We start from the raw sequence: 109,939 nt of genomic DNA on the forward strand, positions 1-109,939 counted from the left end.
CTTCTGTACAGTGTGACACATTTGTCTGTTAAAAATAAATCAATTCTTGGAAAAGTGAATGGGTTTTACATTTTAAAAAAACCCAAACTTTCAGATCGTGTTGAAGCTCACAGGCGACATCTTGAAACTAAGCAAATCAGGACAAGATTTACTCCAAACTCAAAATCTCACAGTGAGTTTTGACTCTCATTCAATGAAGCACTTGAGCACCTAGACCATTGATTGGATTAGCCTCCTCTCATCTTCTCCATTCTCAAATTAGGGTGGTTCTACTCTCCACAAGCAACAAGAGAATTCAGGTACAAGAATCCTTAGGGAATACTAGCCACAGAATTTAACAACACCCCAGGCAAATTTCACCTGCAGCTACCTAAGTTCTGATAGGAAGTTCTTCCAAAACTATTAAAACTTCTACTATTAAAGCCCTGCTTTTCTGGGGCTTCCCTGGTGGCACAAGGGGTTGAGATGAAACCTATGGGGCTATCCGCAGCCACTGCAGCAAGAGTTCCATCCTCAGCCAGGGAGCAACCCATATGGCACGGCAGACCTCTCCTGGTTCACCAGCTGCTCCCCTCAGCAGTGTACTTCGGTCAGTCCACCTGTTCTGCTCCCCACTCTGTCTCTGGTGAATCCTCTCACCTCCCCACCCCGCTCCTCTGGCCTGTACCCCAGTTCTTGTATGCATAAACAAATAAATCTTTAAAAAATAATAATAATAAAGGCCTGCTTTTCTGATGAGTGAGATCTATAAAGAAAGATCAACAGAAAGTATCAAGATTGGGCCTCCCTGGTTGTGCAAGGGGTTAAGCACCTCACTATGAAGCAATTTGCAGCCTTTGCAGCATGAGTTCCATCCCTGGCCGGCCAGGGAGAAATCCACATGGCGCCGCAGACTTCTTCTGTCTCACCCACTTCTCCCCTCAGCAGTGTATTTCAGTCAGTCTGCCTCTTCTGTTCCCCACTCTGTCTCTGGTGGATCCTCTCACACACACCCATCTCTGGCCTGTACCCCAGCTCTTGTATGCATAAATAAATAAATCTTTGAAAAAAAAAAAGTATCAAGATTTTTTTCTCTTCAGACCCAGGAAAGCAATTGTTTTCATCTCTGGCAGCAGCTGCTGTTGCCTTTACTTTGCTAAAGCAATGTAAGAGAACAATAGGAGACACTAATAGTTACTGTTTGCCAATTATATTACAAATCATGTGGTGAACTTTTTTAATTCTGAAGAAAAGCTTTATTTAGAATTGCTTTTTCAGAAAGAAAAATATCCCTTAAATTTTCTAAATATAGTCTTGATGTCACTATGAATTTTAGTGGTGGTCACAGATTTATTAGACACTGACATCTGAAATATTTTTAGTGCTAAGTGGTGCTAATTTGGTTATTTGCACTAACCTAATGTCCACGTCACTTGACAAACAAAGCCAACTATGAAAAAGGAGCTAAAGGAGATATCAGCTCTATGCAGACAGGGACCCATCTATCTTGTTGATAATTACAAGCTAAATGCCTAGCACATTGCCCAGCTTAAAAATACATGCACGATCAATATATGGTCTCTGAATTAATAAAAGATAAACAAAAACACTCACCATAAAGTTACAATCCTGTATAGGCATGTGTCTTGTAAACAACAGACTGAAAAAAATGCTTTAAGAAGGATACTAGTAGAAAAAAAGAGGAAGGGGTAATTAGCATTAGCCTACTTTGTTCAGAAATCTATGTTCAGAAATGTACAGAAACTGCTTGAAGTACAAAGCAGTTACAGAAGGAATTTGGTATACTTGGTGCCTAGGCTAGGGATCTCAGATAGACTTTCCCATGTCCCCATTATTCAGTCCCCTCAACACAGAGCCAAGACAAGATTTGAGCATAAACATCCTGGCTCTAATTTGGATAGTATGAATACTGTTCCTTTCATCCTCTCTTACACATCTCCTCCACCCCCCGAAGCCATTTCCTCTGTACTGTCTTCTGTCAGTCTAATGAAAGTCTCCTAATCTTTAGAAGCAGTAGCTTTGCTTCTCTTTGTGTGAAGTACAATACACTCTGATTACATGGTTATATTCCATACAGATGCCTGGCAACACATCTTATAGCTAAGGGTCTGTTTAATATTTTAACTGTGAGGGACTTATAATTCAACTATGTTCTATACCAAAATAGCACTTGACATCACAGAGACTGGCTTTACTTCCTTTTGCTATTTTAAATCCTCCACTTCAGTATGGTGAGTAGTTTAGGTTTTCTGGTTCATGGGTTTTGCTTTGGAGAGTTTTTCCTTATTTCTTTGAGGGACAAGAAGGTTAAGATTCTCAAGGTAGTCTTTCAGGTTTGCAGGTCTGATACTCGTGAAGCAGTTACTTCCTCCTAAGGTTTTCTGCCTATAATATTGTGTAGTCATTAAAGGGACCATGAGGACTTATTTATGTCTCCTGATCCAAATTATCAGGTTTTCTAAAGCAGGCAACTAGGAAAAATGGTTGGTCCAGATGATCTTTAAGTTTCCTAGGTCATGCTTTTCTATACATCCTTTCCTTTTTCTTGTTTTTCTTTTTTTTTTTTTAAGATTTATTTATTTTATTTATACAAGCACTGGGTACAGTCAGAAGCACGGGAGGGTGAGAGGATTCACCAGAGCCAGAGCGGGGAGCAGAACAGGCAGACTGACGAAGCACACTGCTGAGGGGAGCAGCGGGCGGAGAAGGAGAGGTCTGCATGCCATGTGGGACCCTCGCAGGCATCTGGGGATCCGGCGCTGCAGAGACTGTGGGAGAGCTTCGCAGCCCAGTGCTCAACCACTGCGCCACCGGGGAGGCCCTCTTGTTTTTCATTTTTAATAAAAATAGTAAGTTTTGTTTAAAATGCTGAATTTAATGCTGAAGAAAATTTGTCCTAAAATATTTCAAAGAAAAAATTATTAATCACTACACCAAAATCTCAACAAGTAATATCTAATCCAATCCTGCACCCTATATTCACCCTTGAAATTTTTCCACAGGCATGAAAGACTGAGCCAGTTTTGACATAAAATACCTCTGGTCTATAATCTCGAGGAACAAAGTGCACATCAGAAATAGCTATCAGGAATGCAAAGGGATGATTTTGTCCCTCTTTTACAAGTCTCCCAAAAGGTAAATAGGATTTACATTTATACAGATGCAACTAAATCAATAATATGAATCCTTATGACTAGTTTTTGCAATCAGTAAAGCAAAATAGTTGTATTTGATCACAGTTCCTAGTTCTTTGGATTCATCTAAGATCACAATCCCTAATTTTTCTGAATTAGAATCTCCAAGGTTAAGACACACTAAATTTATTCTGAAGTCTTTTTTAGTTCTACACAGAACAATTTTCCTTTAGAGGAAAGCCCCACTCTCACCACACATTTATACAGACTTCTCAAAAGTAATCAAGCAAGTAACTATAAGAATTCAAGTACAATGTAGTACTTTCCTTCACAATAAGCAACTTATTTGGGCGCAATTACCCTTACAATCTACCTCTTACAAAACAAATAAAATTTCTTAAACTGAATTTTTTTTTCAATTATTAGTACTAAATAACGTTTAAACACAGTTAACAAGATTTTAATCAGATCATTGAAGAATTAACCATGTTTTGTTATACAAACATAATTCTGATAGACCATTGAAACTATTGATTACTTTTTGTACCAAGAAAATAATCCACAATAACAACAGATTAAATGTATATTCAATTAAAAACTATTTAACTTTGAAAAATTGTAGGAGGTAGGAAGCACAGAACCAAAAATTACTGACATCATGACCTAAAAAAAATTTTTAATACATGGGCCTCCTTGGTGGCAAAGGGGTTACAGTCTCAGTGCTATCAAGCTATCACAGTCACTACAGTATGAGTTCAATGCCTAGCCAGGAAGCTAACCCACATGGTGCAGCAGACCTCTCCTGTCTCACCCACTGCTCCCCTCAGCAGTGTATCTCAGTAGATCTGCCTGTTCTGCTCCCCACTCTGTCTCTGTTGAATCCTCTCACCCCCCAGCACCTCTGGCTTACACCCCAGTTTTTGTATGCTTAAATAAATGAATATTTTTTAAACATTTAATATGTATGTGTGTATATTCCCAGTTAAAAACTTCAAAAACAGTATAAAATATTTATATATATGCAGAAAAGGAAGTATACTCTGGCTCTCTAGTTCCCCTTCCTGAGGTCAATCACTATAGTTTCTTATATACTTTTCCAGAAATATTTGAAGGGAATGCAAAATTATTTGTGTGTACAATGTACTTTTGAGAGGAGATCCTTAGCCTATAACAGATTCTCAAAAGGATTCATGATCTCAAAAAACAAAAAGGAAGAATCACCATTCTAGAGCAAAACTAAAGGTCTGTGCTCTACCCTGATCTATTGGTACAAATAGTAGAACTGGAACTTTCAGTTAGCTTATGGGCATTACTATGCACAATTCCAAGCTAAAAAATAGCTTCAGCAAGAAATGTTGGTTAACATTCAGATGTGGTTATAAAATACCACATCTGTTTGTAAATAACTTCCTGATTTTTATGTTTTTCTCAAACAATCCCTCCAGTGACTAGTTCCTTCTGTTGTATTTACTGACCAACAGTGAAAACCTATAGGAAATTTCTGGCATACATATGTATACACACATACACAAAGACAGTAAGCATTTTTCTCTCACAACCAGAATATTTTCTATTGAAGAAGAGAAAGATTTTATTTCCATATACACAGAATTTATGGAAGATATTAACTTAGTACTTGTAGATATAATTAATATAATTAATAAGACTATTAATAAAGGTCTTAAGAAACATATCCTTTAAGATATACTTTAACTTTATCAAGATGGTAAATTTCAATTGGATTTCAGTGATTATTTTCTTAAATGTTATAATTGGGATTTTAACATAAAATTACAAATAAGTTATTTGTTTTTTTTCTTTTCCTTTCTTTTTTAAAAATTTATTTATTTATGCATACAAGAATTGGGGTTCAGCCCTATGTTTATAGCAGCACTATTTACAATAGCTAAGCTTTGGAAACAGCCCAAATGCCCAAAAATAGATGACTGGATCAAGAAGATGTGGTACATATATACCATGGAATATTACTCAGCATTCAAAAAAGATAAACACATGCAATTTGCAGCAACATGGATGGCGCTGGAAGGGATCATGCTCAGCAAAATAAGCCAGACAGAAAAAGAAAAATACCGGATGGTCTCACTCATAGCAGGAATCTAGAAAACTTAAATAAGGGACCAGGAAAATGAATAACTATAAGAAAGTGAAAATCAAAATCAACAAAAATCTATGAACCAGAGACACTTTTGGGGGGGGGGGTGGAGGGAGGGGAGGGATTGGGGTCAAAATGGGAGGGTTGAAATTGTATGGGGAATATAAAAATAAAATTTATTATAAAAAAAAAAGAATTTCACATTACTGGCAAGTTGAAAAGAGCAGCTCAGCTTATAGTGAAAAAAAAAAAAGAATTGGGGTTCGGGCCAGAGGTGTGGGGGTGGGAATGTGAGAGGATTCACCAGAAACAGAGTGGGGAGCAGAACAGGCAGATCTACTGAAATACACTGCTGAGGGGAGCAGAGGGCAAGACAGGAGAGGTCTGCTGTGCCCTGTCGGTAGCTTCCCTGGCCTACCAGGGATCAAACGTGCTGCAGAGACTGGAGGCTTGGGATAGCTTCACAGTGCTGTGCTTAACCCCTTGCTACCAGGGAGGCCCTCCCTAAGTTATTAGTTTTTTTAAAGGATGTAAGAGATAATAACCAAATTGTTTCACTTACTCCCTCTTTCATAACAAAGTCTATTTTCTTGCCTGAAGGAAATGTAGTTCCTTTCCAATGTATATGAAAGATATAATACATAAAATCAATGTTCTTTTCTATAATCAGCTTACAAAAAAGTTCAGTCTGACCTAGTTTCATGGTGGGGGGGGAAGGGATGTTGTAATGTTGTTCAGGGTTTTATTTCAAATGCCAGGCTATTTATTATTTATTTAAAGAAAGCATTAGGAGAGCTTGACTGATAATGCTGGGTAGGCTGGATCTGGAAGAGAACAAGATGCCAGATGCTCTTTAAATGGGTAGGAAATAGAACACTGTCAGCAAGGCTCAGTGGATCTGGAAGCTCCTTGTTTGTAGGTTTTTGCTGAATAGTCCTTTTAACTTCTCTCAGGGACCTGATGATAATTTTTGATGGAGAAAAGCTATGGCCTAAAAGTTCATTGATTTGAAATATTAGTTACCAGTCTTTGTTTCAGTGACATCAATCTGAGATCAATTAAACAGTTCTAGACTAAAGAAAGATTAATGCAGGGGAGGAGGAGGGAGAAGGGTGAGAGGAAGGAAGGGAGGAGCACAGGGGACTGTGGTGATGGTGCCTTGGGGAAGGAAATTCTAGGGGGACTCAATCTGAGGGGGTGGGGGGAAGTAAATATTGTCTAAAAAATGTAAAAAAATAATAAATGTTAAAATAAAAAAAAGAATTACAACAGGGGTCTAAGTAAAAAAAAAAAAAAAAAGATTTATTCTTGTCACTAAGTTCATTGAATTTTTCCCAACAAGCATCACTGAAATAAGAATTATAAAATACAACATCTTATAGTCATTTTTCATATTATTTGCAAAAAATTAGCATAATTCAAATAAGGAATATATGGTTATATTCTTTAGCCATGTACACATTTCTTTATCCACCTGATAAGCATTTATTAAACATCTACAAAAAATTGCAAAAAAAACAAAATAACTATTTGCTAAATGTCTGTAAAAAAAAGGGAAATAAGTTATAGAAGAAAATTCCAAATTCCAAATCTACTGGGGAAGGTATATGCAAACAATTAGAATTAAGTAAGTGGTATTTAAATACTAGGGGAGGGAATTAGGAATTGGCAAAAGGAGTAAAGATTCTTATTGAGAGTTGAGAGAAAGAGGGTTGGAACCAACCTTTGACAACTGTTATAATTTCCATTTCAGTAAATAAAAAGAAGAGGAGATAATTCAAAACCAAATAAATTGCCTAAGTTGTGAAAGTAAAATACTAGCTTCAAAATCAATCATTGGTCCTCATGGTTGTCTAGAGTAACAGAAGCTAAAAAGGTAAATTAGGTGAAAAACAGTTTGGCTTTTCATCAAAAAGTTGAAGATAGAATTACCATTTGACCCAGCAATTCCACTCTTAGGTATATACCTGAAAGATGGAAAACAGGTGTTCACACAAACACTAGTTCATGAATGTTCACAGCAGCACTAGTCACAATAACCAAAAGCATAAGCTAAGCCTACATTGACTGATACAGGGTCCAATCTAGGAAGGCCATGAAAGCAACAAGAAATTCGAGCTTAATTCTGAAGGGTGTTGAGAGACAATATTTTTGAAAAGAAGAGTATGTAACATGATACGCATTTGGGGAAAATAACTTTAGATGTAATATGCAGAATAATTTAGAAACAAAGGTAGTCTTCAACCTTCAGTGCACACCAGAAATCATCTGAGAACTGTAGTCACTTTCAGTTACTTTATGTTTCTGTAAAGAATAAAATATTTGTCTAATGGGGAAAAAAATGATCCAAGGTGCTTTTCAAAATGCAATGCTTGGTCCAAGATAGAGTAGAGGTACATATAGATGAAAATATATATATATATGTATATGGGAAATTTCAGACTACAGGCTAGAGTCAAGAAGATGATGTCTAGTTCAGAAATGCCCAAGTTTACATTCTTAGTATAATAACATAACTATTTCCTAGATAAATGGAATTATACATGTTTAGGAAGTTTCTGCTAAAATTGTAAATTATGAAAAGGTTGCTCACACTAACATTTGTATCATCACATTTAGGACTTGGAAATTTAAACATCGGTAAGATATGAGTGCAGTTTGTCATTCCATTGCTAAGTGGTGGCTGATCTTGACATTTCTCTTATGCCAGGAAACACAGCTGACACAGAGGTAATTGAGGGCAGCCTCCTCAGTCTCCTAGACTATCAAGCTCTTCCCAGAACTTACATCTATCTTATTTTCACCTTTCTTTCCTATTTCTTTCTCTTTTATTTTTGAATGTCTAGCATTCCATTATGTCCTTAGGTCCTTCCTCCTGTGTATCTAACTCATCAGTCAACTTTCAATTCATCAAGACTTAAGTGTTGGTTACAAATGAATTGGAAGTTGTCACTAGAAATTCTCTGTGTGCAGAAACATTAATTCCAAAGGACACCTGTACCCCTATGTTTATAGCAGCACTATTTACAATAGCTAAGCTATAGAAACAACCCAAATGCCCAAAAATAGATGACTGGATCAAGAAGATGTGGTACATATACACCATGGAATATTACTCAGCAATCAAAAAAGATAAACACATGCAGTTTGCAGCAACATGGATGGAGCTGGAAGGGATCATGATCAGTGAAATAAGCCAGAAAGAAAAAGAAAAATACCAGATGGTCTCACTCATAACAGAAATCTAGAAAACCTAAATAAGGGACCAGGAAAAAGATTAATTAATACAAAGTAAAAATCAAAATTAACAAGCAACTATAAACCAGAGACACACTGGGGGAGGAGGGTGGGCAGGGAGAGGAAGGATTATGGTCAAAATAAGAGGGGGGGGGGGAGGTGCTATTGTATGGGGTCTATAACCAAAATGAAAATGCATACATTGTGCAAAAAATGAAAAATGATGTAAGAATTATATAAAATATTAAAAAAATTCTCTGTGTGCATCTGTGTGTGTGTACATGTGTGTTTCTCACTAGAAATTTGATCTGTAATTGCTAATACCCTCAGCTTTCCAACACAGAAACTCTAATACTGTGAAGGAATAGATCCTTTACTGACCACAACTCAGTTTGTTTTGCAAAAAAAAACAAGCCTTCAGAACATCTTCAGAAAAAGTGATTTCTGATAAACAGTGCTGAAGTCAACTGACAGAAAAAGTAACTTCATCACTTTTGAAACCCAGCCGTAAAGTTTAATAGACATAGACAAGTTTCACTACAAACCTCCTTCCAGTACTACACACTGTTCCACAGTCCCTTTCTTTATTCTTAATGATTTAGACCTCCTTCTTGACCCCATACACCCACAGCAACTTTTCCAAGTTTATTTTCAAAACTTCTAATTACTGTCAGCAGGTAACCTTGCCTTCACCACTAACAAAACAGAGATGTAATTCTCTCAATGTTCCTCTGCTATGTCAAAAAGCATCTTCTTTCCTCCCTATCTCCTGTCCTAGAAAGTATGTCTTCTCCTTTTGAAGAATAACCTCTACTATGTTAGATCTCCTGTTTCTTGCAGCTTACTCCTTATTTTCCTACCCATCCATTTTTGTGAGTACCTCTTTCTATAGTTTTCTGAGAAAGGGTGCATAGGAAATGATTTTTTTTTAATATTTTGCAAGGATGAAAATTATTTCAAACTATTCTCTAACTGGATTGACAATTTGGCTGGGTAAAGAATTCTACATAAAAGATATTCTTGATTCAGATTTTAGAAAACATTGCTGTACTGGCCCTATACTTTTAATATGGTAATGCTTTTTTTTTTTTTTTCTGTCTCTGGAAGTATATAGGATCTTTTCTACCTGAAATTTCATAATAATATACCGTGGTTCACAGTACTTTTTCAAACATTGTTCTAAAGCACATTGTGTGCCTCCCTGGTGGCCTAGGGATTATGTCTCAGCGCTGTCACTGCTGCTGACCCCCGGCCAGGTTGCTAACCCACATGGTGCAGCAGACCTCTCCTGTCTCGCCCACTGCTCCTCTCATCAGTGTATTTCAGTAAATCTGCCTGTTCTGTTGCCCACTCTGTCTCTGATGAATCTTCTCCCCTCCCCCCCAACCTCTGGCCTACATCCCAGTTCTTCCACACAAAAATAATTTTTTAATTTTTTGAAAATTAAAGAAAAAATTAAAAAATAAGGCACATTGTAAGACCTTTTAATCTAGTTCCAATAAAACTTCTATTATTTTTGTGATGAATTTCCCTTGCTGTATTTTTTCTGGTTTCTCTTCTAGAACTCCAATGACTTACACATTGGGCCTCCTAGATTGACCTAAGTATTCACCTCATTGTCTTTTTGTTCAACTATAAGGTAAATTTTGTAAGTTTTACCTTCAAACTCTTCATTTGTTTTTATCTTTTTTAAAGATTTATTTATTTATACAAGAACAGGGGTACAGGCCAGATGCGTGGGAGGGTGAGAGGATTCACCGGAGACAGAGCAGGGAACAGAACAGGTAGAATGACAAAATACACTGCTGAGGGGAGCAGCGGGTGAGACAGGAGAGGTCTGCCGCGCAATGTGGGACCCTCGCAGGCTGACCAGGATCGAACTGGCGCTGCAGAGGCTGCAGACAGCTTCACAACGAGGCACTCAACCACTTGCACCACCAGGGGAGGCCCTCTTCAATTTATTTTAAAATATTATATTTTTACTTTCCAAATGTTCTTTCTTGTTCCTACTTTTCCTCTTTTTTTTTTTTTTCTATAGCAACTTGAGCTTTCTTCTTGCATTCTAATATGATAACTGAGGAATATAATGTTTTGGGTTTTGGTTTTGTTTGTTTGTTTGTTTGTTTGTTTGTTTGTTTTGGTCTCTGGAAATTTGTAGGATATTTTCTACCTGAAATTTCATGATGCTATACCGTGGTTCATGGTACTTTTTCAAACGCTGTTCTAAAGCATTACTGTCAACACCTCCTATCTCTACAACCACTCTTTTTCAATGTCTTTTGTTTTTTTTTAAAGATTTATTTATTTATTTATACAAGCACTGGGTACAATCAGAAGCGAGGGAGAGTAAGAGAATTCACCAGAGCCAGAGCAGGGAGCAGAACAGGCAGACTGACGAAGTACACTGCTGAGGGAAACAGCAGGCATGGCAGGAGAGGTCTGTGTGCCCTTTTTCAATGTCTTTCATTGCCACCTCTTCTTCAACACACCCTTTAGAAGATCTCCATGGTTCTTTTTTACATAGAGTCTCTCCCTAGGTATCTTTCCTGTTTGTACAGTTTCTATGAAATATACTAACATTTCCAAACTATTGTCTCTAGCTACAACTTCTGAGTTCTAGACCTGAACTTTCAACTAACTAGTGGGTATTTGCACTATATGTACCAAAGACACCTCAAACTTTACATCTTCTTGCTGGCTTCAGGCAGTCTTTGGCTAACACTTAGGTCACCAGTTTAGTAAAGCCTTCTCTGAATTCTTCATATCACTAGGCAAAATGAATGACTCCCTCTTTGTATCTAAAGCACAATTCGTACCCCATAACACCTGTTTACCAGGATTGTTCACCATACCCAATATTTTGACTCTGCTGGAAAGTATACCTCTTGCAGGTACATGGCCCTCAACATCTGGAAAATGGTAGTTATTCAATAAGTAGCTGTTAAATTACAGTAATTTCAAATTACTCCATAGTATAAATGTCTAATTAGGCATTAACTAAGCATAGAATATATGCAGAAACCCAATCCACTAGAAAAAAAATTACCATAAGTTGACAATGTACCTGTAGATATTTTTAACTCTAAAAGATTATTATTTTTTAGCCAAATCTTCCCAATCTTAGGCAAAGGCCAAACGCACATCTTCATGGTCACATACACATACAAATTCAGAATTTAAAAAGTCAATTGGCTTAAATCATTTGTTCACCCAAGCAGGGATCCAAACAGTTTCCTTCGAAGACAGAATACCTTTTTAGTCTTGTTGTCTGGAAGAAAAAAAAAGGCAAAAAGATATCTTATATATCATCCGTATAAAAATGTGAGTAAAGGGTAGCCAGCAATCATGCCAACCTGCTGGTAATTTTTTCGAGAAATGTTAAGCGATTAAATAGTAAGGGAAAGGAAGACACATTACAAATGAAAAACCTATTTTCATTCGTATGCAGCCACTTAAGTGTTGTTGTGGGCTTTCTGTTTACTTTAGTTTTGATTTGATTTTTTTTTTTTTCAAACTATGCCCTAATGTCAAGTCTTACTTTTTTTTTTCTTTTTCCTGTTGAACTGATGTTATGCTAAGATATAAGCACAAACATATCCTAAGTGTTTTAAATCCATCCAATTGTTTGAGAAGGCATACGTGCTGGGCCAATGAAGCCAAAACATTAGAGCTAGGAATTTTGATGAAGATAATAATTGCTTACAGACCAGCTTGTTTTAACTTGCTGAACAAAGAACACAATTTTATACCACATTTCATCACGGGCTTTTTCTCTGCATAATCACTGCTATAATGATTACTTTAAAAAGAGATGGTTCACAGGTTAAAGAGTAAGGAAGTTATCAATTAGATTCCATCATCTTCAAAATTTCACTTAGTCAAACTTTATATTAACTAAAAATAAATTTTGCCAGCTTAAACACTGCTTTAAATCTTTACAAACCATTTGTTTAGTGTGAACAGCATAAATCTAGGAATGAAGACAACCAGTAAATTTCCAATACTGCCCCAAATGATTCTATAGCCTTAAATAGGTTAATAATTTCCTCCAGCCTTAGTTTACTTCTAAGACATTCCTAGATAGCAATACAGCTCCATCTTTCTCACATGTGAAGGCTGCATTCAGGCTCCTTACCTATGTCAGAAGTTACTCCTCTCACTCCTTCTATTCAATTGTTTCCATCACTTGAAGACTCCAAAATTCAATATTCAGTCAATAACTACAAGGGCCTATTCCATGACAGGCAATGCAGTGAGGGTAGAAATGACCCTTATTCCTAAGAGGACACTAATAATAGTTTCATGATTAACAGAAAGAATTGTCTCAGTCATTGTGCTTGTTTCACTCTGACTCTGGATTTCTTTCTCCTTATTTCCTCTGGAATATATAATGGAAGTCCTAAAAATTAAGATGGGGTAGATTCACAGGATTGGGTTAAGGCAGGCATTCAGTGATCTGATGGTTACAGGTCCTGGCATTCCAACAATTATCATGTTTTCAAGACTGAAATTAGAGGAAGAGACCAAAGTTCCCATTTCACAAGACCAAGGTGCTGTGTGTGTGGTACCAGTGGTGACTGAAGTTTTACTAAATCTTTTTGCCCTCATAACTCCAGCCTCTAGGGCAGAACTCTTTGGAACTCAGCAAGCTATATTCACTTCTGATCACTTAAAGCAGGGAGTCATTCATTTCAGCCGTCAGTATCAAGACCTCCAAACTGAGTGTGAAAAACCTGTGAATTATAGAGAGGAAGAGAAGGTGGGAAGTGAGAGTTTTATGTTGTCCAGAAGGGATCAGATGCCAATGGCAAACCATAAATTTGAGACTCCAAAGTAGATACTTGCTCATCCTTCCCCCTCTATCCATTCTCTTGGTGTCTGTATGCCAATCTCCAGCACTCTTTACCGCTATCTTTTGCTTCCCCTGATCCTTGCCATTCAGTGATTATTTGGTTCTGACCTTCACCTTGTTCTGATCATGGATCAAAGATATGTTCCCAGTCTGAAATGGTATCTGGCTCCAGATGCCTAGCCCAAGCCTGACCACAAACTAACTTTGTTCTCTTGCCATCTGTTCCAATGGACTCATTTCAGTCTTATAACAGCTTCTGGTCCTACTTTCTCATCCACTGCTGCCTGGTGCTGGCCAGAATTATAGAATCCTTTTTAGCTCAATCTGGCAGAACAAAGGAAGTAAGTCAACATTGGTTTATTTAACATGATTTAGAGAAGACAAACATTTCACTGTGGCATGTATATCAAGTTATTATGTTTCTGTGTCTCATGTTTATCATCTTTATTTTATTTTTTTAAAGATTTATTTATTTATTTATACAAGCACTGGGTACAGTCAGAAGCATGGGAGGGTGAGAGAGTTCACCAGAGCCAGAGCGGGGAACAGAACAGGCAGACTGACGAAATACACTGCTGAGGGGAGCAGCAGCGGGCGGCAGGAGAGGTCTGCGTGCCATGTGGGACCCTCGCCTGGCAGCCAGGGATTGAACCGGCGCTGCAGAGGCTGCGGGCAGCTTCGCAACCCAGCGCTCAACCGCTGCACCACGGGGGAGGACCTCATGTTTATCATCTTTAAATAAATACCTTTACCATCACATTCTCTTAAAATGTATTTATACTTAATTAAAATAACATGCTTTCTGGAATTACAACAGTTATATTATGCTTCTCCTGTATTCCTGCATTATCAAAAACATCTAGAAACAAATTGGCTCTCAAAAAGGAATAAAAGTTTTGAGTAATTTATTTTTTTTAGTTTATTATCTACCTCACCTTATAAACTATTTCTGAAATGTTATGTAAAAAAGAAAAAAATGTTGTAAATGAATTAAGTAGAAGAAACTCAATGGCGGGTTCTTTTTCTTGGTGAAGGAGGATTTGGAAATGTTAATGATTACCCCATAATTATTAGGTTTTATATATTTAGATATAATTGCATTGAGTTTTCTGAAAAGGAGACTAATCTTAACAATCTTGTGGGAAAGGAATCATCTAAGCACATTTTATTGTGTTAAATCACTTAAAGCATTGGGTTCCTGCTAGTGAATTATTAAAACAGATGCATTTTTCTTTTAAAGAGACAGATTTTTTACTGTTCTAGCATAAAGAGTTGGTTCTACAATGTTATATAAAGTATGCTTCTGAAATGTGGAAGAGTTAAAGGAGACTCCTCATTTCAGTTCCAAGGAGATGGTGTATCAGGAAAGGGTAAACAGAAGCAAATAATTTCCTGAAATTGTGCCAAGCCTACATGTCAACTGCCTGGCAGGAAATGCTTTTGGAGGGCCTAGATAAACAGACTATCATCTTTTTTGGGAAAAATCTCCTTTGGCTTCTTAACAAGCAAATGCACTGAATTTAAACAGCATTGTAAACACAATAAGTAGAAAAGAGCACTGAAGATTTTCAAGTAATGGTAACATAAGATCCATGACAATTAAGTGATCTGTCCTTCACTTTTACCACACATGAACCTCACTGCTCAAAAAGTATGTAATCAATACAAGTTTCCTGAAACTATGATATAGATTAAATCTTATCTTTCCATTAATTTTTATCATGATTTTGGCAAAGACTTGTGAGAAATTTTCATTTAGCTCCAGTCTTAATACTTTAGCATTATACAATGGCAATATTTTCTTGCATTTATATAGCAATAATATTTGCAAAATATTTTAAATCCATTATCTTAGTTTTTGTTCTATCAAAAAGTGCTAGCACTGACACTCAGGCAGATTAAATAATTTGGCTATAGTCAAAAATAAAGAGGACCAGGTCCAAAGCAAATTTCCTAGTGCATTTCCCTCTGTTCCCTACTATACACCAGATCCTACTGTCACATTTACTAAAATAATCCTTCCACATCACTTCACTTGCACTCTTTTTAACTGCAAAAAGGATGATGAAGATTTATGTGTTGACTCAGAACAACTATCAGTCAGAGAAATCTTCTGTCTTGTGTAAAGCCTAGTAGTCTTTTTACACCTCCTCTTCCACAAGCCTACCAGAACAATTTGTCTACAGCCCCAACCACATCTTCTCCTCCTCCTTTACCCAATGGCAGTAGCCTCTGTCATACTCACCTTGCCCAGTAAGGAACAAAAGAATACAAGAGGTGGCACACCCTCTACTTTGGCATGCCTCATCCTGTAATCAAGCCATCTAGTAACAATTTGAGTCACATAAACTTTGGGGTCCTTTCCCATATTCCAGAACCACCAGCCATTACTTCCAAATATCTACCCAATCTGCTTCTTCCCTCCCAGTTACTTTGCCTTAGTTACTACTGGGGCCGGGGCAGAAGTGGAGGCTAAAAAAAAATGTAATGTTCTCTCCACAAAATGTAGATACAATGGTATATGCTGTCACAAAACGAGAGAAATATCTGCGTAAATAGTATATTTTAAATAATATAATTACCCTGTTATTTCTCATATTTTCAATTATTTCTTAAGATGAAGTATGCTTATAATTATAATTAGGTAAACTTAGTACAGACCAAGAGATATAAAATTTACTCTAGAACTGGAACAATTCTAACCTAGGAAGTTTGTCTTCCTTATCCACTTGTTAAGAGTTTCCTGGAGTGGAAATACATTTCAACATCAATACAGAACAGAAACTTTATAAATGATCACTGGACAAATAAATAAATACTAATGAAGAAATAAACAAATTTCATCCTACATAAATATATTAAAACAAAGCTTAAGAGAATCAAGAGATGTGTTTTAACAGTTTAAGGGAGACACATTGGACAAGAACAAGAAGACAGATATATTAATCTAAAAGCTGCTGGATCTGTCAGGATATATTGTGTCAGTTTTTAAGACATTAAAACTCAAAGTAGGGAACACTTCCAGAATGATGGAGTGAGGAGTTTAACAAGGCATCTATCCACAAAGTCACAACAAAACTGTACACAGTGGCAAAATAATTATTTCAGAAGGTGGCAGGGCAGGTAGGGGTAGGGTGGGGGGATTGACCAGAGGGCACAACAAATCTCTTACCAATTATTAACTGGCTGCTAAGCTACAGAGATAATCCTAGGAAATCAGGCTTAAACATAAAACTAAGAATTAAAAGAAAAAAACTGAAGAGAGAGGGGCCTCACTGGTGGCCCAGGGGTTAAAGTCTCAGTGCCATCACCAGCCACTGCGTCATAAATTCCATCCCGGCCAGGGAAGTAACCCACATGGCACTGCAGACCTCTCCTGACTCGCCAGCTGCTCCCCTCAGCAGTACATTTCAGTCAGTTCATCTGTTCTGCTCCCCACTCTGTCTCTGGTGAATCCTCTCACCCCCATACCTCTGACCTGCACCCCAGTACTTGAATGCATAAATAAATAAAAATACATCTTTACAAAAAAACTGAGGAATCTGTAGTCACACACTGATACAGATGCAGGATACAGATGCTATAGAAATCAGTCTAAGCAAGTTACTAAACAAACACCAGCAGCAACAATGCTTGAAAAAAGAGGGCATATCACAATCCAGAATTACTGTAACATATTATCTAAAACAAAAATGGACCGGGCCTCCCCTGTTGGCGCAGCGGTTGAGTGCTGGCCTGCGAAGCTGCCCACAGCCTCCACAGCACTGGTTCAATCCCTGGCCACTGGTAAGGGTCCCACATGGCGCGCAGACCTTTCCTGTCGTGCCCGCTGCTCCCTTCAGCAGTGTATTTTGTCCGTCTGCCTGTTCTGTTCCCCGCTCTGGCTCTGGTGAATTCTCTCACCCTCCCACGCTTCTGATGGTACCCAGGGCTTATATAAATAAATAAATAAATCTTAAAAAAAAAGTTGGACAAACTACAGTGCATGGTCAATTATGGCCCACTACTTGCTTTTTAAGCAAAGTCTTATTGAAAGATATCTACACTCATTCATTAATGTATTGTCTATGGCAAATTTCACACCACAACAACATACTTAAGTAGTTACAATAGTGATCACACAGCTTGCAAAACCTAAAACATTTACTATCTGATCCTTTATAGGAGAAGTTTGTTTGTCCTAATCTAAAATGTTTAGTTTTCAACAAAAATTTATGAGGCATATAAATAAATAGGAAAGTGAGACCCATACACAAAAATAGACAGTTAATAGCAACTAGCTCTAAGAATGCCCAAATGTTAGATGGAGCAAACAAAGACATCAAGCCAGTTGTTATAAATATATATATAGGGCCTCCCCTGGTGGCGCAGCGGTTGAGTGCTGGGCTGTGAGGCTGCCCACAGCCTCTGCAGTGCCAGTTCGTTACCCGGCCGCCAGTGAGGGTCCCACAAAAAAAAATATATATATATATATATATATTTATATATATAAAGAACTGACAATATTAACAAGTTTTTAAAATTAAGGAAAGCATGACAACAATGACTCAATAGACTATATTAATAAGAAGACAGAAATTATAAAACAAAACAGACAGGAATGCCAGAGTTGAAAAGCACAATAATGGAAATAAACATTCACTAGAGGGACAGACAGTAGATTTGAGACTGGCCATTGAACTCAACCTCACTAGAAGATAAGTCAATAGATTCTCCAAAATAAAGAAAAGGAAAAAAGGATGAAGGAAAATGAATAAGGTTGGGAGATTTGTGGGACACCATCAAGTAAAGTAACGTACATGTAAAGAGTGTCCCAGAAAGAGAAGAGAGAAAGGAGTGAAAAAAAAAATATTTAAAGAAAAAAATGAGCCTCCCTGGTGGCACAAGGGGTTAAGTATCAGCACTATGAAGCTATCCGCAACTACTGCAGCATGAGTTCAATCCCTGGCCAGGAGACAACCCACATGGCACAGCAGACCTCTCCTGTTTTGCCCGCTGCTCCCCTCAGCAGTATATTTCAGTCAGTTCGTCTGTTCTGCTCCCCACTCTGTCTCTGTGAATCCTCTCACCCCCACACCTCTCGCCTATACCCCAGTTCTTGTATGTATAAATAAATAAATCTTTAAAAAAAGGAAAAGAAAAAAGTGATCAAAAATTCCCAAGTTTGAGGAAAAAAAAACATTAACCTATAAAACACCCCAGAAAAACAGGAAGCCCCAAGTACAATAAACAGAAGAATCCACAAAAATTTACAAGCACTCATAAATGAGTTCATCAAGGTCTCAGGACACAATATTAATATGCTAAAATCAACTGTATTTCTATATTCTAAATATAACCTGAAAATGGAGTTCCATTCACAACAGCATAAAGTACTTAATAATATATGCGTTTAAAAAAATGCGAGATATACACCAATAGCTATACCATATTGCTGAGAGAAACAAACTGAAATAGACTGTTATTCCATATTCATGAATTTTATTTATTTTTTTAAATAATAAATTTTATTTTTATATTCCCCCATACAATTGCAAACGCCCCATTCTGACCCCAATCCCTCCCCTCCCGCCCCTGCCCCCCTAAAAGTGTCTCTGGTTCATAGTTTTTTGTTGATTTTGATTTTCACTTTCTTATAGTTATTCATTTTCCTGGTCCCTTATTTAAGTTTTCTAGGTTCCTGCTATGAGTGAGACCATCCGGTATTTTTCTTTTTCTTTTTGGCTTATTTCGCTGAGCATGATCCCTTCCAGCGCCATCCATGTTGCTGCAAATTGCATGTGTTTATCTTTTTTGAATGCTGAGTAATATTCCATGGTATATATGTACCACATCTTCTTGATCCAGTCATCTATTTTTGGGCATTTGGGTTGTTTCCAAAGCTTAGCTATTGTAAACAGTGCTGCTATAAACATAGGGGTGCAGGTGCTCTTTGGAATTGATGTTTCTGTGTCCTTTGGGTAAATACCTAGGAGTGGAATTGCTGGATCATATGGAAGCTCTATGTTTAGTAGGTCCAGAAATCTCCACACAGCTCTCCACAGTGGTTGGACCAGTTTGCACTCCCACCAACAGTGCAGAAGAGTTCCTTTTTCTCCACACCCTCGCCAACATTTGTTGTTGCTAGTTTTTTTAATATGTGCCATTCTCACTGGTGTAAGATGGTATCTCATGGTAGTTTTGATTTGCATTTCCCTGATTACAAGTGATGTTGAACATTTTTTCATATGCCTGTTGGCCATTTGCATTTCCTCTTCAGAGAAGTTTCTTTTTAGCTCTTCTGCCCATTTTTTGACTGGATTATTTTCTTTGTTGTTGTTGAGTCTCATCAGCTCTTTGCAGATTTTTGTGATCAGTCCTTTATCATTAGTGTTGGGTGCAAAAATGTTCTCCCAGTTGGTGGGGTTTCTCTTTGTTTTTGTTATTGTCTCTTTTGCTGTGCAGAAGCTCTTTAATTTGATGTAGTCCCAGCTGTTTATCTTTGCCTTCACTATCACTGCTCTGGGTGATGTGTCTGTAAAGATGTCTTTGATGTGCAAATCACGTAGTGTTTCGCCTATATTTCCTTCTATATATTTTATGGTTTCAGGTCTTATGTCTAGTTCTTTAATCCATTTTGAGTTGATTTTTGTGTATGGTGTGAGGTAGTGGTCAAGCTTCATTCTTTTGCATGTAGCGACCCAGTTTTCCCAGCACCATTTATTGAACAAACTGTCTTTGCTCCAATGCATAGTCTTTGCTCCTTTGTCAAAGATTAGTTGACCATAAATCTGTGGGTTTATTTCTGGATTTTCTATTCGATTCCATTGGTCTGTATGTCTGTTCTTGTTCCAATACCATGCAGTTTTGATGATTATGGCTTTGTAGTATAGTTTGAAGTCTGGGAGTGTGATGCCTCCATTCCCTTCTTTTTTTTTCAGGAGAGCTTTGGCTATTCGGGGTTTTTTGTGATTCCATATGAATTTCATCAATAATTTTTCTATTTCTTTGAAGAATGACATTGAAATTTTGATTGGAATAGCATTGAATCTGTATATTGCTTTTGGAAGGATGGCCATTTTAATAATGTTTATTCTTCCAATCCCTGAGCAGGGGATGTCTTTCCATTTCTTTGTGTCTTCTTCTATTTCTTTTTTTTTTAAGATTTATTTATTTATTTATACAAGCACTGGGTACAGTCAGAAGCACGGGAGGGTGAGAGAATTCACCAGAGCCAGAGTGGGGAGCAGAGCAGGCAGAAGGACCGAAGTACACTGCTGAGGGGAGCAGCGGGCGGCAGGAGAGGTCTGCGCGCCATGTGGGACCCTCCTCCAGTGGCCAGGGAGCAGCCTGGGATCAAACTGGCGCTGCAGAGGCTATGAGCAGCTTCGCAACCCAGCGCTCAACCACTGTGCCACCGGGGAGGCCCTTCTTCTATTTCTTTTAACAGTGTTTTATAGTTTTCTTTGTATAGGTCCTTTACCTCTTTTGTTAGATTTATTCCCAAATATTTGATTATTTTTGTTTCAATAAAAAAAGGGATGGTTTTTTTGATTTCTTCTTCTTCAGATTTATTGTTTGTGTATAGGAAGGCTACTGACTTTTGCGTGTTGATTTTGTATCCTGCCACTTTACTGAACTGATTGATGAGTTGAATTAGTTTTTCTGTGGAGTTTTTGGGGTTCTCTATGTATATTATCATATCATCTGCAAATAGTGATAGCTTGACTTCTTTTCCTATTTGGATTCCTTGGATGTCTTTCTCTTGTCTTATTGCTCTGGCTAGGACTTCCAGTATTATATTGAAAAGCAGTGGTGAGAGTGGACATCCTTGTCTTGTTCCAGATCTTAATGGAATTGCTTTCAGCTTTTCACCATTGAGAATGATACTGGCTGTTGGCTTGTCATAGATGGCCTTTATGATGTTGAGGTATGTTCCTTGTATCCCAAGAATTTCAAGGGCTTTTATCATGAATGGGTGTTGCACTTTGTCGAAAGCTTTCTCAGCATCTATTGATATTATCATATGGTTTTTATATTTCTTTTTGTTGATGTGTTGGATAATGTTGATTGATTTTCGGATGTTAAACCATCCTTGTGTCCCTGGAATGAATCCTACTTGGTCGTGGTGAATTATCTTATGGATACATTGTTGGATTCTGATAGCTAAAATTTTATTGAGGATTTTTGCATCAGTGTTCATTAGGGAGACTGGCCTGTAGTTTTCCTTTTTTGTGTTGTCCTTGTTTGGTTTTGGTATTAGTGTAATGTTGGCTTCATAGAACGTGTTTGGTATTGTCCCTTCCTTCTCAATTTTTTGGAAGAGTTTGTGAAGGATAGGCACTAATTCGTCTCTGAATGTTTGGTAGAATTCATTTGTAAATCCATCAGGTCCTGGGCTTTTGTTTTTGGGGAGGTTTTTGATTACCATTTCAATTTCGCTGCTTGTAATTGGTCTGTTTAGGTGTTCTATTTCTTCTTTATCTAGCTTTGGGTGATAGTAGAGTTGTAGGAATTTGTCCATCTCCTCTAGATTGTTGAACTTGTTTCCATATAACTGTTCATAGTAGTTACTGATTATTCTTTTGATTTCTGCTGTGTCCGTTGTGATTTCTCCTCTTTCATTGATGATCCTGTTTATTTGTGCTTTCTCCCTTTTTTCCTTTGTGAGCCTGGCTAGGGGTTTGTCTATTTTATTGATTTTTTCAAAGAACCAGCTCTTGGTTTCATTGATCTTTTGGATTGTTTTTTTAGTTTCAATTTCATTTATTTCTGCTTTGGTTTTTATTATTTCTTTTCTTCTACTGGTTTTGGGGTTTTTTTGTTGTTCTTTTTCTAGATCTTTGAGCTTCGAGATTAGGTTGTTTCTTTGAGTTCTTTCTTGTTTCTTGATGTGAGCTTCTATTGCTATATATTTTCCTCTTATTACTGCTTTTGCTGCATCCCATACATTTAGGATATTGGTGTCCTCCTTGTCATTCAATTCAAAGAATTTTTTAATTTCTTCTTTGATCTCCTCATTAGTCCAGTGGTCTTCCAGTAGTGTGGTTTTTAATCTCCATGAGGTAGGAAAGTTCCTTGCCTTATTTTTATGGTTTATTTCTAGTTTGATGCCTTCATGGTCAGAAAAGATGGTTGATATGATTTCAATCTTGGTGTATCTGTTGATGTTTGTCTTGTGCCCCAGTATGTGATCGATCCTGGAGAATGATCCGTGTGTGCTTGAGAAAAATATGTACTCCGTTTTTTTGGGGTATAGTGTTCTATAGATGTCTGTTAAGCCCAATTGCTCTAGGTCCTTATTTATAGCTTTGGTTTCTTTACTTATTTTTTGTCTTGTTGATCTATCCATTGTTGATAGTGGTGTGTTGAAGTCTCCCACTACGTATGTGTTTTCTCTGATGTCTGTTTTCAGAGAGGACAACAGTTGTCTGATATATTTTGGTGCTCCTTCGTTTGGTGAGTATATGTTAATGAGTGTTATTTCTTCTTGAAGTATTGTCCCCTTGATCATAATGTAGTGACCATTGGGGTCTCTTTTTATCTTTTTGAGTTTGAAATCTGTTTTATCTGATATAAGTATAGCTGTTCCTGCTTTCTTTTTTGGTCCATTTGCTTGTAGGATTGTTTTCCATCCTTTAACTTTGAGCCTATTTTTATCTTTTGTAGCTAAATGTGTTTCCTGGAGACAGCAAAAGGTTGGGTTTTGTTTCTTAATCCAGGCTGCAACTCTGTGTCTTTTTATTGAAGAGTTTAGTCCATTTACATTTAGAGTTAATATTGATATGTTAGCATCTGTATTTGCCATTGTGATTGTCTTTCCTTTGATTTTATTTATTTATTCTTTTAATAACTTTTTTTTTTGGCCTTCTTTCATTGTTATTTGTCCCTCTGAGGTTCTGGCTTTAGGACTCCTTGTAGTATTTTTTGGAGTGGGGGTTTAGTTGTAATGAAATTCCGGAGTTTCTGTTTGTCTGGGAAGGTCCATATTCTTTCTTCAAAGAGGAAGGAGAGCTTTGCGGGATAGAGTATTCTTGGTTGGCATCTGTTTTCTTGGAGTCTGTTGACTATGTCCCTCCACTCTCTCCTTGCCCGTAGTGTTTCTTCGGAGAAGTCTGATGTCAGCCTGATTGGCTTTCCTTTGAATGTTATCTGTTTCTTCCCTCTTGCCAGCTTCATTATTTTTTCCTTGTCCTGGATTCTTGGGAGCTTTACTATTATGTCTCTTGCTATATTTTTCCTTTCGTCGTGGAAGTTTGGTGTTCTTCTTGCTTCTTGTATATCAATTTTCAGCTCCTTCTTCACATTTGGGAAGTTCTCTTCAATTATCTCTTTGAATATTTTCTCTGTTCCTACATCTCTCTCCTCTCCTTCTGGTATTCCTATAACTCTTATATTTCCTTTCCTCATGGAGTCAGATAGTTCCCGAAGTCTTTCTTCGTTCTTTTTCCTTCGTACTTCTCTTTCCTTTTCTGTTTTGGTTCTTTTTATTTCTGTGTCTTCAAGAGAACTTATTCGTTCTTCCATTTCATCTATTCTGCTTTCATTGCTTTTCCCAGAATTCTTTAGTTCTTCCATTAATTCTTTGATCTCCTGCATTTCTTTTACTTCCCTCTTTAGGGACTCAATTTCATTCTTCTGACCATTGTTTTTCCTCTTTAGGGACTCAATTGCATTCTTCTGATCGTTGATTATTTTTCCCTTATCATTGTTTTCCTTTATGACTTCTGTCAGTTTTTTAATCATGGCAATTTTAAATTCTCTTTCTGGAAGGCTCAGAAGTTCTTCCAAGTTACTGTCGTTGCAATCTGGGGGCTGGTTTTCTTTTTGTGGTGTGCTTTTTCCCTGGGGAGTTGCTAGGTTGCGTGTGGTTCTTCTACTCCCTACTGTCTGTTTTCTAATTTGCCGTATGCGTTGGGACACTGTGTTGTTGGGACTGGCCGGCATCTTGGGTGGGCTTCTCTGCTCCCCTCTGGTTCCTCCAGGAGCCATCTGTCAGTTTCAAGCAGTCTTTACTGGAGAAAGGTCCCTGTTCTAAAATGCCGATGTGGGGACACACTCCCCTGTGCGCCTGGTCTGCCCCGGCGGTGGGTTCCTGCTCCCCCTCTGGGCTTGGACTGCAGGCCAGAGGGGGTCTGGCATGGGCAAACTTCCCCCGGCTCCTGAGGAAGCCTTCTGCAGGTAGTCTTTACTGAAGAAATGTCCCTGTTCTAAAATGGTGATGTGGGACACACTCCCTGCGCGTCCGGTCTCAGGCACACTCTTCTGCGCACCTGGTCTGCCCCGGCTGTGGGTGCTCGCTCCCCCTGTGGGCTGAGACTACTGGTCGGAAGGGGCCCGGCGTGGGCTAACTCCCCAGCTGGCCACTGGCTCCTCCAGGAGCCTCTGCTGGTTTCAAGTCGCTAGGTGGCGCCAGAGATCTCTCCTAGAGCCCTTGGGGAGCTGATTTTCCACCCCGTGGGACAGGGACCAGAGCGGGAATGGTAGGGTAAACCTCAACGGCTTTGGGGTGCTCTGTCTGCCTTGTGCACCACCGTCGTGGGGAACCCACGCCCCTAATTTCGTGCCCCGGGGTCTCAGTTCCAAAGCCTTCAGTTCCAGGACGCGGGCTGTAGCCCAGTTCAGTGGCGCGGGAATGGCGCCTTTTGAATCCCGCTCCCGTGCCTGGGCGCCTGGTTCCTGCTCACTCAGGGAGGGCCTCCGCGCGTCTCCCCGCAAGCCTAGGTCGCAGGCGCGGGGACCTGGGCAGCTGAGATCCGGATCCGCGTTTGCTTTTCAACCACACTGCTTTTCCGCGCAATCCCGATCCCGATCCTCGTTTGCTTTTCCAGCGCGCCGCTTTTCCGTGCAAGCTTACCGGGGCCAGGGCTGTGTGCTGGTGCTGGTCTCCTCCTGGGGGGGGGGGCTCTCTTTAATGGCGCCTGGAGCTCACCTCCGTGGGGAATCCTGCAGGGTTCTCCACAGCTCCCGTTCACGGGGTGTGGTGGCTGAAATAGTTCCTTTCCACTCACAGTCCCGCTTGCTGCGTAGTTTGTTCTTGTTGGTCGTTTTAGTTTGTTTTTTTTTTCCCTCCTCTCTGCGGGTCTGAGAGTGCCGACTCTGTGGGCGGGGGAGGGGAGCAGGGTTCTGCGCTTTCCTCCCTTCTAGTCCTCTTTTATGGCCACTTTCTTCTTCGGGTAGTTTGCTGGAGTCGTCCGTTTATCTTCTGTGTCCCAGTTCTCACTGGGACCTGCCGCTTTTCCTCCCTATTAACTTTTTTTCATGGGAGATCTTACTCGCAGCGTCTCCTCGCCGCCATGTTGCTCCCATGAATTTTATAGAACTGGGGTATAGGCAAGAGGTGTGGGGGTGAGAGGATTCACAGAGACAGAGTGGGGCGCAGAACAGACGAACTGACTGAAATATACTGCTGAGGGGAGCAGCGGGCAAGACAGGAGAGGTCTGCTTCGCCATGTGGGTTGCTCCCTGGCCGGCCAGGTATCAAACTTGTGCCACAGAGTCTGCGGATTGCTTCAGAGTGTGGTGTTTAACCCCTTGCGCCACCAGGGAGGCCCATATATTCATGAATTTTAAAACTCAAATATTGTTAAGACTATAATTCTCCTCAAATCGTAATGCCTATTGAAATCCTAATAGCATTATGTATAAGTTGACAAACTGGATTTAAATTTTATGGAAATACAAGTGACCTTGAATAAAAAAGCAATCTTTAAAATTATGAATATAGTTGGCAGATGTAGAGGGTAGGACAGGACACTGAGCAGGTTTTCTAGGATCCAGCTGGTTTTCTAAGATCCAGATCATGCAGGCCTCCCAGCCCCCAGCAAGTCTTCACTCTATCTGGGCTCTCTGGCGTTCTCTGCTTCTCTCTCGGCTTCTGTTCGTTCTCGGCTTATTGGCTTCTGCTGGCATCCCTGTGACGCCGCCCTTAAAAGCAAGCCTTAGCCCAGGTGAATCCCATCTACCTATGCCCACACCCACTCCAGGTGCCTGCCATCAGCCATGCATTCAGGACCGCAAGGATCCATCATCTATCCTGATGGGGGTGGGGGGCGAAAAGCCTGACATTTTTTCCTTACCCTACAGTAGACTTATACTTCTCAATTTCCAAATTTACTAGAAAGCTACAATAATCAAGATAATGTGGTACTGGTATGTAAATCAAGAAATCAGAATTGAAAGCCAAAAACTTCATCTTTATATTAATGGTCAATTGATTTTTAACAAAAATGCCAGGGAAATTTAATGAGAAAAGGATAGTCTTTTTGACAAACGATGCTGAGATTATTAGATATCTACATGTAAAAAGATGAATTAAGATACCTGAAAAGACCCACACACACAAATAAATATAAAATGGGCTAAACCTAAATGAAAAAACTAAAATACCAAACTTTTAGAACATAGGAAAAAATCTATGACCTTGAGTTGATCAGCAATTTCTTAGAAATAACATCAAAAGCAAAGTCCATAAAAGAAAACAAATTAATAAACTGGATTTCTTAAAAATTTAAGATTTTTATGCTTCAAAAGACCGCATTAAGAAAATATAAGACATGATACAGACCAGGAGAAAATACTTACAAATCATACATCTGACTCTTGTTCAGAATAAGAATTCTTTTAACTCAAAAATTAAAAAAAATAAATAAATAAGTGCACTGTAGGGTAAGGTAAAAGGTATCAGGCTTTTCTGCCCTCCCGCCATTAGGATAGATGACAGAACCCTGTGGTCCCTAATGCATGCCTGATGGCGGGCACCTGGAATAGGGTGTGGGCATATGTAGATGGGATTCACCTGGGCTAAGAATGGGCTTTTAAGGATGGCGTCATGGGGATGCCAGCAGGAGCAGAGAAGCTGAGAGCAGAGAAGCAGTGAGAACGTAGGAGAGCCCAGAAAGAGTGAAGACTTGCTGGGGGCTAGGAGGAGGCCTGCCAGTCCCTGGCACCCCTGCCTGCTGTGACCCTGGTAAATCCCAATAAAAACCTGAAAAGCCACTGAGGGGTCCAGGACTTCTCCTTTACCCAGTCTGCTGGATCAGAAAACCTGCCCTGTGTCATTCCTGCCCTCTACATGCACAAAATGGGAATATTTCTACTACAATTAGTACATTCTACAATAAAATATGCTAAATATTGTTAGCCATTAAGGAATGCAAATTAGAATCACAATAAGATAAAACTTCATACTTACTGCAATGACTATAATAATCTAAAAGACAGACAATAATAAGTATTGAGGAAGATGTGGAAAAACTGGACTCACTGGTAGAAATGACACAGCCTGCTGATATTGTGACTTACAGGGAATGTATTTGGTCTTCATCTACAGTTCCAGGCTCACAACACCCAAAAATCTTGGAATTTCCTAAGTGTTGAGAGTGGTAAAGGTGTTTCTTGTTATGTTAATAAGGTGACTTGAGGAAATACCAAGCATGAGGGCTGGCTGCTACAAGAACTGACCCTGTAATTCAAGGTTTGGAACTCCCAGTACCATCCCTGATTTTCTGGGAAGGGAGAAGAGCTGGGGCCAGGGTTCTATTGTCTTTGGCCTATGAGTTAATCAGTGGTGCCTATGTAGTAAAAGCTCCATAAAAGGTCTAGCAGAGGAGAGCTTCCCAGCTGGTGAGCTTGTGAGATCTAGGGAATAATGCTGCACCTGGAGAGCAGGTAGAAGCTTGGAGACTTTTCCCCATACCTTGCCTTATGCATCTTTTCCATCTGGCTATTCTTGGGTTATATCATTTGTCATAAATCAATGTTCTAGTGAGTAAACTGATTTCCTAAGTTCTGTGAATCGCTCTAGAAAATTAATCAAATGTGAAGAGATTGTCCATCAAATCTCTGATCTATAGTTAGTTAGTTAGAAGTAAAGGTAGGTGCCTGAGTTTGCCACTTCCGTCTGAAGTGGAGGGCAGTCTTTGGAGATTGATCCTTAACTTGTGCAATCTGATGCTGTCTCCAGGTAGACAGTGTCAGAATTGAGATGAATTTTCAGTCACCCTGCTGGTATCTGAGAACTGCTTGTGGGTGTGGGGCAGGGATCCTCTATCCACTCCCACTTTGCAACTGAGCTGCAGGACATCACCAAAACAGTCACTTTGGATAACAATTTGGCATTTCTTATAATGTTAAGCATAAATTTATCATGCTACCCAGCAATTCCACTCCTAAGTATCTCAAGAGAAACGTACATGTATCCATCAAGTCTTATACCCAGTCTTTCCAACTGTTATTTATATATTCCAAAATAACTATCTTTTTATCTATGATAGTCTTTAAAATTATTTAACTTTTCCCTTATCATTTCAGCTCTGCAACAATTTTTTAACTTCCAGGCAATTTTTAACAAGTTGTGAAAATGAATTCTGAGAAGTTTGATTCATACACTGTAATCTATATAATCAAGATGACAATTTTGATAATGAGTTTCTTTCATTACCAGATAACCCAACGAACGAGTTGATGTAATCAGGCAAAATGAATGATCTAATGTGTCAGGCCGTAATACTACTTTACAAAGCTGTAATGATTCTAAAGCTCCCTAAGTCTGCTGAAGAAATAAAAATACCACCTGTCAAATAAAATGATTTATACAGTCTCTGGTATGTACATTATAAATCATTGTCTAACTCCGTCATGATACCCACTTTCCCATCTGAGCTTTTTAACTCTTTTTTTGCCTTTTTTACATAAAGAAAAAGAATTTACATTGCTCTTCACTAGACCATTTTTTCCTGTTCAAAAAGTTCCAAACAAAACTCTTTTCTCAAGTCTCAGTAACAAAGAATTCCTTCAACACCTATTGCCCAAAACATATAATTTTAGACAAATAACCTCTTTCTGTAACGAATTTACCCTTGTTAAAAGAGAGATTATGAAAGACATACATCGACAGCTTCTCTCTCCATCAATGACTAAGTACTTTCCTGATTATTTGCTATCCCTCCATTTGCTGTCCCATTCCCTGGTCTCATGGGTGACTTTCAGAGGTACCTGGCTCAGGTTGTTTTCATCCACAGAGGCACCGATGGTAGGTCATGTTCCATCATTGTTCACATTCAATCTATGGTTTATGCACCTTAAAATTAAAAAAATATATATTTATAAATATAAATGCAAATATTTAATCTCACACCAGTCTTCAGGTTTCTGTTTCATTCCAAGCACCTTCTTTCCCATATATTTCTGAATTTAGAGAAAATTAGTGACAAATAAATTATTTATAAAATATTAAAAATTAACATAAAAATATGTTCATCAGAGTGTCTATAGGTAGACTGTGGAAGAAGCCAACTCTTCTCTGGTCCAATAGGGGTCTATTTAAATTAAAAATTAAATTAACAAATTCAACATTGAACACCTATTACACTTAACAGGCTCTGGATATTTGGGGACAAATAAAGAAAGGCTTTCACCTTCAAAGAGTTCCTAAGATGTTAGAAGAGAATGAATCATACTACACATAATTTAAATCAGATTGGGATAAGTACCACATTAAAAACAAAAAGTTTGGAAATAGAAGTTGCCCCACAAAATAACAGATTTTAAAAAGTTGATAAAAGAGAGTAATGCTGGGCCTCTCCTGGTGGTGCAGCAGTTGAGCGCTGGGCTGCGAAGCTGCCCACAGCCTCTGCAGCGCTGGTTCGATCCCTGGCTACCGGCAAGGGTCCCACAAGGCGTGACAGACCTCTCCTGCCATTCGCTGCTCCCCCTCAGCAGTGTATTTCTTCGTCAGTCTGCCTGCTCTGTTCCCCGCTATGGCTCTGGTGAATTCTCTCACCCTCCCGCACTTCTGACTGTGCCCAGTGCTTGTATAAATAAATAAATAAATAAATAAATAAATAAATAAATAAATAAATAAATCTTTAAAAAAAAAAGAGAGAGAGTAATGCTTCAACTGAAACAAAATGGAGAGGGGGTTAGCATTAGAATCCTGAGGAAGAGCTGAATAAGGTGAGTTGTGGTGCGGCTGTAGATGGGCTAAGTGAGGACATACTGGGAGACCAGGCTGAAATCGGATTATGATACTACTACTATATTGAACATTTACTACTTGCCAAGTACTATTTGAAGAAATTTGCATATATTAACTCATTTGATCCTTACAACAAACCTATGAGGAATGTTCTATCATGATTTCCATCTCATAGATGATGAAACTGAGATTAGAATGGTTAAGTAACTTGGGGTCAGGAGCTTAACATCTACAAATAATAAAAGAATAACAAATTCTGTCCCACCCCCAACTAAACTCGTCATAAGAGCAATTAATAGGTGTCTTAACTACCCATTCACTCATTAATTCCTAGGCTATCTTTCAAGGCCTAGCTAAAATGCTTCCTTCTTTACATAACCATTCTTGGTCCCCCCCAACCACCATCCCAAGTGAACAATATTTCTTTCTCCTCTAAGCTTCATAGCATTTAATTTGTATCAATCTATGGCAAACACTCTGTGTGAACTAGACCTTACTAATATTTTGTTCCTGCCATTACCAGTTTTAAGTGCATCATTTTCTTTTTTTTAATTCTCCTTTAGTCTGATATACTTTCTATTCACTACAACTCCTAGGAAGGTGCCTGACATATAATGCTAGCAAATCTATGAAGCACTTATTTATACTAAGTATTTTATAGGAATTCTCTCATAAAATCTTTACAGTCACCCAATTCATGCATTCACCATCTAATTTTATTTTTTATTTTTCTCCCCACCACCATCCCTTGTAACTCCATCTGTTCCTCCCTCCCCTTCCCTCTTATTCTGAGCCCTCACTACTTCTACTAATGTCTGCTAGGTTTTGTATTTTACTTTGTCAAATTGCCTAGTACATAAATATCCAATATTATTGTCATTCTGACTTGCTTTATTAGGCATAATTCCCTCAGACCCCCTCCATTTTGCTGTAATGACCACATTCCATCTTGCCTTATGGCTGAGTAATATTCCATAGAGTACATCTACCACATCATTTTGATCCAGTCTCCTGCAGATGGGCATTAGGCTTCTTTCCTAGCTACTGTAAATAATGCTGCGCCAACAGCTATTTTTAGTACCTGCTGTGACAGATAAAATACTTGATGGACCTTAACTTCAGTAATTAAGACAGATACATGGCTTCTACCCTCAAGCAGCTCAGAATCTGGGGAGGTTGGTACTATTAGTCTTCCCCAGTATAGAGACAGGAAAAGGGATGCTCAAGAAGTTGAGTAATGTTTGCCCAGAATCACGCAGCAAAAAAAGCGGGGGAGCTAGAATTCTAATCGAGCTATCTGGACTGGATATTCGGAACCCTGTGCTTTCAACCCCTATGTTCTAAAGGCACTTGATAAACTTACTGAAGAAAACGTTTTTAAATATTCCTACAACGAAAAATTTTCCGTAACTTCAGTAAGATGAAAGCAGAAAATGAACAAAAGTGCAAATGGAAGTTGTCGCCTCCTAATACACTCTTGGTAGCTCAGAGCAGCTAATCAAGCCTTCTGTTGAGACTAGCTGACTATTAAGGATTTCCTTGTGTCCCTTAAAGTGACCCCATTAAGCAATGTCCCTTACAGCGGCCCCTTCTGAGCATCAATGCTGTGCTGCACTCAGGACTTTGCAGTGGGGTCACTAATGGGCAGTGAGGCCTTAAGCAATTAATACATCTATCAAAAAGAAGTGGCGTGTGGGCCTCCCGGGTGGCGCAGCCGGTTGAGCGCAGCGCTGTGAAGCTGTCCCGCAGCCTCTGCAGCGCGGGTTAGATTCCTGGACCGGCCAGGGAGCTACCCAGGTGGCGCAGCAGACTTTTCCTGTCTGGCCCGCTGCTCCCCTCAGCAGTGTTTTCACTCTGTCTGCCTGCTCTGCTCCATGCTCTGTCTCTGGTGAATTCTCTCACCCTCCCGGGCCTCTGGCCTGTACCCCAGTGATTGTATAAATAAATAAATCTTTAAAAAAAAGAAGTGGCATGAGTGGAGTGGAAAACAACGCTGTTCCTTATTTAAACACGGTGCAACCATCCTTGAAAAGTGGGTTAATTCCCACAGAAGTGGCCAAAAAATCGACAGTTCCAATGGCGGGGAGAGGCTGCGGCACGGCAGTGAGGGGATTTTTGAGGAGCCCTAAGTGTACCTCGGCCGCCCCTCAGGCCCGGTGGGCCAGGAACACCCGCCTTCCCACAGAGGCCGCTCTCTACTACCTGCAGCCTCTGGCCAGGTAAGACTTCCTTCAACAAGTCACCTTGGCGGCCGAATTATTCGGCCTGTCATCAAGTCTCTTCAAACGATGTTTTAGAGTAGCTCTATCCCCAAATACACATCAGGCAGAAAGGCTCTTTCCCATAATTTCTTAGCCCTAGAGACCGCTTGGCTTGACTTCAGGTGTGTCTCCTCAGGCGGAGCAGACCCCCGCGAAGGTTGGTCCCACCGCGGCGACACTTCCCGCCGCGGGGCTGGCGGCTCCCGGCTGCGAGCCCCGCCCCCTTCAGGGCCCGCCCCTCTCCGGCCTACGTCCGGCTGTTCACCAGGCAACTCGCGCGCAGAAGCAGAGGCGGAGGCGTGGGGGCGTGTCCTACGCAGACCCCGCCCCGGATGCCCCGCCCCCTGCCCACCCTGCAGCCAACAGCCTGCGGCGCGGGCGCCGAGAGCTCCAGGCCCACCTCCTCTCCCTTCTCCGAGACGGTCCTGAGCGCATGCGCCTTGAGAAGCCGGCGGGGTGAGGGGGTACCGCTAGGAGAGGAGGGGGGGGCGTCGAAAACGGAAGTAGGGGTCATGGCTTCACCGGCTTGCTGGAGTCAGAGTCCGCTGGAGAGCGCGTCGGGGGCGGATCCGGGGGGCAGTGGTCGCCCGGGAGGTCTTGGCCTGGGTTCCGACCCGGAGTTGGAGCTGGTCTCGGCCGCGGGCTGACCGCCGGTGTTGGTGTGTCTGTGCCCGCGCAGGGGACATGGACGGCTGCCTGGCAGCAGCGGCCCTCAACGGGATGGACCGACGGTCCCTGCAGCGCTCGGCTAGGTTGGGTCAAGAAGTACTGGAGCGGGCCAAGAGGAGAGCGGTGGACTGGGGTTCGCTGGAGCCTCCCAGAGGCGGCGTGGGCACCTTTTCCAGGGGGAGACCCTACGAAGAAAGACGTCCCGCACCTGGTCCCCAGTGCCTTTTCCCAGGAGAGGTGAGGACCCCTGTGCTTGGGGACCAGCCCATTCATCCCCTCTGCAGAGGCCCGTTAGGATTGAGGACGCACCCTGCGCAAGCATCTGAGGGATCTTGTCTTTGGAAGAAGCTGTCAAGTGTAAGGGCAGTGAAAGGGAAAGTCCTTTGAAAACGTTTTGACATTTGACAGATTCTAATCTGGTGGCTTTAGGATCTTGCTAGTGCTGGGTCTTGGTTACTTTAAAAAAAATGTTACATGCTACCCTGTGATAGCTAGCAAAACTATCTTTATTCTGGTTAAATTACATGTCAGTGTGCTTTAGAGCTGTAATTCTTTATCAGTGAGACCCTTTTTACTGACTTAAACTTGCATAGGCCTTTCAAAAAGTACAAAGGAAGCTATTCCCCAAATGACTTTATTCTCCATTGGGGAATACCAGCTCTCACCTGTGACTTGCCCTTTGTTCAAATAGAGAGAAGAAAGATACCCAACCCTTAGTGCTTCCTTCAGAACAATGGCTGAATTCATGGACTATACTTCAAGTCAGTGTGGGGTAAGTTGGTGTAAATCAAAGCCATGTCCCTGCTCTGCCTGCTGATGGATCAGAAAATGGTTCTTTCTGGAATTTAGGGAGAATGTGAAGATTTGTTGTTTATCCCACCCTATCTCCTGGACAAGTTGTAATCAGTAAAGGATTTAAACTAGGTGATACATCCAAGTTAGAATTCACTCAACAAATTTTGAAAGCCTAACTCTGTAGGTGCTATTGACCATACAGCAGTGAACAAGACAGAAAAGGATTCTGCCTTCACCACTGTTTTCAGTCTACTGGAAAAAAGGGAGAAAAAAATATGAGTCCCCCTTAAACTTTTATCAGAACTAAATTTTAAAAAAATCAATAGGGTATACTCTAAACTGGAATTGAACTTCTGTTTTCACAATGTATTGAAACAAAAATGAAACAATAAAAATGAAAACAAAATCCCTACATTATCATTAATTAACCTCTGTTTCAAGCCCATGGCAACACAGTTTTTAAGTATGTACCATGGGTCCATGTTTCTTGCTGACAGCAACAGTGGTTAAGTGGAACCAAAGCAGCACCCTCATGGGAGGTAGTGTGACTGACTGGCTGGGAGGAGCAGCTTCCCAGGAAACAGACCCAAATTCTGTCACTTACTAAGGTCTTAACTGACAGTTACGCCTCTCTTGGCCTTATCTTCCCCATTATAAAATGAACATTTCCAAAATTCTTTCCAGCCTTTACAGTGTTGGTTTCCACTGAGAAATGAACACCAGAAAGTTGTCATAATCCGTAGTATGAGAGACAAGTGAAATTTTTGGTACCATTCATTGAAACGGGTGCGCCAAAGTTCTAAAGCCCCTCTTCCTAAAACCAAAACCATGCACTGAAGTCATCTTTAAGTACTTTGAGAGAATGATGAAGGCAGGCCAGCCAACATTTAAGGAAATCAGCTTCATGGAAGACTCTGGTCTCTTCCAACCTTAACATTTTGTTATTCTCACATTATAAGGGTGCTACTCTACAAAGGAGAAGAAAGAAAATACCTTATGTCCTGCTTTGAAAATGTACATGTTAAATTTTGCATCTTTTATAAAAATCCTAACACCAAGAACAGCATTTCAACCAATGAGATAGGGTTCCATTGTTTTTATGTTCTTATTCTGTTAAATGGTTTTAGAAAAATCCATAACTTAAACACTTTGGTTCGTGGTTCACTAAAAGGAATAATATTTGTTTTTGGTTTGAGGCTTAACAAATTGGTAGTCTTCATTTTGGTTTTCAGTTCATGCTTCAATTCACGTCTCCATTATGGAATGGAGTCTTATACCCCTCGGCTTTCTCAACAAAGAAGTAAGGAAAGTGTTATGAGTTTGCCTTCACAGTTTTGCAGCAGCTTCTAAAATAGTCCATTAGATCCATGTCCTGAAATGTTTCCCCATGCTCTTACTCTTCTGTTCACATACCTTGGATATATCTCTACACATGCTCAAAACCAGCAGATTGTGATGGCCTCATCATTAGTAATAATCAAGGCACATCTACGGTTAACTTCTAGGAGGAGGATGAAAGCAAACAAGAAAAATATAACTGCTTTCTGGGCCATTGGATTATTCTCCTTATATTAGAGATCTTACCCTTACCTCCTCCTAGGAGTTTGCTGCATAGCTCTAGGTTTTATGTTACCTTTCCTGTTGTATTTCTAATCTTAGTGAGGTGTACCCCTTTCTTCCCTTGTACTGTCTATTACTTAGACGGTAAACATGAAACTGTTCATCAGAACTTGTCAGGAGAAGAGATGAAAGGGCATGTGTATTTTTCACTGGGACTGAGATGTGAAAATTTTTTAGCCTGGCAGAGAGCTTGGTCTTCCCAGCTTTGGTTGGCCAGAATTCTTGCCCTACAGAGGCAGCAGATGGCAGCAAAGGAATGCCAGATGCAGTTTCCTTTACTACAGCTGTGTTTCATAGGCTTGGATTTGTTATATGACTTCAGAGGCCTGTCAGCAGGGCAGGTAATTTACTTTTGCCCGCCTGTCTCCCTTCTTAATGTTCTTGGCCCACGTAACAGAATTTTATGAAAATTTGATGAAATTTAGTTACCAACATCTTTCACATTACTTCTCTAGAAATATTACTCATCTGTGCCAGAGGAAGGAGGGGCAACCCACGTCTCCCGTTATCACAGAAGGAAGTCAGAGCTGCACTTGTGCTCGGACATAGGGAATGATCAGGTGGGTATCCTCATCTGTCCTGTGTCTTCAGCCTCGCAAGAAGGGGGACCCTGTATTCAGGAGGTCCTGCTGGATTTGTACTGTTGGATGCCTGCATAACTCAGTGTTATAGTGTGGAACAGAAATATGTCAAATCCCAGCCACCAGAACTCACAGCAATGAACATGAAATCGGAATTTGTCCAAAATATATGATCGATGCCACTGTAGGATCTTTGTTGAACCTGTAATCCCGGGCCATGGGATTCTTGGACTGGCTTACAGGAAAGAACTTTAAATGTACTCTTCTACTTCTAGGGTAGAAAAGAGATTTTTAACAATCATAAATTTTATTCTAAGTTAAGGATAACTATAATGTCTTTGGTAATTATAAATAAAGAAGTACAAGGAAGGTTTCCCTTAACAAAGCACTTTTCCTAAAGATAATAATTACAAACCTCACTACAAACTTACCTGGCTTTTACCACATGGCATTCTGGGGACACCAAAGATTCTGCTTGTTGAGCTCCATGTAATCAACTAGGGAACCTAGCTCAGAGGCACAGAACTTCTGTGAATAGCAGAGGTAGGATCCATCAGGTCTGTCTGATGCCAAAGCCCATGTAAGGATAAAAAGTAGTTATGGTAAACATCTGACTAAAAATACCTGACAGAATTCATTAAGAACCTCAATACTTAGGTGACAATATAGGAAAAAAACCTGACTAAACAATTGCTAGTTCCTAATCAAGTCAAAGAAAAAATTTCTCTTTACAAACCAGAAGTCAAAGTGTGAACACTAATACTGTCTCTAATTGTCTCTTCAGAGAAAAGACACATCCCTTGGTGTTGGAAGAAACTATCAAGTATCAGAGAGTGCTCGGGCATCCCAGCCTGTGAGTACCAAGTTTGTAGCATAGGGGCCTTCACCGCCATTGCATTTCCATGAACTGGCTGACCTGGTTATTATCAGGCTATTTGTATTGGATCTGTAGTCATTTTAGTTGAGCTCTTCTAACCCTTTGGGGAGAGTGTGTAATATTTTGGTTCAGTGTAAAATTGTTTTCTTGCTATCCTTCTTTCCCTCGAAGCTTCAGGGATATTCTTTGTGCCTGAACTCATAGTTGTGGTTGGAAAGAATGTTAAGTATTCATATCTCAGCTCTTCCAGCTCAGCTGGCCTGGCACTGCGTCCTACCGGAATTCCACCATCTGTTCAAGCAGCAGGAGGGGCCTGACCCTCCTGCTTACAAAGTGAAAACCATTGCTGAAATTCTTAAACATACACATTTGGTTAGATCAGATTCCAAAACATTTGAAGGGATTTGTCCCCATATTTTGCAAATGTTTCTCTATAAAACATAGTAATGAGTTTTTCATTTTTAGTATAAAGTACTCAACTCATGAAACTAGTGAATCTTTTGGGACTTGAAAGTGCTGAATTCTGAAGGAAAGCAACTCTGGTCTGTTGCTGTGATAATTTAATTTTTGTTTGTATATAATGTGCTACTTACTACCCCAAATCAGAATATACTAGAGTTAGTGGCAACTAAGAACATTCTGCTTCTAGTACAAATATAAGTTGTTAGACTTAGATGTCTCTACTGTTTGCTGGATTTTGCTAATTTCCTGATGTTCGTGGCATTGGAATCATAGCTGCCTCTTGTTACCAGTGTCTCCTTTCATGCAGACAAATGAAGCATCCCTGGCTTGTTGCAATTCGGATACAGCTTTACTTTCTCTAAATTTTTCAGTAATTAGGCACAAAATATATAACATAATGCGGCTTTGGAAAAAAAAATTGGCTTCAAATCTGTCTACAAGGGGCAGGGTTCAAAAAAATATGTAGGTATATTATCATTTATTCCTCCCAAAGGAATTTATTGGCCACTAGTTTGCTTTCTTCCTCCTCGGTGTGATGGGTAGAAATGACACTCCTGTCTGTGGCGTCTCATGCACATTTAGTAGTGGTGGTAGCTCAGCTGTGGGATAGGAGTTTTGCCTCTTACACTCTTCTGGCTTGTGACTTTGCCCTTGTGCCACTTGCTGAGACCCCTCCACGCACACTGCTGCATCCTGTTCCCCAGCCAGTCTGTCCTTGGAGAGTGGTTTGCGTGCAGCTCGGCTCTAAACATACATCTTTGCATTTACTTCAGCTTCCAGTGTTTTTGCACTGTAGGAGAACTAATCCTCCAGCTGCCTGGCTGCATGACAAAATGGAATGTGTTCCTAGTATCTCAGCTTTAGGAGAAATGTTACATTTTCCTAATAATGAACTTATCAAAGGATAATTAAAAAGAATCATTCTCATTATTCTACAGTGCCTTGCCATCCTGCTGCTGTCTACTTTTGATCCCCCAAATAGTGATCATTAGCCTTTCCTTCTAACACATTCTTATCTTTTACTCCAAATAGAGTATTCTTTTCATGACCACCCCCTCCCCGTTTCCTATAGCACTTGAACATTTACAAATGTGTTTTCATACACATGCTTACTTGTGAGGCTGATATATCACAATCTTAGAAATAAGCAAACAAGCATAAGGAGAGGCTGAGACTTACCTAAATAATAGTCCTATTATGTGGCCAAGCTGAGCCTTGGAAGCAGACCCTCCGTCTCTCACCTTAGTGCTTCACTCTGACACATAAGGGTGGCCTGGTGGAGGTGCCCTGAGGCCACTGGGATATAAATCTCTAACCTGCTTATATCTGCTTTCTTCCCAGGCTGAGCCCATCGCCAAGGACCTCTACATAGAAGTGTATCCAGGAACCTACTCTGTCACTGTGGGCGGAAATGACTTAACCAAGAAGACTCATGTGGTAGCAGTTGATTCAGGACAGAGTGTGGACTTGGTCTTCCCGGTGTGAGTTGACATCACATTGCACTGCATCACTTTTTTTAAGTAGCAAGAAGAATAAAGCCACCATATGATTCTATTGCTATTTATACGTTCATCCTGCTTTTAGTGCTGATTGTTGACAGCCAGCCTTTCTGGTAACTGGAGCTTGTCTTCTGGAGCCTGTTTTAATCTGAAAGGGTGGACGTCACCCCCACCCTCCAGTAATAATGTAATTATTTAATGGTGCTGTCTGAACAGTTTTTGCTGCTTATTTTCCAAATAAAGGTTAATTATGATAATAAAGGGAGAGATTTGGAAATGAAGAGAATTCCTTTTTATTGGTATTAAGAGTGAAACAAAATGTCATTCATGTACTACAGTAGATTGTATGAAAAGGTGGCAGAAAGGCTGTGGACATATTTGCCCAAAGCATATTGACCATACCCTTAAATTCTGTGAAAGAGAGAGCCATCAGCAGACCTCACGCAGCCCAGGACAGGGAGCCTTGGGTGCTGCCACATTCTGTGCCCTCATGACAGGTGCCTTCCTGTCTTCACTTGCGAGGAAATTTTAATGGGGTGAAGATGCTGCTGCTTATTTGACTATCAGGCCTGGGCTGACTCTACCTCCTTATGTTGATGAAGGTCTTCTCACTTTGTTACTCCCCCTCAGGTATTTACCACCACTCTTTAGCTTCCTATGAGAGAAAAAAAAAAAACAAGAGTTTCAGGCTGACTGTAATTTTTGGCTCAAAAGGCACTAATTTAAAGTCATTGACGTGTCCCTTCCAGAACACAGAGGTTCATTTAAACAGGGAGCCTTTTACCCCAAAAGGCCAAAGATGATTTCTGGCCATGTAAGCCTTCTGAAAGTTGTCTGCATAATTGTGGGGAAGTATATTTTTCTAGGAAGAAGAGCTGTGGATTGTATCAGTTTCAAAATGGATGTGACCCCAAATTGTTACAGAACCATAGCCATGCCCTTAAGAAGCCGCTTCCCAGACATTCTGCTTTACCTAGATCCTCAGGGTTTTTGGCCTAAGGGGAGTTGGGGCCCCTCTGATGTATGGCAGTGCCTTGACTCGGTGTTGGGTGCACAGCTTCCTTGGTCAGGGCCTGTAGTGGCTGCATGTTGGTTCCTTCCAGCACCAGCTCCTGGGTGCTCCCCTCCACTGTAGCCTGTGCTCGCTGTTTGTTGCCCTTCTCTTCTTTCCAGATGTTGCAACATCTTGTTCCTAAACCCAAAATTCAATTATTTGGGCTTATTATGCCACCATTTTGATGGGCTTACACTTGATGACGTAAGTAAAACTAGATGAAGACCACTGAATTTCTCAATTTTATCTGTAAGCTCCTACTACCGTGCTCTGTTTCTAAAGAGAAATAAAGTTTGTTAATCATTCTTGGCCCTTGGGAAAGGTAGCTTTGGAATTGGGTGGGAGAAGTTGTCAGACATATTTTTCAAAACAGCTAGTCAGGGAAGCAAAGGTAACCAATCACCACCAGTTGAAGGAGCTTGTAAATCTCACTTATCACAAAGAAGGGATAGTAAGATGATGGAAAAACAAGTGCTGAGAGTTTGAAAGCAGCAAAACAAAAATAATAGATGTGACTTCCTGAAGAGTAAGACAATAAACTAAAAAAGAAGGAATACTTTAAGAGAAATCCATCCCCTCCCCGACTTTGAAAATGACAGATTGAATTCTGTCTCAGCCATAAGCAAGGGCAGAGAGCAACACAACTGCTGGCAGCCAACAGTCGGGCCTTTGGAATCATCAGGTTAGGATCCAACAATAACCACTGCCTGTGACACACAGTGCAAAGGGGTAGAGGCCGAGGGACCCACACAAGAGGGTTCTTAAGAGGCAGGGTCTAAGCCTGACTGTTCAGCATCAGTACTTGATGGCCCTACCTGGAGGAAGGTTTACCTGGCTTCCCCGGATGTGGCTCGGGCCCACTTCTCTTCCAATACCTCCACACGGGCTGACAAAGGCCACCCTGTCTCGGAGACGTCTCAAGCAGGATGGGGTCTGTGTTGACTGTGCTGTTCACCATCAGTCTCTGGGGGAGGCCCATATCCAGATCATTCTCCAAATTCTCTTCTTCAGAAGAAGAGGAGGAAGAGGAGGAAGAAACAGCCATGGGCGCTTGCACTGCTACTTCTTCATTCTTAGGACCCTCTAGCGGCAAAAGCTGGCCTGTTGGCTTCAGCTCCTCTTCTGGATGTTCTCTGACTGTGACCCCTGAGGCCCTGGTTAGAGGCCACCAGGTGGGTCCAGCCAAGGGGTAGCAGCAGAAGCAGCCCCCACACAGCAGCTGGCAGCAGGCATGGGGTTGGCAGGGAGGGCACAAGAATGAAGCGCCCAGAGGAAGCCCGCTGGTGACATATCCAGTGATGGGCCCCAGCAGAGAGCAGCAAGGGGCCCAGAGGAAGGGCCAAGGGCGCTCCCTGGTGAAAGGCGAGTATAGCCTCTCCACAGCCTTCTTCCAGACAGCTGGGGGCACCCACCTGACCCCACTTACAGGTACTGTCGCTGTCTTGCCATTCCAGAAGTGAACAGTAATTTCTTCTTCAGATGCTGCATAACCAAAAAGGACAACATTTTGTTACAAGTGCCTCTTCTCCATGGTAGGAAAAGGCTTTTCCCATCCCTAAAGGCAAAGCCTGGGCAAAGGCCCTCTGCTCTGCCTGCCTCATATGCACCGTCCCTGGAGAATTGGCCCAGAACATTCCCTCAGGCTGTCCTGCAGCTGCTTCCTCAGTTTTCTTGTCAAAACCAAGATGCCTCTTGGGGTGGGGGAGTCAGGGGACATGGGGGGTATGGGTCATAGGGGGTACCCTCCCAGAGAAGGGTCAGGGGAAGGGGGCAGGGAGGGAAGGAAAAGCCTCCTCCTGCCAATGTCTGAAGTACAATAGTGCTGATGACCAGCTTGGAGAACTTGATGGGGGACAGCTCATGTGCACTGCTGTGACCCCAGGCTAACCCCAGCACACCAAGGGTCACCTAACCAACACAGTGTTTTTAGACTATTTGCTCTGGTAAAAAATATTTTGTAATCTCAAGGATATTATTTGCATATCTGTTGCCACCCCAGGATTAAGCTGCAAGTGAAGGGGTAAGGATGGTTTTAAATGCCTCTAAACTGTCTCCGCTCTCTCCTCCTGCCTGCTCCCCAGCCTGGCTCCTTCCAGGTACTGGGCAGTAAGAAGAGCTTCCCTTACCTCTCTGGGGGTCTCTCCCCTTCAAGCACAAGAGCACAGTGCCAGGGCCATACCGCTGATGGTCTGATTCCCAGGATGCCAGCACCTTGTCCCCAGGCTGCAGTGAGTATTCCATGGGGGGCAAGAACTGAATGACATCTTCTTCCAAGACCACACCTTGCCGCTGAGCTGGCAGATTTGGTCCTGTGAAAAGGGGAGCCTCAAATTCCACCAGCAGGGCCCCCTGCCTCTCCAGCTGTGGGAAAGAAGACACAGGATAAGATCTGGCATTAAGAAGCACAACAGGGACCACCCCCATGGTTCCCCAAGACTCCCATGGTTCCCCACGACTCCCCAAGGTCTTCCTTACAAATGCTGAGGGCATCCAGAGAAGGGAGGGGCGCTATTAGAGCTGATTATGGCAGAGACAAGCAGGCTGTGGGATGGATGCTCCAGGCCTCCCCCTCCCCCGCTTCTTGCCAGAGGCAACTCTTGCTTATCACTTTCTGTCTTTCCCTTCCATTCTCTTCCTCTTTTTCTTTTCTGTCTCTAGTTTTGGCTGCAATTCCCAGGAGTAGCCCGGGTCCTCTGTCCTTCCCCAGTGCACTCCTCCAGACCAACCAGGGTCCATCCTCCAGCCTACAGGCTACAGGCTAGGTGTGGCCCTGAGGGCAGCCCTGAGCTCTGCCACTTCAGCCAGGAGGAAAGGGTACCAAATGAGCAGCATAAAAGAGAGGGCTGGAGAATTACTTAAGCTCTTGAAAAGCAATAGTTGTTTGAGTACTCAGTGTGGTTTTGAAGAGAAAGTCTGGTTACAAATGACTTTTATCAAATCACTGGACAGAACCTATACTAGAGCCAAACTCTGCTCATATTTTATTTGAATTCAGAGCTTTGGTATGTGAAAATGACAAAATGACTCGATTGGAAATTCTATAATTCATATTTGACACTCATCTTCCCTGCATGGGTTCACACTCACAAAGTCCGGCTGAAGAGAAACGTGCCAGAGAAGCAAGCAGCCACTGGGCTAGGGCCAGCATGTGGGGATGGTGTCTCTGTGGGTCCCCGTGCACAAGTGTGCGTGCAGGCAGACAAGTTGTGTTCCTCTTTCCCTTGGGCTGGTGCCCATAATTCAACACACAACTTTCCCAAACAAAATACTTTCACTGTACATTTTCTTCACAGTTGAGCGTTGTCTCCCCCTTCACCTGCCCTCAATTCATATGTTGCAGTCTGAAACCCTAGTGCCTCAGAATGGAACCTTATTTGGGAATAGGGTCTTTGAAGGTATAATTACGACGAGGCCATACTGAATATGGCTGAGAAGTGTGGGTCCCTAGTCCAGTAGTGGTGGTGCCTGTTTCCAGGTGCTCTCTCCGAAGGCCACGGAGTCTTCTACAGGCAGGGGAAGGAGGAAAAAGCCTCCTCCTGTCATTGTCTGAAGTCCAGCACTGCTGATGACTGGCCTGGACAGCTTGATGGGGGACAGGTCAGCAAGCTTGGGAAGCCTTCGCCCCAATACTGCAGTGTGGCCACAACCCTGATCACGTACTTAAAAAGGGGGACATTTGAACATAGACGCTCACACAGGAGAACACCTTGTGAGGATGAGGCTGAGATCAGGCTACTTTATAAGACAGTGAATACTAAAGGTTGCCAGCAAACCCCCAGAAGCGAGGAAGGGCACACAGAGCAGATTCTCCCTCACAGACTTCAACACCTGGAATTGCAGCCCCCAGAACTGAGAGACAGTAAATTTTTGTTGTTTAAGCCACTCAGCATATGTGATATTGTTATTCAGCCCAAGCAAACCACTACACTCACTAAATACTACACTTTCACTTTTACACCCTGGCCTGGAAGACCTTGTCTAAGAAATGCTTATCCAAGAAACTGAACTGCTGGACCACACAGCTGAAGCACACCCAGAGATGCGTGCTGGGGTTGTGTGGGGTATCGGGGACTTACCTCTGGAGCAGACTTTATCTGAGCCCGGTAATAGAGACCATCCAGCTCCCTTCTTGCCAGAACCCATGTGCCAGCAGCATCTCCTACTCTCCCCAGCCAGCTGGGCCCCTGCCATGCCGGGTCAGCAATGTGGAGACATGGGTGGTAAGCATACCTGGGGAAGAACAAATGGAATTAAAGGGTGAAGACCAGGCCCCCAAAACACCAAGAATCAAGTTTCACAGTTATTGGCACCACAGCATGTATACGACACCAAGTGAAGAGTGGTAATCTACGGCTTCCAGAGTAAGACAAGGTGAACTGTCAGAAGGCACCAGAGGAGATGACACCAAATGGAACCATCACTTGAGAATTGGGAATTGTTTCAAGGTCATCACGATGGGATTAGCCTTGATATAGTCAAGTTATTTGATGCTGCTCCTGAGACCAACTAGCAGACCAGGGAAGAGTACCAGGAGGGTAAGTCCTAAGGTGGTGTGTGGGATTCCAGGATGAGGCATGGAAGCTTGCATGGTAATGCCAAAGGAGTGAAACTGTAAGGAGGTTTGGCAGTGTGGAGTCAGGAAGAGGAGGAAGTTTGCAAGGAGGGAAGGCACAGGGGAGCTGATTAAGCATCTTTGGGCCAGACCAGGGAAAAGCTAGTTCTAGGAGAAATCGTGGGAAGGGCCACACAAGGGGGGAATAGTCTAATTGGGTTTTGGGTTTCTGCAGAAACTGCTTCCTGTATGGGCAAACCTGAGCTCAGGGATGCTTAACTCTAGCCTTAAATAACCTCGTCCTCATAGGTGAATCAAGAAAGGAGGTTAATTGCAAGCCCCTAGCTGGGCAGACTGAACTGAGCAGCACAGACACGAGTCCTTGGGACCCCACAAGGCATGTGTGCTTATAGGATGGGGTTTCTTTCCCCTCTTGCTTTCATACTCTTGACAGCAGATTGACGCTACTAATTCAGGAAAGTCAGGGTAACAGAAGACTACTGAGAGAATTTGAGCATAGAGAGATCTTTCCTTAGTTTTGGTTGTAAAAACCCTAATTTCTCAGGTACCAGGGAAAGTCTCAGAGTTGATGGTAAGTGAGCTAGAAATATGATAACTGGTGATGCCTGACTGCCCACTGTCACCCCCAGCTCTGACATTTGCCACTCTACTAATGTGGGACAAAAGCCAGGTCCACTCTTGAATACAGTTCAGGCTACAATATTATAATAACCTAAGCAAGTAACATCCCACAGTAAAGAACCCCCTCAGCCTTCCCAGAAAGCAAGTTTTATCCCTCATGGTATTCCATGTCAAGCTAAGAACAGAGGAGAAAGGAAGGTGCACCCCACTTCCTCCAGAGGAGCAGAAACCAGTACCTGGTGAGGGGGTTGTGGCTGGTGAGCCAGGGCACTTGGAGGGCAAAAGGACAGGTGAAGGAGAGGTCCCAGGGAGCAGCAGCACCAGTCCAGGCAGGGACCTTCAAGGTTGTGGCCACACTGCAGTATTTGGGGAAAGTCTTCCCAGGCTCTGCAGAGGACTCCATGGCCTTCGGAGACACGGCCTGAAAACAAGCACCACCAGTACCTGCACAGCGGCCCACAGCCCAGTAGAGGGCACCTGGCTGTGGCAGGGTTCAGCTCTAGGGTTAGGCACCCCTCTGGGGACAGTTAGTACCCCAGTGTGTGACTGTGTTGGGGATTAGGCTGCCTTGCTCACCCCCACTGTCTCCCACAGACATTGAGGTGTCCTCTGAATCACCTGTCTAGGGAACCTCAGGTCGGGAAATAGAGGAGAGATTGAAAAGAGCTGTGATTTTTAGAGACACCCAGCTTTAAATTCTTCGTAGCCTGCTGGCCGTGTGCTCACTTCTCTGCACTTCACTTACGGCTCAAGAGATAATAAGTGGAAAGCACCTGGCACAGAAGTAGCTTAATCTGTGTTAGATTTTTCCTCCTTCCTCCTCCCCAGTAAGATCATATTCCCTTTCACTAATCCTAACCCTGATGGCAAACTGACCCCTAACCCAAGCCACAGACTCCCTTCCTAACCCAGTTACCGATTAGATTTACTCTGTCCCCAGGCTAAGACCCCAGGGCTATGCCCTCCCCACCCCCGCCCCCAGACCTGTTCAGAGGTGAACAGAGTCTTGTTCGAGACTGTTCCTGCCCAAGTCTGCAGGTCTGACCTCAAGGGGACTTACTCACAGTCCCAAACTCCTGGCCTCCACTGCAGCCTCAACCCCTTCTGACAGTTGGGGCTCAGAGCCTCAGCCTAACTGACTCCTGGTTGCCAAGCAGGTTGCCAGGCAGTTTGCCCTGGATTCCAGCCAGTAGGAATGCTGTGGGCCGAGTGAGTGTACTGAGCATGTGCAGAGGGGACCTTTGAGCAGCATGGGTGGGGTTGGGGGGAGGGACTGGGGAGAGGGATTCTTCCCCATCTTTTGCTTTGAATAGGAGGGGGAGGAAGTATTGGGGAGAAAGTCTTCTAACAGCCTTTTGGGACATTGGAGTTATTGCCACAGAAAGACAGAGGATAGACCTAAAGAAAACAGGTACTTGGTGACAGTACCGAGCCCTGCCTGAAGGCAACCCTAAAGCTAGGAGCTCAGTTATATGGCCAATATATTCCCCTTATTGATAATATCATTCTGGGTGGGATTTTCTCTTACTTACAAAAAAAGCTGATGACTGCCCTTGGAGCATGCAGCTTTGTAGTCAGGGAAATGACTGTTGCCCAGGACCACATACCCAAAGGTCGCTTTAAGGGCTGTACAAAGAGCACAAGAAAGACCAACTGAGTCTCTGGCAGTGAGAGAACAATTCTGAAATACAATAACTGGGATTTCAATGGTGGAGGGGTAAACAAGGACAACATTTCAATCTTTAAAGGAAGCATGAGCTAAGTAAGAGGGAAGGATGCATTTGCAAGACTGATTTTCTTTTGAGGGAATAATGGGGTATCATGGGAAAATCAGGGTGTGGATATTTGGGGAGGGTTGAGATTAATGGGAACTTTGAAAACCAAGCAGATGCATGGAAACAATGGAGTAGTGAAAAGGAAGTGCCATGGTGCTTAAGCAAAAAATGGTGTGAAGTGTTTTCAGAAAGAGTATCATCCTGAGGATGGAGCCAGTTGAGAACACAGCCCAGAGGCCAGGGAGGAGACTGTTAACAGTGACCCAGACAAAAGGTGACAGGACTGGGCTAGGAGAATAACCCCAAATGGCTACTGACATTTTCCTGATCTGAAGCTGCTCCTGGGTGCTAGGAACTTAGATGAATAAGACTGTATTACTTCAGTAACTTACAATCCACTGAAGAGGACAGAGATAGATATGGGATGGATACTAACTTAGCAGGACGGGAACTGCATTGGAAAAAGTAATGGCTGGGGTAGGAAGACTTCACATGGCAGTGAATGTGATGGTGTATAGGAAATCCTGACTGGGTTTAGTGACAGGTGAGACCTGGGAATTAAGGCAGAAGAAAGAGCTGAAAACATTTTGCAGGCAGGCGGACTGCAAGATATGGGCTGTGAATGTGCTTCCCAGGAGTGAGAAAAAGTCTGGCAGTTGCACATTTTCCAGCCTAAAGAATCCAGAGAATGGTGATCAGAACGAGGTCAGGATGATAGTAATTATAAAAATAAGAAAAAGGATAGTTATGAATACTCATTATGTGTCAGGCATATAATGCTCATGATAAACACATCAGGTAGGTTGCTGTTATTACTATTCTCATCCTGCGGATGAAGAACTAAGCCATGGAGAGGAAGCAGTAGAGTCTCAGTTGAGGCAGGTGGATTCCAGAGCCTGCCCTCTTACTCCCTGCGCTAAGCTGCTTGAGGATGTCTTCTTCAAGGAGGAACAAGATGACTACGAAATAATTTCAAATGACAACAAACTTTGTTATTACTTTTGCTTTAGCCCTGGGACACTTTCTCTTCATGACATGGACAAGGTCCAGATTTCTTGTCAACCCCCAAATAATAAAATCCACAAAACTTTGACAAATCAAGAGAGTTCGTGGTGACTGCTTAGCATGAAGCACCTGTGAAGTGCATGACAAGTGGTGAGTCGTCTTTAGTTATACTTTACATTGCTTTTGTGAGACTTTGATCAAATGTGTGAGAAGGGCAAGGTGAGAGCTACAGAGAATCCTGAGGACTCCTACTCCCCTCAAGAAATCACAAAGTGTGAGAAGCATTTTCTCAATCTACATAAGATAGTGTTTAATACGTGAGAAACCCAAGCAAGAAATAAATATTCGACGGAGGTTAACATCTGAACTATTATCTGCTCACACAGAAATGACATTTAAGAAAAGCTTTTCATGGGGCTCTAAGGGACCCCATTCTGTGAAATTATTTGTTTCTCTTCGGAAACACTTGGATCAAATGATTCTAAAAATGGGGTCAGGGTGGCGGCTGGTGGTTGCCATTATGGAGGAAACTTTCCCAGGATTATTCTTGGTCTCAGCCTCCTCAGGGTATAGGAGAGACTGCAGGTAATTAATATACTTGATTGCAGCTCTGAGGGTTTCCACTTTGCTGAGTCGTTTCTCCAAATATTCCTCTGGCAGATGATGTCGGAGCTGGGCATAGCCTTCATTGACACATTTCACCCGCTGCCTTTCCCGCTCATTCCTTTTCCGGATAAAGGCAGGCCCATAGGAGTACTCGCACCTTCTGTAATTTGGATAAGGCATTGGGAAGGAGAAGGGACAGGGTTCACCATAATTTTCCATAATCAGGGAATCACTAGAAAAAGGCAGCAATGGCAGCTCTTCAGAGTAAGGGGATGGCACTGGGGCCTCGGGATACAGGTGAAAGGTGACCATGGGGTCCAGATAGAAAGACCTGGTCAGCGGCAAGTGGGCAGAATCAGAGAAGACAGGCAGTTTGTCTGGCAGATTCGCGTAGCTTCTGTTGTCCATTATTTCTTCTCTAGCCTGAAAACATAACCAAGTTAGTTAATCTGGTAGATCAAAAGAGAGCAGATATCACCGATTTTCTCAGCCATCAACATTTTAAAGACTTTTCTGCTTTGATGAATAGTTTCTTGAGCTCATTCTGTAAATAAATGGAGTTACACTATTTTGTGAGTAGTAAGAGAGAGGATTTTTGATGGCACACAACACCAGCATCAAATAACATGGAATCACCTGGCGGGAAGGTGTGTCCCTTTCAATGCTCTGTTGGTCCTGGTGATGACGGACACAGCTTGAGTCTAGGGAGTGTGCCTTCCACACTGCTAGAATGCTTCTAAGCCCCCTCAGATGGAAGTCTTCATGAGCAATAGTATCTAGCTAAAATAATAACAAAATAAAATATAGACTCTACCTAAAAAAAAAAAACTGAAAGTTCTTTTAAATAAATCTACATGAGGAAAAATTGTGAATTGACTTTAAGAAAAATAATAAAGAATAGTTCAGGTGAAACACTGATATAATGAAGATCATGAAGTTCTATGCAAATACTGAACTCTGGGAAACACCAAAACAGCAGAATATTCAAATACACTTTGGAGAAATTATGAACTAGTTAGTGATCAAGCAACCTCACAGGCAAAGTCTTCTTAAATAGTGCTTGCTGTGCCAGGGGCAAAACTGAAAATAAAGATAAGAAAGGAATGATTTGTTATTAAAAATTCACTATATTACTTTAAATGAGAAACTTTCTTAATACATTTAGAACAGTCAATTTACACATTTTTTACTTAAAAGTGTAAATAAATCTGTTGCGTGATGGGCACCTGTATCTTTTTCTTTTCTATTCTTTTTTTTTTTCTATTTTCTTTTTTCATGGAACATAAGGATACACACACCAAGAGGTCCCATTCCAACACATTCCCTCTTTCGGACTAGGTCTGCATCCTTCTCATTTGTTAAAGTATCATTATTTTTTGCTTTTAACTGTAATAATGGAGTCACAACAGATTTACAAGGACATTGCACTAAACCAGTTAACCAGGAGCAGCATGATGCTGTGGAAAAGAACATTTTTCCCTTGAATCATAATATATTCAAGTTTCAATCTTGGCTTTGCCCTTTCTTACCTCTGTGTCCTTAAGCAAGTTTCTCAATCTCTGAGCTCCAGCTCTATTCTAAGTTCAACTCTGTATTAACTATTCTACAGCAGCATGGTTGTGAGGATTAAATGACAAAATAAATAATGTAACAGGCATTAGTTCTTTTCCTCTTTCCTTCCTTAACAGATGAATATGTGAGCAGAGTCACTTTCTCAGCTGCACTTTATAGAAAACCTGCCTTTGATTTTCCCTAACAATGGAAAATAAAAAATTTATCTATCCAAAGTTCACTTGTTTGTTGAGAGATGAGCATACCTAAAATAGAAAAGGAAAAGCAACATGAGAAATCTATCTGTGGACCTTCGGAAAAGAAGGAAATATGACTTTCTCTTTCATCAGGAAAGAAAAAAAAAAAAAGCCCAAATGTTTATGGGCAAGATTAGGTGACACTGGCAAATGATTTTCCACCTGAGGAAAAACTGTAGGCTGCACTATGCGAGATTCAGCTTCTAAGCACTAGAATTAAAATACAAAAAGTGTGTTACAATTCTTGTAAAGAAGCCTGTCCTACCCTCACATGGTAACTAGAGACAAATGACTGGAAATGGAAACAGTAAGGTCAGTAGGGGATGGGAGTTACGGGATAATTCGTGGTGGAACAGGCTGGAATGGAGTAAAAGCCAGGAAAGTTCTCCCTAATAAAGAGGTTGAGGTGGGGGGATGAGATAAATGTGATAAATGCAATTAAAAATCAAAACAGAGGAACAGGAACTGAAAGATTCCAAATTACTGACCTCACACCCTAAAATAACTAACATAAGACAAAAATCTCTGGAAGATTATAAACTAGCCAAGATTCTGTCAAATAGAAAAGGTTGCTGAGAGAAAAGTTAAGAAATTCCCAGAGATAAAAGACATGTATCACATAAGTATAGAGTCTTGCGACTACATTTCTACATCAGGGACTTATTTCTGCCCATAGCTGAAACAGAGAGACGACAGGGTCCCCCCAAAATAAATAAATAAAGCAGATGTCATCCAAGTTAATCACACACAAGTGTTCCTTTTGCTTTGTTTTATCCTGACAGAGATCATTTTAATATATCTTAAACCTTGACCCAGATGAAACCTGAGTAATTTGTACATGCCAAAGGTAATTAAATTTTCTGATTTTAAAGACTTCACATACTTCTTGGAAAAAAGAGCCTGGTGTCTCTGGAGACATACCAATGAGCCTTTCTAATAAGTTCACCAATCAATGCAATAGCATAGAAATGGGATCATGTTTTATTCAAAGAAGAAATTTAACCACAACAGAGTGATAGAATGAAAAATGCAGTAATGAAGAGGATCAAGATAGGCAGTCTAGCGGAGGCTGGACATGTTTGCAGAAATTGAGTCCAAGTTTTTTTAAAAGAAAGCTGTACAGACTTAATCCTGGGGCTCCATGATTCCAGAGACATGCGCAGCTAACAAATGCACCCATCTTGGAAAAGTCTCCAGTTTCTGTCTTAGAGCACTTCTGGGAAACAAATAATGAGGTCTTAATGCCAAAATCCTAAGAGATTCTGGATGCTCTGCTGAGCATGAAAGCTTCAACTTTCAGAAATATTAAAAAAAATCTACCATGTAAAAAACAAAAAGCTATAATTGCACATTATTATTGAACTATGGAATGTTAGTGCTGAAAGGAGCTCTAGAAATCCTCTTAACTGATGTCTCATAGGTTGCATCTTGGCTAAGTTTGCAGAGCTAGTAGCAGAGCAGACTCCAGACCTGTCTCCAGAATTCCAAATGCAAACCCTCTCCACTCCAGATGACTTACTTACCAGAAAACGCTCAGTCTTTCCATATACGGACATACTTGTTAGTTTAAGATAGCTGATCTGCCTAGGGATTTTCTTAAAAGCCATCTCATTCTGTCCCAGGGGTCACTCTGGAGAAGTCTCTTACCTGCGTTTTGTCGACAAGATGCTGCATTTTGGGCTGAGTCAGACAACCTGATTTATAGGTGATCATTTAGTAACAATATGCAAAGTAGCTTACAGTCAAACAGAACTGCACAGTTCTGGTTTGGCTGTTTTTTTCTTACCTAGTAGGTAGGTATGACAACACATAACAATACTAAATAGAAAGGTTTGCTTTCAAAACTGGATGCTTGTAGCAAATTTTCTTGTAAAAAGTATGCCCCCATTCATCTGTACTTTATTATTTTATATAAAAATATTTATGAAAAATATGTAATAATCTTATAATGTACAAATAGTCAATATTCTTTAAAATAGCTATTAGGGCCAGAATCAAGAAGGTCAATGTAAAACTACATTTTAAAAACTTACCTGTTAAAAATCCTTTTTCCTTCTAAATAGATTTTTTCAGAGCAATTTTAGATGCACAGCCAAGACCAAAAATTTTTACTATCGATGAAACAGTATTGACACATCTCATTACTCAAAACCCACAGATAATATTAAGGCTCACCCTTGGTGTTGTACATTCAATCCAATTGGATTGGTTTTGACAAATGTGTAATGACATTGCCATTACAATAACATGCAGAACGGTTTCCCTGCTCTAAGAAACCTCTTTGCTCCACCTATTCATCATTTCTTCTCCCGGTATCTGACAACCACTGATACTTTTATTGCTTCCATACTTTTGCCTTTTCCAGAATGCCATATACAGTATATAGCCTTTATATAGATTGACTTCTTTTATTTAGTGACATCCATTTAAGTTTCCTCTATGTCTTTTGATGGCTTGATCGCTAATTTATTACTGCTGAAAAATAGTCCATTGTCTCAATACAACTTGGTTTTCTTTCTTTTTTTTAAATTTTTTCTCCTTTTTAAGATTTATTTATTTATGCATACAAGAGCTGGGGTGCAGACCAGAGATGCGGGGGGTGAGAGGATTCACCAGAGAGAGAGTGGGAAGCTAACAGGCAGACTGACTGAAATACACTGCTGAGGGGAGCAGCGGACAAGACAGGAGAGGTCTGCTTCACCATGTGGGTTACTCCCTGGCTGGCCAGGGATTGAACTCATGCTGCCGAGGCTGCGGATTGCTTCATAGTGCAGTGCTTTAACCCCTTGCACCACCAGGGAGGCCCCTACCCTGGTTTTCTTATCCATTCATCTATGGAAGGACATCTTGGTTGCTTCCAAATATGGGCAATCATAAAGTTGCTATAAATATCTATGTGCAGGTTTTTGTGTGGATATAAGATTTCAGTGCATTTAGGCAAATACCAAGTAGTGACAGTACTGAATCATATAGTATGTAAGAAATTGCCAAACTATTTTCCAAAGTGGCTGCACCATTTTCTGTTTCCACCAGCAATGAATGAGAGTTTTTGTTGCTCCATATCAGTGGCAGTGTTTGCTGCTGTGTTTTGGATTTGGCCATGCCACTGGTGTAGTGGTATCTTCTTGTTTTAATTTGCATTTCCCTGGTGGCGTATAATGCTGAACATGTCTTCATATGCTTATTTGCCATCTGTGTGTCTTCTTTGTTGAGGTACCTGTTCAGATCTTTGGCCCATTTTTCAATCAAGTTGTCTTATTTGTTGAGTTTTTAAAGAGTACTTTATATAATTTGTGATAACAGTACTTTATCAGATGTTTTTGCAAATATTTTCTCCTACTCTGTGGCTTGGCTTATTTTGTTGACACTGTTGACAGTGTCTCAGAGAGCAGAGGTTTTTAATTTTAATCAAGTCCAACTTCATTATTTATTTCATGGTTTATGCTTTTGGTATTTTATCTAAAAAGTCATTGCCAAACCAAAGGTCATCTAGATTTTCTTCTGTATCTTCTAGGAGTTTGATAGTTTTGTGTTTCAGATTTAAGATCTATGATCCATTTTGATGTTAATTTTTGTGCACAATGTAAGGCTTATGTCTAACTTCATTTTCACCCCCTGTGGATATCCAGTTGTTCCAGCATCACCTGATCAAAAGACCATCTTTACTCAGCATTCAAAAAAGATAAACACATGCAATTTGCAGCAACATGGATGGCGCTGGAAGGGATCATGCTCAGCGAAATAAGCCAAAAAGAAAAAGAAAAATACCGGATGGTCTCACTCATAGCAGGAATCTAGAAAACCTAAATAAGGGACCAGGAAAATGAATATAAGAAAGTGAAAATCAAAATCAACAAAAAACTATGAACCAGAGACACTTTTTGGGGGGTGGGGGGCGGGAGGGGAAGGATTGGGGTCAGAATGGGGCGTTTGCAATTGTATGGGGGAATATAAAAATAAAATTTATTATTTAAAAAAAAAAAAAGACCATCTTTTCTACAGTTTACCATCTTTGTTTGGGTCTATTTCTGGGTTATCTTTTCTGATCTATTGATCTGTTTTTCCAATCTTTTGCCAATACTACATTGACATACTTAATTATTATAGCTTTATAATAAATTTTGAAATGAGATAGTATCAGTCGTTTTTCTCCATTAATATTGTGTCAGCTTTTCTGGGCCTTCTGCCTTTTGAGCCAGTTTGTTGATATCCATAACATGACTTGGAATTTTTGATTGGGTGGGACTGTGTTTAATCTATTGATCAGGTAGGGGAAAACTAACATTTTGATAATAGTGGATCTTCATCATGGACAGGGAATGTGTCTTCATTTATTTCTTTGATTTCTCCCATTTTATAGTTTTCCTCATATATATTTTGTACACATTGTCATATTTTCACTTATTTAATTTGGAGGATTGCTTATGTTTTTAATTTCATTTATTCATTACTGGCAAATAGGAAAGCAATTGACTTTTGTATGTTAACTTTTTAAACCTACAACCTTGATATAATCACTGATTCCAGGATTTCCCCCTCCAGTTCTTTCAGATTTTCTACAATCACATCACCCATAAACTATGACTTTTCCTTTTCAATGTGATCCATTTTGGGCAATTATAAACCATTTATTTTCTTTTTTTGTCTCATTTCATTAGCTGGCAACTGCAGTATAAAGTTGAAAAGCCATGTTGAGAGGACATCCTTGCCTTGTTCCTTATGTTAGTAAGAAAGTTTCCAGATTCATACTATTAAGTATGTTTGCTGTAGGTTTTTGTAGATATTCTTTATCAAGTCAAGGAAGTTCTTTGTTCCTAGTTTACTGAGATACTTTATCATGAATGATGGTGTTGGATTTTGTCAATTATATCTAATTGATAGGATCATGTCATTTTTCTTTTTTAGTCTGCTGATGTAATAAATTTCATTAATGGATTTTTGCATTTTCAATCAGCCTTGCATACCTGCGCTAATTTCACTTGGTTGTAGTTAAGCTCACATTTTTTAATACTAATAATAAAACCAATAATTTTTGGTTAGATTTGTGGATTTAAAAAAAGAACCAATTTTTTCACTAACTAAAGAATTTCTTCATTAACAGTTCCTAAAACTTCATCCTTATGAATTTGATGTAATTTAATTCTAATATTTTTGCCAAGAACAAGCACTCCTGCATGCACTGTAATCTCTCAATTTATCAAAATGCTATTTTTATACTTTAAGATACCTATCAGAGTACACATCCACTCTCTTTATCTATACACACACACAAAGAGATCATGTACTACTAATGTTTTATGACTAGTCTGGTGTAAACCTAATCTCACATTAGAGTACAAAATATCTCTGCATCTTTAATTTCTTCCTACAGCAAAAGAGGGAGTAAAGTTAGGAGACATAGATATACTGGGAGATGTTTCAAAAATTATCTTTATTGTTACATTTCAAAGAGAACATAGGAAGAAAAAAGCCAGTTATCCAATAACTGTCATACCTTTCAGAGGGAGGCACCTAGAACTCCAGTCCTAGTTCAAAGCTGTACACACTAGAGCTCAAACAGCTGCCTCTCAACCTGACAAGAAATGCTGAAAATACCAGTATTGCAAATACCCAAGTCCTAAGGATTCATCCTTAGAGATGCCAGAAGAAGATGAAAAGACCACACACACACCAAGATTATGTTTAGTCATTAGTCACTAGAGTAAACCAGCAAATGGCCAGTTTGTTCTAGGATGCATTGCATCAGACATCACAGTTACATGAAGAAAACCTGCATATTGTGAAGAGCTGCCACACATTTCAGATCCAGTTTACCATGAAGTGCAGCCATAGGCCAGCCATATACCTACATATATTGTCAGTGCAAAATTCAAATGGGTAAGTCAGGGCTCTGATGAGGCTGGCTATGCTGCAAAGTAGAAATGAAACTTAGAAATAGAAGGTAAAGGCTATTTACAAAAATTTGTTTACTAAAGTGACTTGAGAAAAGTTATGTTAAGCACTTCCCACACATCCCTCCCCTTCCCTGCCAAAACACAAACTGAATACAAAACAAAACAAAACCACACACACAACAACATATACACCTGGAAATTATCTTGAAAATCAAGTTACAACTGTGTGGTGAAAAAGAGAGTGTTTGATCTAGATAAAAGACTTCAAGATAATTTACAGGCAGACTTATTTTTATTAGTAAAAGTCACAGATAGGAAAAGGTTTATTGGCTGACTTTGAGGTGTGCTTTTAAAAATGTATCTATTAATATGTTAACAAGAAAATAAAATACCAAGCACATTTTTTCCAGTTTTGAATTTTCCAGCAAGAGCTGATGAAATCAAACAGGGTATTAAAGTAAAACCCAGGAAAACTCAACTTTTCCAGTTGTCTGACTGGTTTCTTTTTAGTCACCTTGAGTTCAATTCCTTATTAGCTGAGGACAACATGACGGTCAAAGACAGATTTTCGCTGCTCTTGAACTTGAAGCTTCCAGCGCTGCTGGGCATACTCTACCTTGTTCAGCACATTGGCTCGACTGCGGGAGCGAGCCAGCACATCGTGAGCATTTGCAAAAGGTTGGTGATCCTGAAAAGTCCAAGAATGGAGAACATCAGGGATGGCATGATCAGTGTAAGTACATGAACATGTGCATGCACGCACACACACACACCAGTTATCTAGCCAGAGATATAGGAACAGGAGCAGTTGCCAAGTACTCCTCAACTGCCAGCAGTGGGATGAACTCAACTGCAGAAACAGGTGGCCCAGGAGGACAGTAATGAGGAGGTATCTGTGAAATGTTCTCATGAGTCACCATTTCCAAAGACATTTCCCTTAAGGAGCAGAACCAAGATAAACAGTGGTCATTCAAGTCAAAGAGAAGCCTTCCAAGACCAGTAAGGGTAAGCAAATCTATTTTCATGCTAATATCTACATGTTACAGGTATGGAAACTAACTCCAACTGTATTAAAATTATTTATGTGCCAGCTTGGGGCCATATTCACCCTGGGAGATGAGTGGACAGGATCTTATCTTGATTGGTTTTAATCTTTCCCTGCACCCTCAACATTTACACCAAATAGACTTGTTTCCTAAAGCTTTCTAATTTCCCCCTTCCCCAACCTGTGATGGAGAGACAAAATTCAAGGGTTATAAGTACTCTCTATTACCAAGGAATTATTACTATTAAAATGGAAGCTTTCTATTTAGTAGAGACATGAACCTTTCATTGGTGAGCATCCAGTAGCTTCCATATTAAATGCTGCCTTAGGAAAGGATAGAGGCTATTGAAAGGGTTACCCAGCTATCTGTGTAGAAAACCAACCTATCCTGGTCAAAGTAAACCAATGCCTCTGGATGTTTGTAGTCATTACACAGGAAACCACCATGCTAATCTATCTATGAATGTGATGTAAACACAGCTGTTTAAATAACAAAAAAAGCTTTCAATATTAATTTATTGCTTTTGTTTGCCTTTTCCTTAATGTCTTTTTCCAGAATCCTGGGTTAGCAAAGCTTCTAATGTTCCAATATAGGATCCAACTTACAAGTCATAACTTTTTTTTTTTTTTTGAGATTTTTTTTTATTGGAATAGCGTTGATTCTGTATATTGCTTTTTGGTAGGATGGACATTTTAATAATGTTAATTCTTCCAATCCATGAGCAGGGGATGTCTTTTCATTTTTTGTGTCTTCTATTTCTTTTAACAGTGTTTTATAATTTCTTTTTCTTTCTTTCTTTCTTTTTTTATACAAGCACTGGGTACAGTCAGAAGCGCGGGAGGGTGAGAGAATTCACCAGAGTCAGAGTGGAGAGCAGAGCAGGCAGACTGACGAAATACACTGCTGAGGGGAGCAGCGGGCGGCAGGAGAGGTCTGAGCGCCATGTGGGACCCTCACCCAGCGGCCAGGGATCAAACCATCGCAGCAGAGGCTGCTGGCAGCTTCGCAACCCAGCGCTCAACCGCTGCGCCACCGGGGAGGCCCACAAGTCATAACTCTTAAACTATACTTTGCCTCTTGGAGAGAAACAATGTTTTACTGTACATGTTTTTAAAAGCAATGTTATATACACAGTTCAGAAATTGGCATGTCTTTGTAAAGCTACATACAACCATAAAGCTCTTTATACTACTATGACTGTATGTTTTTTTTACAGCAAGACTTTTACACAATGTCTGCATTTCAATGACACCAAAGAGTTTTCTATAAAGAATCTTCCCCTGCTCCCTTTACCAAAATTCCTTCAACTTTCACTTAATTTATGTAAAGACTGCAGAAACCTCAGTTATTGTTTTTATTTTCAACCTTGTAAATGAAAGTAATAAACACAATTCCATAAAGTTAAAAGTGTTTCAAAGACGTAAGAAAGAAGGCAGGAAGGAAGAAGGTGGCAAAGTTGTTGGATGACTTATTTCCACTGACGAAATAAGTAGACCCAAGGTCACTTAACAAATCAGCACTAACCCTAAATCTTAGTTCACCTAACCTTGTCTTGGTGTTGTATCATTTCAACATACTGACTTTTGTTCTGGTAGATTAAAATGACACTACAGGAATATGGTGCTTCAATGAACTTGTATATAAAATATTATTACTTTTTTGTTATTATGTTTTTACATAAACAACACTGGGAAGAAGAATGTTCTTTATCAGCAAAGCACCTCTCAATTTCATGGTCCTGTTAACTACTTACTCTTCAAGGGAGGGGGAGGAAAATCTTCATAAGAAATACATTTAAAGGACTAAACAAACCAGTTAATCCTTTTGGTTCTCCACCTATCAGAACAAGATTGAACTAGCTACTCGTGGTTATGGATGCTGGGAGAATGCAAACAGAGATTTACCCTTTTTATATGTTTGTCCTTTTTACACCTGATAAAATTACAATAAATACAAAATATGTTTTAATGTGATGCTTTGAAAATAGCAATGATGTGTCATTGATATATGATACAGTAAATATTGTGGCTACTTGCAGTGAGCTTCTTAACTATTTGTACTAGCTCCCACTTGATTTAAAATGCTCTCTATTCTGAACAAAACTGGTAAAAATGACAACAGGATTTTGTTCAGAATTTTTTTTTTTTTTAACAGAACAGGCAGGGTAACTGAAATACACTGCTGAGGGGAGCAGCGGACAAGACAGGAGAGGTCTGCTGCGCCATATGGGCAGCTCTCAGGCTGGCCAGGGATACAACTCGTGCTATAGAGGCTGAGGATAGCTTCACAGTGTTGTGCTTTAACCCCTTATGCCATCAGAGAGGCCCTGTTGAGAATTGTTTTTAAACACATCTTGGATAAGCAACAATTGTAGGTATTTAAATTTAGCCTCATTTTGTATATAGTTGTTACCATAAATTCATAGCTCTCTCTCTCTGCCCAGACTCAGTTTATGAGCTAGGCTCCTTAGAGACAGTCTTCAAATGGTCAACACATAGAGAATCAATCCCTGGTGAGCAAAATGGTTACTAAGCACATGACCCCATCAATCACATGCTTTTCCTACATGTTTCCATTTATACATTTGTGCATCCGTTTCTCTAATGTAATGTGTGTGCATTACATTAATATTGTCTATTCTTAAAATCAGAAACCACTAATTTAATGTAAAGGATGTGGTTTACGTCAGACTTTCTTTTATCCAAAAGAGATGAAACGTTTATATGGTCTTGGGTACACAGTATTTTCACGTTAGTAGTTCTTAGCTGGGGGTGATTTTGCTCCCTCCAGGGACATATTACAACATCTATGGACAATTTTGATTGATTGTCATATCAGAATGGATGATGCTACTGGCATCTAGTGGGTAGAGGTCAGGGATGCTGCTATTTATCTTAAAATAAACAGGACAGCTTCCCACAATAAAAAGTCTGAGTCCTATGTGAAACAAAATTAACATGGGAATGGTATTTGAGACTCTAATGCTTCTGGTACATTACTGGGACAGTAGTCCCAGTTCTCATGCCATTAGCCCCATTATGCCTGATTTTTTATCACATCTAATCTCTACTCTTGACCTTCCAGTCTATCAGTCTCCTGGAATTCTTCAAAAAGAAACAGGCATTTCTTACATCATTAAAAATAAAAGAGGACTAGTATTAGTCATTTGCTTTAAATGTCTGTTTCTGTTCTATTCAGTTGTAGTATCCAGCACAGTATATGATATAGAAGTTACTCATTATGTGTGGGTTGAATTGATAAAAGAAGGGGAAAGGGCAAGAAGAAGTATTTCTGTGAAAGTTCTTGACAAAAGAAAAATGAAATCTTGCCCAAATAAGTCAAGTGTCATAACTGATACTTATGAGACAATAGTGTATTGATCAAAAAGCAGGCTGTTTGTAATTTTAACTCAAACCATGCAGTCAGGATTCCCTTTACCATCTTTTACCAACAGGTCCATAAGCCATCCCAGAGTAAAAGGACTTACGACTGGTTGGCAAAGGCTCATTATGGTTTTAGCTTTTGGAATTGGTTCTTGAAACTCTACTGAATTTAATCCATTTTAAGGAACATAGTCCAATAAAGTAATCCAAAATAAAAATTAACTTCTAATATATATGTATGTATGTATGTATACATATCTAAGAGATATATATATACACACACACACACACACACGCCCAAACATGACCATGACAAAACAAACAATATAACTGTCTACACTATACTAAATAATACACTTGAGAACTATATTGATGTCTACACATTTTTAAATGAAACAATGTTAACACAGAAAAGGAGAACACAGAAAAATTTATACATTAGTAGTACCACTATATGTATAAATAAAATGTATTTTAAAGGTAGAAAAGAGAATCTGAATTGATGCTTTTATTTTTCTCTAAAGAACAGTTATTCTGTTTGTTTTGTTTTTTAGAAGGGGGAAAAACAGGAAATAGAAAACACCAGCAGGTAATCAAGTCGTTCTTTATTGGAAAACAAAACATTATAGTCTTCACATTTGCCTTCACTAATGCCCCTTTGCCTTCTAAAATAATTTGGTGATGCTGATCGGAAATGTGTTCAGACAGCAGCATGGAGATAAAACTATCTTGGATGCTTTTTTCAAATTAAACAGGGCAAGGCAATAAAAATTGTACCCTGGTACTGAGGGCAAAATCTTGTATAGGATGCTCACCAAGGAGCATCGGTTTAAATTACCGTATTTACCACTGTACAGGGCAATTTCCTCATACAGAGACACCTACTAAAATTACAACTGCCTTTAGTTTCCCTAATTGAGCAGGTCCAGCAAATATGTGAGCATTTTTCACTTGCACTTTACCTTAGATGATGAGAGAGACTGGTCATGAGCAGCTAGGCAGGCTGAGAACTTACCCCAACATCATCGTCACTCTGTATCAATTGTGAGTGTCCAAAGAGGCGTCTCTTCAGAATGGGCTCAACCAGAGTAAGATACACCATGTACAGAAGTAGAAGGCCCAAAATGGAGAGATAAATTATAATGGTAACCTAGAGGAAATGGAATGTAAGTTACATCTCTGTTCAAGCCAAGAATTTTGTGTAACAGTAAAACTACAGTTGAAGATTGATCTGTCTGCTAAGCATATGGGGTTCTGATGCAAACCAGATTCCAACATAAGAAACAAACTCAATGCCATATTGAAGTATTAGTTGAAAAAAAATCCTAGAGACATAATACTTTCTAAAGGAGGTAAGAAAGTATTATGTCTCTAGGATTTTTTTTTCAAACTCTACCTTCACCTACTGCTAATCACTTGTCACCACTGCTGGCACAGCAGTTCTCTTTTTTTTTTTTTTTTCACCTGAATATGGTGTCCTAGATTCAGCAGCACTGCTATCAACACAACATACAGAACTTAAAGGTACAATGTAATTCAGATGAATTTCAACAGAATAGTCTCTTTGATCAATTTAGATATACAAAAATACTTTTTAGGCCCATGATTTTTTTAAAAGATCTTAATTTGTGTGCCGTCAAAAGGCACAATGTGATACCTCCCAAATGCTGGGAAGGTTATGGAAAAACTGAGCCCTCATACATTGCTGGTGGTAATGTAAAATGGTGCCACCGCTTTGGAAAATAATTTGGCAAGTGTCTCAAAAAGTTAGACATAAACTTGCCTCTCTAAGGAATTTTTCTGAGAGGAAGAAAAACACATATCCACACAAGGACTTGTATGCAGATATTCATGATTGTATTTATTCATAATAGTAAAAATCTGGAAGTAATCAAATATCCATCATCTGATGAAAAGATAAACAAAACAAGGTCTATTCCTATAATAGAATGCTATCAATAAAAAGGAATTGAATTTTGATACCTGCTAGAACATGGATGGACCTCAGAAATACTACATCAAGTGAAAGAACAAATAATAAGAGCCCATATATTATAAGATTCCATTTATATGAAATGTCCAGATCTACAGACACACAGAGCTGGGGCTTTGTCTGGGGCTGAGGGTAGGAATGGGATTAACAGTAAATGGGCATGATGGGTTGATGGGAATTTTAAAAATTGGTTTAAATTTTCTAAAATTTATAAAATTGTACACTAAAAAATGTGACTTTTAGGATATCTAAATTATACATCAAAAACGTTAAAAATAAAATAGTACAAAGAGCATTTCTCTACAGAACAGCACCCTGCTGCTGCAGAGCTCTCACAGGCTCAATCACAACAAATATCTTTAAAACTGTTATAACTGACCACCATAGATTCCCCTTGAGGCCATTTGCAGAAAGGAATAGGAAGCGCCATATAGAAAAAATTGGGGTGAAGAAATGTACAATGAAGTAGCTGAACTCATTAGAGGTTCAAGTGGTGATTGGAGTTATCTATATTCCATTTCCTATAGGAAATAAAGAAAGAAAAACTTTGAATCCAGAAATGATGTTTCTAGAATACAGCAGTTACTAATACATAATTTTTTTCTAAGGGCTGGGAGGGCAGGAAGAAGAGGGCCAAATCATGCTTCTCTCTCCTTATCCTTAGGCATACAAGGCCCACAGGGAAGCTGGGCTCTCTTTCTGATATGCTAATTACACACAGGGCCTTTTTGTGCCATTTCACAGCTCACCCCTTACTGTATCCTGATTAATCTACAAAGCATCTCAATGAGACAGGTGGAGAACAGGTCCACCATTCCTTTGGGGTTATCTTAGGGGTGTGGAGGGAGGGTTGAGGAGGTGGTGGGTGAGGCCAGAACAGTAGTTTAGGTAACTAAAATAGACCTCAGGTGTCTAAAATTTTCTTTCCTGTCTAGATACCATCAAGAACTATTCCAGAAGCAAGAGAGATGGAAATTTTTTTACCTTGATAGTAACTGAGCTTCTTTCCTCATATTTGCATTCACAGCGCAGACAGTATGCCTCCACGTCAGGCCCCCGCACTGGCATTGGCTCTACAACATGAAGACAGTCACTGAAAAAGAAAAAAAAAAAAAAAATAGCTATTAAGCTTGGCTAGACTTCCTACATACACTGAACAAAACATTCCTAAAATCCAGAATAATCACTGAACTTAACCAATAAAAGAATATAAGGAACAAAAAATCAGCGAGGGAAGTGAAATCATTTCCACCTCTCAACATTTGCACTTTGGGAAGATTTAACAGTCTAAGAAACCATAAAAAAAGCACATATATAGTAGCTCTCTATTTTCAAAGGTGCTACTGTTAACTGTTAAGAACGTACCAGAAAAAGCCCAGATAGGATTGAAAATTAATTAGCAGATCAAGCCACATTTAGATTTGTTCAGTTACTAAGAAAAGTGAGATGATCTTTTTTGTAAATTAGCTAACATCATTCTTAATTGCCACAGTGTGGTACACTGGCTAATCACACTTAATAGTTGGTAAATTCTAAAACTCTGAAAACTGAACACTTAAAACAAGTAATAAACAATTACATTTCTTAATGAGTAAATATCTTTTGAAAAGGATGGGCAAATAGCATTAGGACAACAAAACTATTTTAAAATAAAACTTATACTTTGAAGAAGGTGGTTAAAAATGATAAAAGGCTGAATGCTTTTGTTATTGAATATTATTTATTTTTCCCTCACTTTCCAGATTACTTATTTATGATTTTTGACCAAAAAAATCTACTTGCCAGAAATCTGTCAATTCTAGAAAATAATCAGATTATTGTTCTCCCTAGTTATGAAGAGCCTACTCTGATCACCATCAGAAAGAGCAGGCAAAGCTTTCCTGTTCTCCTATGAGCTGTCCGGGAATTCTCTCCTCTTTTGTCATTTCTTCCTTAGGCATTTCTGGTTGCCCCAAGAGCTCTACTGTAACACCCTGTCCCACTCCAAGCATCCTTCTTGGGGGCATCCAATGCTCTATGCTGATTCCTTCATTTTTGTCCTGTCAAAATTTACTTTTCACATTCTGTTCCCTCTGATCTGTGACATAAGGAAGAATACCCAAAATGGTATAAATGATAAAAGTATAATCATTTATCATTAATAGACAATTTAATTTTGACAAAGGTAATGGGAAAAAAAACCCTCTACTGGTAGAATTTCAAATTCAACTCACACCATATAAGTGTGTGATATTTGGTCCAAACATATAGAAGATCAGGCGTGTAATCTAGCTGGATGCTCAGCATAAAATGGGCAGAGGAAGCTAAAAGTATCTACCTCAGAATCACAGAGGTCATCCAACTCAACAATCTCTGAGAGGCCAGTTGCACAAGGTCAGAGTAAATTAGGAGCTGCAGAGACCCAGAAGTCAAGTACCCTTGTATTTTTTTGAATCTCAAAAAAATGAAACTTATCTCCTATTTAGTTTCCTATTTTAGCTTCAGAAGCCTTTAAAAAAAAAAGATTTATTTATTTATACAAGAACTGGGGTACAGGCCAGAGGTGCAGGAGGATGAGAGAATTCACCAGAGACAGAGCAGAGAGCAGAACAGGCAGACGAAAGCACTGCTGAGGAGAGCAGTGGGTGAGGCAGGAGAGGTCTGCCGTGCCATATGAGTATATCCCTGGCCGGCTGGGAATTGAACCCATGCTGCAGAGGCTGCGGGCAACTTCACAGCGCAGTGCTCAATCCGCTGCGCCTCTGGGGAGGCCTTAGATTCAGAAGCCTTTTAGTAATGATATCTAAGAATTACTTGGGACTCTTAAGTGCTAAGTACTGAGTGTTTCTTTGAAGTAAAAATGCAGTTAAGTAACAAAGAGATATTCAGTGATGTGCAAAAATTTGTGCAAGATGGAGAGGAAGAAAAGTCAGTTCTGGTTGGCCAGTCATTAAATAGAAACCATATCTAGAACTGAACTTAAGGAACTAGGCAACACCTCCCACTAGTGCCAAAATAAGGACATAACAGCTAGACCTCTAGGATGGGTTCAAAAAAGGATTGAATCACTTTACAAGTCTTTCCAATTAAAATAAATCCCTTTATGATTTAATATTCATTATGATGGCAGCCAATTAGACCATGTGGGTAGGGTATCTGAATAACTGTTAGCATATGAGCCAATCATGGCATATTTATCACTTTGAGGATCTTTTGTCACATGGTCCATTTTTTTTTTTAGTATTGCTTTTCAGTCCTCCTGAATCCTTTCATACAAATGGTTACTGTTGGTAAAAATATTATTCTAAACTGTAACCATGTATCCTTGAGTGCATATTAAAAAGAAAATTTCAATTAAACTGAAACAAGAAATATAAAAAAGCACGATGGTGTAAAAGTTAGTGAATTGGTATGAAAATTTGGTTTTAACCATCCACATCATTAGCAAACTCTAAGTGATTCTGAAATAACCTTTTCCAATTTAAGTTACTTTACTTATTTTTAATTACATCTTTTTAATGTCAATAGAGACAAAATTCTCTAACATTTTTGTTGTTATAATATAAAAATTAGCTTTATATAAGCCTAATTATGTGCCAAAAATTTCAAATTATGCCATCTTAGAATGAATTATGAAATATCAATGAGTATTACTGGGCTCGCATGACAATATTTTCACTATATTATCTCATCTATAGAATGGATTAGTATTATAAAGCAGGGTTCGTCTATATAAGCTTTAAACCATACTCAGGACATAAACCAGAGAACTCAAACCTTTTCTTAGGTCAGCCAGCATAAATCAACAGAGAACTAAAAACAACAACTGTACAAAATAGAAGGCCAGAAGGTAATATATATATATATATATAAATATATATATATATATATAAAGCCATATACATATTGGAGACCTTGCAGAGTCATAATATCCTGATTAATCACAATTTCTCTACCTTTCTAAACAAAACCAGTTAAAAACTTTCAGTGACACATGGGTGAGTCGATCCTCAGTAAAAGGCTTAGCTACAAAGAGGAAATAAAGGGGAGAGGGAAGAAAAATCCCAAATAAGCCTTATTTTCAAAGCTCCCTATTTTGACACATGATGAATGAAGTATGGTTCTGTCTGAAGCTGGAATAACTACTACTTAGTAGTACTAAAAGATTCATGCTAAACACTTTACAATGAGTTCATTTGCTACTCAAATAACAGACATCATATTCTATCACTGATAATAAACTGATTGTAAGTATTCAATATATTTTGAAAATTTATAGAAGTAACTTAAAAACTTATTTGTGCTTTCTTGTATCATATAAAGTAACTGATATAAAACTATAAAAATATAGCTAAATTATTTTGTAATATGCGACAACTTCAATCGGAACACAAAGCTCACAATGTTTTCAAGAATATATTATCAAATGTCAGATTGAACATAAATGCATGTCATGGGAAGAACAGACAACAGCCTCACAGAAATTAAATCAGTTCAAAAGTTACCTTTTCTTTTTTAAAGTTAGCTTGGACTATCATAATTGAATGAATTTAATTTTGCTTATAAACTTGCGCTGGCTACTTAGCTGTGAAATCATGTACATGTGAAAGTATATAGTTTTTGGAACAACTTTTCCTTATAGGCCTATCCTGACAAACTTTCACTGTGTTTACAAACCATAAAACACCACAATTTCACCGGAAAGATCCCATCCACACTGGCAGAAAATAACAGCTTCTCAACGTTTCATGACACATGTAGGGGAAAAATGCCATTTGCAGGGTCCACTGGTATAGGAAAGATTGCTAACTACATCACAGACCTGCCTGATTTACCTCAAGTGTTGAAGGGATCAATAACTTGATATACCCATAGCCTACATGGCACACCAAGTGGGAAACTCAGATGTACACGGCTCATTCCCATTCCTTGCCAAGATTTCTGACACTTTTAAACAGCCTCCTTAAAAAGCTACTAGAAATAAAAAACCAGTATAGCTACAAAACCAACATACACAATTTTGTTGCTTTGCTACATTCAAATAACAAACTAGAAGAAATTAAGAAAAAATCCCATTTATAGTAGCATCAAAAAATATTGAATATCTAGGAATAAACCTAACAAAGGAGGTGAAAGAACAATTTAATGACAACATGTAGAAAAATGAAACTAGACTATTCTCTCACAGCAAACACAAAAACTAACTCAAAATGGATAAAAGTTGGATGTAAGACCAGATATCATAGATCAGAAGAAAACATAAACAAAACGCTCTAAAACATTGGCTTCATGGATGTCTCTGGTGACTTGCTTCCAATGGCAAGAAAAACAAAAGCAACAATAAATGAATGGGACAACATCAAACTAAAAAGCTTCTACAGAACAAAAGAAACTATCATTAAAATGAAAAGACATTCTACAAAATGGAAGATAATATTTGCACACGATACATCCAACAAGGGACTACTGTTCAAGATCTACAAAGTACTCAGGCAACTAAACAGAAAGAAAATAAAGAATCTAACCAAATAATGGGTAGAAGAGTTAAACAGACATTTCTCCAAAAAAGATATATAGATGGACAACAGGAACATGAAAAAATGTGCAAAATCATGCATCATCGGGGAAACACAAATTGAACCACACCTCACACCTGTGAGAATTGCCCATATCAAAAAAACCAGATACAACAAATGTTGGAAACGATAGGGAGAAAAAGAAGACTTCATATACTGTTGATGGGAATGTAGACTGGTCCAGCCCCGATAGAACACAATATGGTTGTTCCTTAAAATACTAAAAATAGGGCCTCCCTGGTGGCGCAAGGGGTTAAGACACAACCTATGAAGCTAACCGCAGCCACTGTAAGCACGAGTTCAATCCCTGGCCAGGTAGCTACCCACATGGCACAGCAGACCTCTCCTGACTCACCTGCTGCTCCCCTCAGCAGTGTACTTCAGGCAATCTGCCTGTTCTGTTCTCCACTCTATCTCTGGTGAATCCTCTCACTCCCCCACCCCGAACTTCTGGCCTGTACCCCAGCTCCTGTATGCATAAAAATAAAATAAATCTTTAAAAGAATATAATAAAAATAGTTCTACCATGTGATCCAGAAATTCTACTCCTTGGTATCTACCTGAACAATGCAAAACACTAATTCAAAAGGATATATGCACTCCTGTGTTCATTGAAGCACTATATATAATAGCTAAGTTATGGAAACAACCTAAAACCCCAATAACAGAGGAGTGGATTAAAAATATGTGGTACATAAACACGATGGAATACTATTCACCTATACAAAAATGATGAACTCTTGCCATTTTTGACAACATGGCTGGAACTGGAAGGGGTTAGGCTAAGTGGAATAAGTCAGAAGCAGAAAAAAATAAATACCGGATGATTTCAATCATGTGGAATATAGAGAAACAAAACAAAGGAACTGACAAAACTTAACCAAAACAAACCCAGGAATATGACTACTTTGAGGCTACTAGAGAGGGAGGACTGGAGTAGAAAGCAAAGAGGAGAGACAGAGGAGACCCAATGGTCTATGGTAAAGGACTATGGGTGCTTTGGAGATGAGTGTGTTATGGTACATACATCTGAAAAAGGGTATATTTAGTCCCCCAAATGATATACAGTTCAGTAAATAAATGTTACATTAATAAGATACAAATATCAAAAGTTAAAAAAAAAGTCATCTCCTATATTTGGCAATGTCAAACCAGTTGTAAAAATGATAACCCAGATAAATGAGACTTTCGTATCTTCCACTCACAAACTCAGCTCCATTCCTATTAATCCCCACCCAACAAGGGGTTTATTGTCTGGCTATATTCCTTTAGGCTTACTTTGTGCATTTGGGACCTTAATCTCAGTTTTTCAAATGGAAATGGAATATGAAACTTTTGCTTAAAAATAAATACTTAAGGTCCTCCCCGGTGGCACAGCGGTTGAGCACTGGGTTGCAAAGCTGCCCTCAGCCTCTGCGGCACCGATTCCATCCCCGGCTGCTCCCTGGCCACTGGAGGAGGGTCCCGCATGGCGTGCAGACCTCTCCTGCTGCCCGCTGCTCCCCTCAGCAGTGTACTTCGGTCCTTCTGCCTGCTCTGCTCCCCGCTCTGGCTCTGGTGAATTCTCTCACCCTCCAATGCTTCTGACTGTACCCAGTGCTTATATGTATAAATAAATAATAAACAAACAAATGAATAAATAAGCTTGCCTCTTTTTAAAAAAATAAATAAATACTTAAAACAATATACTGAATGGACATTCTGTACTAACAGTGACAACCACATAAAGAAATTTGACAGGATATGCAATAATCCAGAATACTTACCAATCTTTTTGGGATATGTTCTTATTATAAATATGCCCAGAATTTTCTTTATAGGGAGGACAAATACATTTACATCGCACATCTTCAAAATTCTGTAAACAAAAATGGAAACTTAGTATAGTTTGTTGACAAGTTATTACCAAGATTCTTTTTAACTGCCCCTTATATATTTTGCTAAACATCTTCTGGCATATTCTAAAATTGTTCATTTAAAACTTTAAATAACTCTGAGACACAAAATTTTAAGAGCCACATGTTCTCTTTTGGTGAAGTTAATGAATCATTATGAATCACTACATATCATATAAAATTATTTTGAAATAATACTTAATACATGATCTGTGACTTATTATCACATGATAAATTGTGCTAATGCCATCACCATTCACCTGCCAGTATAAAGTACAAATGGTATACAGCTATGCCTGCAAACAAGAATGCTGATTACAAAAGGATGGGGAAGAATCAAACTAAAAATTACTCATAAAAACCATTCTTCTGGTCCTCCCTGGTGGAGCAGCGATTAAAGACACAGCACTATCAAGCTATCGCCAACCACTGCAACATGAGCTCGATCCCAGGCCAGGGAGCCGACCCACATGGCGCAACAGACTTCTCCTGTGGTGCCCATTGCTCCCCTCAGCAGTGTATTTCAGTAGATCCATCTCTGGTGAATACTCTCATCCTGCCCTCCCCCCTCTGGCCTACACCCCTATTCTTGTATGCATAAATAAATAAATCTTAAAAAAAAAAACACCAAAAACCATTCTTCTACCTACTATCCTTCCACCCTTCAGTAGAAAGGCATTTATATGAATAAAAGGCCTCTAAAAACCTATGGAAGGGATAAATTTTTAGAGGGACTCAGTGACAATTATAAAGTACATAAGGAAAGTAGGTTGAGTCTACCTAAGCTGCCCGTGGAACTTTCTTATCCCTAGTAGACAGAGCAGTTAACTACAAATAAAATAAGTTTCAAGAGGTGGAGGGAGAGGAGAATAAATGTATGAACTGAAGGATAAAAGAGGCTTTCTCCACAAAGGGGTATCTGAGAAGACAGAATCTTTAGTCCTGAGAGGACCTGGTCCACTGCTCCTATGCATAGTGGTATGTCTGGCAGAGCCATTTACAATTCATTTACTCTTTCAGCAACCACTTAGGGAGCATTTGTGCTGCTCCAGACCTGGGCTAAATGAGGTGGCTTCATAAGCATAATACATGGTTCCTGCCTAGCTACAGGACACACCCTAGTAAAGGACACTGACAAATAAATATATAATAATAGCAAATCACATAAATTGATGATGGGAGATATGCAGAGGGTGCCATTAAAGACTTGAAATTCAGGAGACTTTTGGCGCTCCCTGTTTTTGGTAGGAAGTGGGAAGATTTCAAAAAGAATCCCTGACCAAAACCCTTGAACTGTCTGCCTATACCCTGTCGTTCCCAGTGCCTGTTTAAAGTTATTACAGATTAAGGCTCCTATTTTTAAAAAATATAAACGTCATTCTGTTTTTCCATTACACTGATGTGAATTCCTTTTCTCCAATAATGAGCTAGCTCATCAAGGAGGAAACATAGTGTGTTTGGGGTCAGGGCAGGTGTGGAAGGTAAGGGGATGCCAGGAATTTAAGAACCACAACAGGGAACTAGAAGAGCCAAGAAATGGGACATGGGTGAAAGCCACAACCCGACCTCTCTGACTTTTGGGTTCCCACCTGCCCTTACCCAACGAATCATCGGAAAGACGAAGGTAAGAAAGGAGCTATGAGGTCCTGGTCGTAATTAGATGAGGATATTAGGGTGAAGAGAGAGAGTCTGTAGGTCCTATTGGAAAGGAAGGCTGCCAGGAGGGGCAAATTCCCATAATGTGACGGGAATCCATTCAGTCTTCCCTAAGGGAAGACTTCCGGGAGATGAGGGTTTCCTAACATCTTGATTTGGGGGACCGGAAGGTCTGTGAGGTTAGTGGAGGGCTGCAGCAGGCTGTCCAAGCTTAAAGGTGGAAAGTTAAAGGCTCTGAGAGTTGGTAAGGTTGTAAAGTTCGGGGTGGGTGCTGTCGGAGCTGGGAAGGGAGACGTGAAGGACATGGAGGAGCTGCTGTCCCTACAGGTGGGCAGTGTCAGGGCCTGCTGGAGCTGGGGGCGGGGAATCAGGGCGGGAAAGAGGAGGTGTACAGTCACGGCGGCAGGTGGGGCGGTGACTGTCCGACAGTCAGGGCTGGAAGGCGAGGGTGCTACCAGGCAATCGGAGGGTCTTGCTGGGGGGCTTTCCGGGCTGTGAAGCTAGAGGTCGGCTGTCAGGGCTAGGCGAGGAAAAGAGAGGGGGGTGGAGCGGGCTGACAGCCCAGATTCCATCAGGCCCGAGGTAGGGGAGGGACTCGGGTCTGGAGCGCAGGCTGGGCGAACTCACCTTGGCGGCGTCTGACAGCTGCGCCAGCAGCAGCACCGAGCACACCGCGTAGGACAGGCTGAGCCCGGAGCCCAGCCGAGCGCAGCCTCCCCACAGGGTCGCCATCGCCGCGAGACCAGGTGTCTCCACAGCCCGGAGCCCCCGAGACCCGCTCCCGGCTCGGGCTCCGGCTCGGGCTCCTCCGCCCGCACTTCCGCCTGGGCCTCGGCGTCACCGCCCGCGCCGGGTCAGCCGCGACGAGACTCCGCCCCGGAAGCGGTTCCCGGCGCGGGGGCCGGAGGCTGCGCGGTGGGGCGCCCGCCTGGCGGGCCCCGCCGAGCGCCGACGCTGGGGTCTTTCCTGAGCGCAGATGTGGCGCCCGAAGGCCCTCCCGCCCGCAGAGCGCCGGGCGAGCCCGGGGCGTCAGCTGGGGTCTCCGCGACCGCGCCGGCGGCAGGAGCGAGCCTCGTCCCCGGGAGCTGCGGTGAGGGCGGCCCGTCCCTGCCGGCGCGGGTCGGGCGGGGGCTTGGCGTGGACACGGGGCCAGACTGGCCCGGCCAGCGCCTTCCTGGGAAGCCCACGCCCTGCGAGGGGGTCGTCTCCGCGCTTTGGGGGCTAGCCCGGCGCTTGCGGGACGCGGCTGCTGGTGGCGTTTCTCTCAGCCTCTGCGTGCTGCCCTCGGGGGTGCGACCTCCGCTGGGGGTTCCCGCCAGGACCCCGCCTGCAGCCGGGAACGGCCACAGCGGCGGTGCCGGCCGGGCTGGGCTGGTCTCTGGAAGGTACGGAGCTGGAGAAAGAACAGCTCTAGTAGCTTCTTCAGCCTAGGACTCTAGGAAGTTGGGGGGGTCATGGCGCTGTAATCCTACACGGCAAAATACAGATCTACTGATCTAACTTTTCAGTGCAGCTCATCCTCAGTAATTTAGTGGAATCCTGGAGATGGTGAGTCCTAGGGCAAGTTAGGGGTAATTAGGCAGCTTCAGGGGCAGTGCAGGCAAGGACTTCAGGAGCGGTAAGGAAGGCTCCAGAGATAAGGGCAACAAATTCCAAAGGGGGCTAATCAAACACCCCCAGGACTAGGGAGGACAGGACATTCCAGAATAAGGATGATAAACAACAGTATGCTAAGATAAGGGCTGGGACACAGAGACTTAGTTCTGGGCACAGAGACATTAGGGCAGTGAGTGAGACCACCCAGAACTAACCAATCACAAAGAGACCGGTGGCGCTTTAGAAAAATTAGGGAAAGCAGGTATATATTCCTTGAGGCACCACTCCACTTCAGCTCTGTTGTCCTCCCTGGCCTGGCCACAGCAGCCTGGGAGTCCCACTTTATTTCTGTTCCTTTTCCCCTTAATAAGCTTTTTCTTTCTCTAAGCAAATCTGCTTCTTTTCGCTTGCTTGCCTGAGTGTCAGCGAAGTTCCTGCTGCAGCTTCCTGAGCCACTAACCCGTGGTGGTCTCTGGCCGGGACTCAGCGCTGCCACTGCAGCCTGGGATCCGTTCCTGGCTGGGAGACTAGGTCTGAAAACCTAAAATTACAGTATAAATGGGATAATGTTTCCATAGGAGGAGGTCTGAAAACCTAAAATTACAGTATAAATGGGATAATGTTTCCAATTAAAATATTTTTCAGTTAGAGGAGGTGAGGTGGGGGGGCGTGGAAATATGTGAGGCTAATCACAAACCAATGCGGATTTAGTGAATGATCTTAGAATACTTCTTTTTCTGGGCCTAAATTCTTGGCTCACTGTGAGGGACTGAACTTTAATCTGTGGAGTTCTGCTCTCATGGAGTATCCGTGTTTCCTTAAACACATTTGCCAGACAGCCTACTCCTAGCTTGTGGCAATGTTTTAAGTAACCAATGGAATTTTTGTTTTTATCCTATGTGATTCTTGCTGATGCTAGAATCTAACAAAGGTGTGTCAAAGACATTTAGCTCCTTTCAGTCCCAAATGGCAAGTGGTGCCCAGTCCCAACCAAAACTATAGGCAGGTCTAGGCTTTTCACCAAGACCCTTCCAGACTGCCCTGTGAATATGCTGTCACATTAATGAATTTTCAAACCTTTATAGCAAGTGTTGTGCTGACCAGAGGTAATCTGGAAACACCTGGAGTCAGAGGTATCTGTGAGGCACTTCGAATCAGTGGTTGCTAAAAAACTGAGTAGCAAGTTTGGGATTATCTAGGTGTGGCATCTAAAGGGAGTGCTCACTCTTTGGGTGAAACATCATAGGCCTCCTCTTTCTTTTTCACAACGTTCTAGGAACACTTCGAGGAAATATATAGTAATTCATTAGTTTGATAGGCCTCGTCTGTTTAATGGACAAACACCAAGTACACTCAATCTGGGCAGAATTTTAGAGTTAAGCTGTCTAATACAGTAGCCTGTAACCACATGTGGCAATTAAGCCATTGCAATGTAGCTAGTCTGAATTGAGATATGCTCTAAGTGCAAAACATATCCTGGATTTCAAAACCCCAAAATATCTCAATAATGTTTGTTTTTTTTTTCAAGGTTTAGTTATTTTTTACATTGAAGTACATTGCATTGTGTAAGTTTTCAAGTGTGCAGTGTTTTTATATTAAGGTTGAAACATTTTGGATACATTGGTTTAAATAAAATATATTAAAATAATTTTGATTGTTTCTTTTCACCTTCTTAAATGTGGCCAGTAGAAAACTTACTATTTATATGCAACATCAATGCTATAGAATATAGAATGTGGTTGCCTTGAGTGGAGTGTGACCATGAGATCATCACCTAGTTGAATGAGACTGAAGATGCAAGCCTGGGTAAGGGGAGGGGTCACGGGGAGAAACCCACACAGCTAGAGCCAAGAGTTTGGGGAAGGTATATATTCACCAAAAAAAAGAAAAGTAACTTTAGATGATACAATAAAATTGGAAGGGTCAGTTCCTCTTGTTCTGCCTTGCTCACACCTAGCCAACTCTTACTTTTCTTAGGTTAGGGACTTTGTATACTAGAAAGCATTTCCTGACTTAAGTGCACACCCATCTGTGTGCAGATCTCTTTACTAACTCCATTATAATAAAAGTTTTTCGTATTTGCTTCTGTATTTCCAACTTGTACCAAAATATTGTGAGCTCTTCAGGAGCAGAGGCCTTTTTTTCTTTTTGTAGAGACTAGGGAAAGGGGAAATGGGAGAGATTTTGGTCAGTCTCTAAGAATCAGGTACCTATTTAAATCACTACTTGAGGGCCTCCCCAGTGGTGCAACAGTTGAGCGCTGTGTTGCGAAGCTGCCCGCAGCCTCTGCAGCGCCAGTTCGATCCCCGGCTGCTCCCAGCTACCAGAGGAGGGTCCCACATGGCGCGCAGACCTCTCCTGCCGCCTGCTGCTCCCCTCAGCAGTGTACTACGGTCCTTCTGCCTGCTCTACTCTCCCCTCTGGCTCTGGTGAATTCTCTCACCCTCCCGCGCTTCTGACTGTACCCAGTGCTTGTATAAATAAATAAAAAAATAGATAGATAGATGAATGAATAAATCACTACTTGATTCCATTCTGATGTGAGGGCCAATGCTGAGATGTTCAAAGTGCAGATGGGATCTGGAGTACCAGAGTAGGCAGTACAGGGGTGATTTCTGACCTACAGTTGTCCGGAACTTCAGGTCATTATTAGAGTTGTTCTGTTTATAAGCAAGACTAGCCTTAGTACCTAATTTCTTCCCTTCCTTTCTTTTTACTTCCTTGTGACTGTTTACCTACTTCATTCCTCCTAAGGAGTGACAAAGGCCCAGGTGTACCCTTCCACCTGGCCTGGGCCCTCTCTGTGAGGTCTGGTGGGGGATGGTCAGGTGAATAAGAGCCTTCTCTATATTTAAGTGTGGAAAGCAGAAGGTTAGGAAGCAGAAGTGACAATTTATGTATCTGGGACAAATGTATTTGGTATCAAGGTTTTGCCAGTTCTCTCTGCAGTTCCCTCACCCCCCTTCTCCCTCCAGTGACTAAATAGCTATCTGATGTCCCTTTCTTATTTTCCAACCCCATTCTTTCTGATCTACCCAGCATTTTGCTGGGCCACAGCAGTCCAGGTGAACAAATAGAGTCATGTATAGCATCAGTGATGATAGTTTACTTGGACTGTGCCTCTAGTGGTTCTGATAGGATGCTCTCCCCTGAGGCAGGGCCCCCTAAATTATTAAACCTAGACCTGCTGAAGGGCATTGGGTACAGTTTGCCTCATACCCCACTTAGGCTGGCTCCTGCTGTGGTTCCTTGGAGGCTTCCATCCCAGGAACCTTCCCTGACCTCAATGCAGGTCCAGTCTAGGCAAGGGCCAGGTTTTTACCTTTTGTATTAGGCTCCAGGATATTGAAAATGCACCAATTTGTTTGGAGCTTTACCAGCACTAATCAAACATCTGGGATTGGTGTCTCTTCCTCACCTCCTGAGTTATACAAAACTGGGATTGTAAATGGACCAGTCTGAGTGGAACACTTATGGGTGCCAATCAATTAAAAAGGCCAATCAAGTTCAAAAGGTGGGCACCCTGGAGAGCATATAAGCCAGGCCCCAACCAGCTTGAGAAAAGAAGAGAGAGTAGGAGAGTTGAAGAGGCAGTTGGAGAGGCAGTGAGATTTGTCTGGAAGACCTTTGTACTGAATGCAGCATTGGCCCTGTGCTAGGAGTCCCTAAAAGAGCTGGTTGCTGTTGGCTTTAGGCCTAGCATAGCTGTAACACTGGTCCCTGCCCCTGTTAGATTCGACACCAATCCCTGGTGCTGTTGCCTTTGGTGCTAACTTTCCAGTGTCCAATGCTGCCTGGCCCAGCCTTTGGATTGCTGTTGGTGACTGCTGTGGTACCACTTGGCAGAGAGATTTTCACAGAGACCCTTGCGACCTTCAAACCATTGCTATTGCGTCTGGCCCTGCCTCTAACACTTTCCTCTCTCCCATCTTCTCCATCTCTCTCCCCTTTGTAAATAAACCCTATTGTTTTAGAATCCTGAACCGGTTGCAACCCTACCCCCAAGTTCTTCCAGTTTTTTCTGAGCATAGCTGGGAATATGTAAGTTCTCTCCTTTACCATGTGCATTGCCAGGATGTTCCTACTTGGCCTCCTTTAGTGAGATTTTCTGCCCTCTGCTACCTATAAAGCCATGTTAAGCTGGCCATGCCACCACTTGCTAATCCCCACCATAATAACAACTATATATGCGGTCAGAATATTATCTCTGTTGCTGACGATGCTGGTGCCCCTATTGTTGATAAAGTATTGGAATTCCTAAATAAAGCAACACAAGGCTTAGAACCAAAGCAGAGGAAATTTTAAAAGTAACAGAGGGGTGCTAAATCAGTTTTATTGGTTTCTCAGTGTCTCAATACTTAAGGAAAACAGCCCATCTCTGATTTTCCTGATTTTCAGGTAAATGAACTACAACGTCACTTCTATTTGTTTTTATTTTCACCAGTATTGTACATCAAAGAGTATTTCACAGCAAACCCAACCCCAGTCCTTATACTTTTATTTCTTCTTCCCAGAGATAGCTTAGTTCCAACTTAGCTATCTCTTTTGGGATTTATCTCCATATTTCTTAATAAAAAGTTTATATTACTAGTTATTGATGTTTTCAGTTTGGGCTATTATTTTACTTGTTGCTATAGGAAATAAACCATATGTCCTCTCATAAACATGTCTTATTTCTCCATCCTCAGCACTCAATATACCTAATCACTTTACTTAGGCAAATTAATATTCATTGTACTGTGTATGCATTACCATAGTTGATACAATTAGCATAATACATTCATTCTTTTTTTTTTTTTTGTGGGACCCTCGCCAGCGGCCTGGGAACAAACAGGCACTGCAGAGGCTGCGGGCAGCCTCACAGCCCAGCGCTCAACTGCTGTGCCCCCAGGGGAGGCCCAATACATTCATTCTTTAACTGAAGTTAGCTATTGCTTCTTTTTCCATGTTTTCTTAAGTACTCTGTATGCAAGTATCTAATTTATTTATCCCAAGCTCTCCTCTCAATACATTCAAACACAAGTAGCCAATCAGTTTTGGGTTTGTTTGTTTTTTTTCAATTTTTTTATTTTTTATTTTTTTTTGGTGAGATCCTCGCCAGCAGCGGGGGGAACGAACCAGCGCTGCAGAGGCTGCGGGTAGCCTCGAAGCCCAGCGCTCAATTGCTGTGCCACCAGGGGAGGCCCCAGTTTGTTTTTTAAACTACCCTGGGAGTTCATCCTCCTCAATCACTCTGCTTGTCCTCTAAACCTACTGCACAACTTTTGTCTTAGGATATTTATAATTTCTTCCCCAATTATTCCTCTTTCAAGAGTTCCATCTCCCAATTCATATTGTGAATTGTTGTGTTTTCATGTTTTAAATTTATAATAGCAATTTCTATCCCTCCCCCACTAGCATTGTTTCATCTAGAGGATGGATGCAGTATCTTATTTTTCTGAGGATATTTCTAATGTTTTGTTCCTTGAATTGTTAAGTTTTTACTCTTTGTTTCTGTCTTTTGTGTTAACAGCTTTTCTTTAGTGTGTGGTGATCCCTGGCTATTTATGTGTAAGAGTGAGACATTAGGAAGCTGACCGTAAATTCTATGCACATAGACAAGGGATGTAATTAGTAAAATACTTGCAATAGTTTTAACTTCTAGTTGTAAACCCATTAGTAGTTTGTGAAATCAAGAGAGAATAGAAAATACTACATCAGAATACACAAATTATTTTGTGAAACTGGATTCCTATTCTACACATCCATACCCATATATATACATATTATATAATGAGTGAGTCCCATAAAATGTGAATATCTTATCATGGGTGTTTTTTCAAAGAAGTATTAAAAATAAAATACCAACCAAGGTATTGAAGAAGATCTACAGCTGTAAGATGGGTAGGTCATTTCTCTTGAAAGGAGAGAAAAATTTCAAGAAAAATTCTCTAAACTCTTGCCCGCTGGTCTGGCAGTCAGTATGTGTTCATTCAAGTATTCATCTATATGTCTATCTTTTAAACTGTCTTCTAGGTGTACAAAACAGATAAAATTCTGCTGTCCTAGAACAGATTCTAGTTGGGGAGACAATAAACACAAATGTTATACAGTATTTAGATATTTTGTGATACGGTAACAGTAAAAGGAAAGCTGGTAAGAGGGTAGAGGCAGTAGGTATAGTAAATGATCTGATTATTTCATGAAGTAAAAAAGTAATATCAGGGCCTCCCCGGTGGCGCAGCGGTTAAGCGCTGGGTTGCAAAGCTGCCCGCAGCCACTGCACTGCCAGTTTGATCCCCGGCTGCTCCCTGGCCACCGGAGGAGGGTCCCACATAGCGCGCAGACCTCTCCTGCCGCCCGCTGCTCCCCTCAGCAGTGTACTTCAGTCCTTCTGCCTTCTCTGCTCCCCGCTCTGGCTCTGGTGAATTCTCTCACCCTCCCATGCTTCTGACTGTACCCAGTGCTTGTATAATAAAATAAATAAAATAAATAAATCTTTAAAAAAAAAAGTAATATCATCTGAGAGTGAGAATGGAGAAGGAGGTGTTAGAAACTTGATAAGAAAACAGAAGGTGTGAAATAAGTTAGGATATAGCTCAGCAAACTACAGCCTGCAGACAAATGCTTTTTTGTGAAGTCTGAAAGATAAGGATAATTTCTATACTTTTAAATGGTTTGGAGGGGGGGGAGGGGGAATCTAAAGATGAACATTGTATTGGGAACATAAAAACTATATCAAATCCAAATTTCATTCATTACATATTACCTGTGGTTATATGCCTGCTACGATGGCATTGTGGAGCCTTTTATAGAAAACAGTTTGCTGACCCCTCCTGATCTAGGAGAATGAAAAGGTAAATGACTAAGGAAATGCGACTGTGGGCTAACATGAAGGGTCTGAGTTATGGTCATGAATTTAAAGTGAGACCTGTCAGCATGGTTGCAGCACATGTATAGGAAGAGCAGGCAAAGAGCTGACTTTAAAGTTGTGATTCTGAAGTGGGAAAGGGAGCACAATGAACTATGGTGGTGAACTATAGGCGCTTTGGTGATGGGAGTGCTATGTAACCTCTAAAAGGGGCGTGGGGGTGGGGACCCTATACCTCCAAAATATAAATGATGTAAACTGTTACCTTAATTAAAAAAAAAAAAAGTTAAATGTAGTTGTTGAAAGGATCTAGGAATGGAATTAAATTGCCAAGAATTAAATCAGGAATAGTGCTGGAGGGAGTGAAATGAACCAAGAGCTAAACTTACTGAGAAATGAGAGGGAATGTACCAGGGGCCTTGTAGAAAAATAGCAGATGGGGCCTCCCTGGTGGCACAGGCGGCTAAGTGCTGCACTGTGAAGCTGTTCACAGCCTCTGCAGCACGGGTTCGATCCCGGCAGGCCAGCAAGAATCCCACATGGCGCAGCAGACCTGTCTTGCCTGCTGCTTCCCTAGGCAGTGTGTTTCGTCAGTCTGTGTTCTGTTCCCCACTCTGTCTCTGGTGAATCCTCGCACCTTCCCGCGCACCTGTACCCAGCGCTTGTATAAATAAAAAACAAATCTTTAAAAAAGAAAGAAAAATACCGGATGGTCTCACTCCTAACAGGAATTTAGAAAACCTAAATAAGGGACCAAGAAAAAGACTAATTATAATAAAGTAAAAATCAAAATCAACAAGCAACTATAAACCAGAGACACACTGTGGGAGGGGGGCAAAGGATCAAAACAAGGGGGGTGGGAATTGTATGGGGACTATAACCAAGATGAAAATGCATACACTGCAAAAAATGAAAAATGTAAAAAATATATAAAAATTTAAAAAAATAATAAAAAAGATAGCAATAATGAAGGGAAGTCAGTGATATACTTTGATGGCATGAGACTAAAAGCTGGGGAGTTTTAAGGGAAGATAGAGAAATGTCTGGAAATAGTAATGAGGAGGAAGGAGAACAGCTACTCCATTTCTAGGACCAGACAAGGTCTGGGAGAAACCACCCTGAGAGGACTGCAGTGAAAGCATTGTCCTAATTAAACAGCCAAGTCCCAGGGTTTCAAGCTAGGAAAGAGGTGACACTTAAGTATGCTGAATCTGAAACCACCATATTTTCAATAAAATGTCTCTTCTCAGTTCCCTGTTCTCAGTATCTCCAACTAGTACAGTTTCTTCAGGGGGTGAATGAACAAATGGATGAATAACGGATGGGGACCTCAGGTCTAAGTTAATTCATAATCTTTCAAGTAATCTTGTAATTTAGCCCTCTGCTCCTACCACTTGCTTTTCAGATAACTGATGTCTCCGATTCCTTATGCTTTTCTGGGGTTCTGTGGCATGCATTTGCTCACTATTGTCAGGTTAGGTTAACCTAACAATTAGGTTTCTGCTTTCTCTGGTTAACTCCATTTATTGCTTGTCTTTTACTTTCCAGACTCAAAAGATTTTATTGACATTGCTTGACTACTGTTATCTTTTCTCCCACTTTCTTTGTCCTTATTAGTTTATGTCATTTCAAATTTCTTTACTATCATTTTAGAGGGGTTTCAGGAGGGCACTGCATCTAGTTCACTTCCAACAAGAAGTTGTCAGCAAGAGTTTTGTTAGGGAATCAGACATGTCTGACTAGCCTGTGCATCCCAGAATGCCTCTCAGTTCCTCACACAAAAAGGCTCATGATTGACATCCCTCCACATTTATGGTATATACACACAGATTTTTTTTTTAAAGATTTATTTTATTTTTATGCATACAAGAGCTGGGGTACAGGCCAGGGGTGTGGGGGTGGGGATGGGATGGTGAGAGGACTCACCAGAGACAGAGTGGGGAACAGAACAGGCAGACTGACTGAAATACACTGCTGAGGGGAGCAGCAGGCGAGTCAGGAGAGATCTGCTGTGCAATGTGGGTTGCTCCCTGGCCAGGGATTGAACTTGTGCAGCAGTGGCTGCGGTTAGCTTCATAGGTTGCTCCTTAACCCCTTGCGCCACCAGGGAGGCCCTACACACACAGATTTGAATCCCAGTGGTGGAGTCAACTTAAGACTGATGCTGGGATTCCAACTCCATTTTTTTCTTCCCTTTGTCATTCTTTTCATGCCCTGCCCTTCTCACCCCTCACCTGATGCTATGTAAGTTTGCCATACTATTTCTGAAATTCTCTCCATGGGATATACACAACTGGATCCTGCCATTCCTGCCATTCCTCTGATCTTAGAATAGCCTCCCTTCACACACTCTTGTGGTCTAATTGGACTTTATGAAATCTATTCATTTTAATGTACTTTCCATTCCCCAACTGGTTCCTAATACCACAGAGTAACTATTATGAATCTAGACATGCTGGGGACAGTTTCTGTAGAACTGTCAAAACAGAGTAATTGTTTTTTCATAGGATCAGCCCAGCCCCTATAAAATTCTCATTCTCTTACTCATTTTCAAAATAAAATGAGAACCACTATAGCAGCACTCCCTCCCCAAGTATAAGGTCATCTAGTATATCCAAGGAATCCAGCATTTTCATAACAACATCCCAGGATATCCCAAGTTAGTTTACCAAATGATGATAGCCTGTTTTTCAGGCTCACAGTACAGAAGATTCTACGTCCCCCCTCCTACTCTCCAATCTTGCCCCTGGAAAACACAAGTTCTGTAAGTATCTCTGCTAGAGCAACAATACTCCCTCTTCCAAATCCATTTCTCCTGTTCAGGGAAACTGGCAGGATTTGAATATGTCAACACTGGAGTATCTATACTCCCCGCAGAATTAGGTCATCTGTATTCATTACAAATTGGAGGCTACTCTGGTGCAGCAACACCAGTAGAGAACTTTCTTCTTTGACTACGGTGATGGGGATTTTCTGATAGGGTTATAGATCTAGGAAAGAGTGTGACAGTTTCTAGAAAGGAATAACAAGGCATAGGATCACACTGCTAGAACAACTGGACAAGTCATTGCCTAAAAGCAGGTAAAGATTCAGATTTTCTACATTCTAGTCAGGTATCTGGCAGTCCCAACCTTCCAGACGTACCACAACCCTTGAATAAAAAGATCTTTGAGAAACAGTTGCAATGCCCATGTGCTTGGTACCATGTGTAAAACAGCTGTCAGTAGGTTATCTGCCAGACAAATGAGCATATGATGACAGTAACATATTATAGCTCAGGAAGCACTGATAATAGAAAGAAGCAGCAGCTGCTGACAGTGAAGTCCAAGCTATAATACAGGCCAGTTTGCCTCTATTTTCTGATTTCTTAAAAGCAGCAGTTTTCAGGGCCTCCCCTGGTGGTGCAGCGGTTGAGCGGTTGAGCTGTTGAGCCTCTGCAGCGCCGGTTCAATCCCCAGCCACCGGCGAGGGTCCCACATGGCGGGACAAACCTCTCCTGTCTCGCCCGCTGCTCCCCTCAGCAGTGTGTTTTGTCTGTCATCTGCCTGTTCTGTTACCTCTCTGGCTCTGGTGAATTCTCTCACCCTCCCGCGCTTCTGACTGTACCCAGTGCTTGTATAAATAAATAAATATTTTTTTTTTTAAGATTTATTTATTTATTTATATAAGCACTGGGTACAGTCAGAAGCGCGGGAGGGTGAGAGAATTCACCAGAGCCAGAGCGGGGAGCAGAACAGGCAGAAGGACCGAAGTACACTGCTGAGGGGAGCAGCGGGCGGCAGGAGAGGTCTGCATGCCATTTGGGAGCCTCGCCCGGTGGCCAGGATCGAACCGGTGCTGCAGAGGCTACCGGCAGCTTCGCAACCCAGCTCTCAACCGCTGCGCCACCGGGGAGGCCCTATAAATAAATAAATCTTAAAAAAAAAAAAAAAAAAAAAACAGCAGCAGTCTTCATCCCTTCAAAGGTGGGTAAAAAGCTCAAGATTTCAGTCCAAATTAATGAATCTATGTTAGTAGTGATGGCCGTGAGTCAACAGGAAACTACATTTGATTCACAATGCCATTAAATAAATGACTTTGGAGGGCCTCCCCAGTGGCGCAGTGGTTGAGCGCTGGGTTGCGAAGCTGCCCACAGCCTCTGCAGCGCCGGTTTGATCCCTGGTTGCTCCCTGGCCACCGGAGGAGGGTCCCGCATGGCGCGCAGACCTCCCCTGCCGCCCGCTGCTCCCCTCAGCAGTGTACTTCGGTCCTTCTGCCTGCTCTGCTCCCCACTCTGGCTCTGGTGAATTCTCTCACCCTCCTGCGCTTCTGACTGTACCCAGTGCTTGAATGAATGAATGAATGAATGAATGAATGAATGAATGAATGAATAGATAAATAAATAAATAAAATCTTAAATTTTTTTAAATAAATAAATAAATGACTTTGGAGATATCCAAACTTACACTGAATGCATAATTCTCTTTCATAATATTGCTAGGAAATAAATTCACTTTAAATAAGTTCAATTACAAAGTCTATTTAATTATTCCAAATAGTTGTATCCTGATACTACTCTGAGCTATAATTTTTTCCTTTTGCAAAATTGTGACCAATACTATCTTGTTTGTAGAAATTTGCATAATCCCTTGCTTATAGTAGATTCTTCTCTCCGATTGAGTCAGGATATGCCTTTCTGTACCTTCCCCTATAGGAAATACTTGCCTTCTGGTGCCAGAAAGAACACTTCCCACATTGACACCTCTGAAGACAACAATCACACTACCATTGCCCCTTTCTCAATACTCCACAAACTGTATTCACGTCCCTGTCTTACAAATAACATCTCCTACATACCTAGTCCTTAATACTTCTACATATAGAACTGTAATCAACTAAAACACCAATGTCATCTTCATGAAGGTCTGTCAGTCTAAGTTCTCCACCAACACGCAAGTGCAATAGACTCTTTAAACGTGAAAGAATACATTTTAAACTCTGTTATATTTTAATTTTGTTGGTTTCATTCTATTAAGATGTTATGAATGGCAAGTAATAGAATCATTTCGATTCTGTAGCTTATTGCTCTAGGTTTGGTGTAGGTTTGGCTAAAGATACCTACAAAATAATCTCTAGTGCCAAAATTCTTTGATTCTAGGACATCTAGGCAGGTAAGACAGCTTAAGTCTTTTTATATTTTTATATTTAGAATAAATAGACAAAAATAAGGCAAGGCCTTCTAAGATAGAATAACAGTACCATCTGAATAGTAGAACCATAATTCCTCTAAGTTGTAATAACTGTTGCCATAGTCAAAAAATGTCCTTGTTGACTGCTTAACCACATTGTTTAAATATTTAAAATATCAGCACTTAAAAAAGTAAGTTTCTATCATCTGTAAAATGCCAGCTTCCTTGGAATGCCATTGAGACAGAACTTTTAACTACACATTAAGGTTCATTTGTTCCTTCCCAAACCTCACTTATTTGTCTGAACTAAATTTCCTCTTCTAGAAGTATGTATTTTCTCACACAGTGCTAATCAGCCCACTAAAAAAGATGATTCTCATACAAAGTTAAAGCATTGAGGGACTACCATATGCTTACACTTTATTTGGGTTATCTCATTTGTTACTGTAAAGTAGGTGCTATTATAATTTCTGTTTTGTAGATTATAAAACCTAGCTCAGCAAGTGTCACTAATTTTCCCAAGGACAGTAAGAGGGAGATGAAGGGAAATAACAATGGAAGAAATGAAGACCACTAAGCCTTGTTTAAAAAAAACGCTATGAGTGGGGCCTCCCTGGTGGTGCAATACAGCACTATCAAGCTATTGTCAGCCACTGCAGCCAGCCAGGGAGCTGCCCCACATGGTGCAGCAGACGTCTCCTGTCTTGCCCTCTGCTCCCCTCAGCAGTGTATTTCAGTACATCTGCCTGCTCTGCTCCCCACTCTGTCTCTGGTGGATCCTCTCACCCCCCTGCACCTGTGGCCTACACATCAGTTCTTGTATGCATAAATAAATAAATCTTAAAAAAAAAAAACCCAAGAGAGAAACACTGATGCAATTAGGTTGTGCCTAGGCTTCCCCATTTTCCTGGGGTCCTGACACAAAAACTTCATCAGACAAGCACACAGAGGGGAAGATTTCACTTTATTATTACATCAGTCTAACAAATAAACCCAACACAGCCAAAAACATTGAGCAGATAAAGTGCCAATGCAGAGGCCTGGCGACAGAAGGAGGGAAAAATCCAGTTCATCTCCTTCATGTCCCCAGCCTGGAAAAATAGTTCTATTACACAAATGTTAGAATAGCTGACACACCAAGAAACCAATTCTATAGACACTTTGAGGTAAGGAATAGAGAAATCTTACCAGGTGAGGTCTGTGCAAGGCAAGGAAATAGGAAAGTCGGAAAACATTTGTTTCTCAAATGAGTCAGGCATAGAAATACTAAACGACAAAAACAATGTTTTTTAAACTACCGTATTTCAGAGAGACATCAAATATGGCATACAAGGGTCACCAGTTCTGTAGGTTACTTCTTACTGTGACCTGTCTTCAGAACTATAAACTGGGTAGACACTCTCCCTACAACCTCAATAAGAGATGCCAGAGAGAATTTTCTAAGATTCTGGGAAGAACTGACCTTATCTGTTTACCTTGCCAGTCCTGAGAAGACCCAGTGCTCCATATGAATGTCAAGGAGATAAGGGTTATCAGAATAATCAAAGCAAGAGCATTAAAAAAAAGATTAATGAAGCTCAAGATTTCCCATAATTGTTTTGAAGATTTCCAGTGCCTCTATCAAGGCTGAGGTTTAAATGCACAATTATTTGGTTAGTGAATTCAAATGATTCATTGCACTGAGTAAGATTATGATACTTTAAGCTTAGACCACCCCAACTGCTTCTATTCCCAAATTAGAAAATCATTGACTGATTCTCAGAGGCTGGAAAGATCACTAAAGACCATCTGATCATTCCCCTGATGCATATGATCCTGAACTCAAAGGGCCAGAATAAGTCATATCTTCCCAGCACCTGAGAATTTCACTTGGTATATAGAGAATCCAAATAAAGATAAAGTCAAGGAAGTTCCATCATGCCTGTCTTGTGGCCAAGAATCAAGGCTGGACAGAACTTTCAATTAGGAAAGGAAGAGGTGAAGTATTTCAGCTGTGTCCTGGAAATAAGAAATGGGCCAAAGTCATGGCAGAATAAGGGAGGAGAGTTGAAGGGACCTCACAGGAAAGCTGCAGACCACCCACCGTAGGTAAGAGAATGGAGTGGGGCTGGAGGGAATGCTGAAGGCTGGTAGCCCTGGGATCACCTCTGCTGAGATTCAGATGTGGCCTCCCCTACTGTGGCTGTGCTTACGTTTTCCATCCCACTTCCACTACAGAAGCTGAGAAGGGAGTTTGGGGATGACCCAGTGATAACTGGCTACAGAATGGCTGTCTAGTTGTTCAAATAGGAGCCAACAAGTTCCTAGTTTTCAGGGAGCTTAGAGCTAAAAACATTTGGTAGGGACAGTAGCTGGACATTAGATGAGATTTTTGGTGAGACATAGCAAAGTTCAAAGTGGGATCCATTAAATATTCCATGAATTACAGCTATGGGTAGACTTGGGAATCTTTAAAGGATACCCATGCCTGACTATTTTTCTAACTACTCTAAGCACTTCCATAAGCAAATTGAAGGGAAGATTCCTTTATAGGTATCCTTATCTGACATGCCAACAAAAAGGTTTAAGCAACCTCTTTGAAATAACTGAAAGGAGGTAAAAGACTCCTGTTTATTATACACTTTAGCTATTGGAAAAGAAGCAAGTGTATGTGTGGAGAAATAGAACCTGAAATAGAGTGGCCTCTATATGACAAATAAAGACAAATTTGAGGAAGAAGCAGAGAAATAGGACACAAGTGAGACCTGGCAGTGTCAAAACAGTCTATAAATTAAGTGATCAAAGGAGTAAAAAACAATGGCTATAACCAGACAAGATCTCTAAGCACAGACTAAAGTCTAGAGAGGTCTGGGTGGGAAGGAACCCTTAGAGCTTGTATTAGAGGGAAGGACTTGGTCCACAGCAAGTTGCTTCTGTGTTTAGTTGGAACCCAATTTTCTCAATCTGTCAAACTGGTATGTGTGCATACATGCAGATATGCTGCAGGCTGTAATTATGCTTCTGAAGTGCTGAAATGAGAAAGAAATAGAAGTAATGATACCAAATTCAAAGACGTTAGGCTAAAGACAAGTACAGTTTTAGTTTAAAAGCTATTCATTTTCCCAACCATTTTGTGCAGTATTACTGCTGCTCATTCTGAAGTGTAGGTTAGGTGTTCTGTGGGATGGGAAGGGATGTACTGTGATATGACTGAAGGCCAAAGGCAGAACACAATCCCATATTCTGTGTGTGAAAACCCCCAAATCCAGCTCATAACAAATGGATTTGACTTAACTTGATGCTTTTGGGCACTCACTTGGCTTCATTTGAGGAAACTGTCTCCACAAAAGGGATTTCTTCTTTGTCTGTTTTTCCCATGATCAGCCGGTGCTTATCCAAGTTTATGATACACTGAAACAAAGGGGAATCAGTGGTTACTGTCAATAAAACCACGATGGGGTCTCCATGTAAGAAGACACTGCCGTAAAGAGAAATCAAGGGAAAGTAGAATCAATCTACCTTCAGTGATCGAAGAGTCTGAAGTCCAAGGGACAAGTTTTTCTCATTGTCCTCTAATAAAAAAAAAAATTAAGATTCAGCCATTTTCATGCTGGTATCACTATTAGGTTTCATTTCACTATCCATCCATTTATCTAACAAACATCTGTTGAGCATCTATTAAGTAATTTCTCTAGAGGATTATAGTTAAAAGGCAAGAGAGCCAATATTCAAACTCACGACTTTTTAACTTTAAACAAAAATCAGGAACTTTAGAGTATATGAGAGGAAATATAGGAGATATTGGAAAATTATCAAAGGATTTATGACAAAGGAGTAAGGATTTATGACAAAACAAGTAAGAAGACCTTGTTCTCTACCTTCAACTTGCGAAAAGCTTTCCGTAGCTATTTTCATCTACACACAACAAATGCTTGTTTCCTTGCACCTTGAAAATTTTTTTTATCGTGAGTTCCTCATGTAAGGATGAACAATGCAGCTGCTATTCGGGTATGCAGAAAGCATTCTAAAGCTTCTAGAAATTTTCAGGTTTTTTAAAACTTAATGGTTCATTCAAAAATGACTTAAAAATAAGTCTCTAAAGAAGATTTTTTTTTCTGAGTGATTCTCAACATGTCTTGAATATAGCTTAGTGTCCAGCTGGCATTTTAGAGGACACAAAATGGGACAAGGTCTATATTCCACAGAAAAGTACAAATCTGGGGCCTCCCCTGGTGGCGCAGCGGTTGAGTGCTGGGCTGCGAAGCTGCCCGCAGCCTCTGCAGCGCCATTTCAATCCCTGGCTGCCGGCGAGGGTCCCACATGGAATGACAGACCTCTCCTGCTGCGCCTGCTGCTCCCTTCAGCAGTGTATTTCGTCACTCTGTCTGTTCTGCTCCCTGCTCTGGCTCTGGTGAATTCTCTCACCCTCCCGTGCTTCTGACTGTACCCAGTGCTTGTATAAATAAATAAATAAATCTTTATTAAAAAAAAAAGTAAAAATTTACAGGCATGAGATCTCATGAGGGCTTGGTGGAAGTAAGGAGAGGATTTTTTTTTTTAATTTTTTTTAAAGATGTATTTGTTTATGCATACAAGAACTGGGATGTAGATCTGTGGCAGGAGTTGGGGGGTGTGGGGGGGGGGGGCCGGGGCGGTGAGAGGATTCACCAGAGACAGAGTCGGGGAGCAGAACAGGCAAATGTACTGAAATACACTGCTGAGGGGAGCAGTGGGCAAGACAGGAGAGGTCTGCTCCACAATGTGGATTTTCTCCTTGGCTAGAGATAACTCATGTTGCAGTGGCTCATGATAGTTGGATAATGCTGTGTCTTTAACCCCTGCATCACCAAAGAGGCCCAGGGAAAGGATTTACGTATAGTCTAATATCCAATTCTACTCACCAACCACAGCTGCTGGGCAGTCCAGGCGGAGGGAGCCCAATGTGATCACTAGGTGCTCAATCTGGCCCACTACTTTCAGATGCCGGGGTAGAGAAAGCTTCTCTCCTTCATGCTTGTGAGATCTGACATGCTCCTTGAGTCTGCACCAGAAAGAAAAATACCAGAATCCCCTTCGCAGAGGTTCCTTGTGGTATATGGCAATGCCTGCCTTCTGACCACCACTACAGTTTCTCCACTTTTCTGGGATTAATTTACAAAAAAAATGCTAACAGCACATACTTTTGGTTTCAGCACCTAGTTCTAAATATGCAGGGGGATTAAAAAAAATACTAAAGATTCAACTGTTGTTCTTAAAAATCTGTTTCACTACCTGCATTGGTGAAAGCCAGTTGACAAATATACTCAGAGAACCCTAAGCTAGAGAGTGTCCCTGTCCATGTACAAGTTAACATGGCCTTTTATCCCTCTGTGGGTAACATCACAGAGAGAGCAGGTTAATCCTAATTTTTGCTTAATGTCTAATGTTCTCCTTTTCTTTTCCATTTAAATCTAGCCTTACCAGATATTCTTAGGCTATAAGGTTAATGGAGGCAGGTACTTATTTATAAATGCACATTGATACTGGAATCATTAAAAAATATCATGGAGAAAGTCCTAATTAAAATTTAGTCTGTGCAGGGGAGGATGGAAAGAAACAGCACCAAGGTTTTACACAGTTATATAAACTGTTGGAGCAGCTAGCACCTGAGCTATTATGGGTTGGTAGATAAATACTTAATTATGGACTTTCTGTGCCAATACTTCTGCTTTACTCCATTTCCTCTCTTTTGGTATAACAGACCATCCACAAGAAAAATAATTGCAGTTTTACAGATGGTTATTAATTCCTCTGGAATCATGGCAGTCTGCTGCCTAATTATGCAGCAGGACATTATTAGTCTTTCTGGAACCTTCATGTTGCACTATATCTCATCTCTCTACCCCATAAAACAGCTTATGATTCTTCCTGCAAGAACACTTGTGTCCTGGACTCCCCCACTACCCTAAACAGCAATGCACAAAAGCCTTACATGCAGCTACAGAGTCACAGTGGTGGCGAGGGGTGATGAAAAGGTAGAAATGAGAAGGAATAGATCATATAGCAGAGATTACTGATTACACAAATCAAGTCCTGTGCAAGCCCTACCTAAGAGTATGGACATCTTGAAAGTAGCTTAAAATGGGCCATTATATCTGTCCTATGGATTGTTTCAATACAGAGATTTAGACTGGGGAATGATTTATTGAACTTAGGGCCAGAAAAGTGGAAAAGGATATTGACTTGATTTCTCCTGGACTATCCCTTGGAACCCAACTGGTACTTTGGAGGGGAAAAAAAGGAATAAAGGAAAGAAACAGAAATAAAGATTGAGTGAAAAGGAGAAAAGATACAAAATGGCTCACTTTGGCTGAAAGAAGGAAAACTCAATTCCAGCTGTTGGAGAGCTGAGACATTCATTACACAGTGTGTCCGTCTCACACCAAATCTCCAGCAGGGCCAGCAGTAAGATCTGATTTTACATGTTCTCCAGAAGGAGGGAAGATACTATTAGCTATCTTAATGATGGTTCCAGCCAGTAGTAACTACAGCCCTACTCCAAGTTCTGACTGATGTTTCTTAGGACAGGTAATGTAGCCTCCAGAAAGACCCTGAGTAAGCTAAGGTCAACCATATTCTTGCTTTCATTTGTCTAGGTATATGAATAGGACAGTTTCTTCTAATCTGTTGCCTTGGCAGGACATACAACAGGATCAGGGAAGTGCATACAGTGATCCAAGGACTCCATAGTCTCTTATTTCAGAGTCTAGAGGTCTTTGCTCAAAACTTAATAGGTGGAGCCTGAGGTTTTCCTGGCTCACTGATTTCTCCCAGTTGCCCAAGGACCTACCACTTCACCGCTCCACTAAGGATTGATTTTGGCTGATAGTTGAGTTCTTCACACTTCTTTTGGGGTCTCTATGGAGACCCTCAACCATCTCTAAGTTCAAAATATATTCAGGCAAACAGTGTATTAGCATCTAACTTCCACCCAGCCCAAGTGGCTACTTACCCCAATCTGTCCACACAGGCTGAAGAGATGAGATTATACTGACAGCCTGTGTCAACCAAGGCCTTTACATCCTTTCCAGCACACTATGGAGAGGAAACACATTGTTCAACAGGAGCCAGAGAAGAAACAGGGAAGGGAGAGCCAGGGAGTAAGCGCAGATGTTATATGACAGGTAAGGTTGGAGAGCATTCTCACAGGGGTTAGTAGTGTTTCATTTTTAGCCACTGCTGAGTCTCCTTTGAAGGGTTCTTTTTGTTGTTGAATCTAGAGCTAAGAGAGTATCACAAAGGACTTTGGATGTTTCATTCTATATACTATGTGTGTGTGAGAGAGAGAGAGAGAGAGAGAGAGTGTGTGTGTGTGTGTGTGTGTGTGTGTGTGTGTGTGTGAGTGAGAGAGGGAGAGAGAGAAAGAGAGAGAGAGAGAGATCCCTTTGCAAATTTGATGAAAATTTTGGTCTTTTTTTTCCTGTAAATATGAACATGCATACAAAATACTGCACACACCTCCAGCAGGGCCATAGATGAAAATTAACGTTCATAGATGAAATTAACGTTCATCTATGAATTCCAAGGTAAGACCTACATTCTGTACAGTTTAGAGGACAGGACTCCCACTATCAAGAACATAAAGGGTTTAAAACCATACTGGACAGAAAACTCTGGAAAAGCTGTTCTGAGAATATTACCTGGCAAGAAACCAAAATCATGTCATCCTCCTCAGACTTCTTTAGCCCCTCAGACTTAGCCTGATTGAGCTTGTTGGTCTTGGAGGCCCAAGGGACACGACTGCTTCGGAGCTTAGAGAGGTTGGTTTCCATAAGGCGCCTCTGTAGAATATTATGAGGTTGCTTGAGAAATAGAAAACAGAGACATTTTAGAGACAGGTCATTTCTTCCTCCGTTGTCCCAGAGGTGCTACAGAAATAATGCATAAGTTTCACATAACTGAGCTCTACCTTTGCTTCTTATTTATTCTTCCTTCAAGTAGGAACTTCCCTGGTATTGTCAGGGTAGACACTATAAGCTGATTTGTAGTAGGTGACCCTGAATGAATGAGAGAGTAACGTGGGACTCTGGAAAATACAGAGAGGGCCAATGAATATTCTAGAGGTTGAAAAGAACTGAGGGACCCTTGTTATTTGGACTACCTGGGTTTATAGCTTTCCCCCTATTTTGCCCCCCACCCCATCCCATTACAAGGGCATTTCAGGAGAAAAGTAGTCTTAGTCTATATGGAACATGTCTATCTTCCCAAGTGACTTAGAGAAAGAGTAGTGCATTCTCACAGGCTGAAAAACATTACCTAGCACTGGTTGTCAGAAGTTCTGTCTACTGCTATTTCAAGTTTCATTTCCTTACATTATTATCTTTTGGACCCAATCTATATATGCCTTAGTGGCTTGGATCTCCTGTTGGTTGAATCACCCATGGGGCAGATAGATGGGAAAACAGAAATTCATGATTGATGAGCAACTCTCTCGGGAGGCATGCTTTGAAACCTGGTAGAACCCACAAAAATCATTCTTACTAACATCCTCTGGACTACAAGGAACATAAGGCTCTTCATGCCATATGCTTGTCATCCAATTCTCCTCTCTTCAACGTGTCAAAAGTGGGAGTATAAAATGGACAGTCTGACCAAAAAGCAGGGGACTTAATTAAATGTTATATCTGTGCCAGGATAGCTAATGTCAGGAAGCAGAATGAGGAATGTAAATGTAAGTCTGCTCTTTGATAGTGCTTAGGAAAAGTCCTAGGGCAGATATATCCATCCTCCACTGTGTCTACCCTAAAATGGCCTCTAGAAGTTATAAGTCATCTCTTGAAAAGTAATTTGACCTTAGAAATTTCTATGTATAAATATCTTACTCCTAGTTTACAATTACTTCACAATCCTTCAAAAGATAGAGTCTAATTCCAAGTTTTTATGTGATACATATCAGACAGTGCTCCAATTCTAGGGGAAGAGAGTCACTTCTAGAAGCCCAGCGCCTCGAACCTTCCCACGGAAGTGAATAGAACTGGAGAAGGTCTTCATTATCTACCACCTTATAGATTTCTGAGGAAGAATGGAGTCAGAGCCATGACTCACTATAACCCTGGGGAGGCGAAGAAATGGATTCCCGAAATACACTGATACTTGGCAAAGCAGATTCTAAATTAGTATCTTTGGGAAAAGAAGAGAGAGCAGCACTTTAAAGAAAATGAGTGCTTCTTAACTTGATAAAGAGCTTTAGGAAGTGCTAACTCTGTCAGATTTCCTGATGTTACACTTAGAGAATGCTTTGCTCCTCAAAAGAAACAGAAAATCTCCATTCTTATCTCTCTCACTAATAAGATTGGATTCTTAGCTTAAGTCAAACTAAAGTGATGTGTTGTTTCTGTCAAGGCCATGCTTAGCAGGACCAAGACAGGTAAGTTGGTTTTGAAGAACTAAAGACTAGAAGGGGCTTCAAATGCCATCTAATCAAAGTCCTCCTAACCTAAAGCATGGAGCTTCCCTTCTACGCTGGTCTTGCTGAACACTACTTTACCTGGTTACTCTTACTCTTGTAAGGGAGTCTAATCATCACTGGGCATATGAAACAAATAAAGCTCTAAAATCATTTTCCTTGAAGTAATTTCTTTTCTAAATTTTCCTCCCTTCCTACTGGACCTTTAGTAGGAAGACTATAAAACATACTCAGGCTATAAAACATACTCATAGGCTATAAAACATAGGCTATAAAACATACTCAGTGTTTACATATATTGGGAGAAAATGCCTCCACAAACCTTAGACCCTGCTTTCTCAGTTCTATACCACTCCCTGTCTCTTCATGCCTCTGTATCACCCATCCTTGTCTTAAATGATCTCTAACAAAAAAAAAAAAAAAGCCAAAATCACTATGTCTGTTTCCTGATAGTCTATATTTTCTTCATTGAGCTCACTTCTGATCACAAAACCAATGATTTTCTAATTTCCAAATTTGGCAGATATTTTCCAGTTTTCATTTTATTTGGCTTTTCAGGCTTTTGGCTCTGCTCACTATTCTTTTATCTGTTGTTTTCTTTAGTAACCAAAGAAGGGTTGAAGCACAAATGTGCTCATTGAAAAATATTCAAATATCATTGAAGTACATAAAATAAAAAGGGAGTCTCCTCAACCTCTTAACCCTGTCTCACCAAGCGGTCCAAATAACAACCACTACATTTAGAAGTATATTCTTCCAAAATGTTTAATACATTTGAATTATAATATATTTCAGGATCTAGCTGCAAAAACAGTTTTTCTACTTAAACTAAAACCCTGGAAAAGTTGAAGAGTTACCAGCATTAGCATTACCAGCATTACATAACAAAATATTCAGTTTAATTGAGTTAAAAATTTATAGTCAATAAATCTAAACGAATCTCAGAGATGTTTTCTGTGGTCATTTTATTATGTCTACATATTTTATTTTATTTGCTTTTTAAAGATTTATTTATTTATACATACAAGAACTGGGGTACATGCCAGAGGTGTGGAGGGTGAGAGGATTCTCTAGAGACAGAGTGGGGAACAGAACAGGCAGATTGACTGAAATACACTGCTGAGAGGAGCAGCAGGCAAGTCAGGAGAGGTCTGCTGTGCCATGTGGGTAGCTCCCTGGCCAGGGATGGAATTCGTGCTGCAGTGGCTGCAGATAACTTCATGGGTTGCCTCTTAACCCCTTGCACCACTAGGAGGCCCAGGTCTATGTGGAACCAAGCATAAGTATTCTTAGCCATTGCTTTGTCATTTTGTGTGTAACTGCGATTTTAGAATTTTAGGTTTTGCTGTCCCGGGAATGAGGACTGCATTCCAGAGATAGTTTCGACAGTTTCAACCCTCACTCCACCCTTGCCGTCAGGTCACCAATGAGGGCGAACTTGCCGTAATTGGAGCTGCAGGCTGGAGCTGCATCTCAGCCGGGCCAGTCAGCTTAGCATTATAGCCGGGCAAAATTGAAGAATGCATCCATGTAGCCAATGAGTAACTGCCAGCATAACCCTATAAAATACCCCTGCTTCCTTTGTTCGGGCTCTCGATATCTGCCGCTGTGTTGGTAGGTGCCGTGAGCTTGGACTCGAGTCTGTAATAAACTCCCTTTTGTGTCTGCATCGGCTGTCTTTGGGTTCTTGGAGATTATGCTCACCGAGTCTGCTGATCTTGGGCACAACAGTCTACATATTTTAAATGACAGTGTAACTGTACATCCACTTCTGCTCTAACCCCAAAATGTCAGTAAAATGATAGCAAAAGAATAACAAAGATAACAGTTAAAAAAACAAGAAAAAAGAGACATGACAAAATTTTGAAATGTAGAAAACAGACAGAAAAGTGGTAACTGACCCAGACTAGAGAAAGCTAAGTGCTTTACACAATTCCACTTCATAGATCAATGGATTGACAGAGGTTGCTAGTTGTTCAAAAGTCATATGCTCTTCTTTCTGGGCAGATACCCAGGCTATGTTTCCCAGCCTTGCTTGCCATTAGAAATAGGTAAAATGAGTTTTAGCAAACAGAAGGTAAACAAAAGTGACATATACCACTTTGAAGCCTGGCTCATAAAAATCTTCTCTGCACACTCCATTCAGTCATAAGAATGAGTGGCTGGAATGGAGATGACCCTTGGGGTAATCTTCTTAGAGGTCACATGTTGAAGACAGACAAGCCACTCTCAGTCTGGGCCCTAATGATTACATGGAAGAAGACTAGCTTCCTGACCTTTCCATTATTAGTGTTACTTAAGAAAAAATAAATAATTATGTTTGAATTATAATATATTTCAGGATTTAGCCACAAAAGCAGTTTTTCTACTTAAACTAAAGCCCTGGAAAAGTTGAAGAGTTACCAGCACTAGCACCTCTATAGCTGGAGGGCACAGTTAGGGCTGGAAATAGATTAGTGTGAAGCCTACAAAAGATTCTCATTTGACCCAGACAACTAAGAAGAATGCCAAGAGTTTACTCCTTTGTAAGAATAAGTCAAAAGACTGGTTGGTTGATAGTGTGGCTAGATTTAGAAAAAAGTTTAAAAGTGTTATATTTATAAAAAAATTAAGGATGAGGGTGGATATGAGTTTAAAGCTTGAAAGGACCCATATGGAGCCTTGCATAATGAAGGTATAAAGATCTACATGGAGATTTCATATCACTATGAATTTTTTTTTAATAAATAAATCTTTTTCTTTTTTTTTTTTTTTTGCAAAATTTATTTGTTCATTTATTTATACAAGCACTGGGTACAGTCAGAAGCGCAGGAGGGTGAGAGAATTCACCAGAGCCAGAGCGGGGAGCAGAGCAGGCAGAAGGACCGAAGTACACTGCTGAGGGGAGCAGCGGGTGGCAGGAGTGGTCTGCGCGCCATGCGGGACCCTCCTCCCGTGGCCGGGGAGCAGCCGGGGATCGAACCGGCACTGCAGCGGCTGCGGGCAGCTTCACAACCCAGCGCTCAACCGCTGCACCACCAGGGAGGCCCTCACTATGAATTTTTTAAAAGTATTATGGATTTCAAAGACTACAAAATTTTCCAAAAGGAAAAAGATGACCCAACTAGAAAGCATCAGGAACAAGATGACACAGGCCTGATGACTCAATGGTAGTAATACAAGTTGAAAGAAAATGGAATGACCCTTTAAAAAATATGACAATACATAATTTTAAAATCTAGACAAACTATCAATTTAGACTCAGAAAAGTAATTTCCCAAGGATCTTCAAGAAGCTACCAAATATATGCTCCACCAAATCAAGGGAAATCAGCAAAGAGAAAACCATCGGATTCAAGGAATAAAGCATCCAATGGAGAAAAGAGGCGAGAGATTCTCAGAATTGTGATAGAGGGCAAGTCTAGAATATAGGGAGCAGGCCTTGAAAGCAACCAGTCCAAAATGAAATAGGAGGCTAGGGTAACACCAGGAAGATTGTCTCCATGCAGGAAAAGAATAGACTAACTAGATCTACAGTTTTAAGGTACTGGGAAGAGATTTAAATTTTACAAGGAAAATTAAAGAAAAGACAAAGTAATTATTAATTTTTGAGAATAATACACATTTATATGAGAAAGGATTCAACTGTGAATAATATGAACATAGTTAGAATAATATAAGCAGTAAATGCTGATTTGACCCAAAAGAGTTATTTAATACAGGGAACATTATGGGGAAGTATAAGAACATTAAGCCTTTGTTTTTATAGTAGAAAATCAATAGATAATGGTAAAATCAATAAATCAAGAAACAGCGGTATCACATTTTGTTTTTTTTACCTGATGTAACATTGATTTATAGCACTGTATGTGATTCTACTTACATACTAAGAACTTTGAGTATGTTTTATGGTTTATGGGGGAAAAAAATCCTTCTCACACCTCACCTATCACCAAGGCATGCTTAGCCTTCCACCAAGTATCACCATATTTCTAAGTAAACACAAGAACAGATTAGATTTTGTTTTAAATTATATACATGTATTTTTAGATAAAAATAAAAATTAAATTTAAAAAAATTCCACATGTTAGAAAGGTATTCAGTCACAAGAAAAGTCAGCTCACAGTGGTTTATGTGTATTTTTATCACATAACAAGAGGTCACAAGGAAGGCACCTCTTGGCACTGATTCAGCATTGTAATATTCAGGCGACTGTCTCTGTAATTCTGTTTGTATATTCCTTTCTGGTTATATGATGGGTGCCCTAGCTCCAGACATTACATCCACGAGAAGGCAGGGACCATGTGCCACTGACCTCTTTTATCAGGAAAGCAAAAGCTGTCCCAGAAGTTGTCTAAGCAGTCTTTTACCTATAGTCTTGGTCAGAAGTCACATGACCACCCCTAATTACTGAGGAGTTGGGAGAGAAGTTAGTGCCTATAGTTTTTATGGAGGAATCAGGCAGACAGACAAGTGTTGAAAATGGATGGTAATTTAGCTACCTAACCGTCTACCACATCATGCAAAACAAAATGTAACTTAGGCAGGTATAATGCCAGGTTACCCTATAACCACATCAGCATCTGTTTTCTAACATTTGCTCTACTTTCTGCAGTAATTCCCTGCAGAAATTTGTCTGTGGTACAAACACACCTCAATTTAACTATTTAATGACCAAAGGAATTTTTAGGTTGTTTCTACATGTTTGCCATTAGAAATAACACTGAGCAAACTCAACATTCCTTTTTTTTTTTTTTCCACACTCTCCTCCACTGGCTTCTAAAGCCATCTTTACATCTGTTCTACATCTGTCTCTGTTACTGGTTCCTTTGTTTCTGCTCATTTCTTAAATGTTAGTCTTCCGTATTACTCTATCTGTGGTCTTTTTGGTGTACATATCCTTTCAGGGCAATCTTATCTGCTTCAATTGCATAAACTACTACATTATTTTTGTTGTTGTTTACTTTTGTTTTATTTAGTTGTTTGTTTTGTTTCTTAAATACACTGTTTGGGTGAAAACTGCTACCTTTATAATGATGACTGTCTCATGTCCAGACCTCACTTGTGTTTAAATTCATTTTTCATTAATTATTTTTTAAATTTTCTTACATCATCATTAATTTTTGGACAGTATCTGACTTCTCCCTTCAGGAGTAGTCCTCACAGTTCTCCCACCACCATAGCATCTGTGATCTATCACACAGTTCCTCAATTCTGTGTTTTAGACCCATAGATCCAACTGCCTCTTTGAATTTCTCCACTAGATATCCCACAGCCAATCTCAAATTAAACTTGTCCTACTGATCTTTCACTCAAAACTTGCTCTTTTTCCCTACTCCCTATCTTGATGAGTGAAAGTCTGCCTCTTCAATACCTTCATTTCTACTGTTAATGCTAAGTTCAAGCAATCTCCCAAAACATTACTTCGTAGTCTCCTTCCCCTCCAATGGTTCTCTTGTCTGTTAGATCAAACATAAAATCCTTAAGTTAGAGCTTAACCTCTTTCACTTACTACTACTCATTCTCCTTTATTCCTTCATGAAAGCTTTCTGTTTCAGCAAAATTATCACTTGTCATATACTACCCTGGGGAAATCACTAATCTCTCTAAGCATTACTTTTCTCTAAGTCTCACTTTCTTCATTAGTAATAAAAGAGGTCTGAGTTCCAAAGACCTGTTTAGTTTTAACATTCTGGTTACTCTAAAATTGTCAGTTCATTCCTTGGTAAAATGGCATCGCCATACACCCACCCATTCTTGATTCTTTTCTTTCCCTAACATTCTATCCCAAGTTCTGTTGCTGATTCTGTAACATATCAGGAATCAGTCTATACTTCTCTCTTTACTACCTTCAGTGTAATTCAAGCCACCACCTTCTTATCTGTGCTACAAAAGCCTCCGAACTTGTCTTCTGCCTCTTCTTTCATTCTTCTCCAACTCATTCTCTACACAGCAATCAGAGTGAGCTTTTAAAAAGATGTGAGATAATATACTCCCTTACTCAAAAGCCATGCAATGGCTTCCCATTGTTTTCTGAACAGAATTCCAACTTCTTATCATAGTCTATAGGGCTTTACATCATCTGGGACCAGGACTTTGATCATCTTGAACACAACTGTGTTCCAGTTCTTAATGTAGTACCAAATGAATAAGCTCTATCCTTTACTTCTTCAAAAAGACTTCCAAGATTAACACCAACTAGTTCCTTCAAGATTCCTTCAATACTTGTACATTAGTTTATTCTACATGCATTCACATTACTTAACTGTGCTTTTCAAATTTTCTTAAGTGGTTTGTTTTTAAGTTTACTGAGGTATTGGATTTTCAAAGCCTTCCATTGTTTTCTTGATATCTTTCAAGACACATGATAGTAATTATTAGCTAGGTAAGTGCTGCAGGTACTCTAGTGGCCTTTTGGTTATAATTCTCAAGTCGTCCTCCTGACACAGATCCTGCTTTATGCTTCAGTCTAAGACAACTACTAACCTAAGCATTCCCTGGCTCTCTATTGTCCCTGAAATATGGTTCCTAAACCCTAATCAGGAATTAGGCATCTAAATCCATTTAAGGCTAGCTTTAAAGTGCTACCTCCATCATCATTAGGAACTTATGAAGGAAACAGGTACTCTGGGCTGTGCTAGGTGGAAATAGCTGAGATTTCTCAATCTGGCACTCAGTCTGCTTAAATGTCTCTTCTAACCAGGCTGTAGAGTGGGAAGTGAGGTGAGAGGAAACAGCCTATACTGTAGTATGCCACTGAATCATGATTTGAACAAGAACTTCTAAAGCCACTTTCTCAATTCCTTTATCTATGCTACACTGAACCCTAACAGAATCAAACTAATGGTCTTCTGTGCTCCACAGAATGGACTAGACTGGAAATGGACCAGACTAAATGGGCTACCTTCTTTGCAGCATTTATTCTCAGCAGAGAAACCCAAGGTATCTAGCTAGTCATAGAACCACTAGGTCCACAAAGAAAAATAGGTCAGCAAATACACACCAAAAAATCAAATTCTAGTCTGCTGCTTGTTTTAGAAATAAAGCTTAACTAGAGCACAACCAACTCCATTCATTTACTGTTTAGAGCTGCTTTAGCATTATGACAGCAGATCTGAATAGTGGAGACAAAAACCTTTCCTGGCCTGCAAGCTGGTCCTTTACAAAAAAGGTTTACCTAGCTCTGACTCAGAATAGTGTTTGAATGCATATGCAATGGAGTCAGACAGAGCTGAGTTCAGGTTAGTAAGTACCTTGTAGTGCTTGTATAAAGATTCAATGAGGTGGTCAATATGAAGCACTTAACACTGTGTTAGATTGAGAGCAGCACTCAAATTGTTAGAAAGCATGCATGTATATATTTGTATTTTAAATCCTTACACTTGGTCTAAAATTGAAGCTGATTACCATTTACTTTTTTGTCCTAAGAGGGCATGTAATAATTCTACTTCATTTTAGTCCTTACACAGTTTGTAGCTAAAGATGGACTCTTGATTAACTACCATGTCAAGCCCAATACACATGTCTTTATCTCTGGCCTTGGAAATCTCAAAGGGCACTATATCTGTGTCTTCTCTTCTTTGCTTACTAGCTGAATATACATGTGACCCATTCGACACCCATGATAACATAAACAGATGGTCCTTGGGTTTGCAATTGCTGAAAAACATATGGGAATCTACCTAAGACAGGCTGCCATATTCATTGCCCCAGGTCTTCTGTGTTCTGTCTCTTTGCCTTATGACCCAACAGGCATGTTATTTCAAAGATAAGAACAGCTTTATACCTGATTGTTACCTGACTTGTGGATTGGCCTGAGATGGCAATTTCTTAGCTCCTTATGGAAGGATGTATTTTTATTTGAAAGGATTCATACATGTGCAGTGAATTAGACTAGATATCCTGTAAAGTTCTTACTTTTTTTTTTTTTTAAAGGTCTAGTTGGCTTTATTATTTTTTTTTTTATAAATTTTATTGTTATATTCCCCATACAATTGCAGCCCCCCATTCTGACCCCAATCCCTCCCCTCCCGCCCCCGCCCCCCTAAAAGTGTCTCTGGTTCATAGTTTTTTGTTGATTTTGATTTTCACTTTCTTATAGTTATTCATTTTCCTGGTCCCTTATTTAAGTTTTCTAGATTCCTGCTATGAGTGAGACCATCCGGTATTTTTCTTTTTCTTTTTGGCTTATTTCGCTGAGCATGATCCCTTCCAGCGCCATCCATGTTGCAGCAAATTGCATGTGTTTATCTTTTTTGAATGCTGAGTAATATTCCATGGTATATATGTACCACATCTTCTTGATCCAGTCATCTATTTTTGGGCATTTGGGTTGTTTCCAAAGCTTAGCTATTGTAAACAGTGCTGCTATAAACATAGGGGTGCAGGTGTTCTTTGGAATTGATGTTTCTGTGTCCTTTGGGTAAATACCTAGGAGTGGAATTGCTGGGTCATATGGAAGCTCTATGTTTAGTAGGTCCAGAAATCTCCACACAGCTTTCCACAGTGGTTGGACCAGTTTGCACTCCCACCAACAGTGCAGAAGAGTTCCTTTTTCTCCACACCCTCGCCAACATTTGTTGTTGCTAGTTTTTTTAATATGTGCCATTCTCACTGGTGTAAGATGGTATCTCATGGTAGTTTTGATTTGCATTTCCCTGATGACAAGTGATGTTGAACATTTTTTCATATGCCTGTTGGCCATTTGCATTTCCTCTTCAGAGAAGTTTCTTTTAAGCTCTTCTGCCCATTTTTTGACTGGATTATTTTCTTTGTTGTTGTTGAGTCTCATCAGCTCTTTGCAGATTTTTGTGATCAGTCCTTTATCATTAGTGTTGGGTGCAAAAATGTTCTCCCAGTTGGTGGGGTTTCTCTTTGTTTTTGTTATTGTCTCTTTTGCTGTAAAGTTCTTACTTTGAGGTTCTGTATGGCACGTTCTGGAGGCAGCATCCTCCCATACTACCTCCTAGTCTTCTCATTCACCAGGAAATGATGATGTTGTAACCAGATGCTGGTATTCATCACTATCATCACACCAGGAAAGAGTAATCACTTCTTTCACTGAATTTCTCTAAGAGTGCTTATTGACTGTTATATCTTGTCAACAAGTAAAGGCTTCTGGTGGTATTATTTATCCTCTTGTGGTCTATTCAATGTCTACACTTCAATAACAATAGACATCTCAAAATTAACTTACTCAAAAATCAAAACCCTGATTCTTATTTCCCACTCCCAACCTGCTCCTCCTGTAATTTTGCACATTTCAGAAAACGACAGCTTTATTCTTCTGACTGCTAGATAAAAAACCTTGAGGTATTCTTGACTACCTTTCTTGCAGTCCCTTAACTTAATCCATCAACAAAATCTGTCACTTCTGCCTTAAAAATATTCCAGAAGTTTATTTTTTCTTGTCCCCATCACTATCATAGTGCTCTAAGCTACCATCATCTTTGACTCAGATTGTGGTACTATAGCCTCGTAATCTACCTCTTGTCCTGTTAAAGCTTAATCCATAAATAGTCTGACATAATCTACTTCTTGTCCTGTTAAAGCTTAATCCATAAATAGTCTGGCCTCTACTGCCTCTTTGATATTACCTCCTGTCAACCATTCCTTTTGTTCATTTTGCTCTAGCATAATAGCCTTCTTACTGTTGTTCAACCATATCAAGCACAATGACACCTCAGCCCTTAGCACTTGATATTTCTTCTTCCTAGCATGTTTCTCCCTAAGATATTTTGCTCCCTAAATTCCTTCATAGCTCCTAAAATGTGATCTTACCAAAAAAGGCCTTTTCTGACTACCCTATATAAAACAGAAAAGTTCCACTGCACCCCATTCTGATCATTGTACATTCCCTTTACCCTGGTTTATTTTCTCCAAATCACTGATTACTACCTGATATATATTTTACTTGTTTTTATTTTCTACTTTCTCTCCCCATAAAAATGCAAATTCCATGAGAGCAAGAACTCCATTTTGGTTTGCAATTACATCTTCAATGCCTAAACTGTTGACTGACATGTAATAAGATTTCAATAAGCATTAAAAAAATTAATTAATCTGTGCTGCTTTTCACGTAACCTATAAACTCCTTGTAGAGAGAAACTTCTCTTTCTTCATCTTTGTAATCTCAGCACATAGCACTATGTCCTGAACACAGCAAATATCCAAATAAAAGTCTGCCACAATTAGGATGTAATTATAGTTCTGGAAATCTTCAGTTTGTACCATATTCTGGTGTTATATTGCTATTTCATGGTCCTCTTTTAAGGTTCTAAAATTCCCTGATTCAAAACCTGTGGCATTATGGATGTCTTGTGGCATTCTGGATGATTAATATACAAGGTACCACCCTGAGCTGCTCTAATTGGCAGAGATTATGGTCAGGTAGATCAGATAGTCACAGTACAGTGCTAGTCATTTCATGGTCAGTTGGCTCTGCTACATTCCACCATCCTGCCTCTGGCCTTCATTCTAGTAGGTTTTGCTAAAACATTTGGCTATGAGCAGATTAACTCATAGATAGGAGGACAAAATTCTATTGCTGAGCAAGTAAGGAAATGGCTTGATGGTCAGTAATATTATCATTTAGCAAAGGGAAATATGATATAACATATTATCCCATGACATAACTGTTTTTCAAAATTAAAAAGGCCTTAGCTCAATGAAAAGAACATTTATGAAGCTGTTACCCAAAAAACAAAAGAAATTACAATAGGCAAAACTCTAAGAGTGGAGATTTGTTTCTCCAGCTTCATCAAGATTTTTTAAAATAATAAATCAGATAAAATATTACTCATTCATATCTATGATTTTAGTTCCTAACCTAATAGAGAAAAAAATAGCACAAGATAAAAGGATAGGCAATGCAAGAGAGTCAAACATAAGAAATAAGATTAATTTTCACAGCAGACTTTGTTGCAGCCAACTACACAGAAGCAGGAATAGGACAAAAGCAGTTCCCTCGAGACAAGAGAACAAGACCACTTTTGATAGCCTATGGTTCTCTTTGCCAATTAAAAAAAAAAAGCATTGGCAGGCTGGTATTAAACAGTGAACGTTATAGAAACAGCATGGGAAAAGGTAGATAACTCAGAAAACCCAGCAGTATAATTCCTTTTTTAATTTATTTTTTTTTACAAGTAATCCCTATCAAGGTTTCAATGACATTCTTTTTTTTATTATTTTATATGTTTTACATCATTCTTCATTTTTATACAATGTATGCTTTATCATCTCAGCTAGAGTCCCCGTGGAATTCCTACCACCAGTTCACCCTTACCATCACTATAGTCCCTTGCCAGCAGTATAATTCTAACATAGATCACAGGATAAGAAAAATTATCCACAATCTTCTCACTGGCTCAAACCTCAGCGTCAAGTAAAACAAATTTGTCTTTCCTCCATCTTCTTTTGGTGTCTTTTCTTCCTCTTTTCTTGTCCCACTTCTACTGAGTTAGTACAATAACCTACTTCAGTTTGCACCAGATCCTGACTCAAAAACAATTCAATCAAAATAAGAACTACTCAGTCAATTTTGGCATCCTCCATATTTTACTTCAGTGAAAGAAAACTGAGTCAATATCAGTCTATACAACTAGAAGTATCCATAAAATGACAAGAGGATATTCCAAGGTTATTTTTAAGATTGTTTTGAGGCAGCAACATCAGTTCCAAGAGATCTTAAGTATGCCACCTCATCCCAGTACTCACAGCTCTCCTACCTCAGCCTGTTTTGGCTTTTATGACCTGCTCTAGCTCTTCTGTGCAATCATTTGCACATTAAAGGTGTGAGAACAGTGAAAGAGAGAGATATTGACTCTGTGGCAATGGGAGAGAGAGACTTCAGAAAGTGTGAATCATGGTTCAGAGTCTCACAGTCAATTGCTATGTGTCACATCCACGTCAATAACCTGCTTCCTAAGGATGCTTCTTCCTTCTAGTTTATTGCCTATGCTCTATGCTATCAGCTCCAGTGTTACTTGAGACAGGCTGGAATCAGAAAAGCACAGAGAATTCTTCCTACATAGGACGAAGTAGTATAAAGAATGCTAGGCAGAAGAATTGAGGGAAAAGTCTCAGGGCCAGGGAAATCCTTGACAGACCAGGAAAAACAAATGTCAATTGTATCCAGCATGAAAAAAGAAAACATTCCACATTTTAGTTCTCCTCCTAATAATTCCCTCTTTGATTCTCGGAACTTCCAGGAACTCATTTTATTTTGGCCTGAAGGTAAGAAGACTTGGACCTGATTTGCTAAATGAATTGCTAGACTGCTTGAAGAAGAAGACTTGGAGATTTCTTTTCCAACAATACATTTCACTCACCACTCTGAGTTAGCATGAATCACACTGACCATTTTGTGGCTCATGCAGGAAAAATATTTAAAAACAGCATGATAACTGGATAGACATTCCCTGCACACAAATAACGAAAATAATTATCACTGTGGGGGATGGCAAAGATGCTATTGGACTCTGTGTCATTAGAGTTGTTGTAAAAGAAAGAAATGGAAGTAAATTCAGAAGCGCTGACCTGCACAGACATACTGGGACTGGACATAGCAATTTCAGTGAACCAGGCTGACATCCCCTCTTCCCTGCCAAATTAAATGTCCAAAGACTCAAAAGAGTACAGGGAAAATTCTGCAGAGTTCCTACTTCATTTAAACAATTAATACTTCATAAATTACTGTCCAGATTAGTATCCTGACCAATAAAGTGAAACTTAAGGAAATCAGTAATCTATCAAAAATAAATAAATAAATGAATCACAAAACTTCCAGATAAAACTACAAAGCCAAACATAAATTTGGCCCAGCACCACCATAATGACTGAAGGCTAAAGGTCACACACAGTTTTTTAAACTAGTAACCCTTAGCCATCCATCCCCTGCCCTACAGATAGAGGACACAGCGGCATCTGAGCTCAGACCGCCAGTCCAGCAGTTTCCCCTTAAAGCTCCATCCTATTAGAAAGATTTCTCCGGTCCCAGCCCCAGCTCCACACATTCGGGTCAGCGAGATGGAGCGCCCTGGTTTCCACACTCCAGCCACTCTTGGGGGGCCAAGGGGGGACGGCAGGAAGGGAGGTCAGGGTGGAGAAAGAGAAGACAGGAGAATGATGCCATGTTTGGGGTTCAGGAAAATCAAAGGTAGGTAGGTAAGACCGAAATCAAGCGGACAAGTAGATCTTGCTAGGGGAGAATGAGCTGAACGAAAGTCATCTGGGTACTGTGCCCGCCAGCCTCGCCCCCACCCCGCGCCCCTCCTCGCTCCGGAGGAGTCGCCCCCCGAGATCACGGGACCCGCCGAGCGGTCCCCGCGGCGAGGCGCGCACCCCAGCAATCGAATCCCGAGCCGGGGAGGGGTGTCGGGCCCCCCCCCCGAGGAGAGAGACTCGACGGGAGGGAGCTGAGCGCCGGGAACGCGAGCTGGACCAGCCCGACTGGGCGGCGCCGGCGCCCGCGGCAGGGGGAGGCCGGCCGGAGAGGAGTCGGCGACCCGGCCCCAGCGAGAGGGTGGACAGCGGCGGCGCCAGGCCCGAGCCGGGGCGGGTGACTCAGTGAAAGCGGCCATGGGCGGGCCCCGGGGCGCGCAGGTGACCGGCCGCCGCGCGCGGGGACGCCGGGGGCGCGGCCGCGGGGCTCACCGTGTCCTTGGACGAGCCCAGCTTCTTGAGGCCGTCCAGGGGCAGCAGGTCCGCGGAGTCCTTGTGGATGAACTGCACGGCCTGCTTCATCCGGCGCTGCTGCCGCAGCGACGCCGCCTCCCTCATGTCTGAATCCTTGCGGCCACCCTCGGTGAGGAGCCCTGAGTAAAACATCTCTGAGGCGCCCGCCGCCCGGGGTCCGGCTGCTCCGCGCAGACCCGCCGCCCTCAGCCTCGAGCTCCTCCAGCGCCGCGAGAGCCGCGCGCCGCGGCTTTTATAGCCGAGCGTGACGTCGCGGGGACCAGCCAGTGCGCGCGCGGGGGCGGGGCCGACGGCGCCTGGGGGCGGGGCCTACGGAGCCTAGGGGCGGGGCCTACGGAGCCTAGAGGGCGGGGCCGAGGGGCCGGAGGGGCTGTGGTGGGCGCGCGGCTCCTGCAGCCGCGGTGGCTGCAAGTCGCTGCTGGCCGCCTGCGGGGCAGAGCTGCCAGCCCAGAGTGGCGACGCGACCGGGACTAAGTCAGAACGCCAAGGGTCCGTCGCGTCCGTTTAGCCAATTGCCCCACTCCTCATTGTGAGTGCCCCGCATTCCCAGGACCGGGATGGAGCGTGGCGGCCCAAAGCAGGAGCAGCCCCGCAACCCAGCCCCCGCCGCCCGCGGGTCCCACTCACCTGCCCACGCCGTGGCAGACCCGGGAATCACCGACAGCTGGGTCATGCCGCCTGCACTGTTGCTGCACTTCGCAAATGTCCAAGCACCGCACCCACTGCCGGAGCCCAATGCCTACAGTTGGTGCTTCCGAGGACCCGCGGCACACTCCCCAAGTTGGGACGGCTCGGGATTTCTCCAACTTCAGGTCGGGCCCCACCCACCAGGTCACGTGGCCGGGGAGAGGGCAGCCTCTGCGGACCGGCTGGAGGTGCCCTTCGCTGGACCCTCCCTCCTCCTGATACCCAATGCCCAGGCCTGGCACCCTCTACCCGGGCGGGGTATATGAGCTTCGGAGGGAAGCCTTCAGGTGAGCTTGGAGCTGAGGAATAGCTCCTGCGCTCCCGAGTGTGACCCCCAACACCAGCTCTTTGGAATATCGGGCAGAAAAGCAAGTTTGTCTCCCCCAACACCAGGACTTACACCCTTGGGAGGGTCTTCACCTGTCTCCAGCTTGCTTCCCAGAGAGTTGGAATTCGGTTTTCTTCGCGAATCTTTCATACTTACAAGACATTCTAATGGGTCCTTCAGGCATCCTGGGTTCTGTCCTCGATGTTGTGACTTACAAGCCATGTTTCCACCCTAGAAACCACCACTATCCTTCCCCATCCCATTCCCAGGAGCAGGCATGAAGCAGAAAGAT

At 40.9% G+C, this 109,939-nt stretch overlaps 5 protein-coding genes across 8 annotated transcripts; 1 reads left to right on the forward strand and 4 right to left on the reverse strand.

Moving 5' to 3' along the window:
- Nucleotides 1–33,238: 33,238 nt before the first annotated feature.
- AKIP1 (A-kinase interacting protein 1) lies at nucleotides 33,239–39,043 on the forward strand (the record flags this gene model as incomplete). 4 transcript variants are annotated; one of them, XM_084239907.1, is made up of 5 exons in its annotated part: nucleotides 33,239–33,460; nucleotides 33,915–33,995; nucleotides 36,094–36,198; nucleotides 37,004–37,072; nucleotides 38,900–39,043. In XM_084239907.1, the coding sequence occupies 5 exons, from the start codon at nucleotides 33,239–33,241 to the stop codon at nucleotides 39,041–39,043; spliced, it is 621 nt and encodes a 206-aa protein (XP_084096033.1). The 4 variants fall into 4 exon arrangements, with proteins under 4 accessions (XP_084096033.1, XP_084096034.1, XP_084096035.1 ...); XM_084239908.1 differs by lacking the exon at nucleotides 37,004–37,072; XM_084239909.1 differs by lacking the exon at nucleotides 33,915–33,995.
- Nucleotides 39,044–40,052: 1,009 nt separating this feature from the next.
- LOC311174316 (uncharacterized protein C11orf16) lies at nucleotides 40,053–45,708 on the reverse strand (the record flags this gene model as incomplete). The annotated part of the gene is made up of 5 exons (XM_084238589.1): nucleotides 40,053–40,249; nucleotides 40,943–41,593; nucleotides 42,238–42,472; nucleotides 44,188–44,341; nucleotides 45,542–45,708. The coding sequence occupies 5 exons, from the start codon at nucleotides 45,706–45,708 to the stop codon at nucleotides 40,053–40,055; spliced, it is 1,404 nt and encodes a 467-aa protein (XP_084094715.1).
- Nucleotides 45,709–48,556: 2,848 nt separating this feature from the next.
- ASCL3 (achaete-scute family bHLH transcription factor 3) lies at nucleotides 48,557–52,212 on the reverse strand (the record flags this gene model as incomplete). Its single annotated transcript, XM_084240085.1, has 2 exons — nucleotides 48,557–49,114; nucleotides 52,147–52,212. The coding sequence occupies 2 exons, from the start codon at nucleotides 52,210–52,212 to the stop codon at nucleotides 48,557–48,559; spliced, it is 624 nt and encodes a 207-aa protein (XP_084096211.1).
- Nucleotides 52,213–56,925: 4,713 nt separating this feature from the next.
- TMEM9B (TMEM9 domain family member B) lies at nucleotides 56,926–72,653 on the reverse strand (the record flags this gene model as incomplete). The annotated part of the gene is made up of 5 exons (XM_084245380.1): nucleotides 56,926–57,081; nucleotides 61,838–61,972; nucleotides 63,800–63,908; nucleotides 70,137–70,228; nucleotides 72,549–72,653. The coding sequence occupies 5 exons, from the start codon at nucleotides 72,651–72,653 to the stop codon at nucleotides 56,926–56,928; spliced, it is 597 nt and encodes a 198-aa protein (XP_084101506.1).
- Nucleotides 72,654–72,775: 122 nt separating this feature from the next.
- Nucleotides 72,776–109,305, reverse strand: NRIP3 (nuclear receptor interacting protein 3; the record flags this gene model as incomplete). Its single annotated transcript, XM_084238715.1, has 9 exons — nucleotides 72,776–73,314; nucleotides 73,733–73,755; nucleotides 88,831–88,925; nucleotides 89,034–89,086; nucleotides 90,416–90,555; nucleotides 92,506–92,588; nucleotides 93,194–93,355; nucleotides 108,591–108,751; nucleotides 109,260–109,305. 9 exons carry the CDS (start codon nucleotides 109,303–109,305, stop codon nucleotides 72,776–72,778), a joined length of 1,302 nt encoding a protein of 433 aa, XP_084094841.1.
- Between the last annotated feature and the right edge of the window lie 634 nt (nucleotides 109,306–109,939).

This window comes from Talpa europaea, assembly GCF_964194135.1.
Source record: "Talpa europaea genome assembly, chromosome: 1".
Lineage (NCBI taxonomy): Eukaryota > Metazoa > Chordata > Mammalia > Eulipotyphla > Talpidae > Talpa > Talpa europaea.